This window comes from Neopelma chrysocephalum, unplaced genomic scaffold (assembly GCF_003984885.1).
Source record: "Neopelma chrysocephalum unplaced genomic scaffold, ASM398488v2 Primary Assembly neopelma1_22b, whole genome shotgun sequence".
Lineage (NCBI taxonomy): Eukaryota > Metazoa > Chordata > Aves > Passeriformes > Pipridae > Neopelma > Neopelma chrysocephalum.
In genome coordinates, this window is record NW_020897690.1 from 15,760,394 (window position 1) to 15,901,931 (window position 141,538).

At 40.2% G+C, this 141,538-nt stretch overlaps 2 protein-coding genes across 12 annotated transcripts in view; both read right to left on the reverse strand.

Annotated features, from left to right (window-relative positions):
- Positions 1–9,786: 9,786 nt before the first annotated feature.
- Positions 9,787–118,291, reverse strand: IKZF1 (IKAROS family zinc finger 1). Of its 11 annotated transcripts, none has more exons than XM_027680760.1 (10): positions 117,759–118,291; positions 65,500–65,553; positions 57,264–57,383; positions 33,011–33,064; positions 30,906–30,965; positions 28,592–28,852; positions 22,863–23,030; positions 20,828–20,953; positions 16,365–16,499; positions 9,787–12,174 (listed from the first exon to the last, which is right to left on the reverse strand). In XM_027680760.1, the coding sequence occupies exons 1-10, from the start codon at positions 118,027–118,029 to the stop codon at positions 11,471–11,473; spliced, it is 1,953 nt and encodes a 650-aa protein (XP_027536561.1). In that variant the 5' UTR covers positions 118,030–118,291; the 3' UTR covers positions 9,787–11,470. The 11 variants fall into 11 exon arrangements, with proteins under 11 accessions (XP_027536561.1, XP_027536514.1, XP_027536524.1 ...); XM_027680713.1 differs by lacking the exon at positions 33,011–33,064 and adding an exon at positions 114,262–114,342 and having other exon boundaries at positions 117,773–117,868; XM_027680723.1 differs by lacking the exon at positions 33,011–33,064 and adding an exon at positions 114,262–114,342 and having other exon boundaries at positions 117,759–117,860.
- A 12,471-nt stretch (positions 118,292–130,762) lies between these two features.
- The window catches only part of SPATA48 (spermatogenesis associated 48), a 23,301-nt gene continuing 12,525 nt past the window's right edge, over positions 130,763–141,538 (reverse strand). Inside the window, 2 exon segments of the mRNA XM_027682834.1 lie at positions 130,763–130,886; positions 136,005–136,112. Of these exon segments, the coding sequence (XP_027538635.1) occupies positions 130,763–130,886; positions 136,005–136,112 (232 nt within the window).

Genomic DNA, 141,538 nt, shown 5'->3' on the forward strand with positions numbered 1-141,538 from the left:
AAATGGTGATAACATCCCTCTCTTTTTCAGTCCTATAGGTCTGAACTGCTACTGAAATCTTGCTGGGGGGTGATGGCTGGAGGAGTCTCCTGTTGGCCTCTGAGATAATGCTGTGTAACATAACTGCCCTACCTACTGAGGCAAGATGAAGAGATGCACTCTTGGGTCCTGTACTTAATTTTGTGCCTAAAGCAGGCCAAGGTACTCTGTGGGGTCTGGGAATTTGTTATGTAGTTTTCTGAGACTTTGATAAGTCAGTCTGAAATCCCTTTTTTTTTTTTCCTGGTATATAGTTAAAATTGACACTAATATGAGGCTACTGTAAAAATAGATAAATCCTTATTCTGCAATATGCATCTTTGGGATAGCCCACTTAGCCAGGCTCACTTTTGTATGCTGACCATACATGGCATTTTTCCTTTTATTTATATATATTTTTTTTCCTTATCACTGCAGTAATGCTTTTGGAAAGCTACCTGCAAAATCCAGTGGTTTTTACATCTACCTTCATTCCTCCCAGTGTTTTCCTGATGCAGAGGCAGACTTAGCCTAGTCTAAAGAAGCCAAGTAGAAGTAAAGTGCATATTCTGAAGAAGTTATTTCAGTTTTTACTGCCCCTCAAATATCTTTTAATATTGTGTAAATTTGCTTCCCCCTCGCTACTGCCACCAAACCTCCACGTGTTTGTTTCTTGTAGGTATTTCTTTTCTAACTACAGGCTAGCAAACTTGTCAAGGTGTGCTATGGGGCTGAATGCAACCCTCATGAGGAAATGGGATTTCTCAAGGTGCCAAGTTAAGATTAGAGGCAGATGAATGCCCCTGAGGTGGTCTGCTGGCCAAGGGCCAGGGCTGGGCTGGGATGCTGCCTGCTTTCCTCCTGTGTAGACCCTGTGCACTTGCTGCAGCTTTAATGCTGGAGGAGCTGATGGGCCCCAGCAGAGCCCGTCCCAGGCTGGCGGTGCTGGGCGTGCACATGCTGGGGAAGGGCCCTGACTGATGTGTTGTCAGGTGGCAGTGGCATTGGGACAGCTTAAAAAACCAGACCTGTCTACCCACCTATGACAAAGCCTTTATTCTTTTTTTCTGGAGAAAAAGCTCCTAGGATGATCTCAGGAAACACTGAGAAAGATGAGCTGTGTAACTTCCTGTGTTGGCATGGTGTGAAACAGCAAAGGGACTTGGCCCTCGGTCCCTGCGTGCCTTTTGGAGAGGCTCTGCTGGGAGGCGCTGGATGGCATCAGCCTCCCTCTTCCCACTGCCCTGGAGACTTTATCTTGCTTCATATTAATGCAGTCGAGGGTTTGAGAAGTAAGATCCTGATCCAATATTCATAATATAAAATTATGGAAGTAGCCAGAGACTTAGTAGCAAAAGTACACAGCACAGTAGGATGTTGAAATGATGGGTTTTGGGTCAAATATTTCTCTAATTGCAGAGGAAATTAGGCAAGCAGTTTATACAGGAGAAGCAGAACCAAAAGGAAAGTTCTCAGTTTTCCCCCTTGGCACATGCTGTTTCTCCAGAGAAGCTGTGGTGATCCTGCAAAGTTTGACAAGGAGGGTGTAACAAGTTCTTCCCTATTTTCTGGAAATCCCACCCTCTTTCCACAGCTTATCTAAGTTTCTATTTTGCATGTTGGTATTTGTACAAAGTTTCCACTGAGCCTCATGTTTTCTGTTGCAAATGAGCCTGTAACTAAAGCCATTATAGGTTGTTAGTTTTTTTTTTTTTTGAGCATTATATTTTCACATGGCTATTGCCCTGTTGAGTTTTTGTTCAGTTGATTGGCTGGTTTTTTTCCTGATATAGTTCAGAGGGTAAATAGAGTGATTTTGTGTTGTGTTTTTAAGGCTTAGAAAAGCATCCCAATTTGTTAAATTGGTTGGTCACCATAAAACTGATATTTGAGCAGAACATTACATATCCACAGAAAAACTGAGAGGACCCACAGTGCTGTACACGAGACAGAGGGCCTCTCTCCCAATATTGTTTTCCTTTTTATCTGTGCCTCATTTAAAGACATTTGCAAGGCAAAAGCCGTCTAGCTTCAACAACTAATCATGGAATAGAATATGTATCTTTATATGTTTGGTCAACATATTCTGTGAATTTAGGCAACATAGGATGTTTTCAGTAACACAGATGTGGAAGGAAAACTGGCAACTCTTGGTTAAAAACTTATAAATTATGGAGTATTTTGAATTAGACAAACATATAGTATGCACACCCACCCACACACCCACTTTGATGTAATCTAAACGCTGAATTCTTAGACCTGTGGTCTTTTTTTCAATTCTTAGATGTTAGTGCAAGGGTTTGCAAATGGGGATTCCTAAGTTTAGGACCAAACCTAGTCCAAAGCTGGATATAAGTGTTAGGAGGCCTGGCTCCCAGTCCTGATTTTGTAAAAAACTTATTGCGTGATCTTGCGTAAGGAATTCAGGGTTTTTTTTTTGTTCTACAATTTCCCTTTCAGGGAAGGGGAAGGATGTAATTGTTTCACAGTAGTGCTGCTGTTTACCAGCTTTTCAGAAAATGTTTCTTGAACTTTGGAAACTATAGAATAAATTCAAAGATGATAGGAGGAAATTATATTACTTTTCGGTTCAAAGTAATTTCCACTTATTGTAATCTTGCGCACATACACACATACCACATCCCCAAGTCAACAGAGCTACACACCTACTGTATTTGAAACAAAAATGAGTATTCTCCAGAACTATGTATCTCCAGAGGCTGGGTTATTAAGAAAAGAGAAATTTTGTTTAACATTAATGAGAGCATGAAAGGAATTGTTGAAAAGGATTTACACTATGTGATTCTCTGCTTTGTCAGGTATTGAAGAAAAAAAGGAAGTGTGAATGTATAGTGAGAACACCTGCGTTGGCTGTCTGGATTTGGCAGGGGTGGGAGGTTAGGGTTTCATCAATAAGATCCAAATAAAAAAATAGTTTTAGCTCACAAGTTGGTTTCAGGTTAAGGGATAATCAAGAGAAGACGACAACTCTCCCATAGTATAACAGACACTATAATAGGCATAAAACTATTGAGAAAGGTAGAATATTTTTAATTTCCCTGAAATGCACTGGGTTTGGCTTTTCTTAATTCTGTGGTAATAACCCTTATGGTAGAGAGTAGTTTCTTCACTGCTGAACCCGATGTGTTAATTTTTCCACCCAATCTTTTACCACCCTTCATTTCCCTTCTGGTCTCCCTATCACTTCTGGTACATTTGCTCCTACCTGCAATGACCAATGGATAAGCTATCAAGAACTAGCTAATGAAATTCAGGCATATGCCTATAGTCTCCTTCTCCTGGCTTGGGCTTTGGAATTTTGTTGAAAATGCTTAATTTTAGAAGACTTATTCTACTAATGAATGCATTTCATTGTTTTCCTAAAACCACTCCAGCTTTTCTTCTTGTGTTTGTCTACTCTTTCTGTTGACCAGGGGCCCATCTTTGTAGAAAGGTTAGTTTAACATGATGTAGTTGTGACTCAGGGAGAAGCAGCTGGACGTGCCTGAACTGCAGGGTCTGTTGGTACTGTGTGTTCTTCAGCAGCTTGAGTATTTTCACTCATTCAGGTTTACCCTGGTTCTTGCAGTAGAAATTCTCTTGTCAGGTACTATCATAAAATCAGTGTCAGACTTTATAAAACTGGTTTGTGTCTCAGCCTTATTTACAAAGAGAGGGTGAGACAGATGTTTCCAAAGCAGAAGTAATCATTCTAATTTGTACCAATATTTAATGAGTCCAAAAAAACCCCTACATCCATATATGTGTTAGGCGCAATCCCCATGTGCATTTGCTAGACTATGCAAATAAAATACTATATATAATATTAGCCTAGAACTAAGGGACTGGATGCAATGCAAAAAGAAAGAGTTTGTGAATTTTTCAGAGATGGACTTGGGGAGGTAAATTGCATATGTGCTTTGCTAAAAAAAAAGTAAAATTCATGTAACAGTTTGGTTACTGCCCACAAATATGTTTTTAGCAAGTATTTACACCCTCTTCTTTTTCTTCAACACAATGGAGAATGGCTGCACTCGGGAATCTCTGTATGATGATAAAGGTACATTTTTGTGCCCTACAACTGCCAGCAAAACAAACCTGGAGTGTTTGAATGCAGATTTAAATGTCCCCTAATGTTAAAAGCTCTTTGGATCTCTGTTTTAATTTATGCAATGATTAAGGCTGTCGTATATTTAATTCTTGTAAATGCAACAGGGACACTATAAAGTAAAGCTGCAGTCAAATTGACGTGTCCTTTGAAACAAAATAGGGAGGAGTAGAAAAAGAGAAACTCCTCTTTTACTTGTAGTATATCATATCTATGTATTAAACTGTCCCCTCAATACTCATGCTCTTGTCCCAGTTTTTTTGGTGAAGTGCATGCATGGCTAGCAGGTGCAAAGGCTCTGACAGGTTGCTGAAGCTTGGCAGCCAGGGGCCCCCATCCCTGCTTCCCAGGGCAGTGGGGAGAGATGCTGGGCTTCTCTGGGGCCCTTGGCTCTGCTCTTGGTAGTAAGGAGTTTACAAGGGACATTAGCCCAGCCTCTGTGAATTTTGGTGCATGCAAACAGAGGATAATAGCTCAAGCTCTGGTTTGCTGCTTGTTCATAAGTTTATGAACTTTAAATTGAAAAATCAGAGCACGCTTGAAATTAGTCACTAAAATGTCAAGTGATTGAACAGACATCAGGGTTTTCGCCCCAAAAACTTCAGCAGAGACCTGCCGAGTCCTCCCTGCCTGTATCATAGGTTTCCCTAGAAGATAGCTGAGAGCAACCCCAGGCCAACAGTAAGGTCAAATTTGAAATTTAATCTGGTTGAACCTTGAGTGGGAAACAAGAAGTGAAAACTGTCAACTGTGCCCAGATCCATTCAGATCACTTCTAGGGACAGTTTTGATACCAAATTATCCTTGTTATGCAAAGTTCCTCACCAACCGGCTGGTTCCCAGTTATGCATGGGGAGAAGCGGTGGCCACATCTGCTTCCCGTTTTGCCCTTTCAGAGACGAGCCATCTGTTTGGCCTCATCCCGAACAGCCTGCTCAGGGCTGATTAACTTCCTCACCCCCATCAGCCCCAGGCTCACTGTCTGCTGCAAGGTGTAGATTTTTTTTCTACTTTTTTTTTTCTTCTTTTTTCTTCCCTAACTGCTCATAAACCAGAACCTTCACTTCTCTCCCAAGGGACAGGAAGGCGTTGGTTTGTGTGATTTGCAGCCGTCACCAGTGGTAGCAACAGCAGCAGCTACCCTCTATCATTCACGTTTCATACGTGTGGTCAGGACAGATAAAACCAGGAATTGTTCTGTGTCCTGGGATGGTCTTTAAAGCAGTGACACCTTCCTTTATACAAAAAGAAAAAAAAAAAAGTTGTAATTTTAAATGCAGCAGAAGTCTCACTGCAGTTAACAGGGATCTGTTCATTTAGCAAGAGTCACGCTCACTGCAGCCTTTTTTTTGTTTAAATGCGATGAACTCCTGCCATCTGAAGCCTGGCTTTGGATTTCTCACTCCCATTTTCAGTGAAACTCTGCAAAAGTTTGTCCCTCCTGTTTCCTGCATAACCATGTTTTGGCCATTATAGCAGGATTTCAGAAATGCTGCATGTCTGACTCTGCCAGTGACTTCAGTCAGAATTGCATGTTCAGCAGCCCTGAAAAGTCAAAGTCTGTGGGCCCAAAATAAAGACACATCAAAAATTAAAATTTAGAACTGAAATAATGGACCTCCTGTTAAGATTCACATTTCTGTTGCCTTCCACAGGCCAGGTTTGAGGAATTTTTGTCTTCCATGATGCATTTGGACCAGTATTTGTTCTCATCTACCATTTTCCTTCCAGAAAAGAAGCTGCCCGTGTTTCATGCTGGTGGACACTATCTGGCTGGCCCATAACTGGGAAGGATGCCCTGGAGTTCTGACCCACAAGACAGGCATGAACAGTTTTTTCAGAAATAAGACATTTTGGTTTTCCAGTTGCCACGTTTTCAGCTTTCAAACTGTCAGTACTGCTGTTGAAACTTGAAGCTTTCAGTGAAAGCTTTTCCTTTATTTTTTACCATCTCACAAGCTGCCAAAAGCAGTGCAATATCTTCAGTACACTGGCAAAGTCAGGAGCATTTCTAACCCCTTTATCCAAATAAGATGTTGAATGATTCACACACACACATCAAAAAAATAGGAAATTGTGACATTATCAGGTCTGCATGCTCCAGATCTGGCTCTGAGTTCTCATTTTGGTATCTACTGAAAGTATCATGTGTGTTTTAGTATATTTCTTGATTTCAAAAGCATTGGTTGTTGAGCACACGTTAACACTATTTTGCTGTTTAGATGCTTATGTATGGACTGGGAAGCCTTTCTGGGGATTCGAGGCTAAAAACAATCACCCCCGCTCGTTGTAGGTTTTGTCTGTGTAACAATTTGTATCTTGGTACCTACCACAGTTTCTGATGTACTATAATCAAGTTATTGGAAACTATAAAGGAAAAAGTATAAATACGATGATTTGAAGGAAGTCTTTGAAACGTAACAGACGGATGCCCGGAATAGATTTTTGAGGTACACAATCTTGCATCTAAATCTGTGGATGTCTCTACTTTGGTTCAAGAAGAGTCACCTGCTGACACAGAAATTTGTAATTTGTTTCATTTACTTAGAACTAGCTATGATGGGGAACAAAGGAATTAGGATGTTAGTTCCTTCTTGCAGACAACTAGTCATAATTTATGACAAAACTATATCACATAAACTTAAGGAAAATTTAGATTTTGGAGACCTGTAAAAGAATTAATTGCAATACCATTACAGTTTGTTTTGGGTTTCTTTTCCTATTTTTTAAAATCTCATTTTGTTCATAATAATACAGTTTTTAAAATGGAAATATTTTTAAAACTATATAAATGGTGCTTTTTTAAAGCAAAACGCTGATTCTTGTTTGCATTAAATATCTGATGTGAAACTGTGCTGGAATCTGAAGGGATGCCCACAGAGAAATCACCTTTGTTATGGCAAATAGTAGAAATAATTTCACTATGTTTTATTTTGAATTACCATGAGATTCTACATGCAGAGGTAATTGTGTTCTGTAATGACTTTGTCTAGTTGGTGGGAGGGAAGGGTAAGAGGAGAGGGCTGAAGAGGAAGCAACTGTCTCAAAGTCGGCTGCTCACAGGAGCTGCATGTGTTTTTTGGACGGGGACACTCGAGGTAGCAGGTAGCCAGTTTAGGACTTGATCTTCAGCTAGATAAGCAAGGCTGCCTCATGTAAGTGGTGAGCATGGGGTGATGACAGAGCCTGGCTTTTTCTGGCCCCAAAGGATGGGTTGTGAGGACAGCATGGATGGACCCCCCATGGAGTGGGGTGTGAGTGCGGCAGTGGTGGCTGAGGCCCCACTCAAGGTTCAGCGCTTCCTGAGCCCACAGAGCTCTGTGTGAGCCTGCACCTCACCTTACATTGTGCCCCCCGCCCCCAGTCACCACCCCACAGACACAGGGCCTCCTGCTGTGCCCAACGACTTCATCACCCACAAGCAGAGTGAGAAAAGGATTCAGGGGTTTGGGTTTTTTTACCTTGTTCTTTTGTCTTAAAGGATGCATCTCACTTTGCAGGCATAATTTAATAACATTTCCAATTTTTATGAAATTTGCTTTTTTTTTTAAATACAAGATTCTCAAAGAAAAATGAAGTTACAATATAAAACCACAGAAAAAAAAAGTGTAAATACAACTTTTCTATTAGAAAAGGCAGTGCATGGGGAAGGACTGGGAAGCAGTCATTTTTTACTTTTTAAAAACAAGACATAAACTTAAAGCTACTCACACATTTACTCCTTTTAAATTTCAGCTAAGCTATATCAGGGTATTGCACGGTAGCAAAAAAAAGAGAAAAAGGGAGGTTACACTAAACTAGTTTTCCGAGGGCGCAGTTTGTTTCGATGTACACAGACACAACATCCTATTTTCATGCCATCCTTTCATATGTTCATAAATAAAATTATTGAATCACTTGTCTCAAAACCAATTGAAGATGATTTTGTGCAAAAGAGAAAGAAACACTGGAAAAAACAAACCTAAGAAAGCCCTTTCGTGAACAGAGCCATTTGCTCCTACCCTTAGACTATGCCCTCTCATACATTGTGCTTTAATATACTTACTTATACTACTGTACTGTTTAATATACAACATCAACATATTCTGTTATAGTATAAATAAGAAAACTCCAGAGCCAGGAAACAAACCCACTGTGACTGACAGTGCATCATCATGTCATATAAACCACTTTAGATCTATATACAAATACATATGTATATAAAATATTAATGATACACAAAGCCACAGACAGGGCATGTGCATGTCAGCAAGAGAAGTGACACAGAGACTCGGACATGTGCACGTGTGCACAGAGATGTTGTGAAGGCAGCAAACCTACCCAGTAATTAGAAATCACATTTCAAAGCCTTGTTTGAGGCAGTTTTAAAGTCCACTGGAGCTGTGCTTGTTTACACGGTTCATGAACGTGGCATTACTTGTGTCAGATTTTGGTAAAAACAAAGAAACAAAACCACCTGAGTAAGCTTCTGTCCCACTCCCCTTTATAGCCCGGGGTCTCTTAAAATAAGGGGTTAAAAAAAATTATGGCATGGGGTATATATAGTGACCTAAATCGTAGAAGAGCAGGAAAGAGGTGTAAGAGCAATAAAAGCAGAATGTTTCTGTACAGCCAGTGTCTGATCTCACACAGGGCGTTGCAGCAGGGCTAGGAAATTACTTTGTCCCCTCTTGGTTGGTATTGATCAAACTTGGAGAGGGGTAAGAACAGCTGAATATATCCCTACCAGTTATGAAAAATGAATCTGTTTCAACTGTATTTAAATAGAAAGAATTATTAATGGAAACTCATCGAGTAAGCCCCCCCCTTAAAGGTTCTCTTCAGGTTATTTCTATACAAAATATTCAATAATACCTCTTTGCCAGGTACAGTCTGTCTTGAAGCTGAATGTGTAGCAGGCATTGGTGACAAAACCATATCTGAGGCATGAAAGTGACCAGCAATTCCTTGTGCCCACCCCCTTCACAACATCTTAGGCTGGAAGGCAACAAGAATAAAGTCTCAGCTGAGCTATAATGTGGGAGTGGAGGGGCATCAATGAAGTCTCTTAAGGCAACCGAGGTATAGTGTAGGAATGGAGGATGTCGCCTTTGGGTCTGTAGTTTATACCACTCATTTTGGGGAGATTGTTGGCCATCCTGTATGTATGAGCCCACCTAACATGTCCTTGCGATGTGTTCTCACTGCTGTGGGTACCTGCACCAGGTCTGGAGACATTCAGACACAGCATTCACATCTGTTGACAAAGCTGCTGAACTGTCAGTGACACGTTCATTGTAAGAACACTGCTGTGCCCACGTGTCAGGTGAAGCAAGCTGGCATGAGCTGGCATGAAAAGCTAAGGCCTGTATAGCATGCCTTACATAGCATATAGAAGCATATATTTGTAATTCGTTCTTTCATCAGTATCTTTCCTCTAGGTTCAGTGTTGTTGCTCCTGACTTACACCTGCAAAAGTGAAAGCAGAAGAGGGAACTCTGCGTGCCTGTAATAGTACATGTATATAGGAAATGTGCTTCAAATATAGCTACAAGTATCAGGCCACTTTGGCCTAGATGCAAGCAGTTCATGGTCCCTTCAAATCTTTTTTATAATAAACAGATGTGCTTGCATGCACTTATGCATGGAAAATGTGTAAATGTATGACAAGACTGCTAGTCTTGTAGGTTATTTGATTGTGTTTATTGCAAAATATCCAGCTATTATCACAGTGGAAGTATTAATACATTAAGTTACTAAGATGGGTTATTTTTATGGATGTTGCCCAGGAAGTATTGTAGCACTGATGACAGATTTTTATGCAGCTGCAAAAATTTCTTTTTGCCCAGTCTTAAATTACGAGGGTGTTCAGGGAAAGAAAAGAAATATTTGGAAGAGGAAGCTAAGTAGCAGCTTTAAAAAAAAAAAAAAAGTATTTTTAAAATATCAGCTGTGTTTGGAGTTAAAATCTATTTGTCACAGAATTTTGATTATAATTGAAGGTACAGTATCTGAAGCAGAACCCACCATGGAGAAAGCTTTTGGTGGACCTTGCTGCACTCTGCAAAGTGCTGCAGTCTCTGGTCTCCCTTCTGCAAAACCCACCATTTTTTTAACCTTAAGATTAGTTCCCTGAAGTAAAAGTAACTCAAAGCAGGTAGTGAAATGACTAAGTGAATAGGAAGTCAAGGTTCTCAGCACCTTTGTGGGGCTTGGTCCCTCATGAAACGGCAAATGCCAGGAAAAAAGAAGGCAGCTGCAAATTTTGACTGGCTGGTTTAATTCATCTGAGTGCTTTAAAAGTAATTAAGTGCAACACATGAGTAAAGCCACAAAATCTACAAGAGGACATCTTCTGTGCAAGCAAAATGGGATTTTTTTCATATGTAAGAGAGGGATATTTGGGTATTTTCCAGACAGTTTAAAAAGATGAAAAATGTGCATAAGGAGACTTTCCCCACACATATATCTATCTAGTGCTTCTCTCAACTGTACATCATACTTTTCTAAATAACTGAAACTTTAAAAAGAAAGAAAAATTAAATACATTGTAACTTGTTTATACAGAGAGAGGAGGGGTTGCTTAACAAAAAGTGGGGTTTTATTGGATAGGAAGGGAAAATATTTATTCAAAGAAGAGCCAACAATACCCTTTTTCTATACATTAAATGCAATTTGTACTTCACAGAGTATATTACAAGGGTGTCTTCTTTCTTTCACATTCCTGCCCACCTGCCTAGTGACACAAAGCGTGTTGTGATGTCAATACCAGTAGCACCCTTGCAGGTGAAAACATTCTACTTTTTACCACCAACGCAACTCAGAACCTTCTGGCTGGGGAGTCCTGTCCCATCCCAGCTGTTTGTGAGATCATCTGAGATGGGCCCCTCCTTCTTTAGTTGAGTTCAATCTTCCCAAAAGAGTCAAATAATACCAGGAAGTAAAAAAACATACATCTGGTAGAAGAGCCCAACGCTCAGGGTGTTAAGAGAGAAAGCTTGGCCACTCCTGCCTGTTGTGTCCTCGTCGTGTGGTGCATCCTTGGCATGGTTAACAGTTCTGGCAAGGGAGGTTTGCAAGAAGCATCAGTTAAGGGAAGGGCTTTCAGTTATGTGACTACAAAAGCTCCTACTTACATTACTAAAGGTTTTTGGTGATCAAACATTTTCAGTAAAAACTCATTTTAGAAAACTGAATTGCAATGCATGCTACCAAAACGAAATCTCTTTTCTTGTGAGAAAAAATTGCTGAACTTCTGATTCTCTTGTTACTTTTACTGTCCAGTTGACTTGTGCTTTGTTGCTGTCATGGCTCGTGCAGCTCCAGTAACACAGCTGTTGAGGCTAGATCTGTGCCAGAGGAGTTCTAAGTCATGTGGAAACGGTGCTCCCCTCGAGTTATGTGGGAAGAGAATTCGTACCTGTCCTGGCTATGGTAGCCACACATGTTGCACTCAAAAGGATCGCGGAACCCGTGGCAACCCATATGGATTGTATACATCACATGATCCAAGAAAAGGACTCGACAGTGTTCACACTTGTAAACTTTCACTTGCTCCCCATTGCTGCTGATCACTTTGAAAGCATCCTGGGAATTGTCAGTACCTGCTCTCAAGACATCATATTGCCTGTTTTCTTCTTTTATAGAGATGCCATTTCTTGCATGGGGACCTATATGGTTTGTCAGGTAGATCAAACCACTGCGCTCCTCATTATTGCTCTCTGTATCTGTTGAGTCTTGGCAGCTGTTGCTGGGAGAGGCGTCTCGTTCGGAGGAGACAGATTTGGCTTTGGAAAGCAACAACAAGTTTTCCACTGCGCTGTCCTGAGGAAGGTTGGAGCGAACCTGACTGTCCCCAAGAGGTTTGTGGAGCTGATACATGGGGCTGATGACAGGCACCACCTCAGAACCTCCTGGTGGTGTCTGGACAAGGGGACGCAAGGACTCTGCCCCCAGGTAACTGATGGCATTATTAATGGCCTGGTCGATAACGTGTGTCTGCATAATCTCGTTCTCCTTCTCATAGTTGGTGGTGGCATCGTATGGAAGGTCAGGCAAACACTTTTCACCTGCATTGAACAACAGTGAGAAGTCAGACGGTTGATTTCTACACAATTAAGGAACTGCACATCATGGATTAATAAAACATGGAAGAAGAGAGTTGACCAAATCCACCTCTGAAATCCACCTGAAGTATTCACAGTTCTCTAATATAGCTGGGCAGAAAAACGGTGGGTTGGTGGGTTTTTTTTAGCCTGCTAAATAATCTGAGGGCTTTGGAAAAGCAAATGGATGAAAAACAGATTCTGGAAATAATTATATGGGACTCAGGGGCGCTACAGACCAAGTGCTTCATCCTCTCTTTCTCATTTCTAACTGGAGTCCCTACAGTGAGCTGGGGCATTTTCTTTGTGGTTAATGAAGCCAGTGTACCAGCACAATCACAGTGAGCCTGGCCTCCATGCTTCAGAGCATGAAGCACATTGTCAATATTTTTCCTTAAAGTATTACATTCTTAGACTGGAAATTGTATGTTTTAATTTTAGACCTTCAGTTTCTTAGAAATAACCCACATTGCAATGTGGTCATACATCATTTTAAAGAAAAAATCAACAAAAACTTTACATTTTGTACTGCCACCACCTCCCCACACCTTGTTTTTAAATAAGCCATGTTAGACACATTATCATTACCACATTACCCATGTTCCTAAATATTTTGTGTCAAAAAGTTGTCACGTACAAGAGTAACCAAGAACCATGGAAAAAAATTTAAGTGCATTTGTAGTTAGAATATATTTTTCCTACAAGGTAAAAAGCCCTATATAGAGGAAGATTACTTGTTACATGTAACTTGACTCTGTTTGGATGCCAAAAGTAAGGGGAAAATCTTTAACTTTTTTAAAATCAGACTGCACTTACGTATCTATAGCTGGATACCCTAGTATTGAACACAAGTTTCACTACAATTTCCCCCAAATTCCTGGACAGACAGGACTAAGTAAAATGTAGAAGCAAAAGTTAGGAGTGGAAGAAACTATTTAAATGCACAGATACTGATTTTATGAACTTAAGCAGTGTTCTCAAACAGTGTAAACCATCAATGTTATTATTAGGCCTCTAATAAACTTATGCAAATGAAAAGGGGTAAAAGATTTCTACAGATTCCTGTAGCCTACTAATAAGAGAATGTTTGTAGTCTGGATGGACTTTCTAGCTCTGCAGATCTTGGGAAACACTGAAAGCCACAAACATCTCTATATGCTGTCATTATTTCCTGATCAATATGAAATTTGCTGGTAGGTCTCACAGAGTCCTAATTTGTCAAAAGAAATGCTAGAAGAAGCACGGAAAAATTACCAGAAGGTCTGCACATTACTTTATCAATAATTTCCCACCCAGTTTCTACTCAAATTGACTATCCAAGGTCAGTGAAGAGCACAGAAACCTTCTAGCATGACACTATTGCAAGGATGGGGACCAAAGTGTAGGAAGTCCTTCTGTCCATATTTCCCACATGATGTGGTTTCATGCTAGTTTGTCCATGCTCTGCAGGCAGAGAAAGAAATACTCTGAACATTGTGTAAGTTCCTATAGGGGATGTAGGGTACAGACACCTTCTAGCTGTGCTGCATAAGCTTCCAGTTCCTCTTGTTTTCTTTCCCAATCATTCTGCCAATTTGAGAAGCCCTTTACTGGAGTGTATTCTTTTTTTCTTCAAGATTTATCCTTGATAATGCTACAGTTTTCAGGCAGAATTTGATGCTTAAGATTCAAAATAGGCATTGTGAAAGACTCTTGAATTAAATACAGAAAACCCTTCCTAATATGAATTTATACACTTGATTCAAGGAGGATACAATGAGGCCAATATCATTTATATTCCATGGGCACAGCACACCACTGAAAAGTGGGACTGGTCTTCATTATACATGCAATTTTGGGTATCCAGAAGGCATGATTTCAATATCTGTTTCTTGGGTAGTATTTGCTTTATGTAGCATAACTAGTTGGTAGTTGCCTGAGAGGATCAAGTGTTCATGAGAAAAATTTGTTTTCAAGTGAAGTGTCTGAAACAGACACAAACCTAAGGTAGGCAGGTACCATTTCTATATCTGGGCAATGCAGGTAATACTTGCACTCATTAAAAATAATAGCTCATTTCTGTGGTTATTAGAGCATAAGTAAATTAAACTGCTAATGGTTTGATGTGCTTCAAGTTTTGCACTGCTCAGGATTCTGAAGCAAGTACTTAAAAGGTAAAAATGCATTCAGTGCACATGGACACCATTTTTCTTAGTATTTTTTAATCCCTCTCTTTTCTCAGCTGCTTATTTTTTTAAAGCACGATAACCATGTGTCAACCTTTCATGCAGTTCTGATCTGGGTTTGGATGACCCAGTTCTGCTTTTGGGTCTGGGAGCTATTCCAGTTTGGAATACAGAGAGAATTTTACAGGTAACTGGCTGAATTTGGTGAACAATCTCACTTTTGAAAGTTAATGAATTCAGTCTTGAGAAAAAACTAGCAAAGCAGAAGACAGTCCTTCCCTTATGTGAAGGATGCCCTTTGCTCCTTCTCCCTGGGATTGGGACGAGATGATAATCTGCAGGAGCAATAAACATGTCTTACTACCCAAAACCTCTACTGATCAGCTGGCCCAACCTTGAATTAATCATAAATGTACCTATTACATGAAGCAGCAGGTGAGGACTGGAAAGGAAAGGATTTGGGGGCATTTTCTTGTCAGGAAAGTTTGCCCTTTTGAAGGTTAGCAAATTTCCATAAATATCTGCTGTCAGTAGGTTGTCTTCCCACACTGCACACTGAATAACTAACCAACAGGAAACTCTGCCCTTCTAAAACTCATAGTTAAACTGGCTTTCTTTACTGTTTCTTGGGGTGAAGAGAGAAAAGGAGAATGATACAGCTAGTCCACACCCACAGATACATTGCATATAGGATACTTGCTAGTACCTTTTAAAGTTTAACACTTCTGGTCTTCCTGGAACTTTCACAGAATTAGTATTTTGCCTAATCCAATCAGTTCCTAGAGTGTCTAAACTAATATGGTTTGCCTCACACAGCTGACATATTTTGGTAGCTACCTCTACTACAACTTTTGTCTTTTTATAAGCATTTTTTATCCTTGACTACCTCCTGGAATTGTTGCCTTTGGACTTGAAAAAAAATTGGACTTTATTTTAAAACTTTTTGTTGCACCTCCTGATGTAGCTGAGATTCCCTTTTCCTTGTCTAGGAAATACTAATTTTCCTTTCAGCCTTGTGTCCTTGTTGAATAAAGTGTATTTGCATTTTCTGTCCCACAAACTGGTCTTTTTTTGCCTTGACTTTTGACTGAAGACTTTCTCAATGTGTGTTTTATTTCAAAGACTTTAGTTTTATCTGATTGTCTCCTATAGAATAATATTATAAAAGATTGTGCAGAGAATGATAAAAGAATCTAACTGGGTATGAGTATATGATGTTCTCTGATTTCCCATGTTTTTATTTATTTAAGACTAACCCTCCATAGCTGACAAAATATTGTCTGTGGGTCTCACAGAACTGGTGTAACCACTGCTTAATAAACAAAACAATATATGTGGAGCCTTCATTTTTATAGGCATGACATCAAATTTTTCAGTGTTAAGACAGGAACTACTAGGTGCAAATGGGCATGAAGATTTTGCATCATTCATAGAAGTACCCAAAGATCTTTTCATTTAGGTATTTTTCTCAGACATATCCATGATCATTTTGGGCTTTAGAAGTATACAGACTTTATCAAAGGGTGAAGAATATTACCCACTCTATGTTCAACTACTAACAAACACTTTCAGAAACACCAATAAGCCCAGATCTGAATGTCATCCAAGAATTCAATAAAATAACTCTGAAAGTGTGGTCAAATGCTATCCCAACAAGAAACTTCTATTCCTATCTTTGGGTTCTTAAGGCAACTTTAAGAGCCCGTCCAGATCTTGTAATAATCTGGTTCATAAACTTTTAAAAAGGCAGGAAAAAGATTTAAATTTGATCTCCAGATGTGGAAATTTAAACATGCAGAAATGTATGCTGGAGATATTTATTTGGGTTTTTTCCCCCCCAACAAATCTCTGTATCTGATTCTGTAGAGATACATACTATTAATTTATCAAACCAAGTAAAATCATAAAGCAAAAGTAAAAATCTTGTAATATTTTTGGGGGGGTTGTTTTGTTTTATTTTTTAGGAGACAGCAAACGTTTAACTCTTACCAACAAATTTCTGAGGCATAGAGCTCTTACGTTTGGCGACGTTACTTGCTAGTCTATCCAGCACGAGGGCTCTTTCTGACCCTATCTTGCACAGGTCTTCAGCCATTTCACTCTGGTTAGTTTCCTCTTTTATGACTGAAATCAAATGACATCAGAAGGGTTAGGCAGGCTTGTTCCATTTTAATGGAACTGTTGTCTTCAGGTTATTGTTTGTCAGCCCATGTCTTTTAGCTCCCAAGCAGCTGGACGGAGGAGCTCACCATATCAGACACAGGACAGTTCTGACTCTTGGTAACAAAGTCCCTCACACTGATTAATCTACATACATATTCACGTTTCCCTCGTTTAGGATACAAAAATGAGATAGCAACTGTAAGGTTTCTGCCTGTACGTCATGCAATCACTCCACCCTTGTTCTACAGCCACTCTGCATTTCTGTGAATAAATGAGGCCCTAACATTACACTGGACATGAAGCAGTTTATTGTTTCACCCTCCCGCTGACACCCCCCACTGTCCCTCTGCACCTCTCCGAGTGAAAGCACTTGTTTTCTTTAGCAGGAAAAATTGATAACTTCTCAACTCCAGCAGTGGAATATATATTTGCAAGCTACACCAACCCTTCTCTCCAGCCCCTTTTTCCCCTAGCAAATATTTAGATACTTCCTTGATGCAATTTATATTTTAAATAACCATTTAAATTGATAAAATCACACCTACAGTGGAACACTGATTTCCAACACTCAAACCTGTTTCCCAACCTCCTGCTGCTGCTGAGACACTGTAGAATTAGGAGCTTAGCTGTGAGGCTCTAGGAAAAGAAGACTATTTCACTTTCACTATATTTTACTTCAGTATTTTCCTGCAGAAACAAAAGGGATGTATGAAAATGCACTGTCAAAACAATGACTATGAAAAATGAATGGAAAAGTATTTCTGACTTTGAGCATCTAAAGGGAAGGTGATATGCAGTGAAATCAGAGCAGAGTTGTTTTGTTGGGGGTTGTTTTTTGCTTTTTGCTTTTTGTTTGGTTGGTTTTTTGTTTTGTTCTTGTTGTTTGTCAAGGCCGAGAGAGGGGTTAATTTTACTTTTACCTGCTACTCAGATATGGACATTTTTCCTGAACTTGTGAGATTCTATTAAAGGAAGAAGCAAAAGATGATTTTTAGGCTTTGATTCTTTAAGCTGTTTCAATTAGGTGCCCCGCTCTGCTACATTTTGCCTTCTGTGCCTGCTGAGAATTCCTTTTATCGCTGGATTTACTGGTTCACAGAACCCATTACTCTGGTACCTAAGTGTTTCTCAATAGTTGAGAACACATTGTTCTAATGCAATGTTATTCTGACAATATACCACAGTCATAAAAGGATGATTGTGAAAATTTCACTGTCCCTGAAATATATGAAATCAGAGTCTGGTGGATAACTGTGAGAAGCAGGTGAAGTGTCCCAGACAACACCACCCTGCAATACCAAACTGAAAAGTACACAAGTGGTTCTTGAGTCCCTGCTGCAGCAGAACATACTACAGTGATAGTGACAATGACAATGACAGTGACAGGGAGTCTCACAGAATTATGTCCCAGTCCCATAAGACACTAAAGATTGTGATCAATGTAAGAAATGAGCAGAATCTGGTCATGAAGCTGCAGAAGAATAAAGGGTGTTGATGGTACATAGTCATCATTGAACAAGCACACACAGAATCTTGTGCTGGACAAGGCTTCCAAGTACCACCTCAGGAGGAGACTTACAGAGAATGTTTTAAAGCCGATGTTTAACAGGGAAACAAAAGACTGATTTTTTAGTTAAACATTGAAATGATCAAGAAATATTTGTTTAGAATATAATAACATTACATTTCTAATCAGTTCAAGAGAGGATGAGTCATGTATTCAACAGTCAAACTTTCAAACTTTTAAAACTGCTATTAAAAAAAAGGGCAAATTGTATTACGTACTAATATCCAGCATTTGCAACTGAAAACCCCTGAAATTTGCTACCAACAGGAAAACTATTTCTCTGTAATTCGGTATCTGTGAACTGAAAAAAGTAAATAATTTTATCTTTTCAAATTAATATTCCCAAGTGACTGAAGAACCATAATTGACCTTTTTTAAACTTCATAAACTATTTCTTCTGTTATTTTACATAAGCCTGGTAAGACTTCAGCACACTTCCACTCAACTCAAAAGCAAAACTCCAGATAATAACTCTAAGAGATGAACTTCACATGGACAGTGAGATTCTAGTCCTCTAAAATAAGACTTTTGCCATTAAATTCATCAGGTTCCAATTTTGTGATGCATTTCCTTCTCTTAAAGAAAGAAAAGTTAAAATATAAACACAATCTCTTATTCCCCTTTTTACTCCTTTTTGCTCGATCTTTATTTAATTTCTTTCTCAATTGTATTTTTAGATTTGTAAGCTGATGGAAAACTTCTACTAGTTTAGGTCCTTTCAACTGACATTTTTATCTATGTATACTGCAAAAGCTGTTTTAAAATGCTGTTAAAAGCAATCCTGCTGTGGCAGAATGTCAAATCAGATACTCTAGCAGATTGTTGTATCAACTTTTTTGAATCTGGGGGAAAAAATGGCCTGAATAATGGTTCTAATAGATCCACATCACACCTTGAAATATTGTAAGAATGGTGACAGTATAGCTACTTGCTTTTCTAGATATAACATAGAATACACTAAAAGTCCAAGAAAGACACCCAGTCATTCTCTACTTTTTCTTGTATATTTTCTTCATGCAAAATACTAGGAAAAATGCAGGAAAGTTTCATGTTCTAGAAATGTAAAGAACTGATTCATTAACTGAGTACTAAATTTTTTTTAAGAGTGAAGTCCTTCACTGGATATAAGGTCTAAAACCAGAAGTTAATACTTTAATTTTTTTTCTAATTTGCAAAAGCAGTCCTATTACGTCAAATACGGATTTACAAGATACAAGAAAGAAGTGATTCTTTCAAAGCATTAATGAATTCCTCAAGTTTTCATCCCACTGAAATATTAGACATTTAGCTGTAAGCTACTGCAAGGTCTCCTGTCATGATTTGATATAAGCAAAGGTCCATCTCTAAAACTATTAAAGTTTATGATTCCTGACACCAGTTTCATCTGGGCATTTTTCCTACTAAGACTTTAGTAGTAGTTCAGTTACTCATTTTCATGTTCTGTGTAGGCATTCAAATCCACCTGCCAGACACTGAAGATTGAAATCCCAAAACAAAGTATTTGCTTCTAAATCATGTCATCTCTTTGAGGAGTAAGTATTGCTGCCTACCGTATATTACACTGAGCTTTTCTATTTATACATTCTCCAGCCTCTCAATAAAATTAGAAGGGGCGCTGCTCTAACATGCTGTCTGCCAAAAGCATCTCAGCTGTATTCACTGCTATCATTATGTGCATATACTTTACATCATCTGATAGCATGTAAAAACATATTCAGGTTCTGTCCAGATATAAAATATTAAATGAGGCATAATTGCAAATAAGGCAGAGAGAACCTTCCATTTTTGTCATTTGACAAACCAAATAACATATACTGAGAGGATCAAAAGGGTATGCAGGAAATGGAACTTACTTAAACTCCACCAGAGAAGCTGAATCTTCTCTATCTAAAACTGCACATACGAGGGGATTTTGTATGGCTAATTACTTGGATGGATCCCATACAGATATCTAGGATCTTTGTTAAAAAATATAATCCAAGCCCCAATATCTGCTTGCTCTATTTCTGGGCATAGTTTTAGAGTTGATATTCTCCAAGAAATGGACTTTACCTTCATCATAAAACTAGTCTCTCAGAGAAGAACAACAGGGCCTCACCTCCTCCCAGTTTTCTTTTAAAGGGGAGGTTGGGAAGAAGGCTGTCAACAAATTATTAACATTTCTGGACTGCCTCAAGTCAAACTGCCTAACTTAAATGCCTTTGGCTTCACGTCCTCTTGCTTGGAAGAGTGAGATCAAAGACAGATTTCTCATCCTTGTTAGATGAGTTGGTCCTAGTGGTCAAGTGAGCCCTTTAAGCCATGCCTGGAAAGGGAAGGAGATGTGCAATGCAGAAGGTTCTGCAACCCTATCTAGAACACTGGCATTAAGTTTCTATTAAAAATATATCCACAAGAGTATTGCAATATAGGACTCCAAGCAAAAGTGGTGAGGTGATGTAGTCACACTGTCTTGGGATGACGAACTGATGTTTTCCAGGTCTTGCAAGGACTTTGCTATGTTTGAATTGTACTTTGGCTTTTTATTTGAGCTAAATAAAGTGAGAAAACAGCTAAATATTTCTCAAAAAAAGAATAAATCCAGATGCAATATCATACATATTGGGGGGGGGTGCCTCCACAATGCCAAAGTTGCCACAAATGGTATTACTGTTCCTTTTGCACTCCTTTTTCTGCACTCGTGACAGGACAGCATTATTCCTCAGATGGACACAGTTATTACCTGGATAAATGCTGCTTGAGAGATTCATCGTTTGCAGGTAGTTATGGCAGCGTTCTTTATGTTCTTCCAAAGAGCTGCGCTGCTTATAACTGCGACCACAGTATCCACACTTATGGGGTTTGCCAACTGGAGGAAACACAATCAATTATGAGATTCAGATGAGGTATTCAACAGCATATTAAAAATGGTAATGACAACAGGAAAAAAGCCCACTCCTAAAATAAAGCCATGCTGTGGTGAACTGAAGAAAGATTTCATCAGTGTAAAAAAAATCTAAATGAAAACAGAACTAATGGAAAATTAGTTATATATCTTTACATCAACAGGCCAATTCTGTGGGTGCTGCAAGCTGATTTTAGATGATCCACATCAAATAAAGACTGCAACACTAAATCTTTAAAAGCAGCATCTACACCAGTTAGAAACGGAAACACCTTCAAAGGTCTGAAAGTATTTGCTTTAGTGTCTATACCCACAGAGACTGCCAGTGGGGGTGTAGGTAGCAACTTGCCCACGGCTGGATGTCAATTCTGATGTAAAGAGAACCAGCTCAACCCTTTTAAGACAATCTTAGATTTTGCATGTTTTCTGTTTCTGGAAATTCAAGAGAAATGTCACGGCAATTTCTTTTCTGTATTACACCAATCCAGCTAATTCTAGGAATTTCACACCAAAACTGTTTTGTGTACTTTTAGACTCGAATTTTCTGTCTTAATGTGACAAGGCTGTCACCTTACACTTGATTTCACAATTTTAGATGGTTGCACAGTTTAATTTTTAAATTTTATTTAGAAATTCTTAGGTGAAAATCAGATTCAGACATCCAACTTGTTTTATAATGTATTGATGTCAATTTACCAATTGCAGGAAACAATCACTGTCTACAGTTTATGCACTGTCTCTTCAACTACAGAATCCTTATAGTTTGCCAAAAGTGTCTAGGTGCAATTTCATATACATATATATATATGAAGAATTATGTTTCAAATTGTGCATCCGTGAAAATCAGTAACAGCAAAGGAGAGGGAGGCAAAATACTATTTTAAGTATGTGCTTTCCTCAATCAGGCTGGGACCAAACCAGAGAAGTGGAAATTATTTTGGACATCTGGGATCAACACTAAGGATTTTATTATGTTATTTAATATGTGTGCTAGAAAAGAATTTCCTTAGTTTTGTGCAGCACAAAAACACTACTTTCAGAGCTCTCCTTTTGCCACCCAGAACTTGGTCCCAAAGCCAACTTTCACAAGTAATGTTACCAGCGTCAATTCCAGCAATGTGTATTGGAGGTCTCCCATCCAAATAACAATTTGCATTTGCAGCTTAGCTTGGGAAACTAGATGAGACTGCAGTCTGCTTTTAAAGGCACTTAAATGTGCTAAATTGGTTTTACTTCACAAAAGGTATGTGACTATGGCTTCTGTCAAACAATGACAGGTTCCTGGTAATGGAAAAGTGAAGCTATTCAAAAATATTTACTCATATCCATATTACTGTTGAGACAAGACACTAAAAAACTCCATCATAGTCCCCTTTTGTGGAAGATTATCATCTTTCTTTCTCCCACCCTCTCCCTTCTCCACACTCCTTCTCTTTAAAAGTATGCGTAATAACAAGGTGCAACAAATAATGCTGTAGGTTGTGTTCACTCGTTAGGTTGAGGATGACTACCAGACTGTGTTTCAACTTATATATTATCTCTTACCCTAAAACGTTCATCAGCTCTAACTCATGTTTGTACTTCCATGAAATGGATTACTCACATAAGTCTTGTAAGATGAAACCCTAATAGAGAAACTTTGAATCATCCAAGAAGTATGGGAAAAAAACCAGGTCTTCTGGTGAAGGGTCATGAGTGCAAGATGTGTTTAGTCATTTCTTTGCTGCTAACACACTGTGGCCAGCTCACAGCTTGGTTAACCCCAAGATGGGGCTCCGTGCCTCTGCAGGGTGAGAAGGCCTTAGTGGCCACCCTTATTGCCTCAACAGGGGTGTTGATGAGCACCCCTGGTTAGTCCCATACCTTCACTTACCTGAGTGAGTCCTCAGGTGTCCCGTGAGGGCATCCCTGCGACGGCAAGCATAGTTACACAGGTGACACTTGAAGGGCTTTTCACCTGAGTGCAACTTTATGTGGCGCAGAAGGTTGCCCTTCTGTGTAAAGGAGGCTCCACACTGATTGCACTGGAAAGGGCGTTCTCCTATGGGGAGAAGAGGAAAATACATGAGAATAAAAAAGTCTTACACAGTAACGAGAGAAAGATTTCAGTGAAAAAGTTGTTTTCTCACTGCTGCTCTGTGACTTCCACCGGCTGCAGGTTTGATATAACATGAGGCTTTCAGACTAAACCTGCCAGTTTCTTAATGCTTCACTGGCTGGGTCAATTTGATCTGAAAATCTAATTTTTTTTTTCTAAATCAGAATGGCACATCACAATGCAAATTCAAACTCATTTAAATAAAGTGACTGCAACATTTTGTGTTGAAGAGCCACTCTTCCTGATCAGCAGTTTTGGAATAAACCAATATCCAATTTTGCATGTTGTGGCATTTGGTGGGGTTTTTAATGTGGCTTTTTTCAAAGGGTCTTTAAAATATGCCACTGAAGCAGCAAAATAAAAAGGAAACTCATTAAAAATGCATTTCAGGATCACAAGTTCATTTCAGCGTTACATTCTTATATTTAAATGAAAGGCACTTCATTATAACAGTTATAATAACTTCTTTTCATTTACATTTTCCCTGTATTTTCCCTTTCAATTTCTTCTCCATTACCTGTCTGTCCCTAAGCAGCCAAATCAGGAAAGAGACAGAGAAAAGAGAGAAAGAGAGAGAGCAAAATCACAGAAGTTATGACAGTGCAAAGGAAGCCCTGTACTTCCATGCCAGAGTCCCAATCCTTCTCTAGGTAAGGTATGAACAGAGGAGCTGCACAAATAGGCTCTGATGGTTCACACTTTGGACAGACACAGGGAAAAACTCGAAGCGACAAAGCCTTGATTTTTCTAAATTGGTGCCTGTTATCAAGGAAATGAATCAATGCCTTTGCAAAAATTAACATGGCTGTTGTTTCCTTTTTAGTGCTGTTTAAAATCAATATGCTCATTTATTAGTTTATGGTGGGTTTGTTTTTTGTTTTGTTTCTGGTTGTTTTTTTAAATTTAAGATGAAAGAAGTCTTTGCTGAAATGAGTGGGAAATAAAATATGTTTCCAGTTATACCAGACAGAAACTGCTTCTGTATGCCTGTTTCTCCATAGCCCTCAACTAAGTCAAACCAGGCTTTGAAACTCATTTGCTGAATTCTGTTTCTCTTAGGCATAAATTTAATCTGCTGTTGTAATTATAATGCAATAACAATACTAGAACCAGCCTAGAGATGACCTGTTTTTAGTTTTGGTTTTATTTGCATAACAATAACATTGTATTTAAGATTTCACAGCTGAAGTTAAAATATATATTAAACAAAAGTTAAATTATTTCTTTCTTCTCTCTCAACCATCATGTATTATTTTGCACACCTAGGATCAACTTTTATGTCCATACATGTGAATATATATGCAGTGTGATCATGTCTGACTTCTGGGTAATGCAGCAGAAGAGCTGAAGATCAGTTAGAGAGCAGCACAATCCCAACCCAAAAATCTGAAAACCCTGTCATCAGGGCTGGCAGCTTTAGCATTCAGCAAACAGTAAAACGAATCCACTTTATGACAAGATATTTTCACTGGGCAAACAGTTTCAAGCAGGAAAGCATAGTCCCCATCAACCCAAACGAGCTCACTTTCTTTGTCCATCAAGTAGCTGTAAACTATGCCCACAACTGATTCAGCTGCGGTGGCCTACAAAAATGCCAGCATAAGCCTTACAAGACTTTGCAATGTGCTTCATAAGCCATGCACAGTAGTGGTTAGGGAAAAAGAAAACAGGTTTCTCTCTGCTTTATGTCTTAATCTTTAGGGTAGTTACTCAGCATGGAAGGTATTTTTCAGAAACAGGCTGAAACAGTAATGAAGAAGTCAGTGCATCATGGGGGACACAAATTCAGAAGAAATGGTTAATTCTTACTAAACAGCTTTTCTAGCATTCATTTCTGCAATTTTTATTTAGAGGAGCGTAAGAGGAGAAAACGAGGATTGTAAAAGTACTCCTGGAACAAAACGCAAAGCAAAGTAAGAATGAAATGTATCTCTAGACTACAGGTCTCCCAATTACAGGCTGAAATCTTGCAATTGGTAAACAAGACACACGGAGCATTTAAAACAAGACTGCTGCATGCCAAATACTTCTACAAAACTTACAGTGGGATCAAATATAAGGGAGCCTGCACCCCTGCTGCTGTACAAGAGAAACAACACAACCACTGAAAGACCCTGAAGAGTTACATGTATCTTGGCTGGCCCATGGCTGTCCATGCTGCAACTACCAGGATGGGGAACGCCTGCCTTGTAAGCCCAGCAAAGGCTCCCTGACCTGCTAGAACGCTGACATTCACTGATGGAAGGTTACTGGGTCTGGTGATATCCCCTCAAATGAGGGTGGGATACGGTGGAAAGAAAAAATACGTAATGACTCTTTTTTTTTTTTTCTTTTTAGACAGTGAGCTTTCTGTGTCATTTTCTCACCAGTTCTGAAGAGCACATACCTATCCTGGGCGGATTTTACCATATGGTGTGTAACCATGGACAAATATGGGCCCAGGAACAAAAACTGCAATGGGACCCTGAATTGAATAATTTAATCAACCACCACTGCAGTGATTTGCAAGCCTTTGTGGGAGCACAGGCCCTGGACCACTTATTCAGTGAAGCATATTTATCATCTTAATTGAAATTTTTCTCATTTCTTAAACAATATGACAAAATCACCTAAGAGACCTGCAGAGGTCTCTAGAGCTTTCTTTTTTTTTTTTTTTAATGCTCATTCCTCAATGGGCATTAGTTTTCTAAATAAATTCAAGACATTCACACCCAACTAAAAAGATTTAAGTGACGTAACTGGTGACTTAAGTTACAGCACTGTACATATAAGGAGGCAACACATATACCTATGCACGCACACACATATACGCACATATATACACGTAAGTGCACATTGAGCAAGTGAAACCTGAACCTATACCCTGAGGCATCAGCACCACCGAGCGAGAGTTTCTTTCTCCTTTCTAGATCTCCTTTTTCCTAAACACCAAGCAAGACAACGGCAAGCTGGAGAAAATCAATGTACTGAAAGGGAAGGAGAGTGAGAAGAGTTGAGCATCTGTGAGGAGGATTTGCTCTGCAGACGGAGCCAACAGGTAAGGGGCTAGGAAGCAGCAAGTGCTGCACAGCTGCCTGCAGACAGGAGGGGGCAGAAATATCAGGTGTTGCTCTGCATATCTGCATTTGGCAGGTGTATTCATTAAAAGTAATTATGCCTTTTATCAGGTCAGGCAGACATTTTATTTTGGCACTTGAGTGTGCTAGAGTTTTGTTCACTTATCAAATATTTATTTAAGAAAACCACAAGGCATATGCAGGTTTTACATGAATTAGCAGCAAAGTAATTCATTTGCAAGGCTTATTCCTTCACCAGGCATGTATTGAAATGGGCTTCGGCATAGTCAGTTAAATGTCTGTAATAGTATATCCCATTTCTACTTTAATTTTCACAGTGCAGCTGAAAGGAAAAGCAGTCACCACTGTTTCCTCATGATGCCCCTTTAAACTACCAGCTCCAAACTTCCACTCCCTTGCTAACCCCTGAAAAACCACCCGAGCTCCCTCAAAGAGGCTGCTCAGGAGAGGAGCTGAGAACAAGGTAGGAGGGAAAGCAAAGGCATTCTTTCCATGGAAGGACCCAGGAACAACACCACATCCTTTAGTTTTACTAAGTGTAAAAGAAGGAGGTCATCCCGAGTAAAGTGCCTCTTGTGGGTGCTTCCACTGTAGGCTTGAACTATATTCCCTGATTAAAAGAGGGTCTCGTTGGCAAGGAGAGGGCTCTGCAAAGTGTGCAGAACTCTTGGAGTGACAGTTCTTGTGTGGCAGCACCCTGAGCACTCTTGGCAGGCATATAGGTCCCTCTGCCAGGCAAGGAATTTGGGCAGCTGACTTTCTGTGTCAGGGAAAAGACCTGGCACCCAGTGGGGCAGCCCCTGGGGATGCTGTCACAGGGACCAGGCAGCCCAGCTCATTCTTCGGAGACTCAGCCTGCCGGGTACCAATGAGCGCTTTAAATAAAGGCAGCTCTGCCCACTGTCTCCCTAAAGTCAGGTGTATCCTTACACAAACCATTCAGCCCTGGTGCAAACACTGCCAGGGACCCTCAGGACCCAAAACAGCTCTTCTGAAGCAGCAAGAGGAGGTTATTTTTTAAATAAAAATGCAGTCTGCTTAAACAAGCACAAAGACTTCTACCTCTAAGTACATTTTAAGTTGCAACATATTGTTTCAACTACTACAGCATCCCCTTCAAGCCCATGGGTCTTTTTAAAAATGTACAAGTAATTTTCATACACATTTTATCAACTTTTAAATGATCATATTAACATTTAATTAAAAAGAAAGGAAAACAATCAACCAACAAGCACTTTATTATATCTAGGATGTAGGCTACAGCCTCTGTTCTGAGAACTAGCTGTGGCTTTTCCAATAAAGATAATTATCTGCTCTTCTCTGACAGAGGGATTTTTCACATGGAAATGAAGAGTACTTGGAAGCAGACAATGTAACAGTACTGCTTCTGAAGGTGGCTAACCCACATTACACTAGTAGATCCCACCCTTCCATAGCTTGAACAGACACAGTTACAATCAAAGACAGTAACACTGGGGGGGGGGGGGGGTGATGGACAACACTCGGGGTCTCTTCCTGGATCCTCTCAACGAAACTCCGAAAATGCTCTGCTAATCTCAAGCATTAGTAATTCTGGGGAAGTTGTTTAACCATGACTGTGCATATGTGGAGGAAGAAAGTATCCATGTGTTTACTGGCACAACTATTTCAGTGGAATCTAACTATCAAACAGGTTGTTCTTGCCTTAAAAATATTTTAAAATTCCCTCTTATTTGAATATTCATGCAAAAAATGCCAAATACTCTATTTATTTTCAAAGTAACTTGCATGGCACAACTTCTTCATTTGTTTCAGCCTCTTCATTTTTGGACTCTGAGACTATTCAGAATTAGAAAATTGAGGCAAGAAATTTCCAGCACTGTATAATGAAACGCCATCCCTATGGATGTCTTTTTTTATGCCTCTTTTAGCATATCAGAGGAAACCTTTTAGTGCAGATTTGACCAGTGACAATACTTGTTTTTACTCCATGAAACTTTGGACATAAAATTAAACCCTTTTTTACTAAGACTGCCAATACCATTCTCTTAACATGTATTTTACCAATCACTTTCATAACCACTGATCCATAATGAGCTTTGTTGCTTTGTTGGAAACATTACAATTGGGTCAATTTCAGAGTTAAACCCAACAAATGGGTTTGTCTTCAGCAATTCTTAGAAATTTCTTGGAAATTAAACAAGACTTACACATCTTCTTTACCTTTTTTTTTTAAATTGATTACCCCAATAGATGGACTTGCAGGAAGAAGAAGTCTCAATTCCTGTGCTGTCCAAAAGAGTGTACCAAAATAACTGAGTTACAAATGGTCACTAATGCTGTATTACCTTACAAGAGGCAACACATGCATGACACAGAAAATAAGTCTTAGTTACTAATATGTGGCCAATTCTTGTCAACTAAAGGAAAAACTATGTCAGGCCTTACCAGTGTGGCTTCGTTTGTGAACCATGAGCACATTGGGACCGATGCAAATTATCCCACAGATATCACATTTTAGCTTTCCGTTAGGAAGTCGAATGCCTCCAACTCCTGACATAGCCTTGCTGCCTGGGCCATTGTGTGAGCCATTCATTTTCTCTCCTGTAGCATCAAGCATTCGTAAATCCTCTGCACATTCTTCCCCATTCATTTCACAGGCACGCCCATTCTCTTCATCACTATGAGTCTCTATTTTAATATTACCAGCTGAAAAAAAACAATACAGGATGCCACTCAGTTTTGTTACAGAACAAATATTGTGGCAAATAAACAATCACATGAAAGGAGTTAACTTCTAAACAGCATGTACAATATATCTGAACAACAAAAGCTATGAACACAACTAAAATTCTATGGGCAATGTGATGAGTTTGTAACACATGTAGCAGTGAACAGTGAACATCAGTAAAACACAAGGCATCCAGGTAGCTGGGAACTCAAACAACATTACAAGTTTGTCTCTAGGTCACTTTGAGATTTTTGCATTTATAGATTTCATTTTGACAATTCAGGCTAACTGGAATGAAACTTAAAATGAATCCACTTCATAGGGGTTTGTCAGAAACAATTGTGAAAGTAAGTAATCAAAGAAAATGGATGAAAATGAACAGAAAATGCAACATTCTCCGCTTGGTGGGAAGATCCCAAGTGTTGTACTGAATCCAAATATTTGGAATTCTATGGGGTAAGCAAGGACAATGGGAAAGCAAAGAGTAGAAACACTGATAAAGAAACCAGGGCAGAGAAGGATGGAAGGAAGAATTTAAGAGTAAGAACTAGCATTGCAGAAAATTAGAGGAGTGACAATTTGGTTTAGGACAGAAGGATTAGGATTGATGAGTAATAGGAGAGGATTTCCACAGCCATGTGCTACTATTAATAACCAGTCAAATCAACAAAGGTGGGCGGGGGAACTGTTATGACTTTATTGGATAAATCCTTTGTGTTATAATCCCACGGGTGACAGTTGCTTTCAGCCAGAAAAATTCCGGTGTGAATTTGTCATAGCCTCACATGTGGTAACACAGAGGCTATGAACACAGCAAACTTTAACATTAAGGAAAAGGGTCAAGATTCAGACTAGTTCATGGCAATATTCATTGCTCTTCTCTCCACAGGACTGTATGATGCTTTGTGTAGAAAAAAAGCAATCTTTGCTGTTATTTCTCGTTTTTTCTGATCTAGTGATTTTGGTGAAAAAATACTTCTTCATTAGGCTGAAAAAGGCCATTTCATTGGCCAAAGTCTTACTTTCCATACCATAAAAAACCTCTTCCTTCGCCCCACCCCACACCAAAGCTGGTCTGTTTTATCCAATAAAGTTCAGGTCTTTTCCTTCTGTGGAATGGCAGTTTCATGGTAGCCTCATTCAAAAGTGGTGGTGTAATAATAATAAGCTATGGGCAATAGTTACCTCAGGGCTTTAAAGACCCTGATATTCCTTTGAAAGGGACAGGTTTGACAAACTCTTCTCTGATACACCCTGCAACCTCCCGCGTGTCCCAGGAGGACTGCATGGATGTGACTTACAAGAGTATCTAACTCAAAATCTTACTGGTAAACAGAAGCCTAAAGGTGTTCACATTTCTGAATACTGCTTGAATGGATACCTTTTAAAAAGTCTACCAATCTAGGCATTTTAATGATTTTTCAGACATTGCATTTTTAATAGAAATCGTACGCAAGACAGAATAAGCGCATACCATAATAAGCAGTTTTCCCTCAAAATATATGTCCTAAAAAGTGGAATAATTTAGCCACATGGAAAAAAAAATCAATGACCAAACAATGATTTACAAAGATGGCATAACTGGCTAAAGAGAAGTGATTCTGCAAATTTAGTGGACTACAACCCCATATTGCTGTTTTCACCATGGCAAACAGAAGCAATAGAATTATTTGGCTTGAGCATATTACAAGATTTTCCATAATTTACACACCAATTTTTCCCTTTTAATAATAATAAATAAATAATATAATATAATATAATATAATAATAACAACTAATAAATACACATATTTATGCAAAACAATTATAAGCTCCTTGCCTGCCAGGGTTTGGAGAAGGTGGCTTTTGAAGCAGATTTTCTATTAAGTTAAAACAAAATACATGTGAACAAAGCCAAAAGATCAGACTACTTAAGCTCTTTGGTAGTACATGCAATACATTATTCAGAAGTGAAATGACACAAACAAAAGTCATAAAAATAGGAACTAGATGGAAATGCTCTGTAGTGAGCTGAGTTTGTAGTATACTTACTGGAAAAAGATTTGGGAATTATTGCATGAAAGTCCCTAAAGCCTTCCGCCCCGTATGCAGCTGCAATAAAGAAGGCAAACAAGAGGCTGGTTTGTGGTACTGCTAGCAGTAAATATAAAAGAAGATGGCATTATTGCTATCAGATAAATACCTAGGAGAAAAACAGAACTACCATCACAGAAGCAACACAAGTAGTTTAGGATGAAGGAGGAACAGCAGCAGGACAGCTGGCAGGGGGAATCCTGACTTGTCTAGAACAATTCCATTTGTGAAAATGCCCTTTTCTTCCCAAGCAGCCAACAAGTTTTATCATGTTTTCTAAATGCATGTCTCTTGGGTATTCCCCTGGGTAGCATATTAATTCCTGCTGAAGTCAAGAGAAACTTTTGCTAACGTGTCTCAAAAGGGTCAATGCAGGTCCCCACAGTGCAGCTTCCTCAGAATTTATGTTTTGCCAATATGCTCTTTCTTATACATTCTTGTTTCTAGTCTCTATCATTATAAAAAGTGAAACTGAATTATTTTCTTCTCACGCCTGCTGGTCTTATGCAATGGAAGAAGAGGGAGTGCAATTTTACATATATATACTTCTGTGTATATTGGCATATTTTTTGTTTGTATTTCTAAGGTTTGTCCTCACAATGTATCTACAAAAAAAGTAGTTGTACAAATATACTTTACCCTGCATATTATGAGTAGCTACGTACAAATTAACATGCCATTGGGCACACTGATGCAGGTAACGATGGAGTTCATTACTTGGTATAAGCAATGATAGGGATATTGATCCAGTCAATCTTCACTAAAGCTCTCTGCAGCTGTGTCCCTGGACTGCTGAAGCCATACTGCTCAATGAATGTCCCCACGCAGACCAGGCCGGATATCCAGGATGCCTTACAAGCACATCCATTTGGCAGTGCAGCTCATGGCAGGAGCTCGGTTCAGGTGCAGAGTTCACTTTGCCAGTGAGGCCATCGGACACACCCTGGGTCCTCACAGAAATCTTACAGGTCTAATTAACAAACAAAATATCTCCTTGTTCAAACTTAACACTTCTTGCAAACATGTCTGCTATATGAAAACTAGTGAAGTGAGCCCCACCGATGCAGGAGACACAATAGGAGAGAGAAATCATTTCGATAAAAATAATAAGGACTTTTATTAAATCTGAATAAGAAATGGGAAGGAAGAGTATACTTTCTTTTTCTTTTTTTTTTTTCCTGGGGACTTATACTGGAAATAAAAATCAACAGTGTTTTCTACTTGTTTTGTGAGAGAGATTCCTGTCCCTCCCTTGCCACAGGGAGGTACAAAGATGTAATAAATACCCGTGAATTATATTTTTCAGATGCACTGATCAAGAACATACTCAGCATCTGCACAGGTTTCTCAAACAGTTACTCAACACAGTCTTTGTAGAAATTATTTCCTTGCACATCTGCATCTATATACACACACGAAGACATTACTTAGTTCTATAATAAATCATGATAATAATTTCTCACTGGCTCTTCTAACACCATTAAGAAATTACTTATTAATTAATTTACTTCAATTTAGTTGGAGGTGACCTTAAAAGGCTCTGGATTTTACTCCCTTTGTACACATTATTGCAATTCAGGGGAGTTTAATACAAACCCACTTTTCTGTGCAAGGAGTGTGGAGTGCTTTGGTGTCGCTGAACTGTCAGCTCTCCCCCACTGCCTTTTCACCTACCCAGATTGTGGAGAAGTACCCAAAAGCAGGGTACTCTTATGCTCTATGATGTTTACTGGAAACTTCACTCAGGATGTTCTGAAGAGCATTTGAAATTTACGTTAAAAAGATTGTTCTACATTCTATGGCTAAAGTTGTTTTATTCAAGTCTTAGAAAAAAAAAGTGATATGTCAAAGGGGGAGGGGGAGATGGTATAATTTATCACTGAAGAGCAGCGTAGCTGGCTTCGCACCAGACTCAGGCTAGAACAATCAGGAAGGCAGGATGATATGAGAGGAGACAGAGTCACACTTCCCTGGAAAGAGCAGAGCAATGTGGAGAGGGAAGGGAGGTGTTTTGCAATGAGTGAAAGAGTCAATAGTAAGGAGAAAGAAGAAACCAAACAGACCTCCTGGAAAACTGGACGTAGAGGGTGGCTTTCGAAGGACAGAGAAATAGGCAGCTGGAAAAAAGAGGCATGTGAAGAATTAGTAACTTGTTCTCAATCTGTTGCCAATTTACCTTCTCTTCTAGCTGTGGGACTCCCTCCCACATGTGAAATCCTTTCAGTTTTGTGAGACTTTTGCACCAGCATAGGTCTAAGTACCTGGGTCAAAATTCCATTTGGAAGAGGGCATTCACCTCCCAATTTATATTCTTCTTCTGTGGGATTTTTAAAGAGCAAAAAGCATAAGACCTGGCTATCAAAGAAATTTAGAGAGTAACAGAGAAAGAGAAATCACACCGAAGTTTCTGTGGCATTTAAACAATAGAGAGTTCCCTTACTCCCTTTGGTTTGTAATAGGGTTTGATCCTTCATCCTAGTAGGTACTTAACTGCATCTTGTGGCATATATACCTGCCTTTAAGAATTATCCTTTTGCCTTCCTTTTAAAATAACCCAAATAATCCGATTTTGGCTCCATGCAATGTCTTGCTTGTACTTTGTAGCCAACAGCAGAGAAAGATCTCTCCTCAAGCTGCTGCAAATAGTTTGGGTGCATGTAATGTTTTGTTTGAATGGCCCACTTGACAAGGTAGAAGTATTTTGTTGATGCTAGTTGATGTTTGTTTAAATGGTAGCTTTAAAGTCCAACAAGAGTTCTCATGAAGGCACTTTAACTATTCAAGCAGCAATCATGCCTGACTGATATGGACAGTACATTATCACTGTTATAGTAAGAAAAAACTTTTAGCACCATCTTTCTAACAAATGATAGAAAATGTTGCTAAAAAGGCAGAATAAGATGAGAAAAAGCTTATCAGGCCAAAATAAATCACCTCAGCATACTAACATGTGTCAACAAACGCAGAGAGGATCTCTTCTTGTTTACATAGGTACAAAACTCAGAAAACAGAATATTGCCAGCAATTCCACTTGTTATTTCTGATATAAGACATTAACAGCTATTTGGGTTTGTTACAGTGTACCTAAAGTCTAGCACTTGGCTATGGACCTGCAATTCAAACCTTGCCCCTTCCTTTTTACATTGTGGTCATTTACTGTGGTATCAGCTCTGTTTTCAACACACAAGAGCGCTGCAGGTAGAAGATGCCACTCCCAGAAATGCAAGCTGTTTGTCCACAGAATATTTAAGGAGTCATTATTCACCAGCCAGACTTGACAACAACAAACCCAATTCTTTAACTTAAATTATGTTTCCATTAATAGTATCTTTCCCTTCTGAGCTTCTGAAGGGACATGAAGAATCATGTGGATGTGAAAAAGGACAACAAAAGGTCTGGGCAGAGGCACCATAATTAGTTATGCAGTGGCTTCAGCATTTTTCAGTATAATTCAAAAGACACAACAGAATGTAGATGGGACTGATCAAACTAACTGGTTTGAGAAAAAGCAGATACTGAGGTACTCTTAAAATTACTTTTTTGCTCTCTCCTTTCTACAAATAGCAATGCATTGCCCTATTAATCAAGCATTTGTGGTGCCTCTCTGTGTAAAATGCTGAAAGATAAAGACTTTTTAAAGGGTAACAAAAATAACAGGAAGAAGAGTAGTAGCAGGAACTGCTGGGACACACCTGCAGGTAGAGCAGACTGGTGCTGACGGATAAGGAGATCCTCCCTGCAGGGTCCATGCTGCTTCCTTTGACTCCAAGTGCCAATCAGGTCTTGGCAGCCAATTTCTTCCCTACTCTAATTTTGGCTTTCAATCAAATGTATATTATTCCAGAAACACAGGCGTGCACAGATAAGCTATCTCCCATGGGACAACTGGTGTGAGGAGCTCCACCCATGCCATCACCCACGACTGCTATTCCTCCCTGCTGCTGGCTGTGGGGAGGTGTCCACCCAGTGTGCCAGCACCAGCGCCCGTCGGCATGCACAGCTCGTCCTCAGCAGTAAGGAGCAGGGAATTGTGCTTCACTGCATTGCAAAGCACATCAAAACGTTTTTTCCAGGGGCTGAAATGAGATCAAACTGTTCAGAATGGAAACAAGTGAACAAAAGAACCAACAGCTAGGTACAAAAAGTGACTTCTGCTTCACTGTGCAGACTCCCAGTAGCCTCCCATTAGTTACCTGCAGGAATCCTCTAAAGTGCCCAGAAAGACAGATTCAAAGGCAGATTCAAGTAATGCCCTCAAATATACTTATATACTTGAAGCTAGGTGCCTTTTATATATCTTTCTAAATTTGTGTTTCAGCAGGAAACAATCTGTAACCAAGACAAGGGGCTGATCTAGTTCATATTTCTTGTCTTTGATGTGCTACTTGCTGGTACATTTTGTAGTGGATTCAAGTTGTTTTTCCCAAGGACTGATAACTACCTGGCTGCTTGATGTTCAACATCTGAACTACAAGTAAAACTAAGTTTTAAAGGCAAGAGAAAGAGCATTATCAAGAAATGCCATGTTAAACCTGTTTTTCAAGTTCCACATGTATGTGTAACCCAGGGTTCCTCTACTGGAAGTTCTCTATATCTTTTACTGGCTGCATGATGGAGAAGCTAAGGGAACTGCTGCAGGCTTGCTGGTAACAGGCTTTATTGACACTTTTCTGCTTTGAGAAGTAAGCTGGGAAGATTTTCACACTGGAGAGAAAAATTTGCTGACAAATGATGGTAAGAACAACAATTCTCATCCTTAAAGTCTTTGTCTATTCTGCTTCTATCAGATTTTTTTAACATGGGCATTAAAGGATGAGGAAGTAGCAAAAGGGCCTTCAGCATGAAATTTTTAAAAAGCAAAGTAACCTTAATTAACAATGGACAACACTGAGGTAAAAACACTACCATATATGAAAACATTCTCAGCTCACATAGGTATATCTGTGTGAATACTCTTGCTTTACGTGCTGAGACTGCATTCTCCAGCAACACTACAGGCACAAACATGGTGACGTGCTCTTTCCCACACAGCAACAGTTACCCAAGAACAACAGAGCCTCAGATATATGATATTCTAAAATTTTAAGGCATCTCCCTTCTCTAATCCTTCCACAAAGCATGCTTTACTGAAATTCATGGGTGTTAACCCGTCCTCAACTAATGCAACAAAGTTCTATCTAAAGGCAGTTGCATGTGGCAGCTGCAAGGACGTGGGGGGAAGCGTGCACCTGCAAAGAATAGTGTTTTGGAGAAGAGGAATGACTATGTTGAGATTCAACAGGCAGACCAAAGAAGCTCTTCACAGATGGGAGAGACAGTCAGGCTATTCCATGAAGCCATGCTGTCATGGCTGGAAATTGTCCTCACCTGGGCATTACTGTGGGAATCCCTAAAAAGTGCAAAGGGCTTAAAAAAATACAGAAACTCGATTAAAAAACAGCAACACACTTAAGGTGATCATTACAAATAAATTATGTGAACTGTCGTTAGAGGGGGAATTTCGAGCTTGCCTGACCAAGAGAAAAAGCCTGTGAAATCTGAACACACAAAGATGGTATTGGTCAGGCCTGTACCAGCTGAAGGCAACAGTTGTTACCCTGCACAAGAAAACTACCACTTGGGATCAGTGAAGTGCCCTTGGTTGTGTAGTTCGGGGAAAGGCAAGAAGATGAACTGTTTTGTCTATTGCTTCAGAGCACCTACATTTGCCCTGCCCTGAACGCAAAGTTAGCCCTTCCATGCAAACTTTACTCTTTTCATGTGCCAGTTCAGTGAGCTGCTTGCGTGTCTTTAATTTCATCCCTGGAGTGGCTCAGGAACAGGCCCTTGCAAGTCCATCCATGTTAACAACTAACGTGCTGTGCCTTTGCTATCAGTGAAACAGCCACAAGGACTTTTCCAGGGACCATTTAGGTACCATGAAGATGCCTTGGGCAACATTTTCACAAATGTCCATAGTTCCTCAGCCGTTAAAGGGTCAGTAGATCTAAAATTAGACAAAGCAGCTGTGTTTAGGTTTGGGAAGGTGCCTTTGGATGCCGTGCCAAGGTTGTACATTGTCAGTCTTCTCTTTTGAGAAGAGTTGAGAGGTTGAAATGGAGAAGAACATAGCCATTTCAGCACTTGAGAGGGAATACACTATGAAAATTTTATTATCTTGATTACTCTGACAACAAATTGCTGAGCAGAGTCTGCTGTGTCCCCCTCATCAGACACAGGGGAAAAAAACCCCAGGGATACTGAGTATTTTAGAGTTTATTTTAGAGCAAGTCAAATATAGTCATCACTTTATGAGTGATAAAGTAGATGTTCTCCCTCAGGACTGTGCAAAGAAGACGATGCTGAGGTACAGAGCCTGTTTTAGGTCTGTTAACCCTGAGTGCCCAGTTATTTTTCTCGATGCTATTGAAGATCTTTTTGTGTTGTATAAATATTATCCAAGGTTTTGCAATATAAAATGCTGTTCACTTGATTACAGTGTGCTCAATAGTCCAGGGAAAGGAAATCCTAATCTACAGCTTCTGAGGAAGAGGCATAAATTGCTCGACATAAGTCTCAAAGAAATTCTCTGAATGTGGATATACCTGGTAGCTCCTGAGGAGAATGATTTCAGGGTAAAATTTATTCTTTCCCACCACATATCCAGACAACGCTTTGCTACAGGGACCTGGAGTCCCCCTCAGGCAATCAGTCCTCTTGTGTTGAAATGGCAAGAAACCCCAAACGATGCTGGCAGACTCTCAAGCACTCAGAGATCTGGATCATTCTGAAAGTCTACAAACTCAGTTTAGTACACATTTTTAAGAGACTTCTTGTCTTTCCTAATTTTTGACTATTTTTCATGTTTGCTGTTTTCTTGTTTTTACCTCAGGAAAAACAAGCATGCCTTCCCTTTCCCAAACAGAATCCAACCTTAGCCATACTAGTGCTATGAGAAGTTACCCCTGACATCGGATGCCTCTACTGTGAGGCATTGAACAACTGCAAGGTGAATAGTGTTGTATTGGGTCTTTGAACACAATGCTAAGAGAAACCCCAGATTTCACTAGCTTTCTGCAAAAGCTGACTCAAAAATAAGGATAGATTATTAAAAAAACCCCTCAGTTTCTCAAAAGGATGTGAAGAAAAATATGACAGAGTTTAGATTAAAGAATTTTCAATGTATAAAAGATATTAGATCAGGGACAGCATCCTACCTGAACTTCCTAGCTCTGCTCTGCAAGCACACCTCAACTGTGTTTTGAAACTAGTGAATTTAGGAGTCCTTATTCCTGTCCTGAAGTGTATCTCCAAAACCAGAAAGGAACTATGCTGCTGAAGAGAACTCCAAGCTGAAGTTTGGTTGAGTTTCTGGTGCAGGTATCATTATGCCTCCAGAGGAGAAAGACCAACATGGCAATCTGCTCAGGTGCAGTATCCTCAAACTGAACTGTTCCTCAGCAATGTCTTAGGCGGGTGAGTGTAAAAGGTGTTTGAAAATTACTTTACCTCTCTCTTGAATGAGTAATCTGATACTTGAAACTCACTGGAAACACAGTCAAGATCACAATCTTCAGACAGCCGCAATCACCATGGTAGGTATCACTCGCTATCTTACATCAAAATGCAACTGTTTTCTTAACATGGATAGATCAACAAAGCATCCAAGTCAACATGTTGCTGGCAGAGCTTCAAGGGAAAAGGCTTTCAAAATAATAGTTGTTGAATTGAATGGTCTCCAATCGCATCATTCGAATAAATTGTCATAAGGAGCCTAAAACTGATTATTATGAATGTGAGAAACCTACGTAACTCAGACCACAGAAATTCTTTCATCAAAGCCTCTATTTCTGGATGAGGTATAGAAGAGAATAACCTAATATGGTCTAACTAGTGTTCAAATACTGCTGAAATTTCTCTAAACTCTTTCACTCATTACAATATGCCTACCAATTACTTTAACATAAATCTGTAACAGATTTCTACAAAAGCAACTAATATTTTGAGGCTCTCCAACTGCAGAAGCTAATGAAATTAGATTATAAGAAAACAGATCACCCTAGAAAATGCTGATCACTGAGAAATCAGACCACTGTCTCAAGCTCCATATCTGAATCCTGGACATCCAGTCGCCTCAGGAGCACCCTCTGTTTAGCATGCATGTGCAGGCAGGCATTTGTTAGCTCCTCACAAACTCTGTTTGACACAACCTGTAAGACGATAAGTAGAGAAGCAGATAACAAAAAGGACATGTACTGCTGTATTCTGATTTAAAATCTCAGAGGCAGTTCAGCCATTGTTTTCCCATCCTCAGCAGAGGGAAACTATGAAATCCTTGGTCCACTGCAACACCCCACAGGCTGGAAGCAACTGTATGGCAGTGGAGAGCAATTCTGAAGTATCTAAATTATCTAGGAGCTTGTCTCCTTGACTTTTATTAATATTCTGATTTTTAAGACAAGCTGAGCTTCTCAGGGGGAGGGAGGAAGGAGTGGAGAAATAGCAAACCCCAAAAATGCTGTGAACTTCAGTCCAATTGCAGCCATAGCTGAGAAACATCATAGCTTCCCCCTTGTCCAGTGTAACAGGAAACCTTTATCTACTGTTCCTCTAACTCCTTCCACTAACACACAGCAGTCTGGACATATTACCCATTTCCTCCCAACTCACAGTTGTTTATCTCCTTAGCATCTGTTATGGCCTAGAAGTTTGGAGCAATGCTGACACCAGTTGCTATGATGTAAATTTAAATCAATCAAGTTGAAAGGCTTCTAGGGACCTCAGACATTAAAAAAAAAAGTGGAGAGAAAGAAGGAGAAGGAGAGGGAGAAGAGAGGGAGAGGGAGGGGGAGAGGGAGTGGGAGAGGAAGAGAGAGAAGAGAGGAGAGGAGATTCATCTCTAAGTAATGGGTGTCCTAGGAGGTAGCTGGAGCAAATTTCCCAGGAGTGACTTTTTCCAGCTGCCTGATATCTCAAGAAAGCTACAGCATCTCCTCATTTTTATCCAGGTCACATTCCAAAGGTTTACTTCACATCCAGAATTAGGCCCTGAGAATAATTTCTCCTTTGAGGTTCCATCATTTGTTTGTTGTTTTGAAGGGACAATGCTATGAACTGTGCACAATACAGGTGTAGAGTTTGCTCAGCTTTCACATCTCTACAGGCAAGTTCAGAAACTTGCAGTACTATTGTAGGAGACCCTTAGACTGGCACTACCTGCATCTCTCCTTTGTGTTCAAGGACACAGTGATGGTTCAGTTTGGGATTATCTAACTACGTGGAAAGCCATTATCTCAAGTTACCGAGCTGGAAACTTTCTGATTTTTTTGTCATTTCTCTTCCCTATTTTTAAATCTCTCCCTTCCTTCACTCAGCCCCCTACTCCTGCCTCTCCACCCTGACCTGCTTCTTTGCACTCCTGGAGCTGAAACCAAAGAGCTGCAGTTGTGACACTGCAGTTTGTGTGTCACATTGTAACATTTCCACATCCTCCTCCCTCTGTTGTAAAAGTACTCTAAGAGGAAGAAGGGCAAATAATGAAATATAGGAAAGCAGGAAAAGAGGAAGCAGCCAAGAGACAGAAGCCCAACTGAAATGCTAAGAATTATGGAGAAGTGACAGAAAGGGAAGCACAGACCAGGAATTATACTTAGTGGCTTTTTAAAAAAAATTAAAACTAGAAAAAATATAGAGACTTGGCCTTTTTGCCTCTGCAAAATCTTTCAGATTACTATTAGTCTCTGATTTTCACTCATTTCATGTGAATTCCCTTCCCTGCCTACTTTAAGACAGTTACCAAACTGTCCTGCTCTATGTGAAGCTGGACTCCTCCAAACCTGAACTAACCACCAGCCCATTCCTTATCTTCATATCAACCAAGAGAAGGGACTCCTCAAATAACTCTCTGAAAGAAAAGAGGGAGGTCAAACACGAAGAAAAGGCTTCCAAATGCTTAGCCTCAGGGTGAAAAGGCGAATTAGGCAATGGTCTTTTTTGCTGGAGGCAGCTGTGGAGAACAGAGAGATGGAAGAGTACAGAAGGAAATTGGCTAAAGCAGAGTAGGGATTGCCTAACTGGGCAATCCTGCCTGGTTGGCAGTGGATGAAGCAGACAGCTTAGGAAGTCCTTCCACTGAGATCATGTACTGTTCTGTCCCGCTTGTTCAGAATGAAACTTGGCTGGAGCAGGAGGTGTTTGAGATTCACATGAAAAATCTTCTCTTCTCCATTTGCAGGCAAAGGAGATACAAAGCAGAACATGAATCTCTTCAAGAACAGAGTGGGAACACCAGCTTTTTATACTCTTCCATTTCTCAGGGACTTTTCACCAAGAATTTGTCTGATAAAGGGCTGGGTAGAAAGTACAAACTTGAGAAGTGACCCTCTATAAATATCACAACACTAACAGTTATGCATCCCTTTTGAGTCAAGCTCCAGTTTTTATCTTATCTGGTGGCTAACTGAATTTTGTAGTTTCTCAGGAAGATAGTGGTGAAATCCTGCATGTAGATGAAGACAGGAGTGTTACACAAAGGTGTACTGTGGTATATTTATTTTTCATCACTGCATGAAAGCTATCTTGTTGGAAGAACACTCAAAACCATTTGTGGCTATTCCCCCACAAAGGAGGCTGTTAGGACGTGATAAGAAATGGGCATTAGTAAGGCTTCACTTTCTTTGAAATACTCTTGCACTGAGAATATCACCAGGTTCAGATACTTTCCCTACCATTTATCTGTGAATTAAAAAGTTTCTTCTGGGCCATGTGATCAGTGTTTAGTTCTTCAGCTAAAACGAATGTATTTTAAGATGTGTGGGACAGAGGAGAGATGACGCTACATGTGTAGGAAGGAGTTAGCAGTTTCCTCTCGTGAACAGCAACAGTCCTTGAGATGGAATGACTGTTGGAGACCTCCACTGAACGTCCCACCCCACAGCTCTGACTGCTCTTCCACTTCCCCACAGATACTGCACCAATACCTCTAGTTTACAAGGGCAGAGTTTATACACTGTATTATTCTTCTAAGGATGGCAGGGTGACCAAACTGTGTAATACCCAGTACAGGTTTGTAAGAGGAACTATGACCATTATGAAGGTTTTGTCTAGGTTGTCATATTCTACCTGTTACAGAGATGGGCTGGTGTATATTTCAGGTTTGAGGGGCATTACCTGCCTTCTTCTGGCTTTATTAGTTCTGGTCTGGTTTTCACTTCAGTGAAGCCCCTCTTGATGTAGTTCAGCATTTCAAAAGATAAAAACCAGCCATGAAGAAGTTCAAGAAATAATGTTTTGTCAAATCAAATGAGTATTGTAAGAAAGACATTAGATACAGATGTTCTCCACAGCAAATGGATGCAATTTTTCTATTTGACTTTAGATGAGAAATGTCAAGCAAAAGAGGCAGAAATAGGATAATTTTCTATCAAGCCAGTCATAACGTTACTTATTGTTAAACCAGAACAGTTGGAAACAGCTAAGCATTTGCCTCCACTGCAACCCTAGCCATAAGGAAAGGCACAAGTAGTTTGGTTAAGGAGCAATACCACAAGGGGAATTTTTTGCTGACGTAAACTTGGAAAAAAGAGAACATTAAATAGCAATACAAACGGGTAATACTCAATCCAGTCCTATTCTCAGTTTCTTACCAATTATGAATAGTACTTATCCTTTAATAATTCTCGGTCTCACAAAGAGTAGCCTTCTGCTTCAGCCTACAGAGAATTTGATAACAAACAGAATTTTATGACCTCAAAGAGGGATAAGGCACTGGATGCAGACTGAGGAAATCTAGGTTTAATTCCTAGCTCAGCCACAGACTTCCTGTGTGGCCATGGGAAAGATGCTTAATCCATCATGTGCCCTTACTTCCTTATCTGCACATTTTTCAATTCTTTTTTAACAGGGATAAGACTTTTTTTTCTTTTTTTTTTTTTTTTTTCTAATGGGGAACCCAAAAGCCATTTTGCTGGTCAGAGTGATTCTTATATTCAGGTAAATGCCTCTCAAGTGTTCTGACACATAAGGCTGAAATCTGTCCATGCACTGGTCACCTTCATGGCATATGTCCCACAGAAGGTGACTAGGGACTATGGAGCAGGCAGCAGTTGTCCAAAAAGTTGTATCACTTAGGTATTTATGAAAATACTTCCCACAAGCTGTGATGTGTCCAACAGAATTATACAAAGGTAGGATTATTGTCCAGCCTAATAAACCTTGGTTACACCCATAAAATACTGGATATCAAATGCTTGGAACCCTCAGCCAGGTCTCCCTTATCCAGGATTGCTCAAGGTCAAAAGTAGAGTTTTCTTCCTCAGACTAATGATGCAGAAGCAGGAAAGAAATGATCTTTTTCCTCAGTTGGCCTTTTCCCATGCTACCACTCTGTTCCAAGAGAGATGTAAAAATCCCAAAGGCAACCACCTCTAGAAAAAAGAAAGCATAAGCTGCTTAATATCCAAAGCAGTTTTTAATTTCCCTACACATTGAAGCCAGTATGGCATAAGTTATCAGTAGTCTGAGAAAAGAAACAAGAAAGGGGCTCAGTCTGTGCCTTTTATGTGGGAAATGACCTAAAACTGAAAACTCTGTCATCTCCAGTTCAGCTGCATAGTGCTTCTCATACACGTTCAGTTATGAGATGTGAAACGTCACTCAAAAACCAAATTGCTACAGTGTTTTTTTTAAATCTTCACAAACATCTCAGCATAAAGAAAAGCCTGGACAAGAGTATGGATTTGATACCCTGACATTTGGGCTTGTCTCCCCACTTTATCCTCAGCTACTCAGCCTCCCAGGACTAGCCTCACTCACTTCTCTGTCACACTGGCACTGGGCTGGAATTTCACTCATTGCACTTGCACAACCCAGGACTCCTCCCTGTAAAAATAAGGCACAGAGCTGGAAATCACTTCTCCCCTTTTTCCAAAACTCCAAGTGATACAGTGAATTGCTTCTCTGTACTAAAATCTAGACTAATTAGAAGTCAGGAAATCTATAATTTCCTGATTACCCAAATGATCTAATCATCCGCTGACAGTATTTATTTTATTCCCTCATGAACAATCATCAAATCCTTCCTTTATTTACATTTACCTGTTTTATATTTTTCAATCTTATTTTTCAAGACATGAGGTTTAAAACAAAGCTGAGTCCTTTTAACCAAACCAATCCCACTGCACCCTGGAAGAACACACAGACTTTTTTGCTGCAGTTATTAGAAAAATATATTTGCTCTCTGGTCTCCAGAATACTATGTATGGTTTAGATTGCACAGCACAATTGATTACATTCTGCCCTACCTCACACCTACCTTGGCTAGGACTTGTAAGGCTTAATTAATCAATTATGTATATATAGCCTTAATTAGATTGTAAACTCCTTGGGGAATGCTGTTGGTGTTTGTGCAGTGTTTAGAGCAACAGAGTTCCTTTTCCAGGAAACCTGTGCCACAACATAAATTCAGAGATTAAAAAAAACCACAACAAAATAATTGAAAAAAAATGACAGTAGAAAAACCCCAAGCTTAATTCAATCCCCTTCTCAGTCTTACACCAACAGCAAGAGCTAAAATGGACAGAGGACACACAATTACACACAACTAGAGCAAGGTCTGTGCTGTGAAAACTGATGTCAGGCATTCAGAGGGTGATCAAAACCTGGCCTCCCACAAGGGTTAATGATCTATGCAGACTATCAGTGTTGGCATTTCCTGCTATCTCAGCATTTATGGAATATTTGAAAATGTCTAGCAGGCAAAGTTTCTGTCAAACTTCCTCTCTGCTCCTAATTGCGTGCCCCGGACAGTGTAAGTGCCTTTAACTTGGAAGAATCCTTTTTAAAGCATCTGCCCAGCTTATGTTTAAAGCACTTTTCAAATATTCCGAAGGAAAAGACACTTCATTGCATTTTTACCAAACATGATGGATTCTCAGCACAGAAACACCCAAATATGTGCCTAACGTGCCGTTACACATTAGGAAACCTTCTTTCCCATGAACTACCAAGCTGCAACTCCTGCAAACCAGAGAGAGACCATCAGCACTGTTCAATCCAGGATTCATAATGCACCTAAATTTCATACTATCATCCAGACACCACGGTTGGACTAAGAGTGAGACAAACAGAAAGCATGAAAAACCTTCCACATTAAAGTGCACAGCAGCTCTACATTAGTTGCTGCTTCTTATTAGCAAAGGTAAACTTTGGTATCTGTGCCGGGGCCATGCTGCACCGTGGAGTACAGCGAAGTCAGGAAAGGAAATTAAATCCTGCTAACTCCACCACTTAGAAACACATCCAGAAATACAGTTTGAGCTTCTAGGTTATACAGGTTAAGTCAGGTCGTGGCCAGGCAGGTTTGTCAGAGGCTGCAGTAAGTGTATAGACTTGGTCTTCAGAAAATCAACCTTTTCCTGGTAAACTGGTTAGCAACCAGAGACAAAAATAGTGGACTAATGAATGATGCTTTGTTCATTTAGAAGAGAGCAACTCAAGTCTGACCTGTCCAACAAAGTCATAATGGCTGAGCATTTCTGAGCACAAAAGACACTCTAATCCCAGTGATCTCAGTATTCTACTTGAAGGCCTTTGGACTCTTGGAAACTGTTACACATTAGGATTGTCTCTTGCCTCAGAGCAGTTCTAAGAGCTCTCCTTGACACCAGGACAAATGAAGAATGGCTCATCCACAGCTCCAAATTCCTTTATCTCAAATTTAGGTAAAGGAGTTGCAGCATGGAGTCCCAGCAAAGGTGATGTGAACCACAGACTTACACCTTAAGGATATGGTGCTTCTCAAGTGTCTGTAGAAGAGAAACATTAAAAGTTTTGTTTTCTGTTGTCATTTTTTTAATCAAATAAATGTGCAATGGCTGTTAGTAGTGCGACTGTGGCATGCTGCAGCAAACCTTCCCAGCAAGTCTGGTGAAATTTGCTTCTGCTGATGCAAATGTGCTATTTGCTAGAGCTGCCTATGGCTATCTGATGAACTCCCATCCTATGCCTGAACATGAAAGCACAACCCGCAGCCCAGAACGTGAGGATCACTGTGTTCTCAGGAAGTAGGAAACTAATACAATCATTTGTGCTCTGTCTCACCGAGGGTAAAAAAGAGGGGTGAAAAAAAACCACCATTGCACAGCTAACGCTAGTTTCCACACAGGAAGGCCAGGGACTGCATTGTGCTCAACTATCCTGGCCTTCATGAGGGGTTATATTTTGCACTCACCTGTAGCTCCCTATGATGTGCATAAGGAGATTCCCTGAATAACACTGTCTCTTTCTGGGACAGAAGAGCAGAGTGGTCCATCACTATATCTGTTACAGTGGCACTTTTAACCATGCTTTGGTATTTGTTAGCTCAGTTAGCTACTGAAACATCCCTAAGAAATTTATTGAGTTAGGCATCCACTTTTTTCCCACTTTTAATGGAAAGCTGTATCTCAAATGAGAGATACAAGATATTATATCTGCATTTTCCATTGGGTTATTTCAATACATTAGCCATCTAACCTTCTGCTCTGAGGATCATATGTCCCCCCAAGGCTTCATTATGCAATCCTAAATTTGGTACAGGACTGTAAAAGAATCTTCTGGAAAAAACCACTTCATCAACGTTTCCCTGTCTCTCCATTACAGACCTTACCTGACTAACACTACAAGAAATTAAGTGAATAAAACACCTGAATGCAAGGAGGAATAGCACTTAAGAAGTGTGGGGGAGGGTCTCGAGAGCCCATGTACCCCTCCACTGCTGAGCTGGCAGGAGAGCCTTTTCAGGGCATTGCCTCAGGCAAAGAATGACAGCAGGAAGGATTGAGAGGGAGTGTGTGTTTCTCTTTCCTTACCCTATCTTCCCCTATTTTCATGAACTCCCTGGTGGTCCTTTTAGTACCATGACCCCATCTACCTACACAGCTGACTTGGCCCAGCAGCTTTATGCAGACTACAAAAGCCACAACAACTACAAGCAGATCTTCCTCAGCTGCTGCCCACTTCCCAAATGGAATTTACATTTGGGTTTCTTATAGGGATACAGACAAGTTAGCAGGAACTAACCTTTTCCTCTTTTAGATTTGAAAAAAATATTTTTATGGCATGCGTTTACGTTGCAGAGTGCACGTCTGATAGGTCTTAAAAAGAATGAAAAGCTCTGCTTTCAAGATAAATGCTCTTTTGCATATATGTGATGGTTTTTAGGTTTTTACATAGACGTAAACATAAAGAAACTTGTTTTTGCAGGCACATAATTTTATGTGTGCTGATAGACACGTATTTGTATGTACATATGTGTATGTGTGTACATTTGCACATGTAAAAGAGAGAACAGGGAATAAATGGCTCCTGTTGGCTGGAAAATACATTGCCATTTCAAAGGGTATATTAAAGAGAAGAAATTAATTACAAAAGGTTTTAGAAATTAAAAACATTTTTGCATTGTCTCCTTAACACCAAGGGCTGTATCGTGTACTGTATAAATCAGTCTCACTGCACACAAGAAAGAGCTTATTAGCAATGTTTAAACTGTACAGCAAATGTACAGATTCATTAATGTGCAATTACAGAATAAATATCAGACTTCTCTAGTCTGTTTTGCAAGGAGAAAAAGAATTCTACTTAACACCACAACAAGCCCATGGTAGGATACCAATTTTACTAGGATCTACTAGCAAAGTGGTGGGAAGATTAAACAAATGTGTTACCACAACAGAGGTAATGCCTCATTCCCATTATTCCTCCCTCATCTGTTTCCTGTGTTTGGCTCCAAAGCCACTGAAATCTTTTGCTAGCACAATTATCATTTCTCATTTTTACTTCTACTTGCCATTATGTGGACAAATGGGCAGGAAGCTCAACTCCTCCCCAGAAAAGCCTAGTTCCCATTTGACTTCTAGATAAATTGTTGTAGCTCCACACCTGCAGTAGACGAAGCCCCAGTGGCCACGCTGGCCATCAGGGCTTCCCCAGCTCTCCTCCAACATCCAGCCACTGGAGGCGTCAGTTACAAAATTAGTTGGATTCTGGGGGGAAAAAGGACAGACAATGACTCAGAAAGGAAGGTGCCATGTCAGTGCAGAAGGGATATTCTCACCTCTCCACTTATGGTTTCAGTGTAGGAAAACAGGAGGAGTGCTCTGCTTTGGAAAGCCAGAGACATTCACAATTATGAATAACAGCCAGCTAGGGGGCAGGGTACAGATGGATCATGGACAATTTGACACTTCCCTCACGTAGGTGTCACATAGGTGTTTTCCCTTTGCAAATCTGGGTAAAAAATCCAAGCAGTGGGTCCCAGTCCACCCCACAATAAGGCAAATAAATTTTTATAGTGAATTCTATAGGAGCATGTGTTGTTTTCTCCTGAATATAAATTCTAATATGGAAAGAACTAAAAGAATATATCTGAAACATAGGCTCAGCACAAGGGGTGCAGGAACAGCAGTGTTCCTCAGCTGGCAGTCGCCATTTCAGTGCTAATGAAACCATCCCGCTTCAACACCAACCCCTGCCACCACTTCCGAGCATTGCAACACATATTCACAGCAGGAAAAAACAGGCTCAATAAGTCAGTCCATATAATGATGAGATGCACGGTACTATGAACCAGAAGAGACTGATCTCCATCCAAAAATCCCTTAAGCCACTGTTAAAAATCAGAACAGAAAGCTCTTAGCTTAGACAAAAAAACTCAAAAACCACCAAAGATTTGGGAAGTTCAAATCCATAGTGGGGATGTTGGCTGATCACAGCTTCTTACAAATACAGGATGCTTTTAAATGGTGAAATTTGGAGAATTAATATTTCCTCTTCTATTAATTGCAACACAAGCTGAAAGTGTGGGCAACTTTATTTTAAATCCACCTTTCCATTGCATTAAACATTTCTGTTATATTACTTAATCAGCAGGGAGGGCAAAATCATATGCAGACACTCTATTATATGAAGGAATTAGCAATTCTTTCTAAAGCTCTCAATTATTACTTTTTTATAAAGGAGGGGTCAGGGAACAAGCGAGTTCTTACATCGTTCCATAAAATAATCTAGAAGTTACTCTGGTAAGAGCCACTTCCTCAGAAGTAGCATTTCCAGGGTAAAAAAAAAAAAAGGCTCATGTGAAAGTTCTCCTTACTCTTCAGTTTCTTCTCTTTTTTTTTTTTCTCCCCTCTTTAAACTCTGATATGTGGCTTGGAAGAGTGGAAGTTAATTCATGCTGTCATATTTCTCCACTTTTGTTACATTTATTACACTTTTGGGAGAGGAGAAACAAGGGAAATGGAATGTGAACACTAAAGAGTAAAACGTGCGCCTTAACTTTTCTTTTTGGATCAGGCCCATTTTGGTTGGAAATTGAGAGTAATTCTGTGCTTGCTCTGCCATTTTTTTTTCTGCAATCCTTCATCCAATTTTTAGGTACGGATTTTGGCATGTTAGGATTGAAATCTCACATCAAAGGAGTAGGAGTTACTCACTTCCAAAATTCCTATTTTGTGCCTGTGGTGTTACTACAGCTGATGGTGAAATGATAGGTTAGATACCTTCTCAGGATCTCTTTTTATGCATATAACTTAGACACCTAAATGCTTCTGAGCAACATGACCCTAAACTGCAATGGATACAAGAACTAGGCATTATTCCTAACTTCAAAATGTGTAAAAAACAAAGAAAGCGAAGCACACACCAATGGGGTTTTTTTGGAAAACAAATTCCTTTACTAGGAGTTATGTTCCCTGCATATGCACCTTTACGACACAGAATTCACTTCCTGGGGAAGGAGGGAGGGAGAGAGGGAGGGAGCAGGAGGATGCCTCACATTGCAGGCTGCAGGTCTAGCCTGCATTTAGGCTGCTGCTCTGCTCACTTGCTTGTTCAGGAAGGCAGCTGGATGACGCATGACAGTTTCCAATAAGCTGTCTCTGGAAGCCAAAATCCTGGGATTCTACCTGATCCACCTTCACAAGTTAACAGCTTGCTGTGGTCACACATGTTCACCACAAATGACATGCTCAGAGTGAGCCTGCAGTGGCTGCTATGCCCTATATGTGGGGCAAAGCTTTTTCCTGAGAGACCCTTTTCTGAGGCTTCAAAAAACCTCATATAGCGAGCTCAATGAAAAAGGTTTGGGGATAAATCTCTGTCCTGCTGCAATGCATGGTGTGTGCTCCTGGCTTTAGGACTATAGCTCCAAAAAGGAGCTCTTGCATCCTCTCTCTTTGTGATAAGGGGCTTATTCTACACTGGGGAAAGCTGTGGTGGCATGGTCATGCTGTAAATCCTTCCTCGCAAATCTCAAATGCAGGGATGCAGCCACAGTGACACCGCATTTGCACATTTCACTGTGGGACAGAGCCTGGGAAGTTCACATCTGAGGGGAGAGCATCACTGCAGGTTCTCTGCAGCCAGAAACTGTCTCCTCCCAGGAGGCACCATAACAGGAGTTGAAATCACAGACATGTGAGGAGCGGCTGAACAAAACCAAAAGAGCAGCTTGTTCTGAAATGACACCTCTGTGGAGGCAGGTGGTCCCTACATTGTGCCTGACTCCAGCAGTTAAGTTTCCACTAAGGGTGCAGTTCTGAAGAGCAATTTTGGGGAATGAGAACTTGCTCAAGTGAAAAAGCAAGCCTACAACAAAGAACAAGAAAGAATTAACACAGAATAGTGGGATGACTGGTGTTGGGAAGCCAATCCAACCTTTCTATACAGTCATTCCTTTAAAATAACCTGTGGTCTAGCAAGCTGTACTTACAGAAGTCTTCCCCAGCTTAAAATATGCCCACCTTCCAGCCAGAGCCTGGTATTTCTGAGTTGTGCTGCAGCCACTGCTCAGATCCTGCTAGATAATTTTAACTCCAGAGCTAGAATGGGGCTTATCTCTGAGGCACATCTCTTCTGCTCAGATAAAGAGAACTTCCTCTCACTGCAGATTAGATCTGTAGGCTCAGTCTCAGTACCTAAAGCCACACAGCTAAACACACTGCATTTCTCCATTTCAAACAATGCTTGCCACTCTCTCAACACTGAAGAAACAAAACTTGCACAGTTCCCAGGCTTTCCCTGACTTTTGCACTGACGTTCCTCCTTCTGAAAATATAGCAGTACCCAGGAGGTGCTCATGAAATTGGCTGCAGCTCCACAAGCTACACAGCTCTGGAGAAAAAAGGGAAAAAACCCCATAGCTTCACCAACTACTGCAACATCATGTTGCCACACAGTGGCAACACAGATCATACTACTGACAAATTGGCCAGGAGTAAAAAAATTCCTCACAAAACTAAACAGAAATCACTGAAAACATACAACTCTTTTTAGGGTCAATTCTGTTCTCAAGGATTCAATTTTGTCATTGCTATAGTTGCATCAAAGGACAAATTTTAATGTGCCTGCTTACACAGTGGCTCTGCCCTGGCTTTGAATGGTCTGAGAGGACTGCAGTAATAAAGTACAGCCTTCACTGGGGCTATGGTGGCTCTGTTTTTCAGGCTGGCTCACTCTCCCTTCCAGAAACAACTTCCAAGTTTGTTTTGAAAATGTTCACCTTTCATTACTTGCAGCAATCATTTTTAAATTTGATAAAGGAATCCACCTTTCACTAAGCAGGCTGGTTTCCACTCGCCTTGTGAAAATTTGTGCACATTTTTCTAAGCCTCAGATCATTACATAGATCAGAGCTTGTCTCTGGCTTGACAGCAAATTCCCAATGGACCCATGTACCTGGGTCTTCTGCACCTCACTCTAGCACACCGTTTCACACTATGCACATGCAAAACATACCTTTGAAGGCTGGCATATAACATATATCCTGTACAGCATATGTAAGGGCATTAATGAAATTTGACACGCCTTTTCCTACTAAACCACCCCCATCCTCCTCTAAACAAATCTCCAGATGAGTTTTGCAGACAAAATTAAAATAATTCTGACAAAAATATCTCCTGCATTCCCCTTAAAAACAGGTAAGTCATACTGGCAGGCTCTCAGAGCATGCAGTACCGGTCTATACTGGAAAATGTTACTCTGGGGTTAGAAATAGGGGCTTCAGACCAAACAAGAGGGGAGATTCCCAACTTCTCTATTTTGAAAAGTTCCTAAAATATTTTAGCTACGAGTTTTTCAATTCCTTCAGAAGCCTCCTCAGTTGGACTTTCAAGCTCTGTTTCACTGAGGAGGGTTAAAGACAATTCTTAAAGCCATTAGGGCTACATCAGGTGAGACAGCAGCTATCACCAATTATTTACAAAGGCTCATCAGCTTCTACCCACTTTCATACCTTTAAGCAGCAGAGATGTTCACCTGAAACCTGAGCAAGTAAAAATATCACGCAGCCCTCCAGGTTACTTTAGCTCTCTGAATTTAGTTCTCTGAACGTCCACATGCACACATGCCACATGTGCATTTTATTATTCACACACAATACACTGCCTTCATAGCCACTGGATTCCCACAGGAGGAGTGTGCAAAGACATTTAGCTCCACAGTCTTTTTCCTCAGCCCCTTTCCCTGCCTCACAGAATTACTGGGCAGTGACCTGGACCTGTCTAAACCACAGGACCAATTTTGTAAGCCAGGGTGTGGGCACTTCTCCTTTTTTCTTTTCTCCCTTTTCCCCTCTGTCTGCAGCCTTTCCACACTTTTACTCTGTCTCCACCCAGTTGTGTGAGAGTTGCAGCAGATTTATGTAATGGCAAGCTCTTGTGGTTGCCTGGTGGCCCCTCAGCAAAGCTTGTGTCCGTGCTCTCAAATGACTGAGCTCCTTTTAAGGAAATAAAGCACCAAAGCTGCTCAGGATGGGGACACTTTCCTGCACTAGTAACTAGCTACTCATGCAGGTTACCACATCTGAATGCCCATGGCTGGGAGGGAAGATCTCTAGGTTGAAGACAATGCCAGGGTCCCAGTGATGCCAGGCACTGAAGCCCGCAGCTATAAAGGCTTCTGCTTCAAAAATTGGATTGTGGGAGGGAGGTAATATCATCACTTGATATTTCCCCCTGGAGGAGAAAAATGTCAAAAAAGCACTTTCCTTTTACTGTCTCTTCCCATACCAGGATCCTTTATTTTAAACAAATAGAATTTATAATTTCATAAAAATCTCATCTGTTTTCTTTTGATGTCTAAGTTCACCTTGACTTATTACTCTGGACATTCTCTGTCAGTTGTACAAGTTTCAATCTAATTTTGTGAGATTACTTCTCCCCACCTCTTAAAAATAAGAAGATCTGTAGACGTATATTCCAGGTCCAGACTCTAATCTGTGACGATGGTGGTAACCCTTGACTTCTGTTTTGGAAGTTTATGGTCATCTGCAGCCTCAGACAGCTGTTTGTGCAGAAACAGTGAGCCCACAGCCTCTTTCTGAGGCCACTAACACTGTGAGATGGGTTTTTGTCTTTTACCCAGTGATGGCCAGCTCTGACATGGGCAGTTATGGATAAAGAAGGTACTGCCTACCTTCCTAGGCAAATGCCACCACTGCAGCAAATGGCTCTTTCTCCATTAAGTAGGGTCCAATCTACAGCCCACCGAATCATTAGCTTCCCACACATGGATCAGGATACAGTCTCAGATCACAAACAGCCCTAAATTTCAACTGTCTACCACATAGAGGATGTTCAGCACCGATCATCCACAAAAGGTGCACACAATGTTTAACCTGAAACTTGAATGGAGACAGTAAGAATCATCAGATAGTATTTCAAATAGGTTAGCATGGAAAATAGCACTGTCTGAAATAGGCTACAAAGCACTAAATCTTAACGGAATAGAATTTCAGTGGGATGTGTATTTATAAATAACTCAGACCAAAATTTTGAAATGTTATTTAGGAGAGATGGTAAAACAGAGTCTCTAGTGCCTTAAAGAGCTGTGAAAATCAGCAGTGCTTAAAACATTCCTTGTGTTTTCTAGAGAAACTACATGTAGAGCAGGTGGGTGAGAAGAATAAAAAGAAAATAATAAAAAAAAGTTACAGGTGCCAGATCTGGGGTGGAGAATAGGACCAAGAAAGAAGAAGATCTATTGGACAGAGCAGCAGAAATTAGGCTTGCAGGAGGAAGCTGCTCAACACATAGTGGTATTCTGGGGGTTACAACATTAAAGTCATAGTAAGCTCATCAAGGAAATGAGCAGTGATCAGAACAAGTCTTTCAATGTGTTTCTGTTTTGCTGTGCTACTTGAGGTTATTACTAGAGATAGTTGATGACTTTACTTCCGTAAATTACCTTCTCACACTTGCTAATCATTTTTGCATTGATCAGAAGCAACCCATGTCTTGGGTTTCCCCCCTGTCTGGGGACACAAGTCAAAACATACATTTCATGAACCTCTGGATACCTCCCTCCAGTCATTTTAAGTGAGAACTCAAAAACTGAAGGCACCCAATAAAATCTGACAAGTGAATGGAAGACTTCCAACATCATTCTCAGAGCAGGAGAGATATTTCAAACAATTTTCTCTATCAGCTCTACAGTACCACATTCAAGTCTCATTACAGGTTTGGAAGAATCATGAAAGGAGATTTTTGAAAACAGGTGGAGGAGCTAAGGCCTATCTTTCTTTTCTAAAAATAGCTTATTTCCCCTAATCTTTGACTTTTAAAATGCTAAATTGATGAAAAAGGTAGTTAAACTTTTGATTCCAGGGTTAAAGATTTCATGAAGTGTTACTGATAATTCAAGTAAGCAAATGGTCATTTGAACATTTCTATCTCAAAGGCTGTTTAAAATTAACAACAGAATTCTCACCTAATTTTAGTAGGATGAGGTAAATACTTACTCTTTTCATTCAATAAACTTGCAATTCCCATTGTTACCTCTACAGTACTACATGTACAAAAAAGTCCATCAGAATGTAGAGGCTCTCCTCCATAAATGTCTGACTCAAATTCCTTGGTGCATGCTGTATGGACAGTTGATCTCTCAGGGTCTTACAGATAAGGTGAGATGCACTGAAAATCCTGTGTTAAAATACATCAAAATTCATAGGGATTGCTTTTTGATGAAGGAAACAGATGGGACATTAGGAAAGTAATACAGAGAAAAACTGTTGCCTGGCCAGTCAGTTATCACAGGCCACAGTCTATCTCCCACCCACGAGATATACTTCTATAATATCAGTGGGTCCTTACATAACTCTCCTGTCTATCTTTCATTTTTCAAACTACTTTTTCATCCTTTTCTACCTACGTTTCTTGATAAATAGAGGTGAGAAATTGATCTTGGGACTTAGAGACAATAGTGTTGCACTAAACATCAAGCCTGTCTACACTGCCAAGTCACTGCCTACATAGAAAGACAGTCCCCTTCATCCCTAATGCAGCTATGGAATCATGCAGGCCAAACACCACTCCTAAGGCATTGGTTTATTCCTAAGGGATTTTCTTTTGATGAAGACCCAAAATGTGCATAGCAATCACATGGCTCCTGATATGATTGGGGCATATGTTCAGATCCTCTTTGTAAAACCGAAGAATTAATTTTTTCAGTAGATTCTTTTCAGAAAGTTATTTTAGGGCTAGATAAAAGGAGCAGTAGAAGTAAAGGTTGTATGCAGCTTTACAGAAAAGACAAACATTGCAAGAAATGGAGTTGATACCTACAAATCATCCATAAAACAGAGTAATGTGTCTGTTTACTATGTTCAATAAGACATCACTACAAGATGTAATCCTTGTAAACAAAAGAGATAAGGGGTAGAGAAAGTGGCTGTAAAAAAACCGTTGAAGACAGGACATGGAAAATCTAATTTACCGCTTACTAATGAGAACAACAGATAGAACTTATCATATTTAAGACACTAAAGTGATTACAGTAACTTCTAATATGTATTTATATTGCTATATGATTGAACTGTTGAGGGGATCATGACATCATCAGCAAATAAAAAGTTTGACTTTTGTGAAGTAAAGAAAATTCAATGCAATCAAAAATCTTTGTTTGGGTTTGAACAAAGAACTTAAAAAATTATTACTATTTTTTAAATTAAGGCTTAAATAGTTTGTTGGGTTTAGTTACTGTGGGAGAAAGGAGACTTAACTCTTTTTATTGAGTTGATACGCAAGCAGTTAAGGCAAGATTTTGTCCAAAGATCTTCGGACTGAAAAACAAAGCACTAGGTAAGTGATCAGACTATTTAAAAGCATTTTTAAAAATGAATTTGTTCATAAGGTATGTCAATATACATGTAGGAGCTGAACTTTGTGCTCAGATTTTTGGGAAGAGAGGATCAAGTGGTAAATAAAGAGAAGATGCATAAGATGCTTCTCTACTAGCCATTGCTGAAGTTTGGGAGCAGGTTCTATCCCTAATGCTGACACCATCCTGCTGTATTACCTTCAGTTGGTTATTTTGCCTTCTGTGCCTCCATTCTCACCTAACATCCTTTACTGGACTTCCTTAGACAATAAACATTTAAAGGCAATTGCAATCTTTCTCTAAAAAGTCTTCCACTTTGACCCTCATTCTTACAAGAGGAATGTAAAAATGATGAGCAATACTTTTATTTGTGGACAAACTAATGTATTTTGATAGTCACTCCTTTCCAGAAGGAGCATTTATTGGGCATTGATCACAGCATCCTGGGAGTCAGTATGCTTTTTTTTTTCCCCTTTTTCTTACCCCTCCCCCCACTAGTAAATAAGCATGGTGCTCAAGTTATATAATTTAGTCTTTTTTAACACACTACATGTGAGTGGATGCATGCATTAGTCATTGCTAGTCCTTGGTGTGGAGTCTGGGATCTCTAAGAAGAATCAGCATTTTGCACAATCATCTATGGACAATAATTTATTTTAACCCAACAGATTTTATCAATTGTGGATTTTTACCTAGTAGAACAAAATTCAAGTGTTTTCTAAAGTACTGCCAGGCAAAAAAATAAAGGGTAAATGAAGATTCAATATTGGAATCTCAAACATATGAATACTATGTGTGTTCTAATGTGGCATTTCTGGAGAAATCTGAATAGCAGATAACATTCAAATTAATAATAATAATGAAAATATCTGAGAATTCAGTGAATTTTTATCAAATCTGAGTTCCAATAATTTTGACCTGGAATCACATATTTAATTCCATTTCTGAGGTAAAATGGAATATCTTTCCTGGAGACAATTTTATACAACCAGTCATGCTTTAGAAAGAAGACAAACAGCAGGATCTTTGTATCTTCTCTGTGAAGATGCCTTTCCCAAAGAAAAGGTTGCACAAAAAACACTAAGCACCTTAGCAAGACAAAAAGGCACAGGACCTCTCTATATACCAGCTTGATATACAGTACTTTAACATTATCTACTATATTATCTACTTGTATTTCTTATCAGAGTAGACTTGCCATCTTACCCAAGATTCTGTCACTCTTAGAACTTTGTTGTCCTCCAGTACTAGTTGAAAGGTCCTCTGGCACCGGCATAGGTTCATCTGGATCATCTGGGACATCACTAATTGGAGGACTTTCCTTTCCTAGTAGTGAAGAAAGCAGAATCAGTTAGTCATCAGAGTAGCCTCATTTTCAAATATTACCATAAGAGGAACCACAAACCAAATAAAACTTAACAAAAAACCCTAAACACTATCTAAAGCATGATATTCTTAGGACCAAAACCTACTCTCCTGCAGAGAAAACTTTTTATGAGTACAGGAGAATTATATTTGTGAAAAGAATGCATGCCAATATCTCTTCCAAATATACTGAAGGCTGGATACACAGTTATCAGCCTTACCATTTTGGATATTTGTAAGACACATGTATGTTCTCCAGCTGCTACACTCAGAAGATCCAGTTCAGCCAACACAGACTGACAGATTAAAAAGGTTATCAAATGGACATCCTTTGTAAAAAATTTTCTTTCTTCGACAAGTGCTCCTTGAAAGCATACCCAGATTTGCTTCAAAAACATAGTGAAGTCTAACCTACAAGTATTCTGGGGCTCCAAAAGAACTACCCCAAAAGTAAAATTTTATCTTCAAATAAAAATTCAACTACAACTTCAGCAAGCTTCACCAACACCCACAGATCAAGCTTTGGCTGGTCCTTGTGATTAAAAGCAGTGAAGTGCCTGTAGCTCCCAGGACTTCTTAAAACACGGACAGAGTTCATTCAACACATGACTTCGAGGGTTTTACTAAGAGGAAACAAATCCCAATATCTTGTGTACACAAGGTTTTGCAGAGGAAAACAGTTTGGTGCTTTAATGTATTATAAGTATTGTGGAACTGTTTTAGTGGTGAATGTAATACAGCAAGAAAAAGAACTCTCTTGCTAAGTACTGCACTTCCAGAAATGGCGATGTTTCTTGCTTCAGCTCTCAGTCACGGCACACATGTCCTGCCTACAGTAATATCCCTGTCTTGCAGAGCTTCTTTTAAAATTGCTAACAAAAGCATCCCTTGGAAACAATTACCAAAAGAATTATCTAAGTGATAATTATCTAAGTGATTAGTTTCATTGACTATTACTAAAAGGCTGGTCTTTGCATTAATAGCAAAGAATAGAACAGGGCCAGAGCAGGATTTGAACTCAGTAATGTTCACATAAGACCCTTGTCTCCAAAATGGAGATGTTACCAAATTACATTGATGCAATCTGTTAGAAGCCCCATGGCAATTGGCACACCAGCAAGGGTAGTAATTTCATGGCACAAAGCCCTAGCAAATTAGTGGTTTTTCTCCTAATAAGAATTCCCTCATTAAAACACAAACGTAAATTAAACCTGAAGATACTTATCAGAAAAAGAAAAACTAAAGAAAATATAGCTTACTTAAGTGACAGCAGTTTAGTGATGCCAGTTATGGACTCGATCTGAATGAAGCAAATGGTTTCCTCCCAACTGGATGGAGCAAAGCATTGTGCTTTCTGATCTATACTGATCACAATGGTGGGAAATGACAGGTAGGTTTAAGTAATCTTCCAAATGAGCTGTTTTGGCTCGTTTGCACAAATCTATGTTTAAATGAATGATATGAGTATTTGACTGCACTTCTTAATGACATACCTATCAAACTGTTGAATAATCTTGAGTGGGAGTGTTGAGAGTGGCATCAGCTGAACCATCTAAAACTGCAGCCAGAAGGACTCAAGGGTAATGAAGAAACAGTACTGCACTGGCAGAAGGACTAACTAGAGGATTTCATAAGGTCCTCCCATATCCAGCTTCTGTGGGGTACTCTTAAATGGGCAAAATCACACCCACTGGATGCAAGTGTAAGAGCAAAGGTGGGTTGCATAAATGGAAAAGAGGGAATATGAATGTTACAGCAAAGGAAAGTAAAAGCAGAAAGTAAGTTCTTTAAAACAGTTTTTGCCATTTACCGTTTAGCTCCTTGCTCAGTTATTTCTGTAGTTTTCTGGGATGTAAGGAACTTATAGAACTGCCAGCAACTTTCCAACACAAGTCCCATCCTGCCAAGCTGAGGTGTCTATTACAGATAGGATGGATGGGAGGAAAGACAGCTGAAATCTTTCAGTTTGTTCAACACATTTTCCAGCACACAGCAAAAAAAAAAAATCCCCGCAAGTTTAATGGGAGGGCAAGCGGCAGCCTGGCAGCTCTCTTCACACTACATGTGGGTTAAGGAAATTTGTTAAAAAGTAACAGTAACCAAAAGCCACCTGCATCTTCCAAGGACCAAACTGTGCTCCCAGTTACAACAACGGAAGTTGATGTTTTGACTTAGTCTAGACTGAGAACATTTACCCCAAAAACTTGAAGACTTTTTTTGGTTACAAACCAATATAAACTCATAATATCAGACCTATGAGATAACAATAGATAGCAAATAAAATAAAATCTTTCTTAGTGTGTAATTAGGTGTCCTACAATACACAGGTGTAGTGGGTTTCTGTGGCTGGGTTTGGTAGCATGGGTGGGGGTGGGGGCTACAGGGGTGGCTTCTGTTAGAAGCTGCTAGAAGCTTCCCCTGTCCCGTGGAGCCAATGCCAGCCAGTTCCAGGAGGGACCTCCTGACACTGGCCAAGGCCAAGCCAATCAGGAGTAACAGTAACGCCTCTGTGATAACATATTTAAAAACAGAAGGTTGTGGCACAAAATTCCAGCCAGGGAAGACTGGGATGAGAACATGGGAACAAAAATGCAGACACCAAGGTCAGCGCAGAAGGAGGGGGAGGAGGTGCTCCAGGCACCAGAGCTGAGGCCCCTGCAGCCCATGGTGCAGACCATGGTGGAGCAGCAGAGACCCACCTGCAGCCCATGGAGGAGCCCATGCTGGAGCAGGTGGATGCATGAAGGAGGCTGTAACCCTGTGGGAGGTCCAAGATGGAGCAGGGTCCTACCAGAGACCTGCAGCCCATGGAGAGGGAAGCCCACGCTGGAGCAGGTTTTCCCCGGGTAGGACTTGGGGCCCCTGTGGGGGACCCACGTCAGTAAAGCTCATTTGTGAAGGACTGCACCCCATGGAGGAGTGACCCACGGGACAGCAGTTTAGATTCACATCGGAGAGGTCCGTCAAGGACTGTCTCCTGTGGGAGAGACCCCACGGGAGCAGGGGAAGGACTCCTCTCTCTGAGCAGTGGCAGAAACAACAACTGACCGCAACTCCCATTCCCTGTCCCCCTGCATCGCTGGGGGGGAGGAGGGAGAATATGGAAGGAAGGAGGGGTGGGGGGAAGGTGTTTTTAAGATTGTTTTATTTCTCACTCTTTGGCTCTTAGCCTGTTAGTAATAAATTTAAGTACTATCCCCACTTTGAGTCTGCTTTGCCTGTGAAGGTAATCAGTAAGTGACCTCTTCCGGCTGTTAACTCATGAATCCTTAGCTGGCTTTTTTCTGTCCTCTGTCCAGTTACAGAGGGAGAGCGAGAGAGTGGCTTTAGTGGGTGCCTGGCATCTGGCCAGGGTCAACCCACTACAGTGGGCTAAGTAGGATGCTTTGAAGATAAGTTAATTAAATCTTTTTGGAAGAGAAACCTGTTAGCAGATGAGTACTTTTGCAGTGGTGAACTCTTTGGTTCACTAAACAGGTATCAGTCTTATACTTGTAAAATTAATAGGCATTTGCCCAGGTGACATGAATCAGACTAGTCTCATGAACTTGGTGGGGCAGGAGCTGGAGATCAGGTATTCTTCCCTCTTTGCAGGACACTGCAGTTAAGAAAACTCAAGTAAACTTGACTTTAATGACCCATTTAATATAATTCGATTTCTTGTTACACATGATTGAGAAATCCCTACATGCAAAAAGACAGGGTAAAAATAGTGAATTTAAAATAGATTCATTTATTGTATCTTGGATTCTAGAGCATCGTATTTGCATTTAATGCCTTAACTACACCTAAATCATTACACCATGGTAAGTTCACTACTGCATGGCAATCTTACAGATGTGCAATCCCACTAACATTCTTTTGCCAATGAATTTAGAATTGCAAAGGGGGTGGGGCAAGGGATGGAATGCTTTCCCATTTAATTTCTGACAGGCATGTCCAGAGCAATAACTGATTGAAGGAAAAGGAGCTCAAAAAACCTCAACACCTAGTGGCCAGTACTGGGGAAAATTATTAAAGTAGAGGGAAGTGAAGTATAAACATCACAATCTGATCTTGGATGGAGGGGGTGTTTTTTGGTTTTGGGGTTTTCATTTTTTTTTTGTTTTTGTTTTTTTAATTACTTATTAGAAAGAGCCATCTTATCTATAGAGTTGAAGTTCTGTTTCTGGCACTGCTACTGATTCACAGTGCTCTTGGTTACTTCATAAATGGGGACAACTTCAATTGCAGTCTGTGTCAAACATTCCTTCAATTCAGCCTGCATCTCTGAAAGATGGTCTCAGATTTCCAAACACTGCCATTTCTGTATGAAAATAGCCAGAGAAGAGCCCATCCCTAACAACAGTGTCTGGTAAGACACTCAACTTCTCTCTATTTGAGTTTCCTCATCTCTGCCCCAGAAATAAAGCTGTAGACATAAGGAAAGAGAGGAAGGGAAAAAAGTGCCCAGTCCAGTAAGGTTTTAGCATCCTTTATTTCTGTCAAACTCCATAGCCTGATGTTCCTTTAACACCTCCATCCAGTTCTGAGAGCAATTTGGTTCATACCAGGATGGTGCTGGTGGTGCTACCACTGTTGAAAAAAAAGCCAGGGCAGATTTCCTATAGAAGTCCCTATCCTGCCACAAACTAACCTTGAGTGTACTTAATATCAAAGGTTGTTTCCTATGGAAACACTAGAATCACTGGAGAAATCCTGCAAGAAAAGCAACATAGAATTTTTCTGGATGAAAGTCACAACCCGGTTCACATCTCCTTTTCACTGGCAGAAACTTAAATCTCCAGTGATGAGAAGAGTCACTGCAACGGGAGCCAGGCTCTCAGGTGGCAGACACCAACCCAGGATACACTCATTTCACCTTTCCAGGACCTATCAAGAACATCAAATGCAAAACTCTTCTTCCTGCTTTTGCAGAGCCAAGCCCAGCCTGGTTCGTGGTAGGGGATCTTTTAACGTTAGATGTGGAAACATTTGTACCACTTTTTCACCTTCCTTAACTGTTAGGCCCTAGAACTGAGAAAAAAAAAAAGGCAGGAAAAATACTGCTTGTTAAGTGAGATATTATCTGTGTTTTCTGACTCTTGTGTATGGGTGCCGGATACCGTTTGGTTAAATGTATGTCAGTTCTCTCCTCATTTCAGAACTGCAACTGCTTGCCTCATGAAATATCGCTTTCAGGAGAAAAATAAAAAGTGTGAACTCTGTGTTAGTCAGATAGTATTTCAGTTCCTCTAGGAGTCAGCCATGCCTGGATTCCCAGAGGCTGGAATGCCAGTGTGCACGTAGGGTTTGGCTCGCTCACACTAGTTTTATTCTGTCTTGGCCCAGCAGGTCTCTGCCACACCTGAGCCAGCTGCAGCTGTGTAAAGCACATGGCTGCAAGACACTGCTGTTGAGCCGAGGAGACTGTTTCTAGAGACCTGTTTCACTTCTGAGTTAAAAAAACAAAATGCCCCAAAGAAACCCACCAAACCAAATTTATTTTTTAATTTTTTTTTTTAAACACAACCAAGTGTGCTAGTGAACCAAGTCACCTAATTCCATGGGCCCAGAGAGTAAGTTACACCTGATAAGCATTACTCATTGAACAGGAAAAATAGATAAAAGTGTTTTAAAGCTGACAAGACAAAAAATCTCACACTCCTGAAACCATGCAATTGTTTGAGTGGTTCCCTTGTCATGCAAGGAAGCCTCCCAGAAGCATGTAGAACCCCAGAAGAAGACAACGGGGAAAACTTTCTGGATTCACCAGCCTATGAGAAAGAAGTAGGAAACATCCCTGTAGCTTCAGATCCTTCACTTTTGAGGTCTAGTAAGAGCTTACAAGGAGCCAGTATCTGTGGAACCTAATCTGACAAGCACTAAACGCTGAGTTCACAGACTACTCATATCATAAATGAAAGTAAATTAGCAAGTTCTTTCTTTGGCCAGTTGTTCACAAATCCAGCTAACGACCTAACACAACTCACAGCCTCTGCTCACAGAAAGTACCAGATGTTCAGTGGCAGAAATGGCAGGAAGAGCTCAAAGCTGACTTTTTTTTTCCTTTAATCTGTTTGTGTAGGTCTACCTCTTATCAGAGGTAACTTTCTTTTTGAAGAAAATCCTCTCATCACAGAATAGTACTATTGCAGGATGTGCTAGAAAAGCTACAAGGCACAACAGAGTACTACAGTGGTTCAAATAACGCAAAACTTTGAGAGCTACAAATTATATACACAGATATACATCTATTATGTATATATTTATATACACACAAGCACTCAAAATGGCAAAGTTTCTTGCAAGTCTTCCCTGTCAAGGGAGAAGCAGACCACAAGGAAGGCCAAGTGTTTGACCTTCTAATGCACTCCTTGAGTCAAGGCAGCATCTCCCACAGTGCTCCTTTCCATGTCAAAACAAAAAAAAAAAAAGCAACTCTAGTAAGAAATAGCAGGTGAGGAGCTCAAATTCACATTGTTGTAAAGAGTACCACAACGGTTAGGTGTGGGTATCCAGGGTAGTTTTGCTGCTGCAGAGGAAGAGGAGGTCAGCACTCCTGCCCTAAGGAGCTCACACAAGCGGGAAAGGGTTTCTGCCACAGGCAGAGGAGCTGGACCTGAATCATGGTGCCTTCTCACTGCTCCGAGCAGATCCACAGTGCATAAAGGATTAAAACCCCTCTGCTTTTTCTGCTAGGGCCACGCAGGTTTCAAGCACAGAGTGCATAGGACAGGTTTTATTTCATTTACAAATTTGTTCAGCATGCAACAAAACAGTAATGTGTAAGTATATCCAGCATATACATGATTTAAAATTGGTTACCTGAGGAGGGGAGTGCAACATGCCTCCACAGGGCTGACTAGGAATGACTTCCCTATGATAAATGTAACTGGTAGTCTTCTGTTGGCATTAAAGATTATCCTATTGCTGCTCTTTCAGACAGAATATTTGTCTGATTTTCAATTCTCAGATGAGATTAAAAGTCCTCAGTTCCAATTTTTGACAAAAATTCTCAAAATTTTTAGAAAGGAGGAAGTAAAAAAGAAAGAGAGAGAGGGAAAGAAAATTGTATTCATATATTTCAGGAAAACCCAGTGACCTAGTCACCCACACTGTACCCAGACCTTGACAAGCTACCTAGCTATATATACCTGGAGGGTCCACCTATAGCTGGACCCTCGAAGTCCTGAGCCAGCAGTGCCCAAGAGCTGCCTCTTAAGAAAGAGCTGCATGCCCAGGTGTCTGCCATGAGTGGCCCCAGTGATGGTGGCTATCATGTTCCAGGCTGAACACTAAAAGTGAAAACTGAAAGCCATTAACCGTTGCAGCTGCCAACATGTTAGGGAAACTAGGAAAGGGACTAACTTGTCCTTTTTCAGCTGCAGAGGCACAGCAGTATGAATATATACTATCTTGCAAAGCCAATTTTTTAAGGACCCAGTTTCCAAGAAAGCTAAGAATATCCCCCAGGAATATCAATATGGGGTAAGACTGCAAAATACTATCCATGCCACTACAGGGCAAATTTTAGAAACAAACTGTCATCTTGGGCAAAACCAGTTACAAGCATAAAGTCTAATGCCAATCAGTTCTCATTTTCTTTTTTTTTTTTTTCCCCTTCTGTTTTGAAACATTTGTAAGTAAAACTGAATGCTTTGGAAAAAAGTCAAATAACCCTATGGGGTAAATACAGTTTGCTTGCTTTTAATTAGTATTTGTGCCCCCTCCCAACTGGTGAACGTTGTATGTTCTATATTTATTTTGTAACAATCAGAATTTTGGTCCCAAAAGAAACAGTGTAAACATGCACTTGACCATGCTTCAGGGATACACTACCCCAGGTTTAATGCAAAATTACATCCATGCTTCTATATTCCCTTGACTTCTTTACTTACACAGTTCCTTTTAAAAAAATCCATGCACCATTGGGCTTGATATCAAGTGATATCATTAATTATATCTCAATTCCCACTCTAGTTTTAAAAAAGACCCAAAGCAATTTTATTGACAAGAAGAAAAACATTGTACTGTGCTAGAAAGATGAGCAGGAATTTAGTATTTTCTTTGTAGAACTATTTGTTAAGGACCTCACCTGAAACCTGGGACATATCTTGAGCCTCATCTGTTTCCATTTTCCTCAAGTTATCTGAGAAGAGAGGAAGAGCCTTATGTTAATGCAAAATAACACACATACACACACAGAAAAAAGAAAAAAAAACAACTTTACACACACATAGAAGGAGAAAGAAGGGGAAAGGAAAAGAAAAAAAAAACCTTTGCTATTTAACTATAAGATTATCTGGGAAGAATAATGTATTTTTCTCTTTATTTCCTCCCTGCATACTTGCTAGAGTATCAGACTGGAGCAGACCTTGATCCTTTGAAAAACAGCATTACAAAGATTTATAAAAATATCATTACAAGCACAGGAGGACCAAATTTGTTATTTATTGTTAATTTCCTACCGCATAATAACCCAAAATGCAAACTGACTGCAACAAAATTAAGCAGAAAATTAAATGGCCCTGGGTCATTGTAGGCACAGAATTCATTCTCTTGGTTGATCCATAGTTATGTTCTTTCTAATTTACTGAGCATGCATCGATGAACCTTGAGTCAGCTTGGTGACACACATACAATCAGCAATCAAAAAACGAAGCAATTTGCTGAAGAATGTCTCATTTACCCAGGCAGGGCTGCATATCTGAGCAGCCACCGCCACTACCTCCATTAATAATGAATACACCTCCAGCCACGGCAGATGGGCAGAGCAGCAGCTTCAGGCTTTGGCCCCTCGCTCGCCCGGGAGCCCTTCCTTCCGACCACACCGGCTTAGCGCTGCACAGGGGAGAAGTACAGCTCCCGAAAATAGTAAAACGAGCCCAGGAGGGAAAGGGAACCCGTGCCTTCCTGTTTTGCTGACAGATGGCTGGCTCCTCAGCATGGTGAGCCATACTGGGAAGCTCCTGTCCTCTGCTTGCGAAACACTATCTTCCGAGGAGCCAGTGACCACAAGCACCAGGGAGAAGCGTGTGGAGGGTTAGTGGCGTAGAAACAAAATTCAGGTTTTCAATTGGAAGGGGACCCTGCAGGTCCCAGGGCTCCAGCGCTGGCTCCAGACAGCTGGTGGCCCCTTGGATAACAGATGTGCTGCTGGAGCAGGTAGTCCCAGCACAACCTGGTCCCCACCTTGAAATATGGCGTGGGCAGCTGAGGTAGCCTCAGGTGGGAAGGGAACAAAGAGCTTACAAGCTCTTTGTTCAGCCATGTTATGATAGGTCACATCTTCAGCTGGTGTGGCTGGCTTTCACATCCTACTAAGCAGAGAAGCTGTTCTTTGCTGTTCCTTATAACTGAGATGCCTGCCCCATCAAGCCTGTTTCCTGGAATTAAAGAAGCATTTTCTTGAGAGTTGAAGGCAAAGGAGGATGTAGTTCATGTTCCTAAGAAACGGTTCAACTTTATCCTAATCTTTTTAGCCCAACTTCCATATTTTTTTTCCAAAAGAATATTTTCAACCTGCTATCCAACAAGCAGTAGTGTGAAAGCAAAACAGTCATGATTATATTTATTAATTTCATTTTATGGTCTCCTTACTTGCCTCTGAATGTCAACAGTACATCTCAGATCCCCCTTCCACCTTACAAATCCCGGCTTTCTCACCAGGTCCACACTAGACTTGCAAAAAGAGAGCGTGTAGACCTGAGGGCTGCAGACAGATAGGCTGTGGAACAGATTTTGGTCTATGAAGTTTGCAAAAAAAGTTGCGTATTCTCACAGAACACCTAACATGTACCATAACACTGCTTAATATCCAATAATGCACTGTCTTTCTTTATTCTGCTCTTAAACTTTAATTCCAGACAAACAATTTGTTTAATGTCTATATATAATTCTCAGAAATTACTGCAGCCATGCAAAACGCAAAAAGCCACTTCCACTCCACAATTTGCATTAGTTCCTATGGGACTGAAGAGCTTTCAATAGGTCCATTTTTAATGAAGTAGTCAGTGGGAAATGCAGCTTCTCTTGCAGGAGGGAAAACCCTATAATTGTAGTCTGCTCAGTTACTGGAAACATGGTGTATTTATGGCAGGTGGTATGGTACAAGTGCCTTATTTCTTCAGCAAGTATGACTGAACACAAAGAAAGAAAAAAAGAAATGCCTGTGCATCTTTTACTGCCTTCAAGAGTCACCAGGCTACTGTTAATCAGTTGATTACTACGCATTTTTTTACAGAGGACAGTGAACCCTAACCAAACAAATGAAACATGCCAAGAAAATACCGATCAGAAAGGAGTCACCCTCATGAAGGGCACTTTATTCCTACTGCACCTGCCTTCTCCCTATTGCTAGGGCTTCAGCAGGACTGGAAGCGACAAGGGGAGGAGGTGTAAAAGAGAAAGTTTCTTCTATTTTGTATTCCTGAATTTCCCTGCCTTTGGCATGACAAGCCTTACATTCAGTATTTCTGCAACTTAAAGTGCACACTTATGAGCTGTACTCCTTCCTGCCTCTTGCTGCCATCAGGCAGAATTCAGTTTGAAAATACTTCCCAATTCTTAAATGGAGAGGTAAACTACAGGATGGATTATTTTGTTTGTTTGGTTTGGGGTTTTTTTAATGGAGGTAAACTGGAGTACAGTTTGCTGTGGGTTTTTTGTTTTGTTTCGGTTTTGTTATTTTTTTTTTTTTGGAGTGGAATACTCCTAGCTTGCCTTGCGTGAGTTTGGATGACTACCTGTCCTGAAACACATCTGCCCTCAGATCTCACACTAACAACTTCAGAGTTTATCCTGGATTTAGGTGATTTTAAGACATTCGGCAAAGTTGATCCATTTCCCAGGGATGAAACACAGAGAGAAAATAGAGCTGGTGGAAAAGTTACGATAGAAAGATGTTTTTTCCCCCCAATAATTACTTAGAACAATTAAACATGGTTCCTAAATGTAGAGTAAAATCTGTAAGTAGTTAGAAATTGATAAAAGCAAAAAAAAGAACTTTAAAAAATCCTTCAGGGTGTTTTGAATCCCTCCCAGAGAAGAACTGTACTCCTGTGGTATCTGGTAAATAATAATGAAATCCCAGCTGACTTCAGCTTTGGCTCTGTATCAGCAAAGAATACACAACAGGACATCCCCCCTCCCCTCCAACTCTGCAATGAGCCATGCATAGGTTTTGGTTCTGTGTCTGTTAAAAGGTTTTTCACACTGGACTTGAGCGTAACATGTCTTGGGCTAAATTTTAAGTGCTAAGAGTAGACTTTACTGCTTTGCCTTTGATATGCTAAATCTATGAATAGGAAAACATGCCCTGTTTTTCCTCCCTTTCCTTCTCTGAAAAATCAGCAAAGACATTGTCACTGACTTTCCAGAAAACAAGAGAGCCCTATGTATGGATATGAGGATTTAAAGATAAAGCATCTATTTGTTATCAATTTGTAAATTAATAAATCTTTACAAAGATTTTTCTAAAGAACAATGTTTTAGAAATGGTTATGACATGAAACCCTAAATTACTGTCTGTTGTGGTTTGGCAAGAAAAAGATGTGTAATTTTTCATTGTTTAAGTTTTATCTATAAATCAAATTTGTCACTAGCATAAGAAATGTGTGTATGACTTTGTTGTCTTCAATGCAGTAGCATCTGTTTAGGTTATCAGCTAATTTAGGAGCCTGAAGTTAGAAATCAAAAGCTGGGTGGGCATCTGACTGAAACAATCTTGCTCTCAAATGCTGAACGTGTGTTGCTCTTATTTATAGCAGGAAAGGGATCGGCAAAGGTAATAACAGATAATTCTTCTATTTAGGAATACAAATAGCTTCAAAGTTTGGCCCCTTATTACAAGAACTACAAAATAGACAAAATTCCTTTCAAAATAGATAGAACTATTTCTTCAAGGTTGTTCAGATAAAGAACTCTAACCTGTACATTTTCCTTTTCAGACTATGAATAGAAGATTCAGAGATGAAGCTACCATAATCCTTCGGAAAAAGAATAAAATATTGCAACCTTAAGACAATTAATAATCAACACACAAAACCCCTGAAAGGCTATGTTGATTTTGTTTTAAATAAGGAAGCACCTAAGTGACCATGCTCACACAAAAATTTGGGATTAAAGTTAGTCAGCATTTGTCCATGTTACCACCTTGAGTCCAAAGAAAATTTACATGTGACTGATTTTCCTCCTTGCAACTCCCTATACAATATAACTTGTGCTATGTTCTAATAATATATCAAAATACATTATTATATATATATATAAAATACAAAAAAACCCCTGTGAATCAGTGAGGTACTTCTCTATTTATAGCTAATGTCAATTACAATAAGAAGTGGTTTTGGGACCCTTTAGAATTCCAGGTGTAAATAGGAAGAAGTCATTGCAAGGTCAAGATTTTTTAATCTTTCAGAATACAGCAAATTAATTATTTCCAAATCTTGGTTTATTATTTTATCTCCTTTACAATGCAAATTCAAAAGTAAACTTCCGTGTTCAAGAAAATGAATGCTTAGAATTTATACAGTGCTTCATCAATTCAAATAAAGCATGTGTAAGCATGTCAGTCCTCCTACAAACCCTGCTCTCTTAGGATATTAAAGGATCATAAGACTGGGACATTGATGTCATTCAATAGAATGACCTAATCCACTGCTAAAGATGAGCAATATTTTTACCTCTTCTGTGTTTCCCAAGCTACATATATACTGACTTCACTGGGACAAGCTGTGCTCCACACTCAGCACATAGTGGAACCTCATTTATAGTAAGGAAATTAAATCAGATACGTTGACATTTGTGGATCCACTTTGGACTTACACCAGCACACCTAAACTCAGAGCTGTCCTTCCATCTACAGGTAGCTCTACCTCTGGTGCTGCAAGGAGCCCACAAAGGTATACAACATCCAGCTGCATGTTTCCTGACAATTTGTAGGAGTAGCCTTGCTGAACAGACAGACAGGTTGTCTTGGGGTGCACCTTGGGGTGCATTCCTGTCTTGAGTGCACCCCACAGGGGCAGGTCCTTTCCATGAAACCTCAAAGCAGAAAATGAGCACTCACAAAGTCTTAAAGAGCTGAAAATTAACTTTCTACAAGGGTCCTTGTATTCTGTAGGTGCTTTTGCAAATATAAAAAGTGAGGAGAAGATGTGTTCCTCAGTGATGGCAGCTCTGGGTTAACTGCGATAGAACAAGCAAAGAGGCAAACCCCAGCCTTGCTTCCACAGCCACCTTGGGGAAAGGCCTGACTTTGCAGCCCCTGCTTACGCAAGCTGTCCTGCGACAGGAAAAGGGACTGCTCGTGCAGGTCACTGGAACAGCTGGCCCTAATGGAGTGCTGGTGTGTGAGCACGTCTCCTCTTTGTGGTCTGTGACATGTCTCATTGGCTCCTCATCATACAGGCTGCAGCTTTACCAAATGAAAAATCCAAACCAGCAACCAAAACCATAAAACCCCAACCTGCTTTAAAACCAAAACTGAAGCAAGCTCCTAAAATGGGTCCTAGATTCAACCACCCACGACATATAGAGTTAATAAATAAATTAACAAAGCAAAAGGAGGCTGCAGCCCTAAAAACACAGTAGAATTAAACACCTATAGCCCTTAACATACCTGACAGAAGAATGTGCACATTAAAAAGAGGTTAGGAGTGATATGTCATCACGTACGTGTCATCAGTCTTTTGGGATTTAAGTTGAGAGTTGTGTCTACCTGCAGAATGGTAGTACAGCTGCATTTCTAACTGCGCCAGAGGGTCTCGACCTAGCAGAACCAAGCCTCTTGCATCCACTGATGTCAAGGAGTATGAGGCAACAACCAAGAGAAGAGGTGAATAAAGGCACCATCGTAAAAGGATTTAACAATTAGCTTCCTTTTAAACCAAAGACCTATTATATGTGTTTTTTTAAATAGGCTTGTAACCTCACATACGAATGTGCTACATATGACTGAACATTCAACAGGATGACTGTTAAACATGGAAAAAAGGTAATCTGTACAACCAGTCTTCAAATACTTGAAGAAAACTGCTAGAATTCTACAAACTAGTTTTAATTAAAAGCATCCAATATCTCAGCAAGCAGCTGATAATTAGCTTTATTATTGTAATTTAATACGCTACACTTCACAATCTCTGTGAATGACTCTACTTTAGAATTATTTTAATTCTATTTTTAATTTCCACCTCATCACACAGCTCAGTGTAAATAATAACTACAAAGCTGAGGAGTGGTCCTTTCTGAAAACTAAAAACTGAGGGTCATAACAAGCACTTTAATGTCCTTCCATTCCTGCTTAAAAAACCAAAACAAATACCTCCAGGTCTTTTAAAGGACTGCATTAAAACAGAAAAAAAGGTTAAAACTAAGTGGATCAATTTCTCTCCCTCTGTACTAATCCCATATTCAGCATTGTCTACATAGTCTAGGGAGATGTTTAGTTTATTCAGTCATTTCTCTGTTCCTGCCTAGTGTAAATTCTGGTTAACTACACGAATTGACAATACAATTATGAGCATATAGTGAAATTTCAATGGAGAGCTCCTGTCTGCAAAATGAAGAAAGCACTGTAATTCAACACACAAGATTAGGAAAAGAGCTCTGCTAACAGTGCAGATGTGAAACATTTATATGTCTGGCACATGTAAAGTTAATTTCCATGTTACTGAACAATTGTGAGGGTGTAAAAAAAGTTGTCTCAAAGATCCTACGTAATTCTCAGTTCTTTGGGAATTCTTTTTCAAAGCGCTGACAAATGACAAAAAGTGCATCTTGGATCCCACTTGTGTTTTCCGTACATGCTCTTCTTAGAATTCTCTGTGCTTGAGCTATATTCATGTAACAATTCATCGCTAAAGGAGATAATAAAAACAAATCCATTCTTTTATTGACTTTGTGTGCAAATTACTGGACTTGATATCATTGCAAATATGAAGAAGGTTCTTCCTTCAAGATTTTGAATTGCAACCAGTCATTATAAATCGTTTCCACAATATGAGAAAAATATGAAGCCAATTTTCCTAATTAAGGCCAAGTTTTATTAACTCATTAAACCCTGTCACCTTTATTCACTAAAAATCAAGCAGAAAAGTGGAATAAATTCACCATGACAAAGAAAATGCACATATTTCCATCTTATAAATAAACTGACTATAAAAGGTGAGGGGTGTAAATTAAGGCACTTAATCTAAGAACACAGCACATTCTCAAGTGGCCAAATCGAGTTCTTGGATATTTTTCCAGGGCTCTCACTCAAGAGAAGGCAAACAGCACATGAGAAACTGTGCTTTTTGCATCTATATGTATACAGGATTTAAAAAGCGTAGGATGTCCTCGGCACAGCATATCTAAATATGCAACAGAGAAAACATAAAAGAATCCCTCTACATCTAGAATTGTTATTCCCAAGTCCTCAACCATATATCAGTAGTTAATTTGTCCAAATTATAGGAGGTTTCAGTAACTGTGCTTCATGATCACAGAATTGCTTCCTAATTTCCCTTCAAACTGTTCAGGCTGTTACGGATTATTAAAGGAAATTACCAGCCTGAATAAGCATATTAGACATCTGTGTGATTTTTTTCCCCCCTTTAAATAAACCTAAAAGTAACTCATAAAATTAAAATTAATTAGCAAGTTCCTCCACACTACATATTTAAGTTAACTCACTCTGCTTTTGCATATATTTTGGATCCAATCTACGATGGACAATTCCAGCTTTATATGCTCTGCTGTTCTCAGTGAGTTGAAACAAGCAACAAAATGAAGCAATTCAGTGGGGAATCAGATCTCTCTTACAGAGCAAGTTTCTCTTTTACTGAGAAAGCTAGAGCAACTGGGATCAGAAGAAGAAATGTAAATCTTTCACATGAAATAAGCAAAATAACCCAAAGAAGTGGACAGTTCCCATTGCTTAAAAAATACGATGATTTCATTGTGACTGCTCATCAACACCTGCAGTCTGAATGTCCTTTTGAAGCATTTATACAAGAAGCACAAGCGTGCCATGCAGGTCCCGAACCTGCACTATCCCATCCCCATGAACTTGCAACAGTGCAAATAAAGCTAAGAACGTACATGCATCTTCTCAGAACTAGGATCTACTTTTGCAGTCACTGTTGGTAATAACCTGTTTAGTGCAAAAAAACCTGTAATCTCTTCTTGTGCACCAGCTTAAAGTATGGAGGAAGGTGTGTCTTAAAGGAGAAGGGTAACGCAGAAGTTGTCGCATCGTAATAACGATGCATCACAACACACCCTATGGTACTAACATAATTCTGTTTAAATTTAGGGAGCAAACAAAATTCTCCAAGTTGTAGTTAGGTTTACGTATTGATTACAGACATCGGGACAAAAAGCCACAGCTCACCTTGGAAGCAGGGAGTTTCCCAGCTGAAGTCTGTTCCTTTTGCTGGATAGCCACCAGGCAGATAAAATTGCAGCTACTTTGGATGATTGGAAGATATTTAATGCAGCCTCCCGTTTAAAAATTGCCATAAAGCTGACAGGACTGAGGCTGCCTGCCTTGCTTCAGATGATATTCACACTTATATCTAAATGCTGTTCCCCTCCAGCGTTGGGATGGGGAGCAAAAATAATCTTTGGATTATAGAAAAAATGCCAGTGAGGAATAGGTCTTTCCTCTTTTGACTCTTGCACTGAGTTGCAAGCATTCAAAAGGCTTCCTAAAGAATCATAGTCCCAGAAAAAAATGAACAGAGCTCTTACCTTCCACTCCTCAAGTGACATAATGTATGCCTGGTATTCTTCTTTCTTTCTGACTGATTTTATACTTGCTGGAAAAGTGGAGTTTGTCACTTGGGAGGGGAATTCCAGGGGAGCCCACTACAGTGCCAGCAGCGCATCCTGCCGTACTCTCATAAGGATGAAAACTTTTTCCAAAAATCCCATTACTCCTACACTACATTCTACTACTTTACTATGTTTTCTTTGGTCTAATTCTATTACTTTTAATAACAGTAGAAAGTAATGACTGGTCAAAATGTAATCAAGTACATATGTGAATCTTGACCAAAAAACAATAAAATTCACAATGGACCCAGCTCTTCTTGCACATAAAAGAGAAGGAAAAAAAAATCACACAAGTCTTCAGTGGAAGTTTTCCTGACAAAGAGCCACACAATAAGCCTGTGATCCACGACTTTTGATATCCTCTGGACTTTTTAAGAGAACGTTGCCAAAAATGATCTGCCAGAACAGCATACGATTCATTATGCCCTTGTTTTTGGTTGCTGAAATACAGACTGGACCCATTTCCTCATTTTCTGCAAGATTGTGGTGTTAGTGTAAGAAGTACCTAAGCTCAAATAAAATATGCCTGGAAATGCTTTTGGCTTCCTTTTGAAATTACCAATTTTAATGATGAGAAAGAAGTTTTGCATTGTTGTAAAACTCTGTGAATTGATTCTCCAGCTACAATTCTGCATTGCTATGCAGTGGAAGTGGCAGGCAGACCAGGTTTTTCGTATTAAGGTCTACAAGGGAAAGTAAAACTACTATAGTAATGACGAGATGGAGACTATTGCATTTTTTTACTGTACACTGCACATAACAAAAATGACAAAGGTATTGTTCATGCTTATGTAAGGCAAGCAGCAACCAGATCATTCCCAGAGGAAGCACTGGCAGCCGGGAGCAGAGGTGGAAAGTCAAGCTTGTATGACAAGCTTGTCTCTACTGCAAGTCCTGAGTATGGGACCTACTAAAAATACACCAACTCACTTTGCTCACTTGGAGTTAAGCAGCCCCCCTGAGAAATACTCTGCTGGGATAAATGATGCACAAAGGAACAGTGTCTAAGCTTCTCCAGTTACTGTGGCCATGAAGGGCAAAGAAATAAGAGTCCTCTCCCCTGTCTTCCCATTATTACATTGGCCCAGAGTGATTTGTGATCTTTCTACCTCTTTAAATACCAGGGTCCACCAGTCCTTTCTGACTGAAATAGGACAGTTAGTACAATTTCACATCATGCCTCTGCATTCCTGTCATTTCACCTGGAAGTCATACCCAGTAGGTAGAGGACTCTTGCAGGTATCAGTGCATTAGGTTTGAAATCCTGGCTGTTGAGGATGACCAGCACCAGACTTCCATTGACTTCTGTCTGGTCAGTCTTCTCACTCAGTGGATAAACCTGATTTCTCCTTGGCTTTTTATGTTAAATTTACCTTGTCATTAGGGATAAAATTTCTATTTCTATTTTCACTCTAAACTTACAGTATATCAAGTTCTGAGCTTTGGTTTACTCAAAAAAAAAAAGGAAAAAGAAAAAGAGCACACAGATAGTCACCAATATTAATACTTGTGAGAAAACCTTTAAGGTTGGATGTATGTCTGGGGCAATAGAAATGTGAACTAAGTAAACTGCAGAGCTCTGCAGTATTTGGGACACTTCCCCCCCCACAGTTCTCCTAAGGACAGCCATGATAAGGACAACTCTCATTTTAAGAGCTCTTGGTCCTGCACCTGGTCTACACTTAGTTTCTCATATCCCCAGGCATCAGCTTCAAGCGTTGATAAAGGCATAAGGCATACAGCCATTCAACTAAAACTTGGCAGAGCTTTTCTAGGGATTGAGGTATCTTGAAAGGGTGGAGGGCATAGGTCTGTGTAAGCATTATATCCTGTACTTTTAATTCTGGTTTTAGACAAACATTTTTAAGTCAAAATCAAAGCAGAGCATACCAATATTAGAAAGAAGCTTCTGCTTGCAAGCAATGACACCTTTTGGAAAAAAAATCTAGTACCAACTACTGCATGCTACTGTTATACTGACCCATGAAGAGGAATACTGGGCATCACATGAACAAATCCATTCCCACTTTTTGGACTTACAATTTCCTTCAGTAGAGAAAAAAACAAAAAATAAACAGTTACCTAAGGGCAAAAATGTGGTTTGGAAAATTCAGAAGCAACTACATTTTCATACAAGAATGTCATCTCATCCTTCATTTTTCTATTTCACTAAGGCTCTAAACACCTTAAACTATGCAATTCACCAGTAAGGTGAGAGACCAGTGCCACAAGCAACTCAGAATGTGCCCCTGTGCTTAGCTGATTATTCAGATAAAGTCTTTCAAAGTATTTGAAAGGAATTTTAGTACCTATTTCTAAATGCAGTATATTAATATGCTTTTTCTTTACATTTCAATGATAATTTCTAATGCTTAATAGAGAGTCATACTACATGGTACTCCAGTATGCATGTGAGTTACAATTGATGTGAGCAGTCAACCGAAGCTAACAGAGTGCGTCTTTTAAAGGATTTGGACCTTACAATGCATTACAGCTTCAAAATTTAAAACAAAACTATTAAAGTCTGGCAAATAGGCTGCTAATGTGAACAAATGAAAAATAATCAGGGTTATATACCTGGTTTATTTCATTTGGGGTTTTTTTGGACATCTGGACAGTAAACACATACAGATGTAGCTTTGGTGGCATGCAGATATTGAAAAGAAAAACAAGTAGTCAGGAAGATCTAATTTTAACTTCCGATCCCAACACAAAGTCCTTTGAAAATACTGCTTACACTTACATGTGTAAGCAGACTCAGTGAAAGGAAAAAAAAAAGAAATAAAAAAAAGAAATAAAAAGTAAAAAGAAACAACATTATATTCCTCTACAATAATTTATACACCTTAAGCCAGTGGCCATACCAGTCTAAAAATTCTTGACTCTCACAAAAATCTCATTTTTTGAGATAATTTGCAATGATACACTACAAAATTTTCTGACACGGTATTATTTACTTTTAACAATGTTGAAAGCAGAATACTTTGCAAAACGTCTGGCAGCATTACCATACCTTCTAAACCAAGGTAGAAAAGTAATCCAAGTAGTAATCAGGTTTCTTCAAGCACAAAATTAAAAGTTTCCTTAGAACGGACTGCTGCAGTGGGAACTCGTTTCTTCACAAACACAGTTTCTAACTATGCACATCTTCTTTAACAACGACTACGGAGCGAAACCGTCCCTTCACAGAGAGGGTAACTTTGCGGAACAGGGTGAAAGAGAACCTCCAGCTGTGACAGGCTGTATGGGAAGGAGGAAAACTTCTGGTAGCACCGCTATTCGGAAGTCAGCAACTTCTCCTCTAATGCCGTTCCCCTCAGGCGCACTGGGGCTGCTAATTTTAATATTTCCTAACAGTTTTGACAACCTCCGTATCTGCCTCCCCTCTGCAAACTACGGGCGCAAGCAACTGGAACTCGTGCTTTGAATGAACCGAAGTGCTGCGGCTGACTCGAGGAGGCAAACACAGCACCGGTCCGCACTTGAGTCAATGTACACCCCCTTCCCGGCCATCTCCTCATGGCTACTCATCTCTAAAATTTTAAGGAAGCACTCAAAAACGCCTGGATTTACACACAAGCTGCGGATCAATGTTTCCAAACTAAAAAAAAAAAAAAAAAAAAAAAAAAAGAAAGCGGGTGGGACGTAGAGAAGGGGAAGAAACAGATAGGATGCGATGGGATGGGAGGACCGGGACCGGGCTCTGCAGTCTCACACTTAACGCTACCGGCAAGCCCTCCTGACCCGCGCATCGCAGCCGCCCGGGGCTGACCCGCCACCCCGGGGGCTAGTGCCCGCCCGGGACCCCCCGCCCCGCGGTACCTGCTACGCCGAGGCCGGGGCGGGCGGCAGCAGTGGCAGCGCCGCTCCATGTGCCGGCGCTGCCCCGCGGGCGGAGGCTCGGCGCCCGGTCCCTCCCCCGCCGCTCCCGCTCTCCCGCCCGCCTCGCGCGGCCCCCGCCCGCTCAGCACCCGCGCACGCCCCCGCCCCGCCGGGAACTGGGCCGGGGTCGAGGCCGTGCCTGGGACGGCGACGGGGCGGAGGGGCTTTACCTAGCGAGGTACCTGCTACCGGGGCGCCCCGCCGGCTGCGCGCATCTGGAGGAGGGGGAGAGCGGCCGGGCTCCGCGCCGCCCCACCGGGCGCTCGAGCACCGGACTCAGGCGGGTCTCCCAGCGCGGCGGGCAGCGGCCAGGCACAGCGATGCGGCCGGGAGTCACAGGGCGTCAGCTGCACACATCCACCTGTAACGCTCCAGAGCTCAGGCTAAGGGCTCAAATCATCCTCCTGTACTTCAACACAGGCATTCGCGTCCCACGCTTTTTAAGCACTTGAATTTAACCACCGGACCAGAACTTAAGCAACTTACTTAAAATCGGTGGCAGAGACAGTCACTGAAATGCTTATGCTTCAGACCAGACGGCACGGCAAACCTGATGGAAATTACTTATGCTTGATAGTTAAGCAGATATACACTCTGTGGAGGATCAGGATTTTTTTTTGGTTTTTTTTGCTGTGCTTCAGTTTCTCGTCTGCAACATGAGGATAATAATACTTCCTTTCTCACATCCTATCTTTATATTTGCTCCCATATGAGAAAAAAATTAGACATAACTTTGTGCATGTTAGTAATCGCATTGGCTTCAACTGGACAATTCAGAGCCAAAAAGTTAAGCAAGCATTTAAGCATTGGAAAGACCAGGAGCTTAGAACACAAGCTCTTTGAAATTGTCTACTACTTATTAAAAGCTTATACTGTACAGCAAAATTAGGTCTCCGAGGCTAAGTTGTCCTCCTTCTAGAACACGAATGGCAGGACTATACCTGGGGATTTATTTCAGTCACTCCTTCTCTCAGAGAGGCTCTGCAGACGTGATTGCTGTGTTCTTCACGAACTAGGGTAGTATCTGGATATGTTTGAGATGAACCAAGTATACCTTGTGCTTCCCAATTTTTTTATTTTTCACACTGTGTCTTTAAAGAGATGCAGAACCCTCTTTCTACTATAACTTATAAGTAGACTTTATGGATTTGATAGTGTTGAAACTTGGGGGAAAATTCTCCTCATATCATTCCAGAAGACCCCCATGTCTTCCAGCAGGTTTGCATACAGGGATTCAAGTGCATTTGGCCAGTGGAATCACACCCTGGCAGTAAAAAGAAAGAGATTTAAAAAATATCCACAAAAGATCCATTAAAAGGTGCCACCATGTACTTAGTAGACCTTACCTTTCTCCAGCAAATCACAAAGAGCTCAGCCTCAGCAGGACTGGGAATACAGGTGGTCACACCTTCTTCAGAAGCAGAAGCTGGTTAACTCAAGGGAACACAGCAACTTTCCACAGATACATGCCTTTGGATATTTTGGAGTGAAAGGACCAACACTCCACTGGGAAATAGCTCTTTCAGCAGGTGTTTGCTGCTCTCCTGTGCTTCAGCTGCCATAGGGCCCCTGCACTCCAGCGCACCAAGGGGGAACTGATTTGGCATGTATTTTTTTAAGGCAGGTTTCACACTGCAGAAGCCACGATGTCTCGTTAAACATTTGATACAAATGTTAAGGCCAGAATTGAGTTGCTAGACGTGTGTGAGCTGAGTCTGCTAAAGTCCAATCTTGTGAATTGTAAAGGATCTTCTGCAACCCACTGCATTTAGGTTTGTTAACAGCTCGTAGGAGCTCTCTGCAGATGGTATGGAAGATCCTTTTAAGGCTGAAGCCCTGGAGAAGGAGCAGCAGTACAGCCACGGCAGCACTGAGCTCACTGGTGGCAAACTGTTCTCATGTACAGCAAGTTTCTTGCTGGGAGAACAGCAGTGGACATTCTGAAGGGAGGTCCACTGTCCCAGTGATGCTTACCAAGCCCAGAACTACTTTGAAAAGATCTGTTAAGGGATAGTTGCAGATATACACTTAGGCACTTGCCTGAGGAGCCACATTCTACAAGCCTTTTCTTGCACTATTTCTACTGACATTATCGGGAATTTTGGATTAAAAAAAAAAAAAGAGTGGCCTTATAGTTGTCTAATTCACTGCCAGCTAAATCTTATCGCAGGCAAAATCTACTTAAGAGACTTTTCCATTGTTATCAGATTTACAGTGGGAAGCATCTAACAAGGCTGCATAGTGAATGATTTCCTTCGGATTTGTTCTTAAATACAAATAGAAATTGTTAATGCAGGAGGTACTATATTTCTACTGCTGTGTATTATCATTTACCATTTATTCCTTTCCTACAGCAGTCTTACCAACTGGAATCCTCAAAACGGTCAGCATGCCACATTCGTGCTGCTTCAGTCCGTTACCAGACAGGTGCTGATAATTAAATACAAAAGTACAGCAGAAAATTTTTGCAAATTGAGAACCAATAGAAAAGTGTTAAACACAGAACGTGTTAGGTGCAACAGCTGGAGTGTGCCAGGCAGGTGCTTCTCTCGCCTTTCCACCAAAAAAATTATGTTTAATTATTCAGAGAATTACCTGGGCAGAGTGTCCAGAGGCTTTGTTGTGGGATTGTGAACCTATTGGGTGAGTAGTTCTCATTCAGTTTGGAAAACACAAGTTCTGATCAAGATGAGGATAGTGAAGATTTATTAGAAACATGTTAGAGGCACAAAAGGGTAATGGATGTTGTCTTCTACAGCCAGAAATCTCCCTCAAACCATGCTTTCTACTATAATGCCAAGTATGACCAGGTTGTTTCACAATCCTTATCGTAGCTGTTCTCTCACCCTGAGAAACCCCTCACAGGACTATTTTGCTCTTAAGAAGGCTCTTCACACTTTGCAGTGCCACAAGTACCTAAGAAAATATCATGGACCTCACACTAAACAGTTGGTTGGCAGCTATTTGAAGACAACATAGGAAATACAGATCGTTGCTCTGATTCCACATAATGTCTAACATTTAATAGATCTTTCTTTGTTTAGAATCTTTGATCCATTAAACTGTAGTCTCAGATTTTTTAACTTTAGAGAAGAACTCTGTCACCTCTTAGTAAAGCTCTAAGGCTTTTACCTCAAAAGCATCTCAAAGTTCCATGGTTTCCTCTCCTTACACATCATGGGAAATATCACCACTAAAATCTTTTTTTCCCATCGGTCTGTTCACATAATTTTCCTCTTTGCATTGTCGTAATGACTTCTCAACCACTGTTGCAACACACTTATTATTCACTTTTCTCCCAGCTTACCTTACATCGGCTTCCCACTACCCTTTACTTGATCTCTCCCATCATTCTCGTTTCTCATTTATGTGTAAGCATTTCAGGCAATTGCCTCTGCACTTTTTTTCCCCACATAACTTTTCTTCACCAGCTGACTTCCCTGAACTCAACTACAAGTCTCTTGCTCTCTCGAGTCTGTGTATTTTCCACTAACTTCTTTTAAGTCTTCTTTTTACAGTTAGGAAGTCCCTCCTTATGGTTTTCTGTGCCTCAACCTCTCTGTTCTTTCTTTGTGAGTTTCTTACCAAGAAGCCAGAGAAAATCTTAGTGTGTTATGGAGACTAACACAAACACAAGATAAATAATTGCTGTAACAATGCAAGGAAATGGGGATGACAGATGATCAGGTATGTGAGATATTAATGTGTATGTCACCAATGGCTTTGTTAACTCCTTTCCTTTTAAGGAATAGTAAATACAAAGAGAGGGGGTTTAGTTTGTTTGTGGGTTTTTGTTTGTTTGGGTTTTTTTACACTAGAAGAATACTTTACAGTAAGGAAATGTAATAGGCTGAATGTGACTGCAGACTGCAGACGTTTTTATCATCAAGGACAGGTGCATATTGTATGACTGTTGATGGACTGATGTGTAACCATGAAGTTGAATCACATTTGCTATTCAGCAAGGAGCATCTCAAGTTTATATGTATTTACAGTTTTAGTGGAACTAAACTCTCTGATTATGGGTGTTCTTTGCTCTCATGAGAGCATACATGCACACATACACAAAACACTTGGGAAGGAGCATACCAAGGACATCATCAGTCCCACACATTCTATCATATCACTGTTTGAAAAGCATCCCTTCTAAAATTTCCTGCTCATGGTCACATCTGGACCAAAGCTAATCACAGACCAAGGACAAATTCAGGAGCTCTCACTCACATCCAGCCTGTTATCTCGTTTTGCTGGCTGATTGGCATTTTCACTTTGATGGCTTTGGTAACCTGAAGAATCTGTTGGAGAAACAACTGGCCAGTGGGTCTGCCTACAGGACAAGTATGGTGGAGACAGGAACCAGCCACATCAGCACTCCCATTTCATAGTGTAGACACACTGTAATTGTTGCTAATTATTTTTAGGTAGTGCATGGAGATACTGGTTTATAGGTGTCATTTTATCACAAGCTGTTGCTGTCTTCTCAGGCAACATGAATTGCCTAGTCTGTTGAGCAAAATGGGACATTCTTGATCACAAGCTAATCAGTTTTGTCAGGGACTTGGTTACATACGGTAATACCTTGGTGTCGGGCGGGAGAGAAGGACACAATTTCCTTCTACAATAAGAAAGTTCTGACTACAGAAGACTAAGGCACTAACGTCAGCAACAACAGCCTCAGCTAGGATAGAACTAGAGCTTCAGGTATTTTAGTTGATGTCTAGTTTATGCTTATTATTTTTTGTAACTGGTTTTACATAGAACATACATAAAATTTAACTTCCATTTACATCTGGAGGCAGCTATTGAAGTCCAACAGTTATTCTAGACTTCCAACAAAACTGAGAACAGAAATGCTTTAGTCAGAGTTACAAATTTAAAATTATTTGTGTGGGGAAGAGGAGACTGAGGAGAGACCTCATTGCAGTCTACAACTTCCTTGTGAGGAGAGGCAGAGGCACAGGCACTGATCTCTTCTCTCTGGTGACCAGTGACAGGACCTGAGGGAATGTCCTGAAGTTGTGTCAGGAGAGGTTTAGGTTGGTTATTAGAAAAAGATTCTTCATGCAGAGGGTGGTTGGGCACTGGAACAGGCTCCCCAGGGTCACAGCACCAAGCCTGACAGAGTTCAAGAAGCATTTGGATGATACTCTTGGGCACATGGTGTGAACTTTTGGGGATGTCCTGTGCCAGGTAGGAGTTGGATTCAATGATCCTTGTGGGTCCCTTCCAACTCAGCATATTCTGTGATTCTCTTACTTAAAATGCGTCAGAACAGGACCACTATCATTTCTGTACTAGTACATATCCATAGGATTCTTTGATCAGACATGAGAGAAAACATGCAGACTCCAGCACAGGGCAACAAATACAATGAACGGACTAGAACACCTCTCCTATGAGGAAAGGCTACGGGAGCTGGGACTGTTCAGCCTGAAGAAAAGGCTCAAGGGAATCACAGTATCTAAATACTTAATGGGAGGGAAAAAAGAAGAGGGAGCCAGGTTCTCCTCAGTGGTGCTCACTGATAGGGAAGAGACAATCGGTAATGGATATTTCACCGGAACACAAGGAAGTACTTCTTTTGTGTGCATCCAAATATTGGAACACGTTTACCAGAGAGTGGGATCTTCATCTGTAAAGATATTTAAAACCCAGCTGGACTTGGTCTGGGGCAACCTGCTCTGGCTGACCCTGCTTCAGCATGGTGTTTTGGTCAAGAGCTTGTGATTAGAAATATTAGATGTCTGTTTTTCAGACATCATTAAATTTAAAAAGAGTTCTTCTGATTCCTTCTGATCCCTTCCAAACTTATAGCTGTACTTCAGTGCAAATTTCTCAACTAATTTTTGTTTTGGAAAAGTGGAGTAAAACTTTTCTAGGTATACAAAAGGGGTTGAATTAAGAGGGTTTGTCGCACTTCCTTTCGCTATCCATTGCATCTGAAGTTCAAAGAATTTGGGGGTTTGGGTTTTTTTTTTACATATATTACATGGAGGTGCTACAGCTGTCTGTTTACAGGATGAAGACCACGGTGGCTAGGCCCTAATCTACCCAGGCAGAGATGAAGATGTTCCTGAGCCTAGACAGATACTGGATCTATTTCAAGATCAACATTGTTAACCAGGCATTTCTTCACTAATAAAGTTGTTTAAGAGTTGACAAATTATTCTTTTGAAGGCCTACTGCCAAAATTGATCCTACTGGAGAAAGTAGCTAGAAGTAGAAAAAAGGTATAGGTTCATTTTTTCTTAGCCTTAATCTTGACTTAATAAGGAAGACATTAGAAATTTAAAATGATAATTGACTGGTAAATGGACAGCTCATCCTCTTCGTCAACTACTCATATGGTTACTACCTAAAAATTCATATGGACAGATTCAAAAACTTAAAAGAAGATATCTGTTGGATTTTCTGGAAAAGGTGAAATGAAACAAGTCTGTTGTCATTTCAATGTTGTCTACTAAGAAGCAGAAAGCAATGGAGAGTTGTGTTAGTGAACTGACGTATTGGTCATAGAGGTTTACTTTTTCATTTTCTTTTAAATCCGTCTCCTAAAGTCTCTTGGCTATTTCTTTCAAATCACAAAGCTCTAATGAACTCAGATTAGAAAGATCTAGAAGTATGTTACTGTCAATTTTCAGAAAGAATAAACTATTAATAGTACTTTTAATAAGTTTTAATAAGTTTATACCTTTATAATAAGTACACTTGTTTGGCCCTAGAAAACAACACTGTTGTCTGTGAGGTCTGTCATCTTCTACAGGCCCCACCTTGCTCAGGAGACTGTCCCTGGGTATAGCTAGTGATGAATTATAACTTCTGATACTTGCTGCACATATGTGCCAAATACCCTGAGTCTGGAGAAACAAACCCATTTTAAATAAGCTTATCTTTGTCCCTTCCTATACCAACGTATTTCAATATACCTGAGAGGGTACATCTCCTCTCTGAACTATCTTATTTATAGTTAATGATAACAGGTATGTGGTCAGAGTGCCATTGTGGTCAGAGTGCCATTGTAGTCAGAGTGATCATTGTGATCATCGTGATCTTTATCACTTGTTCAAAACCTTTTTTGTTTAATGGCATTTGAAAGTTGCTGTTAAGGAATCCAAAGGGGAGATGTCTTCTATAACAAGCAGCAATAACGAAAGCTCTGGAGATTACTGCTGCAGTCCAAGCAAGAGGTTTGGACAGTGTTCACTGTGCAGTTTTAGTGAACCATTCAGTCTCCTTGTACCACGGTTCCTTGGAGAACACGACATAGTTAACACTTCTTTATTTCACAAGGGTTTGATCAACATAACTGGTCTTTGATCAACATAACTGGTCTACTCTGGCCTCCAGTTGGGAGGTCTGGAGACACACCATCTATAACACTGCTGATGCCTTTGAGAACACATGCAGGATCACTCTCGAGGAGAAAAGACGATGCAGAAAGAATCGTGCCCTGCAGAATATACAGCCTAAGGAATCTTTCTGCTGTGCCTTTTGCAACCGGACTTGCCTGTCTCGTATTAGCCTTTTTTAGCCACCAACGCGCTTGTAACAAACGTGGGTAGAGCCCTTCCCAAATCTTCATTCGCAAAGCCTAGCCATGATTTCACAAGGGTATTCAGAGAACACCATAAACATTTTGAAAATTTCAGAAAGTGTGATAAAGGATTCCATTGTGAGAGGATTTCTGCAGGGCAGACTGAAGCTTCTCTGCCTTCTCATCGAGCCAGACAGATGACAAGCCAGCTGTGAGCTCATGATGTATTAACCTTAGCTGGCTGCCAGGTGCCCACCATGCCAGTCCCTCACACCCCTTTCTCAGCAGGACAGGGGTAGACAATATGGTGAAAAAGCTCATGGGTCAAGAGAAGGACACAGAGCACACTCGCCAACCTCCATGATGGTGGAAACAGACTCAACTTGGGGAAATGAATTTACTTTATTGCCAATTAATAACAGAAAAGGATAATAAGAAATAAGAAACCCCATGAACCTAAAAATACCTTCTATCCATCCCCTTCTTCCCAGGTTCAGCTCCACTCCTAACACTTCTACGTTTTTCCCTGAGTGGTGCAGGAGGATGGGGAATGGGGCTTGTGGTCAGTTGATAACACTTCATCTCTGCAGCTCCTTCCTCCTCACACTGTTCCCTTGCTCCAGTGAGGACTCCCTCCCATGGGAGGGACTTTATGAACTGCTCCAACATGGGTCCTTCCCATGGGCTGCAGTCTTTCAGGAATTGCCTATACCTGCTTGGGTCTTCCACGGGACCTGCAAGAAAACCTGCCCTAATGTGGGCTCCTCTCTATGACCTGCATTTCATTTCCTGCCAGAATGCTGCTCCAGCGTGGGCTCTCCATGAGGTGCAGCTTCCTTTGGGGCACATCCACCTGCTGTTTCATAGGGTCCTCTATGGTCTGCAGGATAGATATCTGCTCCACTCAGAGCCTCTGTGGGCTTCAAGAGGACAACATCCTTCACCACCATCTTATCCCTGGACTGCAGGGGAATTTCTGCTCCAGCACCTGGAGCACCTCCCCTTCCTTCTTTAGTGGCCTTGGTGTCTGCAGGGCTGCTTCTCTCACATTTGCTCACAGCTGCTGCACAGCATGTTCAACCCTTTCTTAAATATGTTTTACCAGAGCTGCCATTAGCACTGCTGATGGCCTCAGCTTTGCCTGGCTGGAACTGGCTCTATCTGACAAGGGACAGCTCACAGAAGGCAATCCCTGCAGCTTCCCCCACTACCAAAACCTTGCCATGTAGCCTGATGCTAGCTTGAAGATACCAACACAGCTGTCTGACTCCCAGTGTAGAGCTGTTTACACCAGGGGATGCACAGCATAGGTAGGGAACATCGTGTCTGTTCCCTTCCTCCAGGTGCAGGCCATGCCCATTTGGCAGGTAAGCAGCTTTGTAAGCCTGGGCTTCTAAAAAGCTGTATTTCAGATTATTTTTATTATTTGCATTACCTAAAAACAAGCAGATGCCACTCAGGGTCTAGGACTCCACACGTGGCAGTGTGCAAACAGTTTATGAACCAAATTTAGTCAGACAATGGATCACCAGCAGCTACACACAGCTCAGGGAACCCAAGGAAGAGGTGAGATGCTATCAGGCAAGTAAATAGGTCAGGGATTGAAGCACAGAGTCACTGCAGTTGTTATCAAATTTTGTATTATTTGTATAGTTTCTGTTATCCCACAGCTAAAAATAGGTTCAGGGGAGAAAATAAATTATCTGGGATAGTACATACAGACACATCCTTCCCAGCACTGAAAGAAGAAAATGATGATTGGAAAAGAGAATGAGCAGGCTGGGGAGAGTGATCAAGGATACGAGACCTTCCTAGCAGAAGTACAGGAAGTAAGTATTAGATTAAACCAAGGATGGAGAGCCCAGAGCAGATAAAAATTCCCCAAACCATGTGCTAAGGCAATGATGTTTTCAGCATTTTGAATGGACATGAACAGGAGAGGACAGGCTTGTATCTGACAAGGGTAGGAGACAAGGTGAAAGGTGACTGAGGCACAAGGTGATGAGGATTTAAACATGAATTCCAGCTACAGGCAGGCTTAGGAAGTGTCCCACCTGGACAAAACCATACAGAAAGGATCCACAGCTTATTCCCTATGGGAGGATATAATAAAGGTGGTTTGAAGGGAGGGTTACTTTATTTATTCTGGTCGGAAGCAACATATATTATACATTGTTATTGTGGTGTTGATCATGTCAAGAATACACATAAACTGTGTAGCTGTCACAGCTTCTCTTTGTCCCAAGCCTGCCCCTTCCCTGGGTGTGTCCTTCATAGCGAGCGCCTCAGGAGACTCAAGATGGAGATGGGTGATATTAGGGTGAAATTACCCATAAAGAAAACATTTAAATAAAAATGATTAACCCAGTGTTAGAGCTATTATGGGACAGAAAAGAAATGTCAGAGAAAAAAAATGTGTACCATGACTGCCCCATTACACTATAATTAGTTTATCTTTGTATAATTTATGGTTAGCTCTATGTCAATGAATTCCAGCCAGAAGAAGCCCCTGGCCTGAAGCAAGGCTGCAAGAGAGAGGAGCTGGTGATGCCTGGATTGCACAGGATTTTTAAAGGTGTCCTGGGAACTCAGATGTGCTCCATCCTTGGAAATTAAAAGGAAATATCTCATTCTTGTACAAGCTAATTGTCATCGAGCTAGTTACAAGCTAGGCACCTAAATATCTTCAGACATTTATGCTTAGATTTCCAATTTTACCTAGGTACAGGTAAATGCTTTTAGGAAGAATTTGGAGTATTGCTCAGTGCTTAAATTATATAATCAGTCTAATGGCTCTTGATAGGCATCAGCTGAGTTTAATGAAAAGTATTATTTATCTCAAGGGAGGTGAACAATTTTTCTTTTTCTGGTTCTCTAACTCCTTCTTCCCTTTAGAGACTAATATTTGACTAGAAAAATAATCATTAAGAAAGTTTATACTGTTAGATGGAAATCTCGCCCAGTTACCTGACTTAATGACACAAATATCCAGTAGTATGTATATATTGATGCCTTGAAGTGAATACCAGGATGTTTTGTCCTGCAAGGTAAATATTGATCAACATGTACAGTGTATTTTCCCTTTGGATCAATATGCCTGTTTCTTCTTAAATCAATAAGTACTTATTCTTACATAGAGGAAAAGTTTGTCTCATAATTGGATAAAAGTGGGTATATAGCAAATGAGAACACTTTTCTTGCTTGCCTCCAACAGTTGTGGGGCTCAGGGTTTTAAAAAAAAAGTCAAACTGATCATGTAAAATGCTGCATATGAGGTTCAAAAAATACTATCACTCACGTCTGCCGAGCAAAGTATAGGAAACATCCACATATATGACCCAGCTTTTAATCAGAACGATTGATGCTTGGTGAACTCATCTGAAGCAGTGAATATTCCTCATTATTTTTTCTGCTTTTTTGTTATTTTTAGCTTCTTGGAGCATTTATTTGTGCATATGTTTAAAAAACAGGGATGAATTTCCAGGGAATCCTGGGACCTGTTTTGTGATCTTAAAGCTTTGTGTCCTAACTATTGTTCAATTGCAACTGATACCCTGATTTTGAAATGAGCAGACATGAGAATTTGACCATTATTTCAGAACTTCAGCATTTTCAGAATCTGCAAATTTTCATATTTTTTCCTCTCTATTACAAACACATGTAGAAATTGTTTAATACAAAAGCTTTTGCTGACACCTTGTTGTTCTTGTCATTACCAGTACAGGTTAAAAAAAAAACCCAAAACAACCACAAATAAACCCCAAACTTTCCACCTCCAAACCTAAATAAATTCTGCTTTATTAATGCAAACTAGCCAGCTATGAGAGTGCTAGTATGATCAATTATAAGTGAGAATTTGGCCTGGGAGATCTCAGACTGAAAATGGTAATATTTCAACAAAAAATTTATACGAAAGCAAAGTTAAGAATGCTATTTAAATATACAAAATCAAACAACTAACAAAACCCCTTTATGTTTATTCTGTCAGTGCCTTTTCTTCCATGAAGAATCTGGGAAAGAAAGAAGGATGAGAAGCACTGTCACATTTTGAACATTTAAGAATAGAGACACTTTACAAAAATAAAGTAACTTCAGATTATTAACTAGATTAAGGCAGGGGAAGTAAAAAGATTCATGAACATACACACCTTTTCATTTATCTTATGAATAAATGTATAACTAAGTAAAGTAATAAAAAACTACTGTTACCCTCTAAAGAAATGTAATTAGGGTTCTCATTTCTCTCCTACTGCAGTAATACTTAAACAAAAGAAGCTGTCTGCTGAGTTTGGCTTTTGAGGGGAAACGTCTATTTTCAATCTCCAGTATTTCCAGGTGAAAACATCTTCCAATTCATCTGATGCATTTATGCCACTATTTGATTGACTGCTATGTGGGAACGTAAGGTACTGTTGTTAGGGCTAGGTTGCCATCAGGCTGCTATTTTTGGCTAGGATGGAATTTTCAAACTGCCTAAAATAAAGCCAGTGTATGGTGGCATAGGCTTCCAAAATTCAATTAGGCCATTTGGAGGGAAATAATCCCCAAAAATACTTTTTCCAGTGAAATTGTTAAGTATAATGCACACCTTCAAATACTTGTCAATCCATTTTGTACCCTGGATTTCTGAACTCGTGAGGGAGAATGCTCAAGACTAAGCACTAACTCTCCCACTGATAAGGGAGGTGGAGATCTAGTAGAGGGAAAGTTGGTCGTGGCTGCTGCTGCTGCTGAGAAGAGGAACCTATCCAGCAGCCCCCAGGGTGAGTGGAAGAGAGACCCACCTGGCAGCCCTTGAGGTAAGTCCAAAAATTGAAGGAATCATACTTTCTTTACTTATTCTGAGGCCACTGTAGCAATTGGTCACAGCTGTGTACAGCTGTTTGACCAAAGAACTGCAAGTTGTAAGTGCATAAAATTCCTTATATTGCATGTTTTTGTTAATAAAATGGGTGGCAAATAACAGATGACTTCAACTGCACTTCACTGTGCTACTCCTGTTCAAGCAAAGGTGAACACTCTACACTCCCAATAACATCACTTGCTTCATGTCCTGCAACTTTCCTTCACCACTCCCACAGACACAGGAATTTTCCAATTATTTTCCTCTAATTCTTCCAGTTTCTCCAGTAACTCCATCCACCAAATCTTCCCTCGATCTCCCTCACACCCACTCTTACTCCCTTCATTACTTGTGTTAATCCATCTCCTCTGTTCCCATGTCAATTCTACAGCAGGCTCTCCCATCCTTGACTTCCCTTGCCTGGCTAGTTACCTCCTACATTTCCCCTTCATATCTGAGCACATTGAGTGTACTGTCTGCAAGCACTGATAAGATTTCCTGTATTCCACTTCCACCCTAAGAATGTCTAATCTGGTTTCTGCACCTTTTAGTCCACTGAAATTAGGAACAGCTGAACTTGGTCAGATCAAAGGACCATCTAACCCAATATTCTGTCTCACATAGTGGCTGAAAGCAGATACCTGTGAAGTATTATCAGTATGGGCAAGGATATAGTGATATTCTCCCCACCACCCCCAGCTGTTCTGGTTAAAATCTCTAATGATCACTTTACAGCCAATTTTCTTATTCTTTTCCTTCTTGCCCTGTTTGCATCCTTTAGCATTATCTCCTTTCTCTTGATGACTACAAAACCAGTGCTGACTTTAGGTTCTCCTCATAGTTTCATCATGATTTTTGGAAGTCCCTCTTGTTCTTTAACCATTTTTTGGGGCAGGCTTCTGGGATCTGTCCTAGACCTCTTCTCCTCTCACTCCTCCTCCAAAGTAAGAAGATGTAGGGTGCTTTTCCAGTTAAAACTTCAGCTAACAATTCCATATTGACAGACTGATCAACCAGATCTTTCTGTCTGGTTTCTGTAATTTTCTGTCCAAACTGAAAGTTCAACCTTCTCTAACATGCCTTTCAGAATATTTCTCTTAAGCCCAAGTTCAACAGTGCCAAAACAGGTGTCATTTCTCTCTCTTGAGTTCTGACCACGACTTCCTTCTGAATCATAGTACACCGAATCAGCATCCTGCCTCTTTTCTGACACTGTCACCCAAACCCCTCATCCTCAACTCAGAACTCTCTCATGTTTTTCACATTCAGACTATTGCAAATACTTGAAAACTATTTCACATTTCTAAAAATTATTTTGGGTATACATCCAACAGTGGTAACAGTTAACTCCGAATTCTCATCCCCTTGTATCTTGATTACTGCAAAATTCTTTCTTCGAATCATGAAAAGCTGCAGTTCATGTTCATTCAGAACATGGATGCAGATTTCATCATGCTTGCCTGCGTCTTTAACCAAATGAAATCTTTTCCTAGATACCTTCATTCACTATTCATTCCATCACTTAAAAAAGGAATGAATCTGGGTTTGGTTTTTTTTAATTCTTTCTGGCCTGTAATCTCTCACTGCCTACCAAAACGTAAGCTCTGATATTCAATGGACCTTTGCAACTTGCCTCCATCATTCAGCAATTTCTTTTTCAAACAAGAATCTTTGCTCTCCTGCCCATGCCACTCCTCACTGAGAACAGCTCCTCGTTCTACCATTTCCTTTGTTTTTTCAAAGTTTTCATCTCTTGCCTTGTGGAAACCAGACTTAAGGTTTCTTAAAGTCAAAAACAACAGCCTATTTTATAATAGGCATAGAATGACTGAAATTTATAGTTATAACATAGTGGGAAAGGCTTTGTGTGGACTACAGGATGGTTGTTTGAAGAATAAACTGTATATTATTTCAAATCATAAGAAATCAGTATATGAATACTTTCAACATTAGGATAGCCTTACTTCTCTTGGTAAAACATCTATTATTTCTGACACTTAAAGACATACAGTCAGCACTTAAAAAGTCCTAAATAGAAAAGAGTGCAACAAAAAAAAGTCTTGATTTTGCATTTTTTCCCTTGCAATTACTTTTCCCAAGAAAGAAATACTAAACATTTTATACTAGTATGAAACCAGATTATATGAACTCCACTTCCTTTTTTTCTCAGTTGATGAGGGCGCTATTTAGTAGTTAGAAGAAGGATAAAGCCCAAAGCAATCAAGAAAAACGTGAATGATGATGAACACTGCATGGGACAGAAGATGAAGCCTCCAGCTGCTTCTGCCAGCACTGCAAGAATCACTTCAGTAGGATGAGAAAAGCCAATACTTTCTTGATTAACTGAGTGTGTAGAGTTTTGGAAGTGGTTACTTTTCTTGAAGCACAAACACAAAACACAAGACAGAGGAAATCATATCATTCATTACCCACATGAGCCTGTGGTTTGGAAAGACGAGCAGTTGGCTTTTGGCAGCTGCGAGGAATCATGGGGACTCAGATAGGGCCAGTCTGTCACACACTCCATATGCTTTCTTGCTACATTTTTCCTCCCCATTTTTTTTAAAATGCAGTAAGCATGCTGTCCAAGTCTGCCAGAAAAAATGAATTACATAGGTGTCCCCTCACTCAGCTATCAAATCCTTCTCTTCCAATCTACTAAATAAAGAGAGGGGCTGTTGCATTCATGAAAAAAAAAAAAAGGAAGGTAAAATCGTTTTCATGCAAGCCCATACTAGAGAATCAGGAAGGTATTCATTTTATTTTGTGTATCTAGACAGTGATTTTAATGTTATGCAAATGGAGCAGGCAATTCCTAATCTATCCTGAAATGCATGTGTCAGAGCTCTTGTGTAGTACAGGTTACTGATGATAAAAACAAGATGTGTTTTTATACAAGGAAGGCGCATGATTACCAGCTTTAGAATTTTTTCTTTCATTACAAATTTAAAATAGGACAAGCCAGTGCAATGGAAACTGAGGGGTACCACCTCAGAAAAAGCTAATGTCAAGTTTGACAAGCATTGTTTGCCTCCCTCCTTGAACCCAGAACAGCTACACATGGTAGCAGTCTCTTACACTTCAAAACAGATTAAGAAGAAAAGCTCCTATTAATCCTTAGTTCACCATTTTTCTTTCTTTTCTTTTCTCATAAAAAGGAAACATCTTGTCTAAAGAATGCCTCCAAACACTCGGTTGAGTTGAGGTTGTCGTGATAAGGCAATCTTCACATCAGGAGGCTTTTTCAGAGAGGAAGAAGAAGCTCAGATATAGGCAGAGTCCAAGCCTCAGACCCAACTGTCAAGAAAGCTGATGAACAAAGGGTCTTAAACTGACATTTATGTTGCTGTTATATGCTTAGGTAACTTAGTAGGACAATCCAGAGTCCTAAATCAAGACTCATCTCCCACCTCAATCTGGCAGCCTCTTGGTTTATGTTTCCTCAGTGAAGTTAGGACCCTGCTTTACCCCCCAAGCCAGCAGACAGAGACCCTGCACACAGACTGTGCATCCACAGAGATGTCCCTCCTCTGCCTGAGCAAGCTCAGATTTACTTGTGCACCCTGCTGGTTGAATCCCTGTAACTCCTGTGCAGTCCTGTGGAGTCAGGAAAAGCACTTGGCTATGGGACTAGCTTCGAGCCTCTTCCTCACTTCTTTAAAGCCATTAATAGGCAAGACAGAGACAGCATTACCCCAAGTGGCCAATGCCTCAGCAGTTCAATCAAGTGACAATATTCTCTTACTACAAATACAGGCTCCTCTCCACAGGCAGACGGGGAACTTGAACCTAGGTCTCCTAGAGCTGTAACAAGGACGATCAGATAAAAATCTGTGTGGGAAAAACAGGAAGCAGGGTGAGAGGAGGAACTTCTGCTGTGTTTTCACAAAAAAAAAATAAAAAAGCAGACATTGTACAGTGAAACTAAACTATCAAGGAAGATTTCAGTGCTGTGACTATTACACACCAGTTTGAGTTTCCTAGCTGAAACTGATGAAGAGAAGGATCATAAGATGGCCAACATGAGCAGAGCTGAGTTTCTTCCCTCCTTGTGCACTGACCTGGGTAGATCCGGGTTTTGAGAAGTTTACCAACTCTGCCCAAATGTTTGTGGCTTTTGCACTCAAGTGACTCTATAGCTCTCCCATAAAACTGATGTTGATTAACCTCTGAGTCAGCTTAGAAATCTTCTGAAGTGCTCTGACAACATCAGAGACAATATGATGGTGATTTTCTTATTCCTAGGAATTAGGCAGCACGTCACAGAGACAATAATATTTGCCCTACGTGGGAGCAGTATAGGGAAATTCTGAATCGTCATTTTTAATTCAATACTGCAACACCTTTGTGTTGGAAAGAATTTCCAAAAAGGCCAAAGAAGCCACAGGATCCAGATGTGGATCTCAAATCTCATTTCTAACCACATGAAAAATGTGTATTCAATTCCATCATCCTTTGTCATGAGATAAACTGGGAGAAAATACACAGAAATATCAATATAAACAAGGCTTCACTTGTAAGTGATGCCAGTTAAAGGATTATCCCTTTTGGAGAATCAAAGGTAATTTTATTGTGTCCAGATCTTCTACTATGCAGTATAGTATACAAATATAAGCAGAGAAGACTTGAGCAAAGTCATAAGGGGTGGTGAGACTGACCACCCAAGACTGGCTAGAACCCAACCCAAGAAAAAATAGAGAAGAAACAAGCCACAGAAATCGAGATCTGGAGCACAAAATCAAGGAAAACCCCTCAATTTTTGCAAATTGCTTCATGTATCTGCCATGCAGACAAGCCATCAGTTGGGCCAGTCCTCAGTCAAATTCAGGTGGTTTTTCCTTTTCTTTCCTTTGTTCCTGTAAGTGAATGGAAACGTTCATTTCAGAACAGAAACTGTTTCCTCATTTCACTCAGCTTGAACCCTTAGTTCACTTCAATCTTCCTTCAAAACTGAGTTTAAACTGGATTTATGCATCCAGTGTTTACTGAGAAATGGTAACAACCATACACCGGAATAATCCTAAAGAAAAGGTTTTCGTTAAAACCTGAGAACACGTGGCTTCCCTTATATAGAGATCCCTCACAGCAGCTAAATTTTCCTGGTAAAATTGCACTTTGAATGGTTATTATTACAGATAGCTCTGGGATGCAAGGTTGACACTCCTAAGATGACCAAGAACTTAAATACAAGCCCATGTTTGAAACTGAGTCTTGTAAGACAATTTGTATCGCTATGTATAATGGCCAGTTTTAGCCTCAAAACTGTACTGAAAAGCTAAAGAAGAAATAGGCAATCGGGAAAATATGTATTTAGAGAGCGAAAATGTTGGTGAGCATAAATCTGCAAAGACTTACTGAATTCAGCTGGCACTGGGCAAGGAATCTATAGGTCCCATTACCAAAATAGATGCTTGATTAGCCTAATACCTATACCAACATTAGGTGCACTACTCGGCCAAATAGGGCTCTACTTGTACAAACAAACACAGGGTGTTTGATATACTCATGTTCAGTGTTTGTGAAAGGATAGCCATCTCTCTTCTTGATCTGAGCAAGAGTTTCAATCTCAGGACAAAAGAAGAAACTGTGCTAATATCTCTATGTAAACAAGCAGGTACCCTAATGATGCTGATCCTCATTAAAAAATAGGAGTAAAGAGAAAAAAAGCAAAACAAAACAAAATCCCAAACAAACAAACAGGACCCCCCAGAAGTTCAGATTTTGTGAAAGAGATGAAAGACCTTTTCATTTCCTCAGAATGATCATGATCTCATTTTGAGATCAACAGTTAAAATATTTACTCAACATTACATTAACATTCATAATGTTTTAAACAATTTTTGTGCATGGCCAAATAGTATGCAGACATTTGCAAAACAATTTTTCAACATTGCCTCTGAGGTGTGTTTTAATGAAAATGTGAAATTTCAAAAAAATTGTTTTAGTGTAAGCTTTCTGGTGCAGTCAATGAGAAATTTAGCTGAGCAAAAATAGTACATTTGAATTCAAATGAGCTGTAAATACACAGTATCTATCAGGAGTCTGTAAAAGCTATTTAGTAAAATAAGCAATATTCTATTGCAGTATGTTAAAAATTAGCTGTTTGAGGGAAGATAAGGCATCTGGAGCCTGTTATATGAACTGTATACCAAGGAGGGCTTACTTTGGCTGATGGTGTCATTGGAGTTATCAGAAACACAAGCATTTATCTAAGTAATTGCATACAAGAAAACATTAAGAGCTTGGCACATGTTAAAAATGATTCCTAATTAAAGTGTTATTTAATAAACAGGCCAATTTTATTGCTCATGGACTAAAAAAAAAAATTAATAAGTGACTGCTAAACAAGTAATTATAAGGGTAATAAAGCTCTCCATTCTGATTAGGGAAAATATTCATTTCATGACCATCCAGTGATCCATTTTCTACCACAGCTGTCAAAAGAGGCAGTCTGCAACCATTTAGAGATGTACTGTTGTTGCTGTGCTTATGTAATACGGCTATTAGATTTTATATCAGTAAACATGCTCTCAAGCTGGTTCTTAGGGTAATTATAGATCATCTTACTTATACATTAACTGCTCGAGTCTTCCTTAGCTCACAAGTAAACTGATGCAACTTTGCTACTGGGGTTGCGAGGCACAGGGTGGATTTATAGCTTTCTGCCTCTTGTCAGCATCACTCAAAGCAGACAGAACTCTGAGTCAGGTCGAGGTGAAAGTGCCCTGCACCTGCTCTCTGATTCCAGTCAATAAAGTCTTGGTAGAAGAGTCCAAACCTATGAGATGCTGATCACCCATGCCTCTCACTGCTAGCTGTTGTAACTCACAATCCCTGAAGGCACCCCTGCAATATGCTCCAACAGTCTGAGATAGGAAAAATTGGTGGGGGGGAATAATAAAAAAAAATCAAAACGGGTTTAACACCTAGTAAACAAACAGATTTTCAATGTAAGCAGAGATCAGGGAGCTGGCCTGACACTAGTTTAAGACTAGTTTCCCTTCAATTTTTGCTGTTCGGGACAACCTACACATAGAGCTGTCAGCACATTTTTCCTTTTCAGCTCTTTCACGTGAAGGAGACGTGGGTACAGTGGGAAACTCCCATCTAGACTTGGACTTGTTCTGTTATCTGTGTGCATTGGTGGAAAATAGGTAGGACATGAAAATAGATTTCATAACAGAAATGGTCTATAGGAATATGCTATTAATTATTCTCCATGATTCCCTTTCTTTTTCCAATACTTTCATTATTCTTTGTGATATAACACATGAGAGCATAACTCTTCAGCTCCATTGACACTCAACATTGATACTGTAGTACTAAAGAGGAATTGTCACTGTCCTTCCCCAAGACAGTGTCACAGGAACAAGATATGGTGTAGTTGGAGGCTATTTTTTCGTGTCATTAGTAAGGCATATATTTACTTTACCTAGTCTACTCAGAGGCTGTCTGCATTTTTCTTGCCTTAGAAGATGTGGTTCATTTGAAACAAGGTTGCAGAATTAGTCTGCTTGCACTTGAAGGAATCTCAGAGCAATGTTTGAGTCCAAACAGCAGATGTTAAAGCTCTCTCCACAGTTAGCCTATATGGTACAGGAGTCCCCAAAGGCCCCTTACCAGCACCAGAGTTCAGCTGGTAGCACATCAGGAGGCTCACCACAGAGAGGAAGACAGTACTGTGGTTCTTGGTGTGATAAACAGCAAAGGGAACGATTGTACTTGGGGAGGCAGAAGCCCAGCTGGCACTCTTCCTAGATATTCACATCTTTGTATGGCATCAGCCAGTGGATTAAGAGATAAAGTCTGAAAATTCATAATCTCACTCATCAAAACCAGTGTTTTTTAAAAAATCACTCACATGGCTTCATTTCATCTGAGAATCATGAGACCTATAAGGGATCCATACTTCTGGAAAAAGTTGAGTGAACGCTAAGAGTAAGAGATGACTGTCAGGAAGTCACCGTAGGATTTTCATTTAAAAACAAAGACTTAAAAGGACAGATGTGCAAACAAAATAAAAATTCTGGAAATAAGACTTTTGTTGCTGATGGTTTAATCCTGCAGTTCTCAGTTCTAAACCATCTGGGCTAATAGAAACAGGAAGGGAGAAAGGAAGAAAAAAGGTAGGAGGTGAAGCCCAAAAATGTTAAGCCTTCAATTTTCATTTGATATACAAATGACAACATATATAAGTTTGGTTCAGAACTTGGATGCTATGAAAGGAAAGTTTGTTTTTCAGCTGAACTACCTTGGAGAACATTATTAGTCCTGCTGCCACACTTAAAAGGGAGATTGCAAGCATTAAAATCTTTGTTGTGAAGTACGAAAAAAGGGAAGAAATTCTTAACAATAAAATGCAGGAGATGAATTCTCAGAATTAGCAACCTCTTAACCAATGTCCTGATTCCCAGTCTTAGATAGTACTTACGAAGCGACTCTAAGATGATATTCATATGAATGATTTTTTGTGTACTTACCCAAAGCCCTACCTGTGTTCCTCCACTGTGTGCACTCTCAATTCTGCCATTCTGAAAAAGTATCATGAAGACCATCAGCATAAGAAAGGAACATGGACATTTAACAGGAGGATACCAGGAAATGCTAGAGCTTCCTACACTTTTAAAACTACACATAATTTCAGGTGCATTTGAAAATCACTGTCCCTTAAAAGCAATTTAAGAAGAGACAATTTAAAAAAGAATTACCAAAATACACTAGTTTATCTGGAATAAATGTAGACAATAAAGCACCCTACATCATAACCTCTGGGATGGGTATCTAAATTCTTTCTCTTTGTTTTTGATTTTTTCTTTTTTCTTTCGAAGGAAGAATACTCCAGGTGAAAAATACAGTCCCAAGCACTACTCCAGAGAGGATGAGCACAGGTGTTCCATTTCTCACTCTGATGAGAGAACAGGACACAAATAATATTCTCCTTTTTACAAGAGGATTGTTTGTTCCTACTTTTTTCTCCATTGCAAACCTGGAAGACTGACCTGCTTTCTTTGAGAATTTTTAATTTAAGAATTTTAATTATTGTTTAGAACATACTGTATTTTGCCAGGTAAGACTATAATGAGAAATTTAGATCCTATTTCCAGGAGCATCTTGGAAACTAAAGCAATTATTTCTCTAAATAGACTCTAGTTCTCAATTGCATAGCAGCAGCAGCTGCTCACTGTTCACTACAATAGGTGCCCTAGCCAAAGATCCATGCTTACACAGTTCAGAAGGGACAAGAGGGGTTCTTCTATTCAGGTCTCCCATGTTCCTATCATTGCACTCGGCTGGTGTACTTTTATGGGGAAAAGCGTAGGCAGCTACAGAGCTTCTCCTCTGCCTCCTTATTGCCATAGTATTTCCCACCCACTAAAGCACTAGATGTTCCAGATGAGACAGAAAACTCCAATGGACAGAAAATTCTTGTTCTTCGGTCTCTATTCTTAGATCAGATTGTCCCAAACTCACACTCACTTGCTGCTTTAGGAACCAACGGAGGATTCACTGTGAAAGCTGCCCTGGCTGCAAGAGCTGGACGTACTCTTAAAGGGACATTTCTATCACCCATACTCTCTTGACATTAATCTCCCTGTGCTAAAGCCCCATGCCTCAAAGCTTGCAAATGTCATGTGCAGTACGATTACAAGAGGAATCCTACAAACGTTACAATTGTAAGGCAGGAAAACTGTTTATTTACAATTTTTATATGGGAGATGGTGCTTAATTAGAAAAAAAGCGTTGTCATGTAAGACAGTTTAAAGAGCGGTTTGCTATTTTAATGGACATGTAATGTGATATAATTATATGATCATCTGTGGAACATAACATTTTTTTTCCTCTGGGATTCTGTTTGAAAACAGTCAAGATCGTAAGTCCTTCTCCACAGTCTCACACAAGTGTTTCTCAGATCTAGTCACTTTCTTCAATTAGAAACATAAGCGACAAGGTATGTCTTAATATGTACAAAATAAAAATAAAAGTATGGACTTACCCTAGCAAGTGTATACTGCAGCTTCTCCCTGACAATAGATTAAAAGTGGGGGATTTAGTAGGATACTGTACATTAAGTTATATTTAACTTCCACATACTAGCAATTAAGGAACCATTGCTCTATATATTACAGATAATATATAATTTTTCTCTGGCTATGGGTATATTAGTTTCTTGCTCAGCATAGTAATATCTGATATCCATATATTAATTCTTTTAAACATTTTTTCACAAAGTGTGGTCTTCAGCAGCTCAGGGCCTACTGGAAGATAGTTAAATAACCATCACAGTAGTTTTGTAGTGAATGCTACCAGGATTGATGCCTGAAAAGTGGGTAAATCTGCTAGCTGTGTTTGACCAGTACCGTGACCACTGGCAGAATCAGACATCTGAGAAATTCAGGATTTTGTGTTTGTTATTTTAACCTGAAAACCAAAGTAAAAAAGCAGACTGGATGCTTTTTTTAGATACTTGAGGATTCTAGCGTCCACATAGATTCCTACTCAGCATTGTTGGGACATCAGGAAGACTTCTCTAAAATGAAGTCATAGAAGAAACAAGCATTACTCTGCAGAAAGTCTAGGTAACAATTTCATTTTTACTGTTCAAGAAGTTGCAAAACAAGCCCTAATAACTACTAGTTCAGTCTAGACAAAAGAAGAAACCCTGGTAGTAGGGCAAATGGATACCAGCAAAGAATGCATGCTCAACAATCCCAACTCAGTATATACACTGTGGAACAAATAATGAAAAGTTGGGAAAAAATGCCTGGACATAAGTCAGGAGTGGGACTGAAAAAGAAACTCTAACCACTTCACAGCCTATACTGGTGTAGTGGATTTCTGTGGCTGGCTTTGGTAGTGGGGGGAGCTACAGGGGTGGCTTCTGTTAGAAGCTGCTAGAAGCTTCCCCTGTCCCGTGAAACCAATACCAGCTGGCTCCAGGATGGGCTTCCTACTGCTGGCCAAGACCAAACCAATTAGGACTAATAGTGATGCCTCTGTGATAACATATTTAAGAACAGAAGGTTGTGGCACAGAAAGAATTCCAGCCAGGAAAGAGTGGAGTGAGAACATGGGAACAACAAGGTAAACACCAAGGTCAGTGCAGAAGGAGGGGGAGGAGGTGCTCCAGGCACCAGAGCTGTGGTGCAGACCATGGTGGAGCAGCTGTGCCCCTGCAGCCCATGGAGAACCATCAGGGTGCAGAGACCCACCTGCAGCCCATGGAGAAGCCCATGCTGGAGCAGGTGGATGCATGAAGGAGGCTGTGACCCTGTGGGAGGTCCAAGATGGAGCAGGGTCCTGCCAGAGACCTGCAGCCCATGGAGAGGGAAGCCCACGCTGGAGCAGGTTTTTCCTGAGTAGGATTTGTGGCCCTTGTGGGGGACTCACATTGGTACAGCTCATTCATGAAGGACTGTACCCCATGGAGGAGTGACCCACGGGACAGCAGTTCGGGAAGAACTGCTGCCCGAGGGATGGACTCATGCCAGAGAGGTCCATCAAGGACTGTCTCCTGTGGGAGGGACCCCACGGGAGCAGGGGAAGGACTCCTGTCTTCGAGCAGCAGCAGAAAAAACAACTGACCGTAACCCCCATTCCCCATCCCCCTGCACCGCTGGGGGGGAGGAGAGAGAACATGGAAGGAGGCGTGGGGGGAAGGTGTTTTTAAGATTGTTTTATTTCTCACTCCTGTTAGTAATAAATTTAAGTACTATCCCCACTTTGAGTCTCTTTTACCCATGAAGGTAATCAGTAAGTGACCTCTCCCAGCTGTTATCTCAACTCATGAATCCTTAGCTGTTTTTTTTTTTCTCTTCTCTGTCCAGGGAGGGACAGAGGGAGAGTAAGAGAGCGGTTTTAGTGGGTACCTGGTATCCGGCCACTACATTGGTGAACTGTCAAACCTGACAAGAAAATGCATCACTGAACTCAGAGAACTTTCCTCAGAAAATGTTGACATTTATTGTGGACCCACATTGACCCAAATCTAGTGACTATTGAAAAGAAGTCACTGATTGTTACCCAGTGATAAAGTACCTGTATCTTTCCTGTTACCTCAAAGAAGATGAGAAGTAGAGGTGAGAGGATGAGATACTGAGCATCTGCTTTGTGACTGAAAAAAAAGATAGGGAAGGGATAGATTCAGGTAATAGTTTTGGAGGTCCTGCCATTGACCTCAGAAGTGATGATTCAGTCAGGTCACTGCCTGTGAGAAAGTGTTGTAAAGAAGCCTCTGTGATGTGGATCCATACAGCTACAATCCACACATTTGAAACAAAAAGGCTAAGTTTGAGGGTGAGGCCATGTCAAGCCAAGCCAGCAGTGACAGACACACTAAGCAGGGCATGCTTTCCCAGCAAAGAAGCAGACGGCTGTGGAAAAGGAGAGTGGGTGTATTGTCTTGTGAAAATATCTCTCTGTCTCTTGCTGAGGGCCCAGGATAGACAGCACAACCACGCACCAGGTGGGAGAGGAGAGTCAGAGCAGTTCAGAGATGGTGACGTTTCCAAGATCTGTGACTGCCAAATGGAGGGAGCTGCATGCCATCCGGCAGAAGAGGAACCATGCTTGGATGGTACTTGGGTCTTCAGGGTGAAGAGGAACCTCTCTCAGCAAGTTTAATCGCAGATGTCAGTTTGGCTTTATATTTCCATATGAAAATATGCCCGACATGAGCTAGGGAACATATATCTTGGTCTCACAGAAAGAATCTTTTTAGACTGCTCACAAAACACTGAGGGACACCCACCGTGATTACAGAAGACTTTACAGCTTGTCTGAATTTGCTGTTTCAAACCCACCGTGGGAAGAAATTGAAACAGAGTTGTTTCCTTGCAACACTGGAAAGGCATTGGCTGTCCCATGCCCCCAGGACCACCAGGAGCACCCACTGGCTTCCAAAAAACAGTAGCTCAGTTTAAGTGCCTTAAAACCTGTTGCAAGTAACAGCTATTGCTCCTAAGTGTGTAACACAGCGATGGGAGGTGGGAGATGTATTCCACTGGCGAAGGAGGGAGTATATTGAAGAAGAACTGATGTCAAGCCATGTAAAAAGAAGCTGTGAATTTCAAATTGTCCATGATTGCCAACAGGCATGCAACACATGTTCTGTAAAGTGCTTGGGTAACAGGAAAAGAAAGGACATTATGTTATCATCAGGAAATAGGAGATAATGAAATAGATGCCAAATAAAGAATGCAAGTTGCAGCCTAATAAAATAGTTCCTCTTTTCTCCCTCACTTTTCCTTTTTTCTTCTCTAACTCTGAAACATAGTGTTTTGTCCAATACATCAACTCCTTTTTCATGCATTGGGTTTGAAAGAAAAAATTACCCAATGAATATGCCAGTCATTTGTATTCTTCTGCAATATGAATGATATATAAATTTTGCTTACTTGACATCCTAAAGCTGCTTGATTCACGGAGTTGAGAGTGGGTACTGCCCAACCCAGTGGAGCCTGGTTCATAACTCACAAATATTCCTTGAGTTCTAAGACAAACCAGCAAAGAAAGGTTTTTCACCTGAGAAAACTTGTGTCCAATTCCTCATTTAGCTTTTCTTCTGTGACCAAAAGCATTTTCCCATTGTAAAATTAGATGATTAATGTTCCTTCCTCACAGAAGGAATCTCAACTGCCTGAGAAAAAGAATTTCTTTCTGAAAAGCACATGCCAAGTTACCTAGAAGCTGCTCTATTCTTTGTTCAGTGGTTGTGGTTAGACATCAGACTTAACATATCATCTACAGAGAGAATAAATTGAAGGTCCCATTCAAAAAAATATTGACACACCACTCAATTTACCCCAAAGCAGATCATTTGTCCCTGAGTTTCCAATGCTGAGAGAGGCTCAGAGCAGGCTCTCCTTTGGCCCTGTTTATGAAGCACTCAGCCCTTCAAGATAGATCTCAGTGCAAGTAAGAAAGGTAGAAACTTTCAATTAAAAAACCCAAACCAACAACAAAACCCCAACCAACCAAACCAAAACACCAAACTGTTAAAAAAATTCACTTGAAATTTGTGTCTTTCTTTATTACCAGATTTCAATTTGAAGGGAGGAAAGTTCTGAGAATTGAGGAATATTATCTGGTCAACTATATAGATTATAACTGTAATGCCCACTACAAGTCACAGATTAATCCAGCCATGACAAAGCTTTCAACCATGGGAACTTTCCTATCACATACGACTACTGGAATACGTGACTCTTCCTACGTCATTTCTGCCCAACCCATATGGAGATTGTCCCAGCACAACTCTGCCAGCTCACAAAGGGGAGCTGCAAGCACATTCACAATTTCCTCTAACTAGCGTCTTTCAGTCCCACCTTTCCCCTGCAGCTTCATTCAGGCAGCTCAAGCTTCTCGTTTAAAGCAAATGCCCCACTCCACCTCCACACAAGTATTAGCAACACTTATTTTTGCACCAGCTCTTTCCCTTGCACTCCCACTGAGAGGTTTGCTGGATGTGACGGCCAAAGCTGACCCATGTCTTCCCAGTCCCTCCTAGGTTCAGGATGCACTAGCTCGCTCCCACACTGCTCGTTTCCTCCCCCATCTCGGTTTCAGCACCTCCCACTGACCTTGGCAGGAGAGTATGAAGTCTTGACTATATATAGCAAGGTGCTGAAACACTTCTCATATAATCTGTGTGGGCGGAAGGTGGGACCCTACTTGGAAGGGAGCACATTCAGACTTACCTTAGAAAAAGTTGCTCTTCCTAAATATCAACAGTTTCAATGTAAATACTTCGGAGTATACTCTCTTCTACTGGGTGACTCCTACACTGGAGCCATTACGTATCTCTGAATGGTCCTTTTACTATGAGCACAATGCTTTAGTATCTCATTAGGAAAAGGTGCCTATAATAAAAACTACATATTACTCTAAATTTGAAGTTTCTTTAAAGTGCTTATCTTAAACATCACTTACTATAGGTATCATATAACTAATGCCAATTCTCACAGTGTCACTCCACTACAGATTTTACTGGGAAAACTGTTTTCGTCCTCAGGAACTAACAAAAAAATCCAAACTAATCAACCCATTAAAAAAACGTAAAAAAGCACAAAACCAAACCAATCCATAAAGTAAAAGCTTTCTAATAACAGATTTCAAAATCTGAAATTTTTCATGTGTTGTATTTTTTCCTTTCCAGCCATTTTCTCTCATCTACTCCATGCTCCAAATATTTACCAGAAATGAACAATTTGCACATAAATATTTTCTTTCAGCAACAGAAATCCACTTTTTTGTTATTTTTTTAACTACTTTCCCCAAAATTCTTGTGATAATTTTGTGAATCTTCTGGTTGCACTAGAAACAGCCTTGGTTGACAGAGACCACTCCTAAACTGCCTTCCTCATACACCACATACATTGCCAGAAAAAGGACTGTGGTGGTTGTTTGCAGCACCCTTAACACATATACATGGTAGCGCTGGGGTTAGTTTCTCACCCTTAACTACTGCAGCAATATTGGTAAATTTCAGCAGTGACAGCTTTCTCAGCTCAAAAGTGCTCCCATTGAAACAAACAGAGCTCTGCACTAACCTCTGAGTCTTTTCCCAGTCGAAGAGTCCTCCTTTCTGCATTACCCATGGACCTTTAAGCCCCCTACTTGATACATACAGACTTATGTGAAGCAACACTGAGGAATAAGGAGCCTTAAACTTGGATTATGACAGTACCCAGTCTCACATAGCTTGAGACTACACCCTTGCCTCTGAATGCAACTCTTTTTCTTGAGGTGGAAAGCAAAAGCCTATCCAGTGACCTGCAGAGCAGAGGCATTAAGGCACAGGCTTTCTCTGAAGCACAGATACAATGTGAGAATGAGCATACTGTCATCTCAGTGAGCCGTGTGAAAGACGAGCTAATACGCAGGTTATGAGGACATCCTTTAAAATCCAGCCCTTCAGATGTTGACTTGCAGTAGCATTCAGGCTTCTCTAGGAACAAATTCAAGCCATAAAATAGCACTTTGGGTCAAAAATAGACCTTTAAAGAAATTAAAAAGGAAAAAAAGAAGAAAAAAACCAATCAGAAATCATGATCAGTTACCCTCTTATAAGCAGATCTTATCAGGGTTGAGTCACACCAACTATAAACTAATCTCCAGGAAACAAACCCCCCTATTACTCTTGCTCTGGAAATTCTTTGCAAGCAACACCTAATTTTTGCCTGTGTAAGTGTCACACAGAGACCATGTGAAACAGTGAAAGCAAAACTCAACAATGAGACATCAGCCAAAGTTACATTCTGAATTACCACCACATTATTCTTCAAATAGATATTCCTCCAGCAAGATAAAATTTAGTTGGATTCTCCATCTAGCTGCATCCTTTAATACTGAATGTGAGGCACAAGTGGAACCACGAGAGCTCCATCTTCCAGTTTCCACCCCAGAGAATCTCCTTCTTCACGGGGATCCTCCACAGCTGACGAGCTGGCAGCAGCTTTTCCTGCCTTTACAGCAGTTTTAGTGCCTCCTGCTCTGGATTGAATGCTACAAGGCATAGTGGGAAACTACATCAGGGGTGTGGGGAAGAAGCATCTTCAGCAGGGAGCAGAGGCAGAAGCTTTTCAAAGAATGAGAGAATGAAAGGGCCAGGTAGCAGATCACCAGAGGAGAAAATACACTGTATCTTTAGGTCTTTAGATATTAAAAAAAAATGTGCAAAAGCCACACAGCTGAAACTAACTGTTTTCAAAGAACAGGCACAGAAAAAAAAAATGAAATTAAAGAATCGGGCTTTAACTGATGTTCAGAGCAGTTCCTGGCAGCTAGCAGAATTAGAAACATTGCAAGAACCACAACAGACTCACTTATTTAATGAGACAATACTGAAAGGCTACATGATGGGCAAAGAATGAAATAAAAAAGTAGATTTGCCATAGAAAGAGAAGACCAAGGGCATGATGGAATAAGCTTCATTATAGCCATACACCTGAGGAATTAACTACAGGTCAGATTTGAAAATCAGTGCTTAATAAGTTTTCTCAAAATAAATTATGGAAAGAGGACATTGGTGTACCTCCAAAACAATCTCCCCTCCACAAAAAGAAAAATAAAATCACTATGCTATAGATTTAATACTAGATTAATATTTCTATGTCTCTCCTGAGAGTGTGGAGGAGGGCTATGATTCCCCATTGTCTTGTTTCCTGTTAGACCACATGAAAACCAAATGCATAGGAGATTGTGTGCACCTCTATGTCTGTATTGCCAAATACCTGAGTGTGAAACACTTCCAGTGAAAACTGTCCTCTGCTTATGTATTTCCTAAAGTGTATTAAATAAAGTATGACATAGCTCTGCAATGTCATACAATTATACAACTACAATTATATATCATATACATACTCACAGGAAAGTAGGCATTTTTTATTTGGCATTAAAATCCTGTTCCAATGAATTTGCTGTCCAAGTTCCTTCCAGTTTCAATGAAGACTTTTTTGCTGCAATACTTCATGGTTTTTCTCATTTTAGCTAATACAAGTCTTCAGGAATGTGCAATACAGGCAAATTTTAAGTGTTGAATTCCAAAGTCAGACTTCGGGGGCATTGGAGAGAAAAGTCAATACACAAAGCAGAGCTGCCTTTAGTGTTAAGCCTCACTAGATGTGAGAATTTGGGCAAATATGTCCTTTTTTCCTTAGTTTCCCGAAAACTAATGTTGGGGTCTAATGATGAAAAGTCCTGTAAATAGACCAATGAGTTATTATTGCTATATAATAATTAATACTTCAGGGAACTTTAAGCAAAAAGCATTAAAAGTAGCCTAGCTTCTCATCCCTCAATTAGTTTGACTTGAGGCACTTTGCCAGGGCAATGCAGGAAAGCTTTGGGCTGGATTCACGGGAGACACTGGGGCACACAAATCCAGCATATATATGCTACTGGCATCCATTACACTCAACACCTAACTAACCCTACAGATGCTTTTGTTTCATCCAGGCAAACCCCTGATCTCCAGGCACACCTTACAACTGCTAGAGCCCTGATTCCTCTGGGCAGCTACGCACTTCACTCCCGCCAAGCCATCATGGGATTCATATTACTTCTAGTCAGCAGCTTTTAGCATAGCGAGTCCTATACAAAAGAACAAATGGCAGTAGTAGGATCATTTTACACATATTAAATAAATTGCTCAGCTAGAATACAGAAAATGCAAGTTTAGGCCCTACTCTGAGAGATGCAGAGCAAGCACTTTGTGTCCACTGCCCAGGTCTGCTGAGGAGACAGTTTCCCTGGGTGTGATCTAGAGGAAGAACAAGAGCAATGTTTGCTGATTGATCATTGCTCATGGTTTCCATACATGCCCTGCCTTGGTTTAACTTATAAGAAAGAAAAGCAGTTTTGATATAAATATTATTTAAGTCTTGGGGAAGGAGCATGAGACAATTCTACCATGTGTCTTTGCTTTCAAATTCTTGAAGAGTTTCATCCAAAAAGTTACCTATAAAAGCAAGCTCATCTCTTTCTAAAACATTTTTGGAGTTAGTTAGGGCCACACCCTTGTACACAAACTGAATTGCAGTTGTCTCACATGGACACAATGCCAGTTTTAGAAAATGCCCTTACCAACTATACAAACCCAGAAATGTGTAGCCAAGCATCTCTCTACAGTACTGCTCTGGCATCCATTCTAATAAATTTTCTATTAAAAGACAAGGAAACCACAGGTAGGCTTCAAAATTACTGAATAGGTATTTAACTTGTGAGGAGGTGTGAAATCAGGAAGCAAGGTACAGGTAGGGGAGGATTGCACAGCACTGCCTTCATATTCAAACAGCTCAAAACTTCCAGGCACCCTCTGCATTCACACAGTGCAAGCCCATTTTTTCGTATGATATCTCACATTACTGAAGCCGGAGTCAATTTGGATGTGTGTGGAAGTAACTGGAGGTTTGCAGTATGGGTGGTCATGTGCTGAATGGGCAGTATCCTTCTCCTGGATAGAATCAGAGTGCAATGCTGCATGCTGCATCAACTGGGACTGACTGTCCAGGTACTAATGAATGCTTAACTGGCATTTCCCAGATTTCTAGTGCATTCACTGTTAGGAAATCTGAACAAATTTAACTCTCAGTTAGCATGTTATTTTTGATGAAAAAAGCCTCACAGTAAAAATCTTATGAAATACATTTTTATAGACATTTCCTGAATTCAGTAGATCTCTGCAGGGACAGACTTAATCTCTTTGCTGCTATGAAGAAGGGGAAAAGAAAAACAAACTGGCCATTGACCTAACCTGTCAGTTTATCTTAAAAATCATGAAACAGCAGAAAGAATACCTTTGAACCTATTTCTGACTGCCTTCTCTGTTTCTAATGGTTCCTTGGGACAACATTCAAAGTTTGATCAATCCCTTTTCTTCCTCATCGGACTACAAGAGAACAAGCTTCTAGAACCAGAGTGAACAAGTGCCTCTCTTGTTACCTATGATTGGATCTGTTTGTAATTACCAACACAGGCCAGTCAGCTTTGTTGAGCATAGAATCATTAGCAAATTTGCAGATGACACCAAGTTGGGGGGTTGTTGATCAGCTGGAAGTCAGGAGGACTCTGCAGAGGGACCTGGACAGGCTGGAGAGTTGGGCTGATTCCAATGGGATGAGGTTCAATAAGGCCAAGTGCCGAGTCCTCCACTTTTTGCCACAACAACCCCATGCAGCGCTACAGACTGGGAACAGAGTGGATGGAGAGCAGCCAGTCAGAAAGGGACCTGGGAGTTTGGATTGACAGGAAGCTGAACATGAGCCAGCAGCGTGCCCAGGTGGCCAAGAAGGCCAATGGCATCCTAGCATGTATCAGGAACAGTGTGGCCAGCAGGACCAGGGAAGTGATTCTTCCGCTGTACTCAGCACTGGTGAGGCCACACCTCGAGTACTGTGTCCAGTTCTGGGCCCCTCAGTTCAGGAAGGACATTGAGGTGCTGGAGCAGGTCCAGAGAAGAGCAACAAGGCTGGTGAAGGGACTCGAGCACAAGTCCTATGAGGAGAGGCTGAGGGAGCTGGGGTTGTTTAGCCTGGAGAAGAGGAGGCTCAGGGGAGACCTCATCACTCTCTACAACTCCCTGAAAGGAGGTTGTAGCCAGGTGGGGGTTGGTCTCTCCAGCTGGTTCTCCCAGGCAGCTATCAGCAAGACAAGAGGGCACGGTCTTAAGCTGAGAGAGGGTAATCAGGCATTGGAATGGGCTGTGCAGGGAAGTGGTGGATTCTCTGTCCCTGGAGGTGTTTAAGGTGAGACTGGATGTGGCACTTAGTGCCATGGTCTAGGAACCACGGCAGTGTTGGATCAAGGGTTGGACTTGATGATCTCAGAGGTCCTTTCCAACCCTGCTGATTCTACAATTCTATGATTTGCCATCCCAAAAGCCATTTCTGGCCATTCTTTACTTGTGATTGTGATTAATGGCAATCCTATGCCATGTGCTCTAGGATGACCCTGCTTGAGCAGGGAGGTTGGACTAAATGATGTGGTCCATTCCAAAATGGCCCATTCTGTGATTCTGTGATTGCTACTGATAGTAATGTCTAAATTTTTCTGGAGAAAAAGAGTGACACTTCTATATTGTTTCTCATGCAGTTAGTAAATGAGTCAGCACCTTCTTGTAAAACAGTAGTAACTTCAGTGTGCTGAATCACAGTTTCAAAGGTGGTTTAAGGTTCTCTTATCTGCATAGGCAACACATTTTCTGTTTGCTTCAGCAGGGAGGCTATTACTCTGAGACTGAAAAAAGGGGGTTGTGGTCTCATGTCTTATTCTGACATCAGCATTTAACTGTTTCAGTTTATTGCTTCTGCATCTTCACATGAGAGTTTTAATTCATTTTTCTAAGTGATAGCTAGAATCTTTCAGAGGTAAATGTATAGCCCACCCAAACTAGTAACTCCATGCTGTCACAGGCTTGGTTAACGAGTGTGGGCAGAGAAAAGGTCATGTAAAAAAGAAACTGTGAAGAAACAGAATATGTAGTATAGATTAAAAAAAAAAAAGTTCTTTGAGTATGAAACATCTTTTCCTCTTGAATGAAGTACCCCATTCTTCACATGTCCCATGCCTACAAAACCCAGCCCCTCCTAAGCCACCTTGACCTTCCTGTGTGCCTCTCTGTCACTCTCCCCTCCTCCTGCTCTCTTCCCACATCCCTTGACCACTTAGTCGAGTGCTCTGTGTGACACATGTTGGCAGCCTGGCGATGAGCACGTGCTGCCTGGTGACCTGCACTCTGACATTAGTTTGGGCAGGACCCAACCTCTCTCTGCTTTCTCTCAGTTCAGACTCTTTTCTATGTACAGACATGAGTTCTCTAGAATGGCTGGTAGGAAGTTAACATGCTTTTGATTCTTACATCATGTCAGCTTTAGCCAAAAGTCACCAACCAATTTGCCTGCTGCCTAAGGTGGTGTAAGAGCACAGCCCCATAACCCTCATGTTCTTAAGAAGGAGACCAAGAAGAAAGGAAGATCAACTATAAACTCTCTGCAGTTGAGGAACATGGTATACTTAGGTACTGGAAAAATGAGATTAAAGTTCAGCAGATGTGTTAATCTTGCATTGGCTGAACTTGCACTTCACAGTCTTTCTTCATTTCCCTGCTTTTCCTGATGAGATAGCTCTAGAGGAACCAAAAGGCATAAGTGCTTGGGCTGTTTTTCCTTCCTCTCTACAAACTGTCCTGTTCCAGATGAAAACAAATCCAGGATTTTTTTGCCCCATGGGGGGACTTCATTATATCACAACTTGTCCTTTCTGAGCCAAACCCTCTTTGTGTTGTAACCACTGGCAGGACTGACTTCACTGGGAGCAAGAGGTTCCTACATCCACATTGCCAAGTGAGTTCAGAGTTGGGGCTGTGAAGTCATTCTCAACACCAGGGCTTACTTCCAAACTCATGAAATTAATCGCATGCAATTTTCCCACCAAGCTCATGTGTGGAAAGCACAAACATGTATTTCCCTGTAGAGGTAAAAGTATGCAATCACCCTATCTACTTTTAAGGTGTAATAAATTTTGCACTTTAGCATTCATTCTATAGTCCAGCGCTTTGGTATTAATCATTTTGTTGCTTGCTTTTTACGCAGGGATTACTTTGGTAAAACCTTTCCTTCATATCCTCAAAGGAAACCGGAATAAACGATTGCCAAATGCCACATTTCCCATTGGGAAACAGTATTCTCAACCATCTGAACACTTGGTGTACCACTGAACAGCAAGGCTGTGCTACAGATAGTATTTATAGTATATTTTATGAGACCAAAAGTTGTCAGTTAAACCACTAGAAACTAATAAATGGGCCTAGTGTCATTTGAGTTGTCAACAGGATATAAGCTGATGTAAGGGGAACACCTACATTTTGTAGGCTTCTTTTGCATGAATAAATGTACCGTTGATAGTCATGCTTGACTTTGTAGGAATGTTTTGAGTAAGGAATATAGACATTTCCTCCACTGCAACAGTAATGATCATCAGACCACTAAAAGACACTCTATAGGCATGCCTAATTCTTGAATATGATATTGCTCAGAAATCTCTGGTTTACAGTAAGAGTTCTCACATACTCCAGTTTTGTTCAGTGAGACAGCTAGTAATAGAAAAATCACAATATTGAAAACTGTCTCTGTGATGCAAAGAGTGGATGCTAAAACACATGGAAGAGGGAGATATTATTTCATTTAATAAACAGAAAATGCCTTTGAATTAAATTGCAATTTTTCAGTGCATTAAAGCCAATAAATGCGCTGTCTAAAGTGTGAAATTGCATTTTTCTATATATACATTTATAAATATAATGCATATATTTGTATAACAATAGCAAAACCTTCTTAAAATAAAATAAATCAAATTCTCAATTGATGAGATTCTATTCTTTGTCCCCTCCCCTCCCAAGTATGTGCTGTGAGAGTAACTATTTCAAATAGCTGCTTTGAGGTGGTATCAAGAGGCAGAGGTTCTTATTACCCTTCTGTCATAAATACAGAAACTATGGATGAAATATGAGTCTAACCAAGGGCAAAGGCTTGACCACAAGGTTTGAATCTGCTAGTTTCAGATCAAGAACTCGAGTGACAAGATACCAATCTATTTCTTTGTTTGGTTCTGCTTCTGCTTATCATTAATATTTATCTGCATGATCAAAGAAAATCAAACCCGGTTACAGATCCTTAGGATATATAAATATAATGGCCAGTCTTCGCGAACGAAGATCTGGGGAAAGGTCTTTTACCTTTCCAGCCTGCGCAATGGATTTTTTTAGGTGAGACACAGCCTGCGCTGAACTGAGCCCACCCTTTAATCCTAAGGTTCATCTGCCGGGGCCAAGCACGCTTGGACAATGGCAGTGAGGTCCTCAGGACGTAGGTTTGTTTAGAGTGACCTTCTCATAGATGGATGGCCTCACAGGGCTAACGGGTTCCATCTGCCCGGGAGACCGAGGAATCGAACCCGGGTTGCAGCAGTGAGAGTCCTGCATGCTAACCACTAGGCCACCAGGGGTCTCAGATCCTTAGGATAAAATGCAGTTTAATCAGTTTCTGTAAGTTGAAAAATCTCAAATTTTCAGTGAAAGAACAGTCTGACCCTCTTGTATGTTAAATTTTGAAAGTTTAACACAAACATATAAGTGTACCTCATCCCCTCCTGGAATTACAAGATAAAGCACAGATGATCCCCTGAAAATGTAAGTTACAATCTGCTCAGAGAATATGTGCTTTTAAACAAAGGCAGAGATTTCCCTGAAAAGGGAAGCCAAGTAACTTGCCTGTGTACACACTTACCAAGAAGAAATCTGTGCCACATTCTTTTCAGTTTGGAATAGGAAGTGTATGTGGGAAGGATTTTTCTAGAAATATATCAGCCTGTTTGAAAAAAGGAAGTAGAGAAAATCTCAAAAAGTAGCAGGATTTTTAATGATTTCTGCTATTAAAATTTAGATAGGGTTCTGATAAAAATTCCAGTGAGCCTTTGAGCTATGCTTTTGCTCATTAATTCTCTCCTGTTCAACAGAAAGAAAACACTGCACTGTTCAGTATGAGCATTAAACTTATGTCAAGTTGATCTTAAAAAGACAGGCAGTCTGAGGAAACTTGTATTTAGAGCTAGGAAGGACAAGTTCATTGTCAAGAGCCTCTTTTCCTATAATTTGCCAAACCCAAACACAATAACAAAGAAGAAAGCCAAATGTCAGAGATAAAACAGAAATCTTAGATTTCTTTCACACTGAAATTGAGATAATAAAAGAAAACATGAAGAGTACACTTCATTTTACTACAGCAATGTTTCCAGTACACCTGAGATTTTGCAGTGTGGACTGGCGTTTGGTGGGATCATGCTAGAGTATGGCTGAGAGGAACAACTGACATTAAACCAGAATTGCTGGTGCAACGGGAGCCCCTCTAATAACTCACAGGGTATGTTTGCATTTGCAGGGGGAGATACAGCCGTCTAAGCATGGACTGACCTAACCAAGGCAGCTTAAGCCCAGTGGTGCCGCAACAGCAGCAGAGACTTCAGCGCAGGCTTGCTCTGGCTGCCCCTGGGATTCCAGGGCAGATCCGTACAGCCCACGTCGATTGATGCTTTGCTGACTTGGTTACAATGTCATTGGGTACTCGAGCTTGGCTGAATCAAGGCAGAGCTGGAGCTGTGATCATTCATAGCACATCCTAACTGCTGTGCAGAGTCCACACAGCTTACTCTGGGCTCTGCTGGTTCTGGCAGTGGGAAGAATCTTCTTTATACAGCACATCTCTGGCCATGGCTCCTCTTTCATCAGACAGACAGCATAACAGAGCTACTATGCTGGCTTCAGTCCAACCCAGCATTCCTCTGATGTGAAGGGAACTGCTGAGCTGTGGGCTTTCTTTGGCACTTTGGTATGGAGGGATGCAAACCACCTCAATTCCATGTGATCCCTTCCTGCATCCCATGTTAAGACAAGGTGCTTATCAGAACAGCTTTATTGGAAGCCCTGCTTTTTTGTTTTGTTTTGTTTTTTGTAATGTTTTCCTTTCTTGGCTACAAAGATGGATTTCCTTAAAAAATAACTAAGTTTCCCATTGAAGAACTATCCTAAGCAGTTATCTACTCTCTAGCACCAATCCACTTGTTTGGTTCTTTTTCACTTACTTGCATGCAGCAAACTGACTGCTCTGGGGATTCCATCGCATGAATTCTGTGCCTTTAGTGAGAAACTAGCTGCGCAGTCTTCTCTATCAGTTGAAATGATAGCATGATATTATTCCTTTGGCTCTGATTTCAGTGCAGACATGGTTCAAGTACCTGATCTATCTGTCAGCAAATGGGCCTGTTCCAAGCCCATGGAATTCAGCAACAGCCTTTCTGCTTGTTGGCCACACCACAATTAAATAAAATTCTAACACAAATAAATCAGAATATTTAACTGGATGTAAGAATGCAAAATGGACAGGTCTCACTCGAGGAGGCTTTTTTGCCATCATTTTAAAGTCATGTCTCTGGAAGAAGAAGAGGTAAGGCTTTAGGCCACATCATTGTTAAGTCTACCTTACATCCAAGTATTACTCATACAGTTTATCAGAACAATTATTTTTCCAGCTCCTAACTACCATACACACCTGAAAGAAAAGACTACTCAGTCCCTTTAATGAAAAAGAATGCTTAAAAATAGCAAGGTGGTAGTCATATAACCCAGTGCTCACTCCAGCTGGCAGAGTTCAGAACAGTAAGCATGTAAGTTATTACAGATGTTCACACCAAACAGTATGGAGGTTGCTGGGACAGAAGCACTCTCTTCCAGTTTTAGTTCTTAGATGTATGATTTTTTTTCCTCCACCTCTTGAGGCTAATGTCCAAAGCAGAAAACAAAACAAAACTCCAAACCAATTCCCATGTCTAGCTTCATGGCATGTCAGACAGCTTAGTGAGGCTGGGGTTGCTGTTTTGGGGGTTTTTATGTTTTGGTTTGGGGAGTGGGGGGGATGATACACACTCTTGAATTTTTCAGTGGAGCTGTCTCTAGATAATGTGTGTGTGATTTTAGGTGGTCAGTATTTGCCCAAATCTGCAATCAATGGTTAACAATGAATTCATTAGTAACAAAGTTTGTCCATAGATTTTCTTGGTTTCCTGTAAACCCAAGACCATCTATTCATACAACCATGGGAATTTTGCCTTTGCTCTTAGTAACAACTTTTACATAGTACCCCCATAAACCCACCCTTCCCTACCTGTTTACACACACAGCCACTTGCTTCTTTTCTTTAACAAAGAAATATTTGTGCTCTGCCCCTTAAGTCACGTTCACCTCTACAGCTCTTCCCTTTACCACTCCCCTGTTGTCATCAGCCATTTTATCCTCATCTCCACTTCTTCCCCCAGTTGTTGTATTTTCCAACCACATCTCCCTCTTTCTCAAAGTTGTCAAGGTTCACCACTTAGGTTGCAATCTTTCCCACACCATCAGTGTGCTCACATCCTTCCCCAAACCTCGATCATTCCTTACTGCCTCTTCCTTGAGTCAGGAATTTACAGACAAGTAGTTACGGTTCAGGGATGAAGGCTATGTCAAATGTGGGGCACTGATGCATTTTCCGCTTTGACTGGTTTTCCTGGAGCAACCGTATGGCACCGGAAGGCTTGTCAGCCTGGTGGTGCTGATAATGTCATGGAGGAAAGTGGCAATGAATCCCAATCTCAAGCTTCCCCAGCACTTGGGAAAGCTCCCTTCCCTCAGGCAACCCTGCAGCCTCATTGAGGCCATCCTTCTCCCTCACCAGTTCCTCACCAGCAAAGTCAAAATATCTGGAAAGGGGATTATCTAGCGATTTGGTAGGCCTGCTTATGTACCTATTTACTGGGATAAGCAACATTATTTCAATTAACAGAGACTTCTAATGTGATGAAGTTAAGCGTACGTGCAATTATTCACAGAACGGGGGCCGGTGACTGCTGCCTCTTTGGAAAATGGCGGCGCTGCCCTACATTTCCTTGTTAGGACTGCTGTGGGAGGCTCCAGGGAAAACATGGGGGTTCACAGCTGAAGAGAAAAACTCAACCACCCCCTATAATATTAGACATCATCAGCTATAAGAAAACATAATTATTAAATTAAAGCCACAAGCTCATTTACTTAGTGACAGAAAAACCAGAATTGAAACAAATTTAACTCAGAGAAAGCCTTAAGGAAGAATCTGTTATAGGGTAATTTTTCAAAGACTAACTTAACAGAAGCTTTCAAGCAAGATTTCCAGAAGCCCATACTTTAAAAAAAACCCCAACAATACAAAGCACATACCTTTGGGCACATACCTGGGAGATCTGTGCTGCTTGGGATGGAGTTTCCCTCCCCCTGCTCTCCAGTGCCACGGCACCTCAGCACAGGCTGGCCGGGGCTCACCTGCTGCCCCACAGGGTGCAGTCACCCAGGGCCTGACGGCAGCTCTGCTTGGCACAGTCGGGCACAGCCCTGCTGGGGCTGCCTGGGTGCCCACAAAGGAGCCCTGGCCTGTGGGCACAGCGGTGGGTGAAGTCCCCAGACGAAGCTGCTCAGGCCCACTGAGACCCATCAGTGCTCTGACATCATTTTACAGGAACTCCCAGAGGGGTCAATTAATACCAGTGCATGGTCTGTCACTGCTGCAAAATGGCTGCCCCCCAGGGCAGCAGGAGAGCCTGGGCAGGCTCACAGTGCCTCAGTCGGGGCACTGCCCCGGAGGTGGTGAGGTGTCACTGTCATGGCTGTGTGCTTGTCCCAACGCCTCCTCAGGAGCCGTAGCCCAGCAGGGTGAGGTGTATGAGGTGTATGGCTGTGGCATGGCAGACAGGCAGGAGGGAGGCCTTCCATTTCCAGGAGCTTATCCTAAAGCCAGCACATTTGCTGTCTCCTTATAAAGAAGCAAAATGAGAAGCTGTCTGTCCTTCCTGAGTGAGAAGGAACTAACTTTCTTGTAGTTCCCAAATCTGCCTTTCAAATCCATTTTCCACCCCCAAAAATGCTCCCTTTGGGTATGTTGCTGGCTGTCCACAGTGTGCAGTGACAGGCTCTGCCGCATGAAGCTCTAGCCAAAGGGTATTGCGGACTACATGTTTTTACTTTGTGGGATTGTTTTGTGAATGATATCCTGATGTCTTCTCAACACCAGGAGTTCCCAGACCTCAGGCAGAGGTGAGACTCAGGTATCCCAGAGAAATCCCTGATAGTCTAGTCCTGGCTCTGCACAGGTGTAGGGGATGCCACCTTTCCTTCTCTGACTATAAACAGTGACATCAAACTGTTTGCTCTTTCAGAAAAACAAACAAACAAAACCCAAAACCAAACCAAACCAAACAAAAATTAGTCTATTACAGGACTCTCCCTATGCCTCTCTGTTAATGTTGCACAATAATTTCCACTCTAACCCACTCTTCTCAGTCACCCACCTAAACTACTCGCTCAGACTTTCACCCTTTCGGTAAAAAATTTCCATGCCTGGCTTCTGTGTGAAGCTACAACTTTTTGGAATTATGAGATAAAACTCGCTTCTGAGAATAAGAGGAAAGGAAAACACACTCCCCTGTGTCAAAAATCCCCGACCTTAAAACAGAATAAAGCAATTTTAGTGCTTTTTCAATGCTCTGGGAGTAGTGTAAGATAAAAAAAAAAAGCCATTATAAAAAGAGTCTTGTAAAAGAGCAGAATTTTGCCTAGGCTTAAAGACTGCTGGGTTGGACTTGACATGTGTCTGCATGCTTTAGTAAATAGCTAGAGTATGTGTTTATATACTTTTATTTAGAGAGAGCATAAAGTGCATACTTTTGACATTATGTATGCTTTTCTATATATGTTTATCCAAATATATAGTAAAAATATGCATAATTATGTATGTCTGCACTGTGTAGATACAGATACTGTATATGTAAGTTTGTAAGGTGCCTATTGAGAATCAAATGCCTGAGAGGAGGAGGGGCAGTGCCCGGCAAAGGCACAGCTAGATGTCTGCCACACATTTATCGAGTTCCTGTCTAGACTTTCTAAGGTAGGCAATGATTCAGAAAGTACAGTCAGGGACACTGACTGAGGGCCTGTTGAATTTCGTAGTTTTTCCTCTAATTATTTTGAAAGTTTTGGGACTTTGATTTCTTAAAGAAAGCAAACACCTGTGTGAGCGAGGCCTTGTTGTGTTTGCACATATCTTATATGTACCTCCCCCAGCTGCTCATCTCCTCAGCTGCCAAGGACTCCCACTTTCATAATCACAGACAAGCCAAGCTCAGTCAAATATCTACCAGATAGGATCTCTACTCAGAGCAAAGGATTCCTGTGCAAGCTGGTGGACTTTTGGCAATCTTCAGAAAGTGACATAATACCTTTTAAACTACTGTTTTTCTGTTTTAACTTTCTAAGAAATTCTGTAGAAGAATTTTACTAGCAGAACCTTGATCATGACTGAAAACTAGGGAGAAAATATTTTCCATGGTAAGTGGACCTACTCACTTGAAAGAGAAATTGCTCAAGAGACCATCCCAGCAGGCACTGTCTGCCATAGCCACTGATGTTCCCTCTTGCTTCCTCCATCCCTATTAGCTGTTGCCTCCAGGTAAGCAGTGACCTGGGAGAGATGTTGACTCCAACGATGTGCAGTCCCTTCAGACTGCGTAAGAGCACATTGTCATATCCTCTGTGTTTCCGCTGTTATTGACTGTCCCTTTTCTACATTTTGGGGCATTCTTACAAGTGCAGTTCTTCATAAAAACAACTGATTTGAAGTGAGACCTGATGTCATTGCTGACATTATGCTCTTTCCATTTTACGTCGTGTATCTATGGCTGTAACTAAAAATGGCACAGTTTTACATTTTTAGAAATAATATTGAGTCACATAATTCTCTCCTCCTGTTTACAGTTTCTTAGCTTCTCTTTTGCAAATATGAAAAGCATGTCTTTGACAAAGCTGTTTCAAGAAGAGACAGAATCTATTTTTAAAGTAGATTATTTGAAGCACTAATGGTTGGTCTTATTCTATTCATACTAAAATAAATCTTCATTTGTTTTTAGTGTTTTTTTTATTTAAATAATAAAGAAAAAGACAAAAAAAATGTTTGATCAGAAGTCCTCTGAACCATATAGATATGCTCGTCAGACCGTGGGTGTTCAGGCGCTTTCTTCTGTTCCAGGCTGGCAAAGGTCCCCTGTCCTGACTGTGCCCCTAATGGGGTGTCAGTCAAGGTTTTGACCAGCATAATTTCTAGAGTGTCATGAGATAGGGGATTTCTGTCTTTGGAGAGGGCACTTCAATCCAGAATGAAAACTGTGTCCTAATACAGTATTTTAAATCAGCATTAGCTCTATATGTACAACAGTTGTACAAATACTATTCAAATTCTCTTGATAGATCCTGAATCTCACAGATGCTTATCATAAACTCTTCAGTTCTGTATTTTTTGTTCTCTGACTGCACAACCTCATGACAAAGTGAAATATGGAAAAGTTGTCTTAAAATATCTAGCAAAACTTCAAACAAACAAAAAAGAAAAAAGAGAAGGCTTATAAAATTCAGTTGCTCTAATTCTCCAATGGAAGTATTAATAATAAGGAAGTTCAGTGAGCAAAGCAAAGCGTCTGGACTTCATACAGGAAGACTTTTTAGGATTAAAAAAAATTATTTTTCAAAAGACCCAACATTTTGGACCTTCCTGGTTATGCTTTCTGTGTTCTGCTTGCAAGGTACATATGCTGTATGCTAGAAAGAATGCTTTCTCATGAAGAGTAAACAGTTTTATAGAGATTAATTAAATTTATCAAAGTCACATGGATTTCTATTAAAGTAATCAAAACCTCCAAATTAAACATAAATTAATCACCTTGTTTAATTGGGATCTCAACAACTCTTTCATGGTTCTATCATTTTTGAAACATTATAAGCGATTTGTATTTGTGAATAGGATTAAAGAGGCTTTCCTGACCGATGGAGTTGAGGTGGAATGGGCTGATAACAAAGGATCTATTAAAACATCATTGGAAAAAGCTCTATAGTTCATGCATTGGCTCAGTTAATCTCTATAGATTTTTTTAATGCTGTTGCTGGAAGGATGATGGTGGAGAGGGAGAGAGAAAGAATGCAACCTTCTTTTCTGTACTTCATGGATCCTTAACCCTTATTTAAAGACGACTTTGGATTTTAGACCAAATAACTGTTCTTGTAATTATATCAAACAGTTAAAAAAAAAAGCTAGTTAATGATGTTCAACATAAGTAATCATGTTAAATAGTGAAATTTAATTTCTTAAAAACTTAAATCCCATATCTTTTGGAACGCATTGTACTGTAGGATGTCTGAGTAAATTAAATTCTCCCCTGCACACTAAAACATCAATTTCCTTATGGTAATTATCTGCTAGATTGGATCTGTCAGTAGCAGGGAAGCATGCCTGACATTATACCCTTTTTACAAAAAATGATTACAAAAAATTAAGACGAATGAGTAAAATTAAGGCTGCGGCTGGTAAGCCTATATAAAGCTCTCATAGATCACTTTACATAAGCTACCATTGTACTGGATACTAAGCTTTTAATGACTAGTTGCATAATGAGGTGAAGGCCATTAAAGAACAGCAGGGGTAAATGATCATAGAGATAAGAGCTAAAAAATGATTTTCAGCCAACTAGAAGCAATTTATTATACACAAAAACACAGGTCTAAATGAAATGTCTGGATGGATGAGGAACTTTTGAAAACTGACAGGATTTCCTTCCTGGGAAAGTTTTACAAATATGTTGGGAGCCTGTCTCTGTCATATTAGATTCCTTTTCTCTGCTCTTCAGGACTCTAGAATTGAGGAAGTGGGTTGGGGTTTTTTATTTTCAAAGATGGCTGGACTGTAGCAAAGCATTTCATTAGCCCACTTGAAAGGTAAATTATAGTGAGGAGTAGCTGATATGAAGGAAATTTATAGCACCCTGCCAGGAAGTAGTATATGGAAGAAGGTATGTTATTGCAAGTCAGCTGACACCCTGGGCTGAAAAATAACATCCAAGCTACAGAACTGCTTCTTTAGGGTTGCAAGGTACCATATTGCTCTCGGGGCAGTGCAAAAACGAGTATGTAAGTAAATTCTTTTGTAATGAGCAGTCACTCGAGGACGAACAGAAAAAAGAGCCTAAGTATCTTGAAGGTAGCGCAAAGTCAAATTTTGAGGTAACCTCATCTTATAGGGGAAACCACATCCCTAATTTTGACAAAGGGAATGTGGGGAAGAGTGCCTAAAGAGAAGCAGGAATGGCAAGCACAGGTGAAAACCTGAAGCTGGGCTGTCTGAAACATTTGGTGTGTCGCTACTTTAACCCATGTAGTGGGAGATAGATATATACATCTATCTATCTATCTATCTATCTATCCATCTATCTATCCATCTCTCTAACTATCTAGCTATCTACATACACATATATATGTGCACACACATACTAGCATACTTACTGTGTCTGTATAAAACCCTATTGTTTACTAGGAATATAGCCTTTACAACAAAAAAAAGTCTGCAAGAGTCTTTCTAATAAAAAAGAACCTGGGAAACTACTTTGCCTTCTTTCCTCCCTCCTTCCCACATCTTCTTTATGTGGTCTGGAAGTTCTGGCTTAAAGGTTTCAACAAGCCTGGATAAACCATAAACTGCCTGGAGGTAAGGGAGGTTGCTACTGACAAACAGGGTTGTCCAGAGGAGGGCCACAGATATGGTTGTGGAGCTGGAGCACATCATCTAAGGACTTGGGAACTGCGTTGCTTTAGCCGAAAGGAAAGGAGTCAGATGGGAGGGTGTAACAGATAGGTTACAGAATAGACAGAGCCAGATGTCTCTGTGAGGTACAATGCCAAGTAACATGAAGCAGTAGTCACAAACCGTAACAAAGGCAATGCAAGGAAAATATGCTCTCAAGGGAGTTGGGAATCACTGAAACGTGTTGCTCAGAGAGGTTGTGTGTGGAGTCTCCATTCTTGGAGATTTTTAATAATCCAGCTAGGCAAGGCCCTGAGCAACATATTTTGCCTTAAGCATTGGCCTAATTTTAAATTTGGAGTTTATTCAGATGACCTCCAGAATGCCACTCCAAACTACATTTTCCTATGACTCCATGATTCTTTTCTGAGGCTTATGGCCATCTTATTCCCATTGCAACCATGAGTCCTATCCATATCTCTTCTTCCCAAAGACATATCCTAATTCTCAGGGGACTGGCTGCTTATGGAAATGGTTTCTTTATTGTTCCTTTCTGGAACTTGATCTGGTTTATGCACTTTATCAGGTGATTCTGTGCAAGGTCTGAAGCAAATTTCTGTAGCTGTGTCTATGTGAGCTAATTAGATACCACTGGAGACTGTGCCTGGCTATACAACTGGACCAGCTATACTATTAGATTTTTAGAATGGTGTTTGGCATATTTCTGGTCCATGCTGAACAGCATTCCTCTTCACATACCAAAAGATATCTCAGACATAAATTTTGGAATAGGCATGAATTGCCAATTCTTCTTATCAGTGGCACCCTTGTTTTGGAATCTTATCAAGTTAGCAGTATAGACACTGGCTGTTCCTTGACCTAAGTGCCACCAAGTGACTCTTGATGTGTTTTATTTCTCAGCATGGTCACAGCCTCAGTGTCTAGGCAACTTTCAGGCCAAAGGGTCAACTTCAGGATGTGCTGGCAGTTGTGCAGCTTGGTGTATATTGCGGGAAGGAGAATTAACCTCAGTTTTTGATTTGAATAATTAAATTCCATCTGACTTCTGGTTTAAGCATGTATTGCCCTCCATGCTCCTAATCTTTATTTGTTAGAAAGCTGCAGTCTGATTTACATAGCACTGAAGTCAGTGGACACTGTCACTGAAGCTTTTCCTTTTAATCATGTACATTTGTGATGTGGCTTGCCTTCTACAAAATCTTCAGTCATTTCAGTAATTTCTCCTTTATTCTCTAATTATTTAAAGTGTAAATTAGCTTGATCAACAACCTGCTGGCTGTGTCATTATTTGAGATGTGTAAATACTAGCATATTTACTGTTTCAAACTGATAGTGACTAATACAATGATATGCTTTTTTTCACTGATATCTGATCTGTTAATTAACTGGAAAATATTTTGATTGGGGTGACTGCTTACCCAAATTATTTAATTGTTCCATGCAAGGCTGTCAGAAAAAAAAATATGGAAATGAGCCGAGCAAGTTCTATGAGATTTCACAGTAATAGCTCTCAGGTTAGGGCTGGAATTAGACAAACAGAGAAACAGCAAGAGCAACTTGGAGCCTGCAGTAAAAGAAATTAGTTCACATTTTAATTTCAAAACAGAATAATAACAAGAGCACTTAGGTTTCGTCTATCCCTTTTCTTCCTTGATTTTCTTACTTCTCTACAAAATAAGGCTCTCTTATCCCTATATCAAAGGAGTGTGTGTGTATGAGATGAAGGTTAAGAGAACTGAGATCAGGATGTAGGTAAATTGGAAAGCCCTTTCAGGTCTATTCCTAGTTAACTGACAGGATTCTTTCTGATCTTGGGTAGGCTTTTTATCCTGAATTGATTGGCCATCACTGGTAAACTGAACATGACAGAAAGTTGCAAGTAGTTTTGTCAGCTGAGAGTTTTATTTTTACCCCATGCAGAATACACTGGACATTCTTTTTTCAAAAAGTATAGAGGTCCTGCAAGAAACTTGGTTCAGTTTTTAAGGAGAAAGTCTAAGAATATATATATATTTACTTAAAAGTAGTAGACTAACTGAATAGTCAAAGGTTCTTGTTGAAGGAAATTTATGGACTTGATAAATGCATCCTTGCTTTATTGAATAACTTCAATATTTGCATATTAGACTTTCTATCAGCAATGAACCATTTAATTACTTTAAGTGGTGTTGAGCGAGTGATCAATGGGGTATTTAAAGATCATCAATATAAACAAGAAGGTTTAAGCTACAGGGTTCAGCAAGGTGTATGCTGTTCTAAAATTGAGAGACAGCAATAATTTGTGCTTAGCATTGTCTATAAGTACTTTGTTATATTGAAATAATTTCTTGAATCAAAGGGACACATCAAAGATGAAAGAAACAGCACAAATGTAATTTTATTCATGTGAATAGTTCCACTGAATTCCTTCATACTGCTACTTGTGTCATTTAGATCTTTATTAGGAAATCCTGGAAATTTCCTTTTGTATTCCAGTTATGACAATGTTGAAGTTCACATCAAAATTCTAAACTAACGAGTGTATATATAATTTACACATACAGATTTGTTTCATGCAGGATGACAAGAAGCCATACAAAGATTTTTATTGAAAGATGGAACCTGATTATTATCTATATAGATACATGTATATATCTATATAAGATAGATATATACTGTCAGAGGCTTGCAGTATAAGCAGAGGGAGAACCACTTATAACCCTCAAATGTTACCTAGCTGCTGAATTAGTGAAGCTCCAAAGTTGCTCTGGCAGGCAAACAAAACCACCACTCAGTGGAACGTGGATGCCTAAAGGCCTTTGACTTTCAGGGCTACATGTCATAAACTTACTACACATGCTCATTACTACACTAAGTAATGAGCACAGAGCAGTTGCAATGGCTTTGTCTGGTCCTGTAAGCAAGTACACTTAGTCTTGATTCCTATTTCTCTGAGAGGCCTCCAATGGAATTCAGATTTTGTAAATGAGGGATGATCTGGGGACTTATTTCCCTTGTCAGTCTTTACTGACACATTTTCTAAGGCTGATCTCAGAGCTGATGTTTTTCAGAGAAGATACAAGGCACAGTCTTGACTTTTTACCATCATAAAATGTCACACAATGGTATTTGCAAGAGAAGGTGTGTCCTCACTCCTTACTACAAAGCCAGTAATTGCATGTTCTGAGTACAAATGGACCATGGATGAGGTGATAAGCAGCCATCCTGCCTGAGCACATGACAGGTCAGTCTTTTGGGAACAATGTCCTCTGGAATGGCTTGATACATAGTTTGCAGGGCTGTTTTGTATTACTGCACACTAGGGATAATATATTCTAAAGCATAAGTCAAGCCTCTCAAGTCCTCTGCATTGCTGGGGGAACAGAAAAGACAGAAAGGGCTGAGAGATGCTAAGACCCAAAACAAGCTGATTTTAGCCACCAGTGGAGGTGAACACCCCGCTTTGTTTTCTTCTCTGGTTTGCCAGAGTTCTCCAAGGAAATCATACTTTATCTGTCAATTTCTGAAAGCAACACAATTTCTCTACTTGGTCATGATGTTATTCTGTTTTTAATTGCACTTTATCAAATAAAAAATGATGTCATCTACAGCAAAACAAAACAAAGTTGCCAGTTATTAAATGCTTTTTGTATCCAATTCCTCTATAAGTACCTTATTTTCTCCAGTCATTTTCAAGATTTCAGGCTAGGATCACCACAGACTCTTATATCATATTATTTTCCTACCATGAAGTTGTTTATGTGTATTGTTTACCCAACAGACATTTCTCTTTCACTTGGTATATTCATTACTAAATAATTCTGTGAGAAGATACAGGCCACTGATTTTTTGCAATTTGCATCCCCATACTCTAAGCTATGTTGAAAGCAAAGCTTTTTGGTCCTCTTGCTTTGGGAGTACATTAATATTTCTATGACCTTTACTAGATGGCAGATGAGAAGCATTAGGAATAAAATAACAAATAAACCAAAGGAAACCAATTTTTTAAAATGTGTGTTTCTGAAAGGAGCTATGGGAAAAAGAGTCTAGTCTAAAAAATATGAACTTTAGCTAGAGTTATGATAATTGTTCTATTGTACCTATTTTTCCATGTCAAAATGCTTCTTTACAATCAATCCACTCAACATAATGCAAAAATGTATTTGAAGGGGTTTAGTAGCTGTGCATACAAAAATATATGGATATTGAAGATATTTAGAAAGAAATAGAGTATTTTAAGACATGATTATTTACTGTGCACATCAAAGTGATCATATTAAAAGCATGGTCATTATACTAACAACTACTTTACACAAAATGGCGTCAAATCATTCAACTTCCAAAGTGTGATGATTATAAAGAGAAATTCTGTAAAACAAGCTGCAAATGTAGTGACTTCGTGTGTGGTGTAAATCCTCTGCTTTAGAAGACTATACTTTCTGAAGGCTTTAGAAGACTGTAGGAGGAAAACCAACTAAATTCTACCCAGGAAGCCATTTCTCTCACAGCAGCATTGTTTTTCAGCGGTTTTACTACATACCGGAAGCCTACTCTGTTCCTGTTCATCTAGTTGTCGATGCCATAACTCAAAGGAACAGATCCAAAAATCATTTTTAGTGACTTTAAATTTGACTGCTTTATGAACTCCATGTCTAGATTAACAACATCTGTGATTCAGCAAGGCATTTAACAGATGGAAAGCAAAAGTTGTCCCATGAACTAAAGTATTTGTTCACTGGTTTCCAGCTGGAGGCAAAGCTGCGATTATTTAACAACAATTCATTACCCTTTTAACATATACTTTATAGCATATACCACAGTATCAAGTGAAAGGATATTCAGGGGAGGGGAAGATGTGTGGATTATTTCTCCTTAGGATAGTGTGAAAGAGTCAGAACATTTTAAAACAGCAATAACCAGATCTTCATACCTCGAATCATATGAATCTGGAAGGGTTCAGATTAAACCAAGTGCTGCTAGTTACGGGATTGACATGATGGCAAGAATCCCCTTCTGTCTTTACTAGCAATGCTCTTGGAGCCAGTAGAATCAGGCTAGACCTTACATTGAATGTGTCACATACCTATTTTTTAGTTATTACTTTTGTAAGTTCTTCTACAGGAAAAGTTTCCCTCCTTGAGGTTTCAAGGAATACTACCTGATAATTTTAGGTATGAAATATAGTTTTATTATAAGCATAAGAATTTATTAATGAAAAAAAAGAAAGTTTGAAAACGTTTGTTTTTGTTTTAGTTTATTTTAAGTGAAATGAGGGACCTCTTTATAGTTTGGATACAAGGATTTCCCCTCCATTTGGTCTTTAAGTCCTTGAGCTTTTTGCTCTTTGCTCAAGTTTTCAGAGAAACTGAAAGTAACTAGAAATGGACTTTGAAAATATCTTTTCTCCCCACTGTTTTGTTTTTAAATAAATTTCCTCATTTTGATCTATCTGTATGGAGAAGTGTAAATAATTTTTACTTTATTTTTTTTTTTACAATTTTCATTTATCTAGAGAATTTCTAAGACACATCTTTCACTCATTAGATGTAGAGATTCTGACTCTTGACTAATGTGTAAAGTCAGAGGACACTATGCAGAGTTATCCAGCTGAGAACCAACGTAAATATAGTTTATCCTTAGAATATTGTGCTTTAATTATGCCTTGTGTAAAATGTTTTTATACATAAAAACATTATATCAATATGAACTTACTGAAGTGATGACACCTGTCTTTGCAGTCAATGTTCTCAGCCCACTAATGGTGTAAAATATAATCAGTTTTCATCTGCTAGTTTGAATGGAATCAAAGTTTCTGTTCGGGATATAGCTGTGATACTGCATTGTATTGCACAAAGACAGTTTCTACACTTCTACCCAATCTCATATCACTCCCTTTGCACTGCAGAATTGGGACTCTGAAAGTTTTAATTGGAATCCTTCTCAAGCATATAACAACATAGACTTTGTAACCAGTAACAAATTTGCAAATATTTTTATGTGGTACTTAATAATTCAATAGAAATAAACCAAATTTGTAAAAGAGACTATGTTTTCATCTAGAATAGTCACTAGCTTGCATACATATGTAGCTTCAAATGGACAAGCAAAAAGGCAAAGGCAGGTTGCAACCTTCCATTACCTGTACATATGCTTTAATTTAACATGTATATATGCAAGGTTTAAATTTAATGCATACAAAGATACTAACCAGATGACAGTATCTCTTTTAAAAAATCTGGGACTGGTGATTTTTGCATGATGAAAATATAGAAAGTTAGAAGTGTAGAAGTTTCTGTATAGGTCAGACATTTCAAGAACTGGAATCTTTCTGCCCCACTTCAGGATAAACAATCTGCTGCAGTCTTATTGGGAGAAATGGTATACCCTAGTGTCTTGCTTATCTGTCATCTCATATTCCCTAGGGGCTTGTATATCCTCTGTGACTGAGATTTGCACAGCAATGTCAGGGATTTGGATGCTCCGTTCCCATTATTGTTGCTGAGGATCTAATCCCTTTGTTAAGGGATGTTAGTTCTTTCTGCGGATTTTCTGTCTTTTCTGTGGTTTATGTTCCCTACCTTTCAGTATTTCCAATGAGTCTTCAGTCTGCTCTTGAAAAGGCCTTTCACCGTTGGTACACTTTATAATCCTTCACAGAAACCTCTTCAGTGGCTATGGGAAAGCTTTTTCTTACAAAGTTGTTACACACAACCTCAAAAGCTTGGAGAAGCTGTACTGGGGAAAAGCAAGCAGGAGAGGTAGCAGAGCAGAAATATAGATTGCTTGGATAATACCAGAGACCTTGGAACAGAAACTTCTGAGGAAGCTGCAATGCTGTCTGAATAAGAATAAACTATTTGGACTATTTTGGCCCCTGGAGCACAGTAGAAGTCCCTGACCTATAAATTTGCATTTGATCTTCTCTTTCTCAGGGATGCTCCTTCCTCATGTTATGTACACCGATATCAGAAAATAAAAGAATGCCAAGACAATTGCTTAAGCACTGGTCCTCCATCTTCCCTATTTAACTGTTTTCAGATTAAACCTAAAAGAATTTAACCACGGATGCAAGGCACGCAGTCTTAATTAGCCTCCAAATCAGAGAGCATAACCTGGCTCCTTTCATTCACTACAACACACAAAGCCAGTACACGCAAAGGTTAAAATCTCACTCTGTGACATTTAATCATCTTTGCAAGGCACACTTAGGACAGCTGATGAGAAGGCCTGCTGCTCTGTAATGACTTCATTGTTGATAATACATTCACATATGTGTGTCCACATGTGTGTGTGTACACAAAATGTTTATGTCAATGGATGGAACAGCTACGGTATTATTTTCAACCGTACTTAAAAAGGCAATCCAGTACAGAAGACAAGCTTCAAGCCTTTGACTTACGACTTGTGTTTTTAATATGGTTTTAACTGTCTATGTTAGTAAGTCATAAATATGAGAATAATGCACTAAGGATAACCACAAACACCCACTTCTATGTTATTTCATTTTTGTTCCGTATTTAAAATGTCCATGCATCTTCAAACATTTCCCTCCTTCTCACTGTCAGTCACTGAGGCTCTCAGTTACCCAGGTGAAAAGGACTGACACATTCTAAATTGTAAAGGTTTCTTGTTCTGCCTTGTTGAAAGAATTCTGAGGACCAACTGGAGTAAACACTTGAGAAAAAAGTCCTTGGTGCTTATACTGAGACAAGCTTCCACGTTTTGCTATGTATCTGCAGTCACAAAAAAACAGGGAAAAAAAGACTTCTAAAGCATGTCCTCATATTACTAAACATTCTCTCTTTTCCCCTCTCACTGCTTTCTTCATAAACACTTACGTCCATTGGTCTCAGAGAATTAACAATTTGTAATATTCCATAGTGTTAGAATCAGCTGTCTTAAGAACAGTGGTGGTAAATCTTCCTAAAAGTTTTAAATTTTCCTTTCTGGACATATGTAAGAAGCTGTAATAGCAGCTGTAACAGCGTGTGTTCTGCCTCTCACTTCTTTTCAGCACTTCTTGAAAACATACACACACATACACACACACATAGATACACACAGTTCTCTCACAACTAACTTGCACAGTATGTACGCAGAACTGCCATGAGCATGCTGAATGCTTTCAAGCACATAACCACATCATCCAGTGATGCCTGGAGATCATGATGGAGATCTGACTTTCAAGCCTTCTAAAAATACTTTTTTTGGCACCATTGCATGCCTGCTTTAAATGCCCAGTTCTCATAGTCAACACAGAACTGACCACAGAGTTTTATGTTCATTCACTCTCCAAAAAAAAATATTTCTTTTTTACCTAAAGGTAGCTTTTGAAATCTTCAATGCTACTTGCTGAAAGGGCACAACCTTTCTCTCAAAAATCAAATTAAATCTAGCACTATCTTACATTAGCCATAGTGAAGCCAATGAGTTTCCATACAACTTGAGGTGCAATTGGATTTGTATTTCTGTGAACCACTGGTCAGTCCTTTTAAACACAAAACAAAAAACACATAAAACGTTCCTTCCTATGCAAAAGCTACACAAATCTGCCAGAATTTAATTGCTCAAAGGGATTTTGAAACCTAATTTTCTGATTTCACCTTGGGATTACCTGGATATAAAAATACAATAAAAACACATCAATAAAGCATGACATATAAAAATGCTATTCATGTTCAAAGATGAAGAAATCATATTTCTACTGTGTCATATCCTATACAATCTTGTTGACTTCCAAATGCTTCACAATTGTTGTGCACGATTTTGCCCCACATACTGTAGGAGCACGATGCAATAGAAACACAGTGCAGACGTGGTTGCATGCTGCCTTCTGTATCTGATATTGCTGATACTTTTGACAGGAACATTTATTAGGCCATGTTAGCAGAAGACAAGAGATTCCCTCTGATACCCGTAACTGTCTTCTGCAGACTGACCATATGTTGTGGACATGTTAAATAAAGCAGCTATAAAATATCCGCCACATGCAATCACTTGCTACTTTCTGAGAAATTGTTACAATCATGGCTTGAGAATGATCAAAGACAACAAAAAAGGGGCCACCATTTTAAAAACTGTTAGAATGAGATCATGTCCTACATGAAAAGCACATGGAGGTGAAGTGGGGTAGTCTGACTCCAAATTCCATCAATAATCTCTCTTCTCTTCACCTCTCCACTACAGTCTAGCTTGACCTGGGATTATTGAAATCAGCAGGATTTTTTATAATTTATTTTACAAGGGGAAAGAATCAAATGTTAAGCTTCTCTCTTTTATGGGCATCACTAACTAATGTTGAGGGGAGATTCTCAGCATCACTCATAGGTTTACATAGCAGTTTCATAGAGGACTAGAACCTTCCATCTTAACTCAGTGATTTTTAACACTAATTTACTCCACAAGTAGGACCAGAGAAAGTAAAATAGATCTGTTAAAATTTTGCAACCAGGGATACTGCCTACTCAGGGGAATGTACAACACTGCGGTGTTTTAGGAGACAGGGTGGAGAGCAAATCAGGTTGTGGGGTTAGAGCAGGGAGTGAGGGGAAAAAAGGACGTCAGACAAGAAGGAAGAAGATCCCTGAAGAGGCTCAAGTCAGCTCTCCTGAGGTGCGTAGTTCTGATCTTCCATGCTGCCCTGCTTCCTCCTCCCCCAGTCCTCAACTCCACTCTTAGGAAGAAGAAAGTGCGCTCGCAAAGTCTGTAGGGTAGTCGCAATTTGCAGTAAGAAGCAGTAAGTTACTGGTGGTTCAGTTGTTGGCTACCAAGTGGTGCCCTTTGGCCAGAGACAGGGGGACGGATCATCAGCAGAGAAGGTCTCAGGTGGCCACGTCCTCCGTTTTGAAGTGTGCTGTGGCCTCCGTTTTGAAAAGCGCCAGTGACCTTCCGAGCCCCCTCCTAAGGACATAATGGGGGATACTGAGCAGGCGTGTCGGGAAGCCTGTCGCTCCGGAGTGTGTCAGCCAGTGGAGAAATCCTGGGGAGGGAGCAGCGCTGCGGGCGAAGGGGATAAAAGGGGCCTGCGACCTCCACTGAGTTGAGAGGCCTCCCTGAGATTTGTTCAGTGAACTCTCCCTTTCATTGGAATAAAAGTTTATTCTTCTTACTTAGCTCCTCTGCCTCCTGGTATTGATGTGTTTCCCAATACCTGGAATTTCAGAATACCACAGTCCCATGGTCTCTACAGCCAAGGCTGTCCCTTGCCTTCCCATCTCCAACAAGGCCTTTCCTGTGTGTTAGTATGAGGTGGAGCAGCACAGCATTCCTTGTGAGAGGCATCACCCCCTTGGGTCGGGAAGCTGTTGTCACTGCTTTCTAGGAACCTCCCGGGCTGTTTGTACTTGGCTGTATTGCTTTTCCAGCTGCTCTCAGGGTAGTTGAATGCCCCACGAGAGCCAGGGACTGTGACTTTGAGGCTGCTTCAAGCTGCCTGTAGAGCTCTCATCCCCATCCTGCTGCTGCTCAGGAGGCCCGCGGTGTCCCCGCAGTGCCCTCAGCAGTGTCCCCATCCCCAGCCTGCCCTTTGATCCTGACCCATCGAGTCCCAAGTGGCTCGCCATCCACCCCTCGACAGAGCTCAATACATTCCAAGTGCTGTCTCCCTACAGGTGTCGTCCCCCTGGACTTCTGTGAGGCCCTGCATTATGGTTCCCAGCACATTCTTCCCTCTCCCTTACCGCCCCTGTCCAATGCAGCCCCGGGGTAGCCTGGAGCAGCTCTGTCTGGGGCTGCAGTGGGATGACTGGGGACACGGTGGGCTCACTGGGAGCAGCGGGAGCAGCCTTCTAAAGCCCCAGAGCGGGAGGACAGTGCCCAGGCTGTGCTCAGGGCTGCTTTCAGCGTGGGGCCCTGTGCGCGAGTCCTGCACGGACCCCTCTGTCCTGGCTCCCATGCCAAAGGGCTGCTTCCCCGGGGGAAGGGGGCCCTCCATGAGTGCCTGCACCTCCGGCACCGACTCAGGCCTGGAGTGCCCTTTGGGTGCCCTTGGAGCCCTTTGAGCCTTAGTGGATCTCCTTGGTACCATTTCCCGCTGCCGCCCTGCACTCCCTCCCCATTCCACGCAGACACAGACAGGTTATGGAATAAAATCTTTTAATTGATAACCAGAAGAAAACGGTCATCAATATCTACATCTACATCTACACTACATCTCTATCTCCATCTCTATCTACATCCCTATCTACACAAACACTCTCCCTCCCTCCCTCAGATTGGGAGAGATCCCCAAACGATCTATCCCTCCCACTGGGACAGATCCCCAAACGATCTGTCCCTCCCACTGGGACAGATCCCCAAATGATCTGTCCCTCAATGACTTTCTGCCCCAGCCCTGGCTGGGTGGTAAAACCTGCTCTACAACCTCTGGATATGAAAGTCGGGAGATTCTGTCCTGCTTGTGGAAAGTATTCATTAGCACAGAACAAGAACCCTGTTCTTGATATCCGTTAAAAATGAAGAAAATTCATCCACTATTAATTACACCCACAGTAACATCTGTGTAAAGTAAAAGGAAGTAACTGATGTGTTTTCCTTAGATCACAGTGGCACCTGTCTTTTTGCTTTTCAAATCTGGTACCTATCTGAAGTCTGTCAATAATCTTTGCTAAGATGCCGTTGCCTTTTTATTTGCCTGTGACATTTACAAGCAAATTAGTGTTGCATCAGGCTGGTACGAGTACAGCTTTATTAGCCTACAGAGACTCAGGACTTAGTTGCATCTTTTCATTCCCTGTCAACAACAACCCTTGACTACAGATGACTGCCTATTTTCCAAGTTTAACCACAAGAGAGAAAGAGCAGAGGTGACATGGATGGGCATGGATGGCAGCAGAATGGAAATCAGTGCATTCATCACAATGATGAAACACTTGATGAGGTGAATTTTTTAAAAGCCATGAAGCTCGCTAAATCTCCTCAAGACTTTTCTGGATACTTTTCACTGGCAGTGCTGAAAAAGAGTGTGATGTGTTGTGAACAGAATTCTAAGGCCAATGAAACAGTTTAATTAGAAGATAAATTTCTCAGGAAAACGTGGAAACTTGGGATAGTGTCACCATATCCCAGATCATTACAGATAACAAGAAAACACAGTATAAAGCACAAAATCATAAAGGAGAGAGGAAAAACAAATAGTTACTAAGCTGTTCCAAAGCTTTTGGAAGAAAGGCTAGGTTGGTCCTCTGGCAGTGCCAGAAGCTCTTTGTACTAACAACAGGAAATTAATTTTTCAGTTGTTCTGATGTGTCCAGGTCTTTTGAAACCAAGAAATTATCCATCTAAGGACTTATGTTAGCTCATAGTTTTAAAAAGCCTTGTATGGAAGAGCAAGAGAGAATAAATATTACTGATTCACTTCATGAGGCAGCCACAGTAGTCATGGGGAGCTATGATAATTTTGTAGTCACAGGGTCCTGGGCTGCATCAGTGTGGTGGCATGGCATGATTTTGCCTCTCACTGCCCTTTAAGTAAAACCATTGATTTTTAACAACTATTTTTGTATAGAAAATACCCATTTCATAAGTGTGCCAACATCAGTTTAGAAACTTCACACAGTTTTCTTTTGGGACTTTGTAACTTTGACATTCATTACCCTTTTCGAAAACACAGAGATTAGTTATATATAAAACCAAAAACGCATACTTACGATGTTCCAGAAAAATTCTAAACCTTTAAAAGAATTTCAGATTTGCATCACAATAATGTGGTGGGATCCAATCCCAACTGTTCTGTATTTTTTAAACCAATAGAATATCATGCTTAACATTTAATTGTTCTTTAACTAAATAAATACAATTACGTTTTTCCCATAATCTTTCTGAACAAGCTGAGAAATATACCTCATACCTACCCATGCATTCGTGCAATTACTGATGGGGTTGTTGATGGAAGATTAGAATTTCCCAGGTGAGTTGCTGATCAATGAACCTTGCCAGTGTATCCAGGGATAGTTGGAGTGCTAAAGGAAACAGTTAAAGGGGAGTGGAGGTGGAGAAAGGGTAAATTAAATGACTAGAGGCTTGAAATATAACTTATGGGTCAGTTCTAAAATGGTTAGTGTTTATCAAAGATGGATGGGGTAAAATCTCTTCATAATATAATCCTTAGTCCTCAGAATGTATCAACTGGCATAGCTTCTTTAAGGTCAGGGAAACGACTTTATTATGATCTAGCTGAAAATCTCTGGTTAGACATGGCGAAAGTGATTTCTTTAGAGGTTTTTTTTTTTCCCAATTTGTTTAGGTTTAATATCTGTATGATATTCATGATTACAAGCAACATTCAATCACAAAGAAGAAATGAAGTCACAGGGTTTGCAGAAAGCACAAAAAGTAAGAAAATATACTTTAAAAATGTAATAGAGATTTAGCTCATATTTAGTTTCCACCTTCAGTATGGAATTTAGATAGCAGACTTTATGCCAACAGGTGTGATTTTTCATGAACTAAACCACAAATGGTTTTCCAAATCATTCTACAGTTCTCTAAATTTCCCCTAGAATTTATTAAGATGTAATATTAACAACACTGCTAAGACATATCAACTTAAATTCTAGTTCTAGTGCACCAGTGGATGGAGACAGTAAGTGCCACATCTTGGAAAACTAAAGCCTTTTGTTAATTCTAATGGTAAGTTTTAATGTGAAAATGAAAAGCAGAGTTCCTTAAAGAGATGGAGTAAAAAACTTCTACTTATCTGAGGTAGTATAACAGAAAATTTTGATAACAACTACTGCAAGATGAAGTGAAGATGGACAAAATTAAAGAAAAATTAGGTACTAATATGAATTCAGACAAATAATCCATGAATATTAGAAATAAAACAATATAAATTCCCAATATGGTACTTTTTTTGCAGCTCAAAGTTATTCAGAGAGTATCATCAATATTGTTCTATACTGACAGCTCAAGATAGGACACTGTTGAAGTATACAGACACAGATTGCCCATACACATGGAGATAAAGGCTCACGGCAGGTTGTTGCATCCACTGAATCAACTAAATATTTGGCATTATACACCTTGTCTCCATTAGTCCCTTGTGGGTCTTCACACTGTACAAATGATAACAGTGCCTCCTTTAAAATAATTTCTGAGGTATTTTTTAGTTCCCCTTTACTTTGGGTAAAAATAAACAGTTCCTTTGATTATAAAGTGCATAGAGCTATTAGTTTCATACAGCTGATCAGCTACTTCTCTGCAACTAAGTTCAGCATAGGATGCAAAAATGGGCATATGTGAGTGATGCGGTTTATCAGATTTTGTGTATCTTTGACTTGAGTACTAGGAAACTTGGCTCTGAAATTCCTCCCCAGAATAGCAGAGGTAGTGACAAAATGCTGTATCTACTAACCAGGGTTATAACAAAGGACTGTGAGTGAACTATATTTGCCATGGGAACATTGGGGGTATAAGTTGTAGTCTTTGTACCCATAGTTAGCAAAAGCACAATCGAGGTCTTTGTCTTATTTTGGAGTAGCCTTGCACTAACCCATACATTTATACACTGCTATGCTCCCTGGGCCATGCTCCAGTATATGACCCTCCAGAGAAGGTGGCTTTGTAGAATCAGTACAGAAGTTTTGCAGGACTTGGTGAGTTGTTGCCTATAGGGAATCACCAATTATTTGGCTGAGCACCTAACAAATCTACTGTCTGTCTTGACAGCAGCCACACAGGCACAACAAATAGGCTTGAAAATCTAGTGTGGTAGTAGAACATATTTTCAGAATTGGCCAAAATTACTTGCATCCAAGTTTGCTTTTTCGTGTCAAAGCAGACAATTGTTAGGTTATGTGTAGATTAGGTGACTCAGTAGGAAATTTCTTCTGCATATCAGGATCCCACCAAGGGACACAATGGATACTGGGTGGCTGTGAGTATAAGCACATGCATCCATCCAAACCTGAAAACATACCTGATACCACCTTGAAGGAATCAGTCAGATTCTGAAAAGAGTTTTATTACCCTGGTGATGGGATACATCCCAAGAGACATCTCTCCCATATCATGGAATTCCCCTGACTTCCTTGAAATTGTATGGATGTCACACAGAAGAGAAGCAAATCACAACAAGTCCTATATTAACTTGCAATATTTTATAAGCCTATTTTAAGTTAACTCACGTAACAACTATACATCTGTGGAGATATTAGAATACACTGTGAGGCATCTGCTTGATAAAAACTTCTCACCTTTAAAACTTGCAAAAGTAGAAGAGAAGACAAAAGCATCAGAAATGTCCAAACATGACCCAAAAGTCAGTCTGAGAGATGATACAAGATGAAGATTTGTTGTAGACTGTCTGTTAGAAACAATTGACAGAAGTTGGTACATTGATAACACGTGGGATGGATGTAGATCTAAAAGAGAAGAGAGGTGGGCAGGGAGAAGACAAAAGTACCAGGAAAGTAAGTAAGCTTACACTAAAATAAAGCAGCTGCTCTCCTGGGAACATGCAAAGAAGATGCAAAAATGTGCTGCGGTTATGTAGGTGATAAAGCAGAAGAAACTGAGGTTCAAAAAATACTCCCTTGGGTTTTTGTTTTTTTTTTTCGATCGTGCTGTCTAGCTCTTCTGTGCTTTCTCTGATGAGCTGCTAAACCATATTGCTGCTGCTAAAGAAAACAACTAAGTGCCAACCTACCACTGGGCAACACATAAAACTCCTCTGTGGTTACGCTGTCGTCATCAAGCTTTCTTTCTCTAACCATGACATCTCTCTTGTTCATGCACTTCCTTGTTATCATCCTAGCAGCTCTTAGTCCTGACAGTGAGAAACATATAATGTTGACAGTCGAATCTGTGTAAGCACTAAGATTTTTCAATTGGACTGTAGTGATTCTGAGTGCCTCTGCTTTGGTGTGCCTCTGTTTTGTATGTCCATAGAGTCATAGAATCATTAAGGCCTGAAAAGACCTCTAAGGTCACTGAGCCCAATTGTTAACCCAGCACTGCCAAGTCCAACACCAAACCATGTCCCTCAGTGCCACATCTACATGTTCTTCAAATATATCCTGGGATGGTGACTCAGGCAGCCTGTTCCAGCACTTGACAACCCTTCCCAGGTAGAATTTTTTCCTAATATCCAATCTAAATCTCCTCTGGTGCAACTTGAGACCATTTTCTCTTGTCCTATTGCTTTTTACCTGGCAGAAGGGACCGAGCCCAACTGCCCCTCATCTGGTTTTTGGGCAGCTAGATAAGATCCTCCCTGAACCTCATTTTCTCCAGGCTAAACAACCCCAACTCAGCTCCCTCAGCTGCTCCTCATAAGACTTGTGCTCCAGATCCTTCAGCAGCTCCATTGCCCTTCTCTGGACATGCTCCAGCACCTTAGTGCTGCTTCTTGGAGTGAGGGTCCAAATCTTGAACACAGGATTTGAGGTCCAGCCTCACCATCTTGGGATGTCTTTGAAGACTTTAATTTCCTGGTAATGTTCAGGAAAAGCAGTGTGAACTTAATTTAGTTGGGCCTCCATACTGATATTTAGAGCTATTTGAGATGCCTTAAGGAATCTGAGATAATCCCCTATAGCACAGGATTCGCAGGAGATACATATTTTTCTGAAGCAGCAGCTGGTAGTGATGGTCTAGGGTGCCTCTAGGCTATTGGATGCCTAGGTTTGCCATGTAAATTCCGTGTCAGCTGTGTTTGAGGGAGCAAAATCAAGATTCCCTCAACCTTGGATTTAGCACTTCAGCTTGAGCAATGGAGCTATCCAAGTCCTTTGTGCAAAAATTCTGTCAGGTGAAAGGAATACAGTAGATTCTTACCTTGCACTTCCAAGGAAAGAGTTCCTAACATCTTACTCTTTCTTATAAACACTCCTGTATAAATATCATAGAACTAAATCACCATATTAAGTTATTAACTAGGTCTTCTTGTTACTGTAATTTTAAAATAGGCCTCTCAGATCTCATTTCCAGTACATAAGACTTGTAACTGTCTTCCACCCTAAATTCCCTTTCAGGAAGACTGACATGCCACATGTTTGTGGCCCTTCTTGATCCTATTTATCTCCATGATCCTACTTGCTAAACAGAATAACCTGTGATAAAAATGCCACAGACATGATCCTGTTTCAGGAATGCATACACTCTCTTGTGTTGGGAAAGAATATACCTGAGAATATTTGTAAAGTCAAACCAAAGTGCTTCATGCAAAGAATGGGACTGAGTTTTGAGCACTGCATTATGAGTTGCATTTCATATCCTTCTCCCTCAGCCATCAAAGCAGGATAGGGAATGGGTACTTACAAATGGATTTGGGGTTTCTAAAAGAATAAAAGCATCAAAATGGCAAGTCCCTAGAAAAAATTTGAATCTTGTTGACCTGATTTTGTTTCTACAATTTCAAACTGTTTTATTCTGCTTTCAAATTTTTCAGCCCCCCATTTTTAGTATGGGATAATAATTTTCAGAAACAGTAAAGCATTTCAAGCGAGCAATAAAATCTCATTTGAAAAATGTCAGAGTAGGATATGTCAGCACACCCCTGCCCCCTGCCTCAAGCTCACCAATGAGTCAAACTGGAAAACCACTAAAAAGGCATCCATGCTGGACAAGCTGTCATTTTCTGAAGAAAAGATACCTTGTGAGAAAGCTCTTAGGCAGCCCATGTAAATGACTGTGCAAGGTGCAAGGTACCACAGGGTCCTCTTCCCAGCTAATTGTGCCTGTGAGGTTTTTATGATAACTTGAAATTATAAGGGATGCATGCACACAGTCAATTGGAAAATGACTACACCGAAGAAATATGACCAAAGTCACTACAGATATACTGATGTGATAGTAGCATTTTGCTCGATGTGCTTGAGAAACCATGATTAAAGGGGAGTTTCAGAGAATGGCTTTGTGCAAAAACTGCAGGACTTGAAACACTTAGGACTTTATCTTCTTAGAAACCTTACGTATTAAGTTCCCATTTCAATCAAGTGCTTTTAGTCAGATCCCGTCCTCTCTCTGACACAGACAACCTCTGTGGGCTTGAACAGGTCACTTCAGCCTCGTCTGTTGATATCTTTCAAAAACCAGTATTGTAACCTATTTACCAGTGTTCTGGCAATGCATTAGTTGATATTTCAAAGGTGCTGCCAAGCAATTAACACTTAGTGAGAATGCACATGCATTGTGTAAGCACTGCCCTCTACTGTGGATTATGAGAGCTGAGGAATTACGAGTACCAAGTTTTAAAAAGCTAATGACTGCCAGATTTTTTACTTAATTGTGGAGGCAAAGGCTTTTAATCTAGAACAAGAAAACATAATCACTGTCCTGCTTTTGTCAAATTTTAAGAAGCAGGTTCCAATAAGTACCACAATGAAAGCCAGGAAGTTGTTGTGCTATAATACAGAAGACACACAAAAGAGGAAAGCACAACTCA

Coding starts and splice junctions, on each gene's coding strand:
- IKZF1 (XM_027680760.1), bottom strand. CDS start 118,029: ATGGGTCTCAGTGGGCCTGAGCAGCTTCGTCTGGGGACTTCACCCACC. Junction 65,554..117,758: donor TCCCAGGTATGTGCCCAAAG/GTATGTGCTTTG, acceptor CTCTCTTCTCAG/ATAACTTGAGGAAAATGGAA. Junction 28,853..30,905: donor AATTCCCAAATCTTTTTCCA/GTAAGTATACTA, acceptor GTTTTTTTTCAG/CTGGTAATATTAAAATAGAG.